A 107446-nucleotide genomic window follows, 5' to 3' on the forward strand; every position below is an offset into this window, starting at 1 on the left:
TTGTTCTCCATTATCTACAACGCCTGCCCCCCAACTGCCAACCCTTTGCTATCTCAAGTAATACTTACTTTCTGAGGCTGGTACGGGTACATCTTGGAGGCGTTTCAGTTGGTTACACAAAGATGTACTTATTTAACCGTTATTATTTTTGAGTAAAGCAGCCAAATGATGTAATGTTTTGACATATTCTATTTCGGGCTTGAGGAGATCGTCATACACACGCGGTGCAGTTGTGCCTTTGTCCACCAGCACACAGTGCCGTGTTTGTTCCTCCAGTGGCGTGAGCGTCGCCTCGTGTCGTATCCCCGTCTCTTGACCGGCTTGGCGGTCCGCACAAAGACGTCCCTTATTAGGAAGCCACGCGGGGTCCCTGGCACTGGAATGTTAACAAGCTCTTATAACCTTATGCCGCAGCGCCTTCTCCAAAGCTGTGTCAACCAGGCTACAGTTGACCCACTTGACTGAAAGCGAGCAAGACGTCAGGCCGCCCTTTTCCCAAGATGGCATTTAACTGAAAGCGAATGGTTTTTTTAGTTTTGATTTAAAAGGGTCTTTGGAAGAAAACCTCTTGCCATGTGTATGAGAAATTAAAGTACATAAACAACTAAGTTTATGGCTTCTACTTTTGCAACACATTTTTCTGTGTTGGCATACACTTGTGCAGTTTTACAAGAGTTTCTCTTCTATTTTAAATTCCATGTTGAGTTACTATTGCACCTCATTGCAGCAAAAATATGACACTTTATTCATTTTAGCTCATGCTCAATCAAAACCTGGCCATTCTGACAACACAATATCATAAATAATGATCAATATGATCAATTCAAGGTGAAATTAAACAATTCCAAAACTTCACATACTTTTTTCCTTCCGCTTAAAGCTATTAAAAGTCTAAAAATTAAACATAAAGATTAGATTTAGATTAATAGACACTCTGATCCTTATTCTCCACATCTAAGCATCTGGACAGGACCGGTTGAAAAAAGTGTGTGTGTAATACACTTAAGTATACACACATTCAATCTACCTTGAAATTGATTGTCCCTTCTCATTTTACCAAGCTCATTAGCCCCAACTTGATTTATTTGTCTATCTCCGCACTAGCAATTAAGGCGCGTTGCAGAGCGACAGCACGATAAGGTGCATTGCCAGCTCATTTGTCAACTCTTTGATATCCCATTTGTCCCTCCTTTTTATTTCCTCACATAGTCACATATAACAAATTTTCTGCTAAACCTGAAGAACCAAACCCTTCCAAAAGAGACCCAGTCGTTGTTTTTGATGTCCCGAGTCTAAAAAAAGAGCATAACGACGAAAGATCAGTAATGAAGCGAGCTGGTATCGGCGACCAATCGCATGGCTGGCAACCCCAGTCACCTAAGAAGTACAGGCTCGCTCTCATCCCAGCACTTACCCAATTCCAGCCTCCCTCTTTCATCCCTGTGAGGCCTCTTTTCACTCAATTACTTCCACGTGGACATCTCCCTTCCCCTGCAGAGAGAAGAAGTATTTATAGTGCTGCTGTAGTCTCCAACAAACTAATAAGGGCATTGGCAATAACTGTCCAAAATGTCTTGTTGGTTAAATTGACTTTATACATTGTGTTTTCTTTAATAGTCGTGTCCATAAACAATAAAGACTTGGGAGTGAACCTGTAATTGAATCAGTTTGGTGAGACACTTTGTGACCCAGTTATTTTATGACTGCACCCCAAATCATTTTTCTTGTATCATTAGTTAGACTCTTTAAATTTAACGATATGATTTGATCAAAGCGTCCCTGTCTGTCTAATTGACAATAGTGTAGAATTGTCTTCTTATTATGATTTTTATGCTATTCTAAATCAAAACTGACCGATTGACCTAAACCATTGATATCAAAGTGCTGGTTCGGGGGCCGAATCTGGTCTGCCGCATCATTTTGAGTGGCCAGGGAAAGTAAATCATGAGTGCTGACTTGCTGTTTTAGGATCAAATTCAAATGATGTTAAATGTACATTACATTTCCTTATTTTTCCCTTTTTAAAATCAATCATTGCAATCTTTTAATCCATTTTTTCTTTTGTTTTTAGTCCAAAAAGCATTTTGTAAAATCTAAAAATAAATATGTAAATATTTTCTGTTTTCCACTTTAATATTGAACATAATTAAAAAAATACTTTGTTTCCATTTGAAATGAAAAACAAGATTGAAAGAAATGTCCCATTACTAAGGAAAAAAGGCTCAAATAAACATTGTTTTTCATCTATAAAAACTGACTATTTAGGGCTTTTAATCCAATTAAAAAAAAAATTTAAATACTAGATCTAAAATGGTCCGGCCCACATGAATTAATGCGGCCTGCGAATAAACCCGAGTTTGACACCCTTGACCTAAACTGTAACTAAATCAAACTTTCCCATTATTTTCTAATAAAGCTTATCATTTGGCATTGATTTTACATGAATCGTGAACTTGAGAACACAACCGATACCATGAAAGAGAGATTACAGAGTAAAATTAATATCCAGGGTTAGGGGTTATATAATCATTTCTTATTATTTCTAACTTGATCCTCCTAAATCTTTCTTTCCTGGGCCATCCCTTTCCATATCCAGAGGGGTGTGGGTTATACCATTGACCTGTGTTCCCTGTAGCTTTCTTATTTTCTCTGCAGGGGGGTCTTCATCCTCCTGAAATTTAAAACGGCTCTCGTATCCTTCATGCTGTCCACTTTTTTTGTATTCTTCCACCACATACTTGAGTTTTTCTCAACCTCTAACATTGTATACCACCATAATTCACAAACAGGAGATGACCAAAACTTTAAAGTGCTTCTGTTGCAATTTAGCCAGCAGAGAAGTCGTCAATCACATAGTGACTCATGATGAAGCATGGACTAGTGAGGTGTTTCTCTCTCTAGCTTACATTAATTAGACCTAAGCATGAAAAATGACCATGTCTTGATATAAGGTTTTGGGGAATAACAAGTCATCTGGGCAAAGAGTGCATGTACAAAATGAGGATTCATTCAAGCAGAGCGTCTGTGTGTCTCTTCTCACAATAAAAGATAGTTTTCCATTTGCAATTACGTTTTTAGACAACTGAGCTGTCCTTTTATAGTTATAAGAATCATATTTAAGTAGCGTGAACACAGCAGTCCATTTCTTTTGCGTCATTATGGTGGCATTTCTTCAGAGACTAAACTAAACAATCGAATACAATTTTAAATCAAAGTTATCATCATCATTAACTTTATAGATTTTCTAAAGGTTCATTTGAATTACTATTATAAGTTTAATTGACTAGTTTGAGTTCATTAACATGTTAATCTTCAATCATTTCTGTATAATTTGTGAAAATATGACATTATAAAGATCTCTGGAATACTTTTTCATGTATTTATGTATGTAAATACAAAAACTGAATATAACTGATTTACTTTATTATTTTTGTGGCAAATTATCCTCTCTATTCCATAATGAATTTGAATTCAGTAGAGCCCAAATTAATATTATTAGCTATAACAATGACGCTGAAATTAGAGAAAACTCCACTGACCACATTGGTAAAAATATAAGGTCTATTTGTACTTTTGCGTTTGCTTTATAATCAATTCAAGCAAGGATAAAACTCAAAAATAATTACTTACTTCTCATGCCATGTCTTCATACTCTGGAATTTTCATGCTCGTTTACATTTGGGGGATAAGGTCGACCAGGCGGGCAACTCTGACATGATGTTTTGTTATCTTGCATCTTAAACAACATCTGTTCACACTCTTCCAATTGGCCCAAAGCATTTTAGTAATTTATTGTGTTTGTTTTGCTGCCGTGCAAGTTTCTTTGTGTACCAAAAGACTCAGCATTTATTTTTTTGCTGACCCTTAATTTATTGAACTCACAGACCAATGGGTGTTTCGGGACTTGCAATGTGAGGAGTGCAAATAAAATTACGCATTCACTGTCATGTACTATGCCAGACACTCTTTCCTTTTCAAGTTCATTATTTATCTTCCTTTATTTTTGAGCAGCCTCACCTCACATGAACCCAGTGGAACTTCACTAGGATGTTTATATGTGTGCGTGCGTGAGAATATGAGGACTGTGGGTGGTGTGTGTGTCAAACAGGATGCATATCTTTTGAATAAACACCTGCCCTTTTCTCCTCAGGCGCATCTACTCTGCCATATTCTCATTGCCCTCCATGTAGATGACTAAGGATATACAGGACATACTCTAGCGTGAACAACTTGGAGACCACCAGGCTACAACAGCACTGGATAGTTCCACTTCTCGATAGCAAGTGCAGGGGTATAAAACATCAGCGGATCATCTACTCTGCTTTCTCAGAGGTGCATTACACTAATCCCATTTCAGGCGCAATTCCCTTAACTCATTTTAACACAGTGTCCATTAGAGATGAACGGATAAATGGATATGTCTATATTATTGAATAGCACTGGTAAATAAATCAAGATTTACCCATTGGAGTGGATAGTCTGCCTTTTGTTGGGGTTTATTTTTATAAAATACACAAAATTATAATTAAAATAAGATTTTTGGGGGGCATTATAGCTAATGTATTCTTTTGTAAATACATGTACTTAGTCAAATAGTCTAATCTACAAGGTAATTTTCAAAAGGTCAGTACATTAAACATAACAACAACCCTATTTTTTGCTAATAGTTCTATTTTTTTGTTTTCTAATTGTGGCCTTTTGCTTTTACTGTTCAAGTAAGGTCATTTCGTTTAATGGTAGTGAGTTTTATAGAGGTAGAATCTCATTTTTACCACATATAATACATTTTTATAATAAATCAAATAGCTTGACCTTTGTAACCCGAGTGTTAATTATGCAGTATAGATATTTTCGGCAAATTGAGTCACAACATTTCCGCTGTTGAAAGTAATCTGCTTAAATTGGCTTTGTCAGAGCCGTGTTTATGCAACATACTTTTCATAAAATATGCAATGCACGACTCCGCCGCGAGACGAGATCACCTTTGTGACCTTTGGCTAATTGAGCCGATTTTTCGTCATCTCTTGATTTTCAAATGGAGTTGTCTCGTGCCCCTTGCCGACACTAATTACAAGACAAGCTCTCCTTGGACGAGTGTTGTCGTTGTTGCGTCAACGCGGCCCAATTCTTCGGGAAATGGAGTCTACATGAAGCACGGTCCATTAGACGCAGTTGAAGAGTGCTGAGAAGGACGTTTCTGGAGCGAGCGCAGTGCGGTGAGGGGCAGGTCAGACTCCTAGTTAATGCATCTTGTTTGTATACACGAAAATGAAGAAAAAGAACAGTGAGTGATGATTGGGTTGGAATAGCTTCATTTTACCTTTCGCTGAAGTACACTGACTACAATGTTTCATCCGTAAATGTTACATTTCACTATACAAACATACAATTATATCCCAAAAAATGTTAACTATTGAAACTTATTGAAACTTGTTTTTAATGTAAAAATAAGGTAGTGATACTTCAACATTATAGTCTTTAGTTTAGATCTATAGTTCTTGTTATGAAGTTGGAAACATAAAGATACCATTTTTTTAGACTATATGAATAAATATATATATATATATATTAAATACGCCACTTATTTAAAAAAGTCAGGCAAAAAAAGGATAAAAACAATACCTGGCGGCAATTACATTAGTAGGTATAGTCTTTACTTAAAATGTAGAGTTCTTCTTATGATGTTGGAAACATAAAGATACCATATATTTTCGGACTATAAATTGCACTTGAGTATTAGTTCAAGGCATGGCCCAAACTATGAAAAAACAGTTCGACTTATAGTCTGGAAAATACGCCACTTATTTAAAAAGGTAAGGCCCAATAAGGGAAAAAAAATATCAGGCGACAAAAGTCATTTAAATAACCATTCCAAAAGAATACATGATGACATCCGTCTTGACAAAGTGTTGCTCCATAGCAACAGTAACTAAGGAGAGGCGTGTCTGGGCAAAAAAAGACAATTAACAGCCTAAAGCAGCCTGCTGCTGAAAGTTATTTCCATTTTCTCTCAACAAATCCAATTGAATTACTCCAGACTATTTTTTTTTAGCCCCCAAGCTACATTTCACATTCCAACCGGCTCGTCTGAGCTCTTCTTTACCAGCAAAAGGGAGTCTTCATCACTTCCTCCCCGCCGCTCGGCTTTGTCGACATCCCTCCCCTCCCGGGCTTGTCATCTTCCCTCACATCAGGGTCTCTTGATGACGCCAGGCCTTTTTTTTCTTTCACCGTTTGTTTTCGACGACGTGCCTTTGGCCTGGTCGTTGTTTCAACAGCTGGTTTTCGGTTCAGCTGGAGCAACTTCAATGGGTGGTGGTTGCAGGGTTGGGCTACTCGGATCCCACGTTAAACACATTCTATCCTCAATTTTGAATAAGTGATTCGGACATCTGGAATTCAACACGAGAAGCATGCTGAGAGGTTCTACTCTTGATTTTTTGCTTCATATTCAGACGTAATTGTACACTGGAGGATTCTGACCAGGACCTTTTGGGGAAGATCGACCTTACAGTCATATGCTAATCAAAGTTTCGCCCACTTTGTATATAAAATGTGCTTTTTAAAACTCATACTCATACAGACAGTAAAATTTCAATTCTTAAACTTGGTCCACTTTAAGCAACCTCCATCCAAAATATGTTTTATATTCAAAAGTCAGCAATGCCCATTACGGGAATGCATCAAAGTGGTTATGTGTAAAAAGGGATTTAATTTTGTCCATGAATTTGGTCGACACACATTTGAAAATGAAGTACATGACGCTTGAATAAGACAAAATAAAAATTCTGAGGATTGAGGACAAGCAATGCAGCAATACGTGTAGACAGACAATATAAAAATATCCACATTATTTATCCTAAATGTCTCATTGTACAGTATAACTATCTTTAACTGAAATTTACGTTGATTTTAACAGAAAAGACTTGAGATATGAGCGTTAATACTGACATTTCACTTCATTTTAAAGGAAATTTTGTTTTTTAAATTGCTTTAATACAAATTTCAAACCACAATTTACAATCCTATCACCCTGTATTATGATTCACACATACTTTTCAATATTTCCTTTAATAATCAAGAATCAACATTGCACTTTGACAACCGCTGTCCACAGAAAAAAACCTTAAGTGAACTAATTAAACTGCAATTACTATATTTATCATGTTATGTCGATGCATTTAGTATATTTTGTCCACTTGAATAATCGGAATATCTAGTGTTGATAGAAGCCTGCACTACATGACACTTGCTCTTCTGTGGTCATGCATTATTTAGTGCTACAAGCTACAGTATGAAGTGCTTTAGAGTGGTTTGTATATTGTTGCACTGTTTATGATATATACCAATAATTTCAGTTCGGTTTAATGGGCGCGTGAATGTAATTGCTCGTTAGGATGTGATTCAAAACAACACAGGGAGACTTTTTTTTATCCCCACACCAGGCGTCAACTTCTTGTTAAATGAGGCACGACGCTTGTGTAACTAACACGCGTCGATGTTTAATAAATCAGTCTTGCCTCGGTTGGAATTGGCAATGCGTTATCACGGTTAAACAAACGTTGAGGAGGTTCTTCCTACCTGGTGTTCATCAATTTTCTTCAGACGTATAAAAGTAAATGATGAATAAACAATATAAAAGGGTGTCAATTAATAATTTGCACATATTTCTGCAACTTCTGACAATTCCTTAGCTTCAAAAAGGCCTCTATATTTATAATCGTAGCATTTTCAGCCTCGTACTGAGATGCTTGGATGGCGTGTACAGATTCTGTTTGCATTTCTTTGTTTTTCGTCCGCTGCGTGCAGCTTCTGTTTACATTTCTTTGTGTATCCTCCACGCAAATATTGGTTTTCCACATTACTCTATCCTCCACAGTCTGTTTTTTCAATGACGCGTTGTTTGCTCTTAAGAATGCAATTAATTTCAGAACACGCTTGAGCTTTGCAACTGATCTTCACATTTCTAGGGATACTTTTACCTTTTCGGATGAATACTTTCCTAGTTGTTAACACGTCTGCCTTGCAGTTCGGAGATGGCGGGTTTAAATGAATCTAGATTCATATATTATGGGTGGAATAGATAGCTTGAGATGAGCCCTCCTTTTGGAGTCCATTGCATTTATAAAACGTTGGTTGAATTTGATTGAAGTGGTACCTTTTATACGCTTGGATGCGGGTGGCTCACAACCCTTACAAGGCATGTGTGAAGATATTTGGCCTAAAATTTGATGGTGTAAAAACAATGTGTGATTGTTTGAAATAATAATCTTTTATCTCAATGAGTCTAATCATTTAAAGTTGGTTTTCTTATCTAAAGCTGTTATTTGCAAGGTGTTTTCTTATAAATAATACAGTAGAGTGTATGAACTACGGAAATAAAGTCATACAATACTATATCGTTTTTTAGGGGGGGGGGGGGGGGTGCTTACTATATGTAAGATAGGACAAAGTCTCTTTGCAATTGCTTGTTCATATTGTATTAGTTTTTGTGAGTATAACAGCATCGTAGTCATCCTTATGGCTGACATGTCAGCATAAATAATCAATCCGAGTCTTGTGATTGGGTTGACATGTCAACACAAATACTCAACTGTCCGACAATGATCAATTACCTGTCCTGTCCAAAGTCCTAGAGACAACTGTAAATTTAAATTAAAAAAACAAAAGCATATTTTGACTGTCAAAGTACTTCAAACTGATTTTGCAGTCTCTTCTTCATCTTTATTACTAGGCTAAGAAAAAAAGGTTTGTGGAGAAGAAAAAAATAACAACTTTCACTTAACTGAATAATGCAACACATCTATTCCTTCTCTCAGGAGACTTTGTGCGAGAGGCTGTGAAAAGTGTTATCTGTGTAGGATTACTCCCCTTATTTTATTTCCATTTCACCCCCGCAGTGGTGTCAAAATGACTCCTCATGCTGGTGTTGAATATCAATAACAAAATAGGAAGAATAAGAAATAAAATGATCTTTCTTTAAATGATAAAAAAAATAGCTTGCAGCCAGCTGTTCGTCATAGGTCACTGAGTTCATGGAGTTTCTGTGACCATACAGCAGTATTTATAATCTAGTCACTGTTGCAAGCAGGAAATTGTGTTGGAAATTTGCCTATTTTCTGCAGTTATCAAAAAATGAGATGGTTTTAGAAGTGTATTTTCTCTTTTCCATTTTCTCTCCTTGTTGAGTTACGTCCCCAATGAGAATTTGTTATCGTAAACATTGAACAGGTTTAATATTCACGACATATTTGGCACAATTCTTGTGTATATACCGAACGTAATTAAAGTTTCTAATAAAGAGGTTGCGGTTGGAGTGAATCTTATTCATCTATGAAAGCTCTAGTCAACAACTTGGCAGATTACAAAACAAAAGACAATTTGCAATTCATGAGTATTAAAAAAAACAGGTGTGGTTGTTTTAGAATAGCTGAACAATGTAATTGCATAACAAATGTACACAAAAATATAATAATAGAGCTCCATTTTGATTGACAGTGTTGAGTTGTTATTCATTTAGAGTGGTTAGCATGGTCTGTGTAGGTTTTTCCCGGGTACTGCGGTTTTCTCCCACATCCCCAAAACATGTGTGGGTTTTTCCCGGGTACTGCGGTTTTCTCCCACATCCCTAAAACATGCATAGGTTTTCCCCGGGTACTCCCGTTTCCTTTCACATCCCCAAAAACAGGCAGGTGTTTTCCCCGGGTACTCCCGTTTTCTCCTACATACCCAAAACATGTATGGGTTTTTCCTGGGTACTCCCATTTCCTCCCACATTCCCAAAACATGTGTGGGTTATTCCAGGATACTCTGGTTTCCTCCCACATCCCCAAAACATGCATTTGTTTTTTACCCGGGTACTCCCGTTTCCTCCCTCATCCCCAAAAACATGTGTGGGTTTTTCCCGGGTACTCCGGTTTCCTCCCACATCCCCAAAAACATGCAGGATAGGCTGATTAAAATCCCTGTGACTGGCTGACAACCATTCAGACTATTCTTTCCATAGTCCGCTGGGATAGGCTCCTGCACCCCGGCGACCTTTCTTAGGAGGTGAACGGAAAATGAATGAATAAATGAATGCATCATTCTTAAGTTTTACCATGACTAATAGGAAGTGTCATTTTTTTATGGAGCTGGAGAAGATCGCAGTCATCCTCTGTGCAGACACCTGATTTCTAAATATATATTTTCTTATGTGAATCTTTGGCTGCATTTCAAACACACACTTTGGCACCAGCTCACACTTCCTGTTCTCAGTCAAGGACCGGACGCCACTGCCGGGGGTCGAACCGAACCAATGGTCCGTGGGGGGGTCTTTGAACATAGTCCAGCTGCATCCTCTTCAAGGTCTTTCATTTGAAACATTTTTATTTTTCCTCTTGCCAACTCATAGCTTTCAATGGCTTTTACTCTTCACGCCTCTATTAATAGTGAGAATGGGCACCGTGGATGAGTAGCGGTGGTCACGAGGTCGGAGGAGTCAATTCCTCGTGCTGCATGATTATTGTAGCTGTACAACATCCCATCACCGCTTCCTTGCATTGCTTAATGTAAGGCCTAGACCGGCTATGCTTGAAGATTCTTCATTTGCATACTCAATGGAGTGCAGATGATGGAGGGCAATCTAAAAGATGTGCGAATTGCTCAAAGCACGAACCCATTAACTGGTTGAATGTAGACCCGCTGGTGTGTGCGCACAGGACGCTAATACAAATTAGCGGCAGTGGCTCGTCGGACGCTAAGAGGCTTCGACAGCTGGAGTGTCTCCAGCTTTGGAGAGGGACAGATGGGCTGACGGGTGGAAAAGCACGACCAGGATGTCGTTTGGTTTGGTTAATGGACGTTGGAGCTACTATCACTCGCTCTTTCCAGCAACAATTGCACGAGTGGTAATACAAATCTGCTGTTTTTTTTTTAATTTTAAGAGAGAAAATGTACATGGGAATTAGTTTGGGAATATTCATGCATCATTTACCCATGCAGGTATTTAATACAATTTTATACTGGTGCAACATTAGGTTGTTTTGCTTTCTAACCCAACCAAAAAGTCTGGTGATTCCCCTTTTCCACCTTTTCACCCAAGGGAAAAACAGCAACGAGTTTGTGATAGATATTACATCTAACCCCGAAGGCACTGTTGCTGTTATTTATCAAAACAATGTGGAGTTCATACACCCTTTATTCTTTCTTGTCAAATCTCTCTGGAAAGTGACCATGGTCTGAAATAGGATCTGTTATAGGATTTTGCAGTGCAGTCTGCAAAGAGTTTCCCCAACGACTACAGGGAATGGTAATAAGGGTTGAAGGATGATGCTGATGGGGCTAAATCGGTGCGTGCTGCATCTCAAGAACAGCAGAGCATCATGTTTTTGCAAGCCCCCTTGTTTGGATGCCACGTAAGCCAATTAATCCAAGTTAGTCCCCGTCTCCCAACTGACTCTCAATCACTTCAAGTAGACACTTCTTACTCATAGTGTCATTATTTTTAGCATGCTGCAATTTCATCTCTCTACCTCTTAAATAATTAGCAGCACTTGATGAATACGCTTTAAAGAAAAACAAACAAAAAGAACAATGGTATCCAGCATATTCAAATTGACTTGACTCTATGTTGATGCTGTTTTTGTTATTTTTAATGTTTATTCTGCTCTTGAAGAGTATTATTATTATCATTCAATCAGGATCCTATAAGTGATTGGCTTTACCAGTCACATCTCTACATTAGTTCAATAAATTACTGCCTGAAATGAGAACTACGATTATGTTTTTTGTCTTTTTGCGTTTGGGTTTTTCTACCCAAAATGAAATAAAGAATACATTTTGGAGATAGAAGCCTGGTTTTCAGTCTCATGTCAAAATGAGAGATATTTACTGTCTAGTTCTTAAATTAAAAGAATAATCAGTGAGTGTGTAGCTCAACCGTGAGTTATTGCAATACCGATGATGTGCTTTTTCCCAAATGGGTGATTAAAGAAGGGTTGGTAGATATATATTTTTTCCCTATTGACTTGGGGCTCCTTTTTTAATTGATTCAGAAACCAATCAATAGTAGTAATAGAACATTTTATGACTGTAGTTCGTCTATGTCAAAGCTACTAGGACTGGTTTGGACCCAATTGATAGGTCTTAAACAAAAGAGGATTGGTATATGTAGTGGTTTATGTTTTTGACCTAAATTGTGTTAATATGAAGAGAATCACTGACTAATCAACAGTATAAGAGTGACGTTTATATTGTGTAATGGCATGTCTAGCCTCTATTCTTATACTATTACATGCCTGTGGTTGGTACCTGACCAAAGAGTGCAGTCTTGTTGGTATTTGACGTTCCATCAAGAAGAATCAGCGACCAATCAACAGTAGGATGTGACATGACTGTAGTACTAGTCCAGCTTTACCGTTTCGCACTGCAAAAACACAAACAAAACATGGGTAAATTGAAAAAGATGAGTGAATTGTCATGGATCCACAGTGTTTGGGTCAAAATCCAAATTGAATTAAAAAATATATATGAGTAAACCACCTAGTGTGCAATTTTCAGTGTCAAATCCACAGCTGTTCATTGCAGAACTGTAGTAATAAAGGAAAGGTTGCTCACAGGGATGTTGTTGTTAGTCGGGTTGGGGACTGGAGGGGGTTCTTATATCGATTCATCCCCTGCAGCATCGTGCCAAGAGGCGGCTTTCATAATCCTTCCCGCCTAAATAATTCATCACTTCCCCTCAAAATTTCATCAGCACCTCCATGACATAGACAATCCAATGCGGCAGTGTGGATTTAAAGTGGAAGAAGAGCAAGTGGGAGGTTGGGTGGGGGATTGAAGGTGGAGATGATACCCCATAAACCCGAAGAGTGGGTGGGATTGACCTCTGTGGTGGACCCATGTGCCCATGTTGGTCCCAGGGTGTTAAAAAGCTGGCCATTTAGCTTCTCTAATGGTGTGCACACTGTTCCCTACAGTGATGGGTTCAAAGCAGGGGAAACCTTTCATGTATATTTGATGCATCTTAATCTGGCCTTGCTAATAATGGAAACCTACACTGGAGGTTTGCCAGCCAGATAAAAAAATTTGTTCAGATTTAAGGGAGGCAGAAGCTCTGTTTGGGAGGATTGTGGGATGGAGGGTGTTACACAATGAAAGTATTGTGTTGTATTGTTGTCTCAAAATGCATGGGAATTGCAAAAAGTCTTCATATTATGTGATACATATACATGTTGGTCCATTTGTTTTCATTAAAGTAGAATATATATGTATTGTTGGGGCATATAATTCATATTTTGCCAGTTGAGTTGGCTTTTAATAGATGCAAACATCTGCTTTTTGAGTTCTACTTATAGTGTACACATGTTGTGAATGTTGTTATCTCTATAGTATTGGAAATGGTGGAAGTTTTTTCAGTTTTTAATTTTGTTACACTACTTTTGTGTCTTTTTTGGATGAATTTGTCCTTAACAGTCCAAATTACAAGTTGTTCTTTCACACTAACACTTTCACCACTACACCAAGCTGCATGATATAATATCTGCTTTGTGAGTTGATGGCTTCCGTTCAAGATAAGGTGCGACATCTATTATTACTTCTGCTCATTAGCTACCATATTTTTCAGATTATGAATCACAACATACAAAGAATACACAATGAAGGGGAAAAATGTATATATATATACACGCAAATTGCTATTTGGGGGGGCATTTTTTTTACAAATAGAACTAGTAACAATAAGTACTATAAGAAGTAACAAGAGTAACATGGAGAGAACAACAGGTGAAATAGGCATCTGTTGACAAAACAAAAATAAAAACATATAAGTCGCATTTGAGTATTTGTTGCAGCCCCAACCAAACTATATTTAAAGAAAAATGCGACTTATAATACGGTCCATGCAACCAGCCATTCTAGAACAACAATATGTCAGCATCTGTTGCTTGAAATGATCCTTGTTCTGCGATGACTATGATATAAATCTTTTTTTTTTTCTTCATTTTTATGCAAGGCTGCTGGAAGACAAACGTCAGCGTGCAGTCTGGTGTTTAGTTCACCATCACAACTCACGCATGACATCTCATTTGCAGTTAAGTCTGCACCACTGACTTGTTATGGCCAAACATGTATAAAAAAAAAAAAACACGGGTGGACTAACCTGCTCCATAATTACAATACGGAAGGGATGAAAAGAGAACAATGGGAAGTTCTGACTGTGAACATTTATCTGAAAAACATGTTACTTTACTGCACTAAAAAGACTTTAGTCTGTAAAAACACATACATTTTTAAATGTAAATATTTAGTCTATCCATTATACAGTACATAATAAACAGTTGCTTGCTAATTTACCTTTTTTTTTATCCATTTACACACAATTGAAAACATCTGTCTCGCCATCTGCCGGCCTAACTACACTTGAATTTGATAAAGATTAATTTGTCCATTTATACATATGCCCTGTAAATTTTGCCACGACGAAGTAGCAGTGTATTATAATCTAACCCAGGGGTAGGGAATCTATGGGTCAGGAGCCATATGTGGCTCTTTTGATGGGTGTATATGGCTCCCTGCAAACCTGTGGTAAAATATGGGAAACATTGGTGAAAGACCTAAATCTCGGATGCACCAATAGGAGAAACTATCTCTTGCGCCTTTTTAAAATCATAATTTATCCTCATTAGACTCTTCTGCATGCATCCTTTCATTGATACTCATTGATTAGCAACAGTGAAATAATCTTCTCAAAAGAATTCAGACTTTTTTTTACTTTCAAAGTGGTGAATTGAATAATAAATGCTCACATTTTCATGTATTTTTACTTTTAAATTCTAAGTATGGCTCTCAAGGAATAATGTTAAAAATATGAATTGTTTATGGCTCTCTTCCTCAAAAAAGATTCCCGACCCCTTTAGATTCTAACCCAAGAAATGAACCCACCTTTCCTGAATCTTAAATTCTATCATCTGTTTTCTGTATTTCAAGTATTTAAGGTTAAACAAGTTTTTTTAGGCAAAAAGCCCCGAAAGCAGCGTCGAATACATCATAGCGTTATTAATAGCAACTTTGCCCAAAAGCCTCGATGAGTCGGCAGCTAGGGAGAAAAGTGCACTGCGCTTCATCATCCTGCCTGTTTTTTTTCTTCTTTTCAACCATAGAGCAAAAAAAAAAAAAAACTGCAAATGAGTGGAACTGAAACATCCAAGGTCACAAATTCCCCAAAAGAACAGCATAACTGTATTGTTTTTAATCCTACATTATCTGTGCTCTGCACTTGTTATGAATATCCAAACGCTACTGCAGACCTACTTTGACAGTGGCTGTTTCATGTTTTCCCCTCTAGCCATCTACTTTGCATCATTTGCATACGCAGGTGAACGCTGGGTTACCAAATGAGTTTAGAGTCGGCGCCGGTATGCATCAGATTGACGCAAAGCACTCACCCTACAGACGGGGTTTACAACATCTGTTCACAAACACCTCACGTAAACTCTTGTCCGTCCATTTCCATGCACTTGCCGCAAAAGTAAGCAGTGTGCACTGGATAATAGGATTTAGGTAGGGATTTGTCACGGTCAAACATGCCACTCTAATTAACTAAGACATTCACTAAGTAAGATGCTTAATCTGTGATATGTTTAAGGGAGAAAAGGGCCAAGTAGGAGTGAAAATTTGTCTTTTTACATTCTTGTTTTAGTCTTGTTTGTTGATGCCTGTCATGTTACAAGTTTTATTTTTTGAGGTTTTTACTTTGAATGTAGAATTGTGTTATTCTTTGGTCATTTGCTATTTTTGTAATCCTCAAATTCATTTCTTAAATCATTTTAATTTGAAACAAGCCTTCACAAATGCCATTTCGGACTTCAAATATGTGCACAGGAATTTCATACTTATTTGTTGTTCCCACCTCAACTGGTTTTTATAACCTATACTATTATTTTGCATGTTTTTCCTCCTATTTAATCAGATTCTGAAACGTGTCCCTTCCATACCAGGTCTAGTTTGACACTATAGTCTTGGACATATCTGCAAATGAAAACTGATTGACGTTCACGCCTCCTCCTGAAGCTTTCCTATGGGATTTAGTTTCTCAGTCACTCTCTAATTGCTTTCCACAATCCTTGTGATTACTTTATCTTCCTGGACTGTCCTCTCCTTTGCACTTAAATTCTTTTAAGGGATAATTGGGACCGCAAATCTACTCTCAGCACACGCCATTAGCACCGCTTGACTCACTACCGTGCTACTGTTTCTATTTTAAAGGATAAAAAACGTGTATTTCAGACTGCATTATGACATTATTCGTGTATAAAAAAAACAGCAAACAGGGAGTCACTTTGTTTCAGTTGACTCCAACAAGATCCAAAGTATCTCCCTCCTCCGAAGAGGGTTAATAATGGCTGCCAGTCAGATGATGGGGTATAATTGCGGCACCGTTTGTCGCTAATTAAAGGTGGAGTCGGCTGACATTTTCTTGGCGTGATCTGCGGAGGATGAAGCTGATTTTGTCCAAATTGCATCAAAAGGTCAAAGCAAGGCGGATGCTGACTGTGGCTTTGATTGCGTCGCCAATAATACGCTGTTGTAGATCTTCCCAGATCTGCGTCTTTAATTTGATTTTCTTCCTCCCGCGGAATTTGCGCGGATGCAATCGCACATCTAGACAATTTTCAACAATCTCAATTCGCGGCCGTCAATATGAAGCTTATCCGTCAGCATCTGCAAGCTGGCGGGTGGAAACATATTGCTTTTGTCTAGCCCAGCCACTTTTCCCTGATTGCATTTGTACTGAAAAAAAAGCCCCCAAATTCCCAAGAGATGCATTCTGTATTCCACTAGCTTTGCTTCTGCCTCTGCATTGCTGCACCGCATAGCAAATGCAGGTACGGGCCAATCTCATTAACAATTTTTTTGGCATTTGTGCCGCATTGATTAATTAGGCGCAGTCAGTCAGAAGGTGTTTTTAAGACACACTTGAAGTCTAAGTCCTTCATTACCTTCTAAACAACAAGTACACATGGCGAATTTTGGATATTTGTCAAGCTTGTTGTTATAATATAGAACGGGTACTTAGCCAATTGATGTAATAGGACATTTGTTGATGAAATTTGTGCTTGCGAACTTTAACTTAAGATCTCATTCAGGTTAAATTTAAGCCTACTATAAACACGTTAAGTTTAAAAATACCAAAATGAAGAAGAATTGAGGTTTTGTGTTTTTTTTGTCACATTCTACATCATTCTTTCATTTAACCACTGTTTATGACTATTAATCAACTACTACTAACAAATACTTTATTGAAAAATGAATTAACAAGATATTATGGACCTGAAAATATCCAAAATCACATTATTTACCCTCCTCACAGCAAATACTTCATCACAAATATATGTTAATAAATGAAGGGTCCCTGTAAGGAAATACTTTTTGATTTATATACATTTTTCAGCAGTTTTATTGTAAGGATATACTATTATAGAATGAAGGGCATTCCTATGAGAACCACCAGGGAAGTCTTACCTCTGACTCCAGCTTATCACCCACCCGCAGCAATGAAAGCAAAGGCCCTGCCTCCCACAATGAACGGGGTCACCAGGCCAGCAGCTTTGGAGCAGCCATCTCCCGCAATGTGACACAGACGCACACTTGCAAATGTTGAATTCTATTAGCAGCATTTTAAACAAAGAAATTGTTGTAAGGCCAATGTGAGCTTTCCATTGTATGATGGGCATACTTTGACATTTGGTGGCAGCTGCCACAGCTCACCCTCAGGAATTTTTCTACATTTAAAATGACAGTATTGCACATAAAGTCATTTGGACCCATTGGAGATCATTAATTTCCCTTGTCTCTATACATAATCGGAATATTTTCCTGATTGTTATAGGCTTTGCTAGAGTGCTTCAATTATTGGCTGCCAATATTGGCGCTGGACATCCAATCCATTTTGGCAAGGAAGGATTATTGGACGCTTAGCGCTGTCGATGCCAGTTCTAGCTGATGAATTCCGTTATTGTCAATGGCAGGCAATTGGTTAAAATGCCCCACTAGGTAAAATGGTCTACCTAAAGCAATACAATATAAAAACTGGTATGATTTTACTATTATTTTTAGGATAGCCTTTTGTAGAACTTCGGTTTTTCGGCCATTCATTTCTAATTGCAATTTTTTTTGAAGAAATAATTCATTATGTAGCTCGTATTTTTTAATTCAATTGACAGCTGCCGTTTGACTGGAATTGGGAATATGAAAACAAATGACCCAAAATTTCTCCCAGAATAATAAGCAACAGAAAATTCAACCAAAACGACGCATCGAAGTATACCCAAACACTTTCCCCACCAATGCCAATTCCTAATACTATAACCACAAACATTTCCTGTCGACCAATAAGTAACCACTGTGGTCTCTCCACCTCTAAATTCATAGCCCATATTGCATTTAAGAGTAATTGTATGTATGCAAACCACATCAAGTGTTTTTAACATAAATACCGAATGGTAGTTAAGTGACCTTAGGTCACTAACCTGGTTAGTCAACCAATACCTTGCTTGGAAGGACATTCCAGTCAAAATCCTTTCCTTAAAAGCAGCAAAACCGAGATGTACCTTGTGTTTTTTCTGAACGAAACGAACTGAATTGATCAAAGATGAGATCAGGCGTTAAAATGATTCTTTGCTCAGGAAGAATTTTCCTTTTGGATGATTTTTTGGAGTGTAGTGGGGGTGCATCAATTTAGAATCACTGGAGTGGAAAGTGGCTGTTTCTGTGCAAGGGGGAATAAACTGCTAGCGAGAAGAAAACGAAGAAGGAGGAGGAGAAGGCTCCCGCAGACTTTGCTGTGTAATCTTGTTATTGTGGAGAGACACAATGACAAGATTACACATTGCATGTGTCATTTCTGGCCTACGTTAAGCAGCAAAAATCATGTTTCTTGCCCATTCTTTCTGTTTTACCTAGCCATAAAAAAAATCTCAGCATTTAGAAATATTCATACATTCATTTTCCAAACCACTTATCCTCAAGAAGGGGGGTGCTGGAGCCTATTTCAGCCAACTATGAATACCCCGAATCGGTGGCCAGACAAGCAGACGGACAACTAATTGTACTCATACCTAAGGGTAATTTAGACTGTTTCACCAGACTACTAAGCATGTGGGAGGGAATCCGAGTACCCGGCGAAAACCCACACAAGCTGGAGAAAACGTGCAAACTCAACAGAGTGAGGACCTGTGACTGGACGTTTGGTCGCTGGTCTTTTGGTCCCAAATGCACTTAGATAATAAACTCTCTTTCAGATATTTAACTCTCTCTCTTAGATATTAAACTCTCTCTCAGATATTAAACTCTCTCTCATGAATATAATTTTGAGAGCTGACTTCAACAGTAAACTCTCCGTCACCATTTGACTGGCGACCAAACGTCCGAGCACCTAAGGACCGACCTAGGATTGAACCCTCGACCCCAAATTTGTGAGGGTTACGCACTAACCACCTCCTTTAAAAGTATAGCATGTTTAAAGAGGAAATATTGTATGGAATCCACGATTTGGAGCATTTTAAGATTTGGGTTTTTTTATGTAACATTTGATCCACTTTCTATTAGGTGTAACCCAGTTTAATGTTATTACTGGCAATCTATGTGAGGGCCTGGCTTGTAACTGCAACGTCTGGTGTTAAATGTCAGTGACATCCAAGAGGCGTGTTAGTAAAGCGTGCGATACCAAATCAATACACTGGCCAAAAAGCGTAATAACTCTTTGCTTGTTTACTCGATATTTCCCCCATGGGGCTCACGTGAGAGTTGGATGAGAGTAAAGCGAGCGATTGTAAACATTGGAAAACAAGACTGCTCACATCGACGACAACGACGAAGAAGACTTCAGCAGCTTCGTAGCGGTCGAGACATTGTCCACAGTGCATCATTCCACGAAGACAAAAGATGGAAAGCAAACAAATTGAAATATAAAATGAACTAAGTCGACGTCACCTATTCAAACATGGCATTGATTGTCTTTGACCTTAAACATGTTTTCTTCCACTAGTTTTACTTGTACACACGATATGGATACTGAGAACACTTTTTTTTCTTGCTAACATTCAAAAAAATAGCTTTCAAAAGACACAAAATACTAAAAAAAGGGTTCTCAAACTGGGGTCCATGACCTGCAATTTTGCTGTTTGCAAAATAATTGAGAATCCATTTTTGGTGGGATATTTTAAGAAGGATTTGGTAAACCCAAAAGGCTTAAAAGAATGTTGTTTTAATGTGGGTTTCTTTTTTTGTGGACTGTAGATTTGCTGGGGTTTTATACCAATTATTAATGAATATTTTTTGACAATATTTTTGGTGATAATGAAAAAAAGTATAGAGTGGTATAGACAAAATAAATGGAAAACATATATACATTTTTGGGGCGATTTTATACCAATAAAAAGTGACTTTCTCCTGGTTAAAATACAATTTTAAACATTTTTAAACCTACTGTCTGCTCATTTAAAAATAACATTTTTATAGAAGAAAAAACAACAACTGACAAACAAATAAAATAGGCCTATTTCATTGGGCAGCAATTTTAAAAAGCAAATGTACTGTTGAGTTCTGGCAGCTGTTTTCAACAAATTTTGGGGTGATAAATCTAAAATTGGTCTCATCAGTTTTTCTCTCTTCATCTTATCTAATATGATGTTGTTCTTACAACATGCAAACATATCTTCTACTATTATGAAAACATTGCAGTCCTGTCTTCATGTCATTGTAGGTAAATATGCAATTTCTCTTAAAACAAGCATGTTATACAGTGTTTTCTTTTTTTTTTTTTAATAAAATTGGAATCTTATAGTTAGTTAGAGAATTTGACTGACATGATATAGAAAAACTGAGAGCAATTTCCAGCCCAAATTTAAACAACAGCTGTCAGACCTAAACCAATTGTTTCCCTTGATGTCATCTGGGCTGGTTACCGTTTTTCCATTAAAACTGGGTCATTCCGCCTCAAAAAAGGAACAGGCCATATTTTAATTCCCCAGACGTGAATGTTTGGATTCCCTCAAAATTCTAAAGTGAGGGTCTCACAGGACCCGACGAGTTTGAGAACCCCTTCATTAGTGTTTCGCGGTAGGCCCGTCAATCAATAGCATCCAGTGTTCATGTAATAAAAAAAAACCAGGCAGTCCTCGCAGATGTCATTCTAAAGGCGTTACATTCCTCACATGGCGCAAAGGAGGTGACTACTTCCCGTCTTTGGCAGCGTCTTCACAGCTTGGAGTGCGTCAGCAGCGATTTGCTCAGGTCCTTGGCCTCATTGGCGGTCCGCACGCGCTCGTAGCCCAGCACGGCCATTGAGTGGTGGCAATAGTCCTCGACCTGTTTAATCTGTTGGATACTGAGCACCGTCCGCCAGGCACTCGCCGCCTGGGTGGCGTTGCGAGACGACACGATGAACGGTTTGGACGATGAGCTGGACCCGCTGGTCATGTTGAGGGCGAAGGACTCGATATCGCGGTTGGCCGTCAGGTTGGCGAAGCGGTAGACCGAGCGCAACGTCTTGACCGGGTTCTCCACCAGGTCCTCATAACGCACGGCCATGTATTTGCCCTTGAGCCAGGCGGGCGGGTTCAACGCCGTCCTCAACGTCCGGGAAGTGCGGTCGCAGATCACCTCCATGGCTCCGATGGAGTGGTAGTCCGATCCGTCCTTTTTGTTGGCCTTGTGACCGGCGTCTACGAAGGGGATCCGCCGCAGTTTGGGGTCCCGACTGCGGACCACCTGTAGGTTCTCTCGGATGAGTCCGTGGCGCGATTTGATGCGGGAGTTGGCCACCGCCCGCGGATCTCGGACCAGGTGGATCACCTTCAAGTCCAAGGAGGGGTCCTCCATCAGGGGCGTCAGTACGTTGACGTCCAGAATGCGGACCCCTTTGATGACCACCGTCTTGTACTTGAGGCACTCGTCTTCGAGCAGTCGTAGGCTTTGTGGCGGGCACTTTTTGCACACCTTGTCGTCCACCATCCCCACCACGTCCTTCCTGTAGGCCGAACACAGCGGGTAGGAGCACACTACCTTGTTCAAAGTGGCGCCGAACAACCCCAGCGAGGTGAAATTTTTACCCCCGGGGCTGTTGTAAAGCTGAAAAACAGACAAGTCGCAGCGGTACAGCGAGCTCAGCATGTCGCGAGCCGCCCCTTGCAGGGACACGGCGTCGCCCGGGTATAGTTTCTGCCAGATGTGCCACATGGGCTCGTACAAGAAGAACGCGTCAGGGTTCTGGTTGAAGAGCTCACCGAAGAAAGACGAGCCCGAGCGCCACGTGGTCAACACGTAGATGAGCTGCCTCTTCTTGGCCAGCGAAGGCCGGTAGAGGTAGCGCAGATCCGAACGCCCCTGGTAGACGGCGCCCCTCATGGGGTGGCTGCATGGCTGTGGCTCCTTGGTCCACTTGTAGTTGGCCAAGTTGAGCATGGTCAGCACCAGGAGCAGGAAATAGGCAGCGAACAGGACCATCTTTTTCCTGCGCAGCACTTTCATCACGATGCCGGGCTGCGCGATTATCTTACTGTGGTTCCTGTAGGTTTTGAGCTTCCTGCCAAAGCCAGCATCCTTCTCCCAGGGTGCCGTCAACTTCAGCGGCGGGTGATATGTTTTGCCTCTCATCTGTGCCCCAACACAAAGGCCCCGCCCCCTGGCGGAGCTCTCCTTTCATTGACAATACGTGGGGGGGATCGGGAGAAGGAAAAAAGAGGTAGCACCCCTTTTTCGATTCGATTATGTAATCCACGCCGATTCCAAATCCAGCAATGATGTTTGGCGCTGCACTGCGCAACCGTTTTCATAGCAACGCCGGAGGAGAGTCGCTATTGTCCCAGACGGCCGTGGTGGAGCTGGATCTGAAGCCGGAGAAGGAGCACTCGCCCCCCGGCGTAGCACTCATCGCAGGACCCGTCCTTCCTCTCTCCCCCACTCCCGAAAATGCGCATCCCAGACAATCAAATGGATAGACAATCAAATAGTGCCCCCGACATCTTCCCTCTCTCACCTCCACTCAATCCACATCCGATCTGAAGAAGGCAAAATCCACATGAGGGTCGTTTTTCTTTTCTTTTTTTGTTGTTATTGTTGTTGATCTTGAAGAGCGTTGGACCGATTCCCCTTCTCGTCCCACTCCTGTTTGGCGAATGCATACACTGGTCACATGCAATTTGAAGCTAACGGTGAAACTCAGCCCACAAATTAACCACATTGGTCAGTTAAATGACGTCCCGACATTCGCTCCTTACCCGATTGGCTCATCTTGCCGCTTGTCCGACAATTTTGGTGACGTCCGTGGCTAATAAAACAAGTCAAATCCGCGTCTCTTTGTGCATTTTTTCCCCTCAAATTTCATGTAAATAAGATGCGGGAATATATTATAAATGTCTTGAAAGCAGACTTGAACATAATTATGAAAAGCAATTCTCTCATGAAATATGCAAGTTGTGAGTAAGTGTTAATGGTTGTGTGTAGTGTGCCCTGCAGGGATGGAACCATTGTTTTGTGTGCACTGCATTTCACTTGCATCAAATACTCTGTTCTCTCCGGCTTGCTGGTAAGATAGACATTTGTCTGCCTCTAATTGGCTACAGCAACAAGTTACCTCCATTGTTTTTTCCTACTGAAACTAATTATTTGGATTTTGAGCCTTTCCATTGAAGCCAAGCACTTTTTAAGCAGTGCTGAAATGCAATACTATACCTTTAAAGTAGATGCAATGTGCCATTTATATATAGATGACATTATTCAGGAATAAACCCTTACCATTACAGTTACATTACAAGGTTTGCATCCAAAAATCGTGTGCTGGTTGCTCATAACATTTGAAAAGTCAAGGCTATTTCCATCTAGAACATAATTTAAAGTGTAAATAGGGGGAAAAAACCCCATCCAGGCTGCAAAAGGAACCAGAACTGCCTCTGAGGGACCCCTTCCATGTTTCAGTCTTGTCATGGCATGCTCAATTGCTGGATGACAACTCCCATCATGTTTGGGCTTGCTCAAATTTTCCATGTAGCTTTTTAGTAAGGAAACACACTTCATGTGTCATGTTTTTAGTCCCTGATTTCATGCAAAACATTTGTAGTCTAATATTTGTGCGCACTGCCCTCTGCTGCTCATTACAGCCATTGCAAATGATTTTAACAAGACCTATAGAAATACTACGGTTTCATCATTTTGACAGTCTAAATTTTAATAGTGCACTCATTTTAATGTTGTTAGGTAAAATGCATACACGCTACACTGTGCACACACTCTAAATATATAAATATGGATTTACACTTCAGTTAGGGGATGGGGTATTACGGTATTTTGCTGCCAAAGTGGAAAGCTGCAGTGAAAAGGGTACTTTGTTATCTAATCGGGAGCTTGGGAATAGCGCATGTGCAGTAGGAGCCTCGTCCCAATCACCGTCAGATGTAGAAGCAGCAGCATCAGGACCACCGAGCTCCTCCTCGACCCCCAATGATGGCGCATGAAAACACTGCGCTCGTCTTGTCTTCTTCCAAGAGCCCCGATCGCAACTTCTTCGCCTCCGTTTGACGTCAGTCGTGTTTTGGACGAGTGTTGACATTGTGATGGTCGCACCACGACACGCTTGCGATAAAAGGCTGGCCTGAGAAACCCCACCGAGATCCTCATCAGTCGTGGGGGGGATATGCACGTCAGTGTTTGGCCCTGCTCGCTTTCCGTTGTGATGGCAGCTCTGTACCAGGGCACGGATGCATCCTCCCCGGATAAATTCCTCGCCCTTAAAGACGTCAGGGAGGTGAAAGAGGAGACCACCCTGGACGAGAAGCTCTTTCTGCTGGCCTGCGAGAAAGGTTGGTGCTGCACACAAACCTATGTTTTTGCAGTGCAGATGGAGGAATAATGATGGGATAAATATTTCCATTGTTTGTTTCAAGCATCTGAGTTGCATTTGATTTGGTTACAAAGAATGGCATGCTAAAATGTAGGGAAAATATGAGTTAGACATGTTTATATATCCTACATTGATTTAAAATGTAACATAAACGCTAAAAGTGATTTAAAAAGTACATTTAAAATAAATTATACTTAGGTAAAGTGAATCAATTTATGTTGCAGGTCTATAAATACACAAATTGGTGATTGGTCTATTTCATATTTTAGATAAGAAAAATCTGCTCATTTTTACCTTTTAAAAGATTGATGGTATTTCAAAATAATTTCAAACCATGGGAAATAGCCCTTTTACGTGGTCTATATATCATAGCCAACTGTTTTCCATAATTATTTAATAGACATAACTTTCATTCATTCATTTTCTGTAGCCCATATCATCACAAGGCACGTAGGAGGGTGCTGGAGCCTATCCCAACTGACTTTGGGCACCAGGTGGCGGACAGACACCTTGAATTGATGGCCAGCCAATTATAGGGAAATGTCTTTAATTCAAAAACATCTATTTATACATTTTTCATTGGTCATTATAATTTGTATTGAACCTAACATCAAATATACCAATTCACATACACAAATTAAAAAAATAATCTGTTAAATAACTTGACCCATCTGTCCGTTTGAGCACAACAGCCACCCCATGTTTTATACAAAGAAAGGATAAAACAACAAAGGCATGTGGACGCTTCTGTGACAGCCATGATACAAAACAGCAACTGTGACCATATAAAGTCTACAAACAAGGCCCAGAACTGTAGCAGCCATTTGTGGGAGATGTTACTGTAAACAAGGGTTAGCCTTTAACCAAGCCCCCCTAGTGGGTGGTTCTAGTCTCCGTCTACTCGGTACTTTCTGGGTCCGCAGGTGACTACTACATGGTGAAGAAACTGCTGGAGGAAAACAGACACGGTGAACTCAATGTCAATAGTGTAGACGTGCTGGGCCGCGACGCCGTCACCATCGCCATCGAGAATGAGAATCTTGACATCCTGCAGCTTCTACTCGAGTATGGTTGCCAGGTAGTAAACACTTGTAAACAGGCCTTCCTATCGTGGTGTGTTTATTTTAAATGGAGAACAGGTCAATGTTGAGTATTTTTGAACACCCACAGTCCCTTGTAATGGTCGTGTAGCTGATTTTGGAAGGATGCGTATAAGTAAAATACGTTCTGAGAGAAGGAGGAGGCCATGAGAGAGAAGAAATATATGTTCTGATATGTTGATGTTCTAGGTGGATGGATGTATGTTTAAAAATCCACTTAGAATAGGAAGAGATAAGGAAATGCTATTTGGAAGAGCCCAATTTTGACTAGTGTATGTATTGGGACCAAAGTAGAGTCTTATGGTCCAACTATTAAATGTAGCGCACATAGTTGCTTTTGTTTTTGGCATACTGTCAGCTTTATTTCCTCACAGGCTACCGACGCACTGCTGGTAGCCATAGACTCGGAAGTGGTGGGAGCTGTGGACATCCTCCTCAACCACAGACCCAGGCGTGCATCCAAGCCCTCCATGGCTGTGAGTCCTTGAAGAGAAAGCACTTTCCTATCAAAAATAAATAAAAATACTTTGCATTTATTCATTCACATTTCCTTTAAACCTCATAGAAACTGATGCAGCGAATACAGAATCCTGAGTATTCCACAACTATGGATGTGGCTCCCGTCATTCTGGCGGCCCACAGGAACAACTACGAGATCCTGACCATGTTATTGAAACAGGACATCTCGCTACCACGGCCGCACGCTGTAGGCTGCGAATGCACTCTCTGCAATGCCAAAAATAAGAAGGATAGTTTGCGGCACTCCAGGTATTTCGACCAGATTATCATTATGTGTGTTTTTCAATCAGTTCTTTGTTGAGGACTTTGTTGGTGTGTGCGTACATACAGAAGGACAATTGTTAGTTTTTGTGCCTTGCAACCTCATTTTCCCGTCTTTCTCTGGGGATAGGTTTCGCTTGGACATTTACCGTTGCCTGGCCAGCCCTTCCCTCATCATGCTAACCGAAGAAGATCCTATCCTTAGGGCCTTTGAGCTGAGTACGGATCTCAGGGAACTCAGCTTGGTGGAGGTGGAGTTCAGGTGCTTGTTAGTCAAAACGCGAGGGTTGAATAGAAGTAAATAGACTAAGTCACATGTGTCAAAGTGGCGGCCCGGGAAAGTAAATCATGAGTGCCCACTTTCTGTTTAAGGATCAAATTCAAATGATGAGTATAGATGTATATATGAAATTTCCCAATTTTTCCCCCTTTTAAATCAATAATTGTAATTTTTAATCATTTTTTTCTGTGTATTTAGTTCAAAAATCATTTTGTAAAATCAAAAAATATATTTTAAAAAAGCTAAAATAAGCATTGTTTTAGATCTATAAAAAAACTGAATATTCAGGGATTTTAATCCAGTTCTTTTAATCCATTAATTCAATTCAAATCCTAACTGAAGGTAAAACAGTATGTTGGGTGCAAAGTTGCTACTTTGTCAGAAAAATTAATACTTAATTTCAAGCATAGATATCTGAAAAAATATATTAGAAACAGAAGACTAGCACAGCTCATCATCTTTTTACAAAAATCGTCTCACTTACTCGTATCCCTTTCACAAATGCAGGAACGACTATGAGGAGCTGGCCAAGCAGTGCAAGATGTTCGCCAAGGACCTACTAGCTCAGGCTCGGAACTCCAGAGAGCTGGAAGTCATCCTCAACCACACATCCAATGAAGATTCCACGGATAAGCGAGGACTCCTGGAAGAGCGGATGAACCTCAGCCGCCTCAAACTGGCCATCAAATACAATCAAAAAGAGGTCAGTCGGACAATTTGAGCAGCTGCTTCTCATATGTTTATGCCACGCTTTTCTCCGCATGAGAAATTCTTGACTTGGCTGCTGTTGGATGATTTACAGCTGCTAAATTATAACCAGCACTTGTGTTAAAAAAAAGATTGAGGAACCATTATCATGAAAATTCCTCATAATGGTGCATGAGTGGTTAAAATATCCCATTTAAAAATTCTCGAGTATTGTCACATGATCTTATGCCTCTCAAAAGTGAATGTTGTTGCTTCCTTGGCAATTTCTCACCCAAAGTCTTTTGAAATGACTTTTGGTGAGAACCGATTGGTTTTCCTTCATCTTGATTGATATTGTCGGGCATTTTTTGCACCAAATAATTAAAAAAAACAAGTACTGAGAAAGAAAACTTAGATGGCACATTACCTACATTCCCTACATTGGATTTATTGGATGCAAAGCCCAAGTGAGCAGTAATATTTCTATGAACTAATGGAGGTCAGATAATTTTAGCCACTGTGTGAATCATGGGACGTAAAAAGGATTATAACCTTGGTAAATATATGCAATCTTTCAAGCATGTGCTCAACTGCTTGCAGTCCTCATTAATCTCTTATATTTAGCATCTACCATAAGGATTTGTGCTATGAGCTACTACTCTTTACCCTTATAAATATCCTTGCTGGGCAATAACATTGTTTTCGAATATAGGAGGACAAGGAATCTCAAAATGATTTGATGTATTTTTCAGTTCGTGTCTCAGTCCAACTGTCAGCAGTTCCTCAACACAGTGTGGTTCGGCGAGACGGCCAGTTATAGGCGCAAGCACACCTGCCTGAAGATTGCCACAGTGTTAAGCGTGGCCATGTTGTGGCCCCTGCTGTCCGTGTGCTACTTGCTGGTGCCGCGATCCCGCGTGGGCCAGATCATTCACACTCCATTTGTCAAGTTCATTATTCACAGCGCCTCCTACTTCACCTTCTTGCTCCTGCTCAACCTCTACTCGCTGGTCTACAATGAGGACAAGAAGAACACTATGGGTCCTGCACTTGAGATGGTAGACTATCTGCTAATCCTCTGGATCATGGGTAAGTACCAAATGCGAATGAGTTTTGTTTCTTGGTTATCTGTCATGGCTCTTGTTGTCAGGTTTGTCTGTGCATCAATTATGTAATGCACAGGGGTCAAAGTGGCAGCCCGGGGGCCAAATCTGGCCCGCTGCATCATTTTTTTGTGGCCCGGGAAAGTAAATCATGAGTGCCGACTTTCTGTTTTAGGATAAAATTAAAGTGAAGATTATAGATGTATATTATATTCACTGATTTTCACCCTTTTAAATCAATAATTGAAATTATTATTATTATAAATTCTGTGTTTTAAGTTAAAAAAAACATTTTGTAAAATCTAAAAATATATAAAAATATTTTCTGTTTTCTACTTTAGTATGAAACATAATGATTAAAAGAGATTTTCCCTTACTAGGAAAAAAAAACTCAAATAAACATCGTTTTAGATCTATAAAAAACTGAATATTCAAGGCTTTTAATCCAGTTCTTTTTAATCCATTTATTTTTAAAAAAAATCACAACCCAATCCATTGGCTTTCTAAACTATAATGTCCAAATTCCACTATCTGCATAACTGTTGATTCTTTTCAGAATAGAGAAAAAAGCCTATCATATCCTAATTTAAATTTCCTAGTGGAGTGTAAATGAGAAGTCTATGTCATGAGCCTGGCTGAAGTCCAGCAGGCCCATCCTGTCTGCATCCATAATCCCATCACAGGAAACATCCGCTTTTATACCCAACGACAGAGTGCCTGCTTTCACCAAATCAACATCCGCTGAGCGTCTACACGTGCACGAGCTCACATGAGGATCCTGATACATTTTGTCCGCTGCCAAGAAACCATTAGCGCCGTGGTTGAATTGCCGGAATGGCTCGCTGCCTTCTCAGCGGTGATAGTTTGACTCACGCTTGCAGAATTCTGCAGCAACCAAGCGGTAGCTCATTGGTCGGCGAGTCGTAACTCGTGGCAGTTGCAATCCACGATCATACGGCTCTGCTACTGATAAGCCCTTCAAGTGGAGGCTACAGTATTTATATGTTTTGTGCTATGGAAGTACAACCAATATTTCATTTCTGAAACAGAAAGCAAAATCAATGAAAAATCTTAACATGTATTCCAATTGTAACTATAAACTACTTAGAAAAAAATGTCTAAACTGGTGCTAAAAGTTCATCCATGCATCTTATGCAGTATTTGCTGTTGTGCTTCGTAATGTTCTACTTTTCATCACTCCTCCCTGTTCACCGCATTTGCTTTTCCATCAAGTCACATGCTGCTCATTAATGGCTAAATCGGATGAAGCAAACATGTGCATGCGTGTGTCACTGAATCCCCCAATGGGTGTGTGCACTTCCACTTTCCTTCCGCCTAAAAAGAATCCCTTCTTTTCCTCAAAAAGTAGACAAAACAAATGCAGTCTTGGATGCTCAACTTATTGGCAAAAAAGTGGTCTCCGTGTGTAGAACAATAGCAGACGTGGCCAAACATTCAAATCCAGTTTCCTGTAGATAACATTAAAACAGGGAGAAAAGGCCAAATTAGGTAAACGCCCATCTTAGACATGCCGGATGGTTATTCTATTGCTTGAGTAGGAATTCTAAATTGTCTGTAGATGTGAATGAAAAGAGAATTGAAGTATGTGGAATTGCATGTACAAATTGTTATGTGTCACGCAGGAATGGTGTGGTCCGATGTAAAGCGTTTGTGGTATGAAGGACTGGAAGATTTCTTGGATGAGTCCAGGAATCAGCTGAGCTTTGTCATGAATTCCCTTTACCTAGCTACCTTCGCACTCAAGATAGTTGCAAACAGCAAGGTAAATTTCACTTGTTAAAATATTTTCCCTGTGTTATGGTTAAAATCAATCATATACACTTTTTGGGAAATAATAGGATTGAGATTTATAGCACTTTTTACACTATTTTTTTGTGTTGCTGAAACCTGGACTAACTATTAATATGCAAGGGATTTTTTTTTCAGATTTATATCATCCTCTGAAAGTAGCATTTTATGGATTATGAATGTTCCAGATTATACATTCACAATTTGCACCCTGGAAGAAAAATGGGATCATATTTTTACATGTTTGCCTTTCCTCCACAGTTCAATAATGTCGGGGAGACTGAGAGGAAGAAATGGGACGCCTTTCATCCCATCCTTGTGGCTGAAGGCCTGTTTGCCTTTGCCAATATTCTCAGCTATTTACGCCTCTTCTTTATGTACACTACCAGCTCCATTCTGGGGCCACTTCAGGTAGGAAAACATTTTCTTTTCTTTTTAAATAGGTGTTAGTGTGTGGGATTGCAGTGATGGATGGGAAAGCTGTGAAACAACAGCTCTGAAAATGCTGTTATGTCATCCTTCTGAAATGCCGAGATTAGGAAAATGGGGTTTTTAACGCCCACGGTGTGAGTGAAGCAAACATTCATGTTTTTGATAGAAATATCTTTTGTTTTATGTCCATTCTTCTGTTTTTATTTCATCTCAAGCCGTCTGACAAAAAGAAAATTGTGTAACTTCTGCTTCTAGTCAAGTTAGACTTTCATGTTTGTGGTCATCTGATTTATTAGTGCACTCCACCTTTTTGTTGTTATACTAACCTCAGACTTTTCGGTAATTGTGACATCATTTTTCTGTCTGGACCAAATGGAAAAGTGGATGCCCACGCATAGCCACGTGTGACTTAGTCATGTAAGGAAGGTTTTCTCTCATTCTGTCCTTTCAATCATTGTCCCGCTGATTCAACAGACTGAGTTTGGAAAGACTGAGTTTGCATTTACAGTACATGTGCATGGACAGATACAAGAAAGTATTCTAAATCAAAACACCTAAAACATATGTGGGAAGTCTCAAGGTATGCAAACGGCTACAGTGTTTGCTTAACTCGTTTTGACAAACATCTTGCTTCATATGGTGAGCTCCTGTCACCGTTAAATACTCCCAGTGTAGTCCGTTTAATTTAGGAGCCGCGGTATCTCGACAAACAAGACGAACATGGTAGCTCAAAACTTTGGCAAAATCCTGAGATACAAAGGTATGCAAACCTTTTCAATGCGAGGTACCTTGAGAAAATGTTTATTGTATTACAGTACTCCAAGGACTATACTTGGAATCTATAGGAGAAAGGAAAGAGGAACATTTTCCTGGAATAACAGAACCATATGGTGTCCTAATAGTCAACAACAGGGGGACTTGCATGATTTTTATGTCCTCATGGAACTGAGATTCTAGGTAGTGGATAAAGAAAATATATAAAAGGTGATCGTGGGGGAAAAAGCAGTGTCCAAGGATGAAAAAAATGAGTTATTATTTTGATGGCCTCTATATGAGCTATAAAAACCATTGTTATTTTTCTCACCAGATCTCCATGGGTCAGATGTTGCAGGAGTTTGGCAAGTTTCTGGGCCTTTTTCTTCTCGTCTTGTTCTCATTTACCATCGGGCTCACTCAGCTTTATGGAAAGGACCACAAAGACCCAGAGAAAAATCCGCCTAGCGACTGCCAGGGCATTTTCTGCCAACAGCAAAGCAACGACGCGTTCCACAGGTAGGTCTTGGGCTAAGTTCCTCATGAGCATATATTTGTTTGGGGAGATGATTTATTGTATGTTGTTGTTCTATTCTGGCAGCTTCATGGGTACCTGCTACGCCCTATTTTGGTACATTTTCTCTTTGGCTCATGTGGCGCTCTTCGTCACACGCATCAGCTACACTGAGGAACTGCGCTCCTTTGCGGGCGCCCTGATAATAGGAACCTACAATATTGTGGTGGTCATTGTACTGACCAAGCTGTTAGTGACCATGCTCCATAAAAGCTTCAGGCAAATTGCTGTGAGTGTCCCACTTAACAAGAAACTTCACACTGTCCATTTTGGGCTGGCTTTCAAACAGAACTAGTGTACATTGATTACTGACAATTTTGTGTCTGCTGTAATTGTTTATCAGAACCATGAGGACAAAGAGTGGAAGTTTGCCCGAGCCAAACTGTGGCTTAGCTACTTTGATGATAAGTGTACAATGCCACCTCCGTTCAACATCCTGCCATCGCCTAAGACCGTCTGTTATCTGCTTACCAGCATGAGCAAATGGATCTGTTCGCACACGTCTAAGGGAAGAGTTAAGAGACAGAACAGCCTCAAGGTGAGAATTATAACCTATTTCGTGTCAAACATATGCAGTATTTGTAGTCTACATTGTTACTTTGTTCTCCTTCTTGAGACAATATCCGTTGCTTAAATAGGTACAAGACTTTGGCTGTTATACTAGTTTTGTAGGATATTTTTCATTGTGTAGTAGAATTAATTTATCTGACTTTTGTTAGAAAATGTTCATTGCTGCCGGAATTTTTTTTTTTGTTTAATTTGATATAAAATTTAATTGATAGTGGCAATAAAACATGTGAAAACCTGTGCACTATCTACTTAACCTCTGCCTGTTTAGCTCTTTCAACTCAAATGAACATTCACAAGACTAAAAAACAAAAAAGCATCCGGATTAAAGCTTGTAAATCTGACGATTAATAAACTAGATCCGCAGAAATCCTAAATTAGTTGGACAGCTAATGCAGGATGCAAACATGGCATCTTCCATTCTCTGTTATTCATGTCGACTTAAAAATAGGCTGTTCAAACCAAACAATATTTTGATCCCAGCAGTTATTATGTATACTGTAAGTATTACATCTTCTCACACAAAGGAATGGAAGAACCTGAAGCAAAAGCGTGATGAGAACTACCAGAAGATCATGTGCTGTCTGGTGCACCGCTACCTGACCTCCACAAGGCAGAAGATGCAAAGCACTGACCAGGCCACTGTGGAGAACCTCAACGACCTACGCCAGGATCTGTCCAAATTTCGCAATGAGATGCGAGACCTTTTGGGGTTCCGTACCTCCAAATATGCCATGTTCTACCCACGGAGTTAGAAACCTTTTCCAATTCTTCTTGCCATCCCTTTTCCTGCTACTCATTTACTCTACAAGAGGAAAAGACAAACTGAATGAAGCCAAATAGAAACAATATTAATGTAGTGTCATGTTTTTGTAAAGAAAGAAAGCCATTGTTTTGGACAGAAATGTTAATAAATATTTATGCAAACATTTTCCGATGTGATGCAATGGTTTTGCAGTTAAATTATTTGGACTGAATCAGTAGTGATGGTTTCACTCCTCTCTGAAAAAGCACATTTTGAAGGCAAATTAATAAGGAAGTTTTATTAGGGAGCATGACAATGATAAAGTATATAAATTATATTCACAGATTTTCTTTGTAGTATGAAAACATCTAATAGCGCTCTCTTTAAAAAGAAATGCAGGAAGATACAAGATTGATTATAGAGAATGCATCAAATATTGCACTGTTTAAGGGAAATCCACAACTTTAGCTTCATTGTATGTCACAAATACAATGAATAGTGTTAATACCCTTCTAAAAATAAGATTTGTTTTTATGCAATAGGAGAATTAAGTTAATTAAAAAAAACATACTTTTAAGATTAAAGTTATAAATAAATCAGAATAAGGTTTTACATTTTAGGGAAAGATAGGAATTAAGACATTTTAGTTTCAAAATACAGGGTTTTATACGTTGAATATTTGAATGTAAATGATCTTTAATATAAAAAAACAATTTCTTATATTGAATATTTCCTAGTTTATCTTGAATATGCATCAACTTTTTTCTTTTATTATCATTATTATTAAATTTGAATCCTGAATTCATAATCTCATTGAAGAAATAGATCAAGTTTTAGAGAATATTTTGATATTAAACAGGTTGGAAATTTAAAAAAAAGAAATAAATTATATATATTTTTGATTAAATAATACTGTTTAACAGTCAAATGCAGTTTAAAACGATTTTCTGTAACTTATTTTTGAAAATTTGCATCTATCATTCTCATTTTAATGAGTAGAACATTCTTACCAGTTTCGATCCATGGTTTGAACAATAAAGAGGAATACGTATCATCAATAAGATCCAAGCATATTGCATGTTGAATAAATCCCAATCCAAGCCCCTCAGCAACGCTTGTTCTTAAGCACATTGAGCGTCTTCTGGTTCTTGGTCTTGAAGGACAACACGAAATGGTGAGGGGCAATCAAACCACGACCTTCATCATCCACATGCCCCATGAAGATGTAGTTTAAGCCTGGTGAGACCCATTTAAAAGGATTTATCAATAACTTTTTTCCCCACTCATGTTCTCAATGGCTATGGAGACTCACCTCTCTTGACCAGAGGACACTTCTTGCAAAGGATGACCATTTTGGTGCTCATGGTCTTCCCTGCCTGCTGGATGGCCAAGTTGCCTTCTTTGTACACGTTAATGATGGACACAGTGGCGTGTACACTCCCGCCACGGGTTACCGCCGAGATGACTGTGCCGGTGATCACTGTTCCACACGTGCACAGATTGACTTGAAGTTAACACTTGAAGAGCGAGAAAATACTACACAGATCAAATATTTGTATGCAGGGGCAGTTTTCCATAATTATGTTAATGTTTTGACTTTGCTCCTGACCTTGAGAGGTCCACCACAAGGAAGCCAAGCATTCCTGACGCCGGTCCTTCTACTCTTTCTCTTTTTAGGAATGCCAAGCAAACTCACCCATGTGGTAAACATCCAGCAGAGGTAAATACGACGGCGCGAATACACATATTTATTGAGGCATACAGCCACAGAGGCGCTTTCATTGCATCGTTACTGTACCTAACTTACTTTCCTCTCAAGGTTGAAAAATATGATATATAACTGAATAGTATTATCTATTGATGAAGCAGTTCAGATTGGGAAAAGTGTCTAACGTATAACTGTCACTTTAAATGTCCTATTCATGTTTAATGTGTATTATTAAGAAGGCTACATTTTTGGACATCCTCACCAAAGTTGCTGGAGCAAAAATTGCTCTCAAGTGTTCCTCGTCGTTTGCACTTCTGCCGGCACAAGGTCACCGAGTACTTCAGTGCTGTACACATATACATGGAAACACACATAAGTAACATATTATAATGTGTACGCTGTATGTTGGACTATTAAGTGGAAATAAATAAATGGTGCATTTGGGAAATGAGAGCCACAGAACAGGAAAACATATAAATACAATAAGCACACTCACGCAGCTGCTGACGGCCACAGCTCACGCCCAGACATTCACACGCAGACCAGGCCCCGCCCCTTAAAAAGCACACAAATACTACAATATGTAGAGTAGTTTGCATTTCACACTGATAATCTGTTTAAAAATTTGGTTTTATACAATGATCTAAAAGGGAAAATAAATAGGTTTCATGACAGGGAAGAAAAAATGAGTAATAATTGAAATAAATATGTGGGATATAGACCAAGAAGTAAAGAGGAATATTGCTACCTACGTAAGGGCTTAGTGGTGACCGGTTGTGTGGTGGTAGGTGGCAGTGTTGTAGTGACGGAAAACTTTTTGGACCGGAACTTGTAGTGCCCGATGAAGCCATCTGCAGTTAAGCTGAGGTCCGATAGGAAATGGACTAGGAGTTGGTTCCCCTCTGAGTAAACGGGCCTGAAATGGGGGTAAAGATTAAATAAAGTGAGATATGAGTTGAGGTCATATAAGGTCGAATAAGGTTTGAAAGGATTTGAGAATGTATTAGTGTGAAAGAGTTGGTATGATTAGGTTCTAAATCATTCCGTAAGAGTCGTTGCAGGCATGTCCAATGCAGATATTATCGGAATTTTACTTTCATATAAGATGAATCAGAACATTATTCTCATTCTCTGCACCGTATCTGGCAACATGTCCTCCCTCGGAGGATTAAATAATGGCTTTGCCTGACAGGCTTGGAATTGTCAGTCTTGAAGCATTTTACATTTGGACCGATTGTGTATAACTGCAATTTCAATATACTCTGTGCTGTGGTAGTTAGCAGACTTGCAAGATCAACGATCTGTTGGGTGAAAATGGGATTTAATGAAGAATGTTTTTTTTTTATCTGTGCCGTTTGATTACATTGATTATAGTGGATTATAATACATATTAAATTAGTATATTTATAATTCGTATGAGATAGAATATGCAATAAGGAGAGCTATAAAAAAAAGGTTTAAAGCTAGAATAAATGAGATGCGAGACCTACGCTGGAGGGCTGTCTCCACAGTATCTCCCGATCCTCCTGGCATCGTTCATCTCGCCACCGTTGAAAATAGTGACATGGTCGTAGCGGCAGTAGTTATCTCGCTCCACATCAAACTTCTCGAACTTGACTTCAATGATCTGTGACGGGTTGAAAAAGCAAGTGTCTTTAATCAAGCACTGGCTTCAAACAGCATGATTGAAGGGTACTGGCGCCATTTTGGGGATGACGCAACAGTCTCGTATGGCATGTCCGGCCTTGTGCTGTTGGAGAAAAATACTTGACATATTTTCAGGACTAAATTTTTTTTTTTCTAACCTGGTTCTTTGGTGCCACTATGTGCCAGGAGCAGGTGACCCCGGCCGGGTAGTCCCTTTCGGGCCAGTTAGGGGTTTTGAACGTTCCAGAAGGTTTGCTTAGTCGGCCCCCACAGTACTGATCACCTGTTGAGTCATTGGCAGTGTCAGAAAAATCACCTAAAACTTACTGGACTGTTTTTTTTTCCTTATAAAGTTTGAAAACGAGCACTGAAATACAAATACCGTATTTTCATGACTATAAGGCGCACTGAAAAGTCTTAAATTTTCTCCAAAATAGAGAGGGCGCCTTATAATCCAGTTTGCTTTATATATGGAAAAAAATTAAAATGTGTCATTCAATGACGGTGCGCCTTAAAATGTGGTGCGCCTTATAGTTGTGAAAATGCGGTAAATTTTTTATCAATGAATATATAAGTTGTATTATTGACTATGTGGAACTGAAATCTGGAGTGTCAAATGTTATCCTTTAAAAACAAACTGAATTCTGGTTAGAAGTGCTGGAAAAACACTTGTAATTTTTGACCATGTGATTGTGTTTTTGTAGTACTGTAACAACCTCTTTGCAACTATCTACTTTGTCAGAAACAGGCTGTCAGTCATATATAGTTGTTCCCTTAGAAGCAACTAGCTATTAAAATTCTTCTTGGAAAGCAAGCCAGGCTTTAGCACCCTGCGGAGGGGAAAAGAATGTCTGATCATTTCTTCTCCTCTGCAGGGGGGGGGGTTGAGAGGGTGGCTCAGCAAAAATGTTTGAGAAATTTAACATCCGGCTGAGAAATGTTGCAAGTTGTTGTCCACATACGGCCAGTGGAGCATTATAATATTCAGCTTGAAGCTTTTGAACAATACATATATAATTTTGTTGTGGTTTCCAGAAACTTGCCATTAAAAGATAATATTGCAAAATGTATGTTGGATGATTATGACGACACAAATTGAGAAATTGAAGTGAAGCTGAGATGCTAAAAATGTCAATAAAAAGTGAACTCAATTCTTCATTTTTTGGTCAGAATAAAAACAGCATATACCTATATCTACTGTATTTATTTATATACTTTTTAAAACAAATATACTTGACATTAAAAACAAATGCCTATGCAAATTTGGGGCCTGTTTCTATACACTCACACTGTATAAACACCCCAAAAAAGTCCATTAGTACATGAAACAAATTAGAAAAAGGGTACTCATATACTTTTAAGAAGCCTATATTATTGATAGAATAACAATCTCTAACCTCTCTCATGAGACTGCACAGCAGAAAAAACAGCCAAAAAGCCACTGCCGGCCGTATTAGCGTCCGACACCATCTGCAGCGTCATCTTGTTCCCGGTGGACACCAGCGCCCCCGGCTTGAACGTGCCACAGAAGCGGCCAAGCCGCTGCCCATTGGCGTGAGCGCTGTACACGTCTACATAGTCGTAGCGACACAGACTGTCGTTCTCCAAGTCGAGGAAGCGGAACGACAACACTACCACCTTCCCTTCTGGGACCTGTGGTGGGCATTTTGTGGAAATGACTATTGTTCCATAGGAGGACCTCACTTTATGACTGACATTTTGAGGTCGTGAACTTATATGAACTTGGCACTGCTCAGTAAACATCATATTAGGTGAAATTCCTGTCTTATCTTGACATTAAAATATATTCCTATTGTTTGTTACCTAATACTTTCTTAAAATGATCTCGATATCATAGATATAACTTTTTTCAATGGAACTAGTGGACAAAATGAGACTTTTGAAATGTTTCTAATTGTATTGCTGATATCAAATGGCATTTATACGCTAATAGTACATGGAAATGGGAATAAAAGAAACAAATATGTTGTCCTTTTGGTCGGTAATCAGTAGAAAAAATACAAACAAAGCATCTTCCAGATCATAAATCAATCTAGGATGAATTTTAATAAATAAACCCTTGAGTTTTTTAGTCATTTATGAAGTATACAGTAGCTCAACTTAGTAATACACATTAAAAGTATTTAAATTGCCACTTACTGTGATCCTCCACACGCATTTAGTATTTGGAGGATAAACTCCTGGGTAGCCCTGACTCCCAATTATTCCAGAATTCCCCGTGAAGTTTCCCCCACATGTAAAAGAGGTTCTGGAAAATAATGACATACAGTCCGTTATACCTTCTCTGTAGCAATAGTAGCAGAGGAGACACGAGGTTTACCTCCTTTGGGTCTGTGCGCTACAGTCTTGGGCGAGGAGGGCGAGACACCAAGCGCAAACCACCGCGCACGCTCTCCACATTGTCGACTTAATTTGTGCGGCTTGCTCGAGTGCTGTCCGCTTCCAAATGGAAAGTGGAAGCTCCTGCAGTTGTTAGTCTGCAGTCTGCAACGGATGAATGCAGCATTTGTTCCAATGAAGGAGGAGGAGGAAGGGGAAGAGGAGGAGGAGGTGGAGAAAGAAGATACTGGGCGGAGATGTGGAGGAGGGCCTTTTTTTCTAATAAAACTATGAACATCCAAAACCCCATTTTTGAAGTTAACATTTGATATGCATGAATTAAATCAATGTCAAAGGTGCAAAAAACTGTGTTTTGTGTACTAGGAAATGGGAAATGTGGTATATATACATTTATATTTTTGTATTATTATTTATATTATCATTCATTTATTTATTGATTATTTATCTGTTTATTTTTCATTGTTATTTCTGCAGTATGGTGAAAGCTTTATATCTCATTAAACTTGTATAATGACAATTAAAGCATTCAATTCAATTCAATATTAGTCATTTATATTTTTTTTATCTGACTATTCCTAAAATTGTTGTCATTTTATATAATCTATAATCCCATGGCTACACAACCATGAGAAAATGGTTTAGTAATATATATTTTTTAAAAGTACTGGTGGTGTTATTAGAAAGCAAACAAAATCCAACTAATTATCCTTAATCTGTCGCTAATTAAAATTCAAGAGCAAAAAGTCAAGAGCACAAAGATGTTGTTATTCTTCTTAATAGTGTCCCATGGCTGTGAATCAAGGACAGTGTGCATCAATGGGAAACATCATGGTTATTTATTTTTTTTAAATGTAGAGTTTAATGTGTGACCCACAAGTCACATGACTTTGAAGCCAGTCCTTTCAGCTCTTTGATAGTTTTGGTTTGTCACTTCATAAAGACAAACCAAACTTCTGTTGAAAGGAAAAGGTAGTTGCAATGTGGCACTTCTTACAGACTTGGCACTTTCCCTTAATATCTGTGGCCTACTGGAGGCATTGTCAATGGATGTGAGTTTTTCAGAAGTAGTGTATTAACCTTATTTTTAGCACATGGTAGAATGTTCTCAGTATTCCACTTTAATTAGTTTTACCTCATGTTTATCATTTATCAATGTATCATTTGAGAATATAATGGATGCTTTGTTGTAAGCTATTTACCAGTAAATCCTACCATTGAATTTAACCTTATCTGTTTATTTTTTTGGTTGTTTTGTTGTTGTTTTTTAAAGTCCCCTTCGCCTAGCAATGTATCTATTGAGGGGACACAGGCACTATTGGCCATGGCCATGAATTCACAGACACTTTCATCTGATTCAACGTCACCCGAATACTACCCTTGGACATACCAGAATGCTTGTTTCCCAGGATTTCAAGGTAATTGAGTTTGTATTGGAATCGTGGAATGGGACCTATAAAATGTGTTGCTTTAATTGTAGACTTTTGGGTAAACCTTGCCGGAATTATAGCCATTTCTGTCAAGTAAAGTAAGTAAAGTCGTACTAGGACAGATGAAGAAAAATAATATAATTGATTTTTCATGTACGTGAGGCATTTTTCTTTAAATTTGGTTTCAACTTGTGTAATTCATGCTCAAGGTGATTGACTTGGCCATTGAATAAAACACCTCTACTGTGTGTTTTCACCTTTTATCCTTTAGTCCGTCAAAGGTGTGCAGTATTGTCCATTTAAGTTGGGAAACATTTGGCTGAATGCAAATATTTTTGTGTTTTTTGCCATTATGCACAAAATAAATGAACACGAAAGGAGAAAAAGTTCTAATATGAATTGAATTGACACTCCTTCTTTTAATGTCCAACTGTGTATGGACTGAAATAAAGCCTATGCCACCTAATTGTCATTTTTGATTAAATACTAAACCAGTACTTGACCTGCCTTTGCAGGTTCCCCATTTTGCTACAAGAATGACGAAGCAGCCCAGGTTGTTCCAATGGCCATGTCAAACACACAGCCAGGTAAGAATATAACAATAAAATTATCCATGAGCATCTGTTAGGGTACATGACACAACATAGATGGGAAAAGGTGAAAAACTGTGTGGATAAAAATAGCCCCCCAAAAAACATGGGCTTTCAATGAGAAAATTTAATTTCTATTGGGGGTTATAGAACAATGTTGATACATCCACAGGTATTTGAGCATTTAATATGAAATTAAATAAATAAAGATATCATTTTTGCGGTGTGTATTGTCTACAGGTGAACTGACTGCTTCCCAACTACAATATCCCGGGCCTATTTTCGCACATGCTGTCTCACAAGGTGGCGTCCCTCGCAAACAGTCAGAACGCAGCTTGATGAAGAACAGGTCAGAAATTATTTATTAAGTGGTGTAAATGAAAAGTTGGTTAAACTTGTTTTTTTAATAACTTTTAACCAAAACAAACAGGGTTACAAAATTCAGGACTTTCCTAATTTGATAGTTTCTTAAAATGTTGGTTGCTTGAGAATACAGAATTTAATATTGTGAATGGGAAATTATCAGTACTTTTGACAGAGCACTGTTTTGTTATTTTGCCAAAGGATTTTATTGTATTATTTTATCATGCTATCAATCTGATAGCACGACCAAGTTAATACATCTGAATTTGTTCCACTTGAACTCTTCTAGGGAAGCTGCCCGTGAATACAGAAGGAGGAAAAAGATTTACATTCAAGATCTTGAGAAACGTGCAGAAAAGCTTGAAACTGAAAATATGGCTTTGAGAGAAGAACTTAATACATGGAAAATGGGTCGACAGAAATCCCAATAAATTGTCTTTGTATATGCACATTATGAATTATTGCATCCACTACGGCCCTTTGTGGAATAGTTTTCCCACCCCTGATCTACCTCTTATCTGAGGTCGGGGTCATGGGGTCAACTTGGAAGCTGAGAAATGTCCCTTTGCCCTGAAACGTCATCCATCATTTTACTTTCTCCATTAGGACGTGTGGCAATCAAGAATAATGTCTCATCTATTGCCAGCCTCAACGAATTCAAAATATATTGGATGCTTTTTCAGTGTATACTTGGATCTGACACATTCAACATGGCGGCGTTGCCTACGTATCCCAGTAATTCGTACTGAAGAAGGGCATCTCCACACAATAGAAAAAAGTTGTGAAGAAGAATCATTGCTTATTATTAATTTGTGATTTGTTTCTCTTTTTGAAATAAACAAAATATAGAGAATATTTAAAAGATGACACGTAAAAAAAAGTGATCATTTGATTAGGATAAACGCGATGATTATTTTGAAAATCCATGTTGCGTTTCCTCTTCCGTAGTATTCCGGTAAATAAAACGAAAGGAAGAAAGTGCGCTCCTCAAGTCATTGTGCACGCACTTGAATAAAAGTGACTATGCAATCCTTGTAGTTATGATTGTTTATGTTAGTTGAGGTCAATTATGTCTCAAATCAACGCCGCTGGAGGCATCCATGGGATCCTCTTGAAACTCCACGAATCCCTCGCGGACGATGATGTTCAATATGCGTCTTTGAGATGCCAATATCTTGTGGAAGACTTGGGGCAGATGTGCATGCTGACACCCACCGACAATCAACTTGGTAAACACATAAATATCTGATGGAAAATGTTGCAAATGCATCGCGGGCACTCAGATCAAGGGTCCTTGTTTGGAAAGTAATTGCTTTTGAAGGATCGGTCATTGTTTATGTTTACATTGGTGTGTTTACAATCGCGATTAAACGATACGATATTTGATCCAAAGCTCACAATTATTCATTTATCGATGCATCTAAATCATGAAATCAATGGATGATATTCCACTATACAAATATTAAGTTGAAAAAAAACGTTCTAAATTGCCAAGTATATATATGGATATTTTGCATGAATATATATATATATATTTTGCATGAAAAAAAATATTTTGCACGAAAAAGAAAATATAATGCACGTTAAATCTCTTAGAAATGTTTGTCTGCACAGACAGAATATTTTAGTGCAACAATTTTGTTTATCTATATATTACCCTGTGGTGAAGTGTGTAGTGTGTTGGTCTCACAGTTCTTGGGTCGCAAGTTCGATTCCAGGACAAGCTTTGATGCTCAATTTGCAGACTAACATATTTGCATTTCATTTTGTTTTAAAGCCTTACAGATATCCTTGCTGTTTTCAAAAGACTACGGACTTCTTACCTTCTTGAAGAAATCTTTACAGCAAAATGAGGTTCAAACCAAGATATTGCTGGAAAATAATGTATCTTATATTGAGAAGTTATTAAATTTTTCTTCTTCTCCACAGCTTCTGGAGGCTCGAGTTAAGACGTTGTGTTTTTTGAATACATTTTTAGACAAACTTTCTCCAAGGGTCAAAGGGTGGGAGAAAACATACGCCATTGAAATCAAAGTACGTCTTCTTTGGACACCAAATTATATTCTGACAATATTGTTTAGTTATTAATGTCAGTTATTATCCTTCCTTCAGGACACATGTATGATAGCGTATACAAAGGAAAAAGCAGCTAAATCTAGGACTGTGATTCTGGAGCTGCTTATTAAGGTTGGTTTCTTTTGTGATTTTGACAAAAAATGTGTTATGTAAAACGTTATCAGTACCACAGCTTTCCAAAATCATAAAATAATATCTGTGAGAGTTTAATGAATAAAGAATTTATCAATCTTTGAATATCTCGCCATTAACCATTTTCGTCCAATAGGTTCTCCTAACAACAAAAGCGTCTACTGTGGCAGCTGAGTTGAGAATTGGTGGCATTTTCACAAAGTTTTACAGTGAACTTTGTCAAAAACTTCCAGATACAGGTATGTGTATGTGTGTGAGCCAAAAAATTGTTTATTTTAAACATGTACTAGTTTAACTCCCTGTTATTTGTTATTGAATAGTTCTTAGCACCATCTATGAATTGCTTGGAGTTGTTGCAGAGGTTCACCCCAGTGACATGGTCAACTATTCGGACAAACTTTACAAAGCGTATCGAGGGGAACTCAAAGAACAGGTATTACATCGCAAAGAAAAATTCTATTATCGCCCCTTTTGAACCTGTATTTAAAATAAAATTAACAAGGGAATTAATCTCCACCAAGGCCAGAAAATACTTGAAATTTTAACATGTCATATTAATTAATATGGCCTATTTTTTTCTTCCAAGATGTATTGTTTATGCAAGGATACATTTGTATTTTTCTCTCATTTTTGCAGATGACATCAACAACAAGGCAACCTAAACTTACTGTAGTTGCGGGATGTTTAAGAGGAATCAATGCTCTCATGGTTAATTTCCCTAAAACAATGGAGGAAGGTGAGCACTAAGATGAGCAAAACTTAGATGGGAATATTGTTAGATCCGTTTATAACTTGGTTATGAATTAATGACAATTATGTGACTTTCACTTGCAGATCCAGCAACATGCAATGAAATCTTTCAGTGTTGTCTGAAGGCTATAAACCCAAAGGTATTTTTTTTTAGGAGCATTGTTAGAACATTACTGTCAGGCTACTTGGTCTTTAATGCTTCTCTTTGAGTATTTTTATTCTTTTGTTCCAGACGGAAATAAATCGATATGCTGTCCCTTTTGGTGAGTTGAATTTTGTGGCACTATGAATTTGAAAGGTCAGAAATTGACCTGTTTTGAATGACTAATTGCATTTTTTTTCTTAAACAGCTGCGCTGAGATTGCTTGCCAGGCATGCGTCCCAGTTAAGTAGCTGCCTCCTCACTCATTACAGAGAGGTCTTTGATGCCATGTTCAAGCTCTGTGGTCACCATAACAATGAGATGAAGACCACCAGTTACTATGCAATGGAAGCCTTTCTCAAGCAGGTGACAAACATGTTTTTGACAAATTCATCCTTTGTAGAGCTCTTACAACAAAGTTTTGATGATGTTTTTGTCACCTCTGTTATCAGGTTTCAATGCTTGTGGCAGAAAATATTGAGGTGCATAAAAGCGAGTTGAAATTCTTCATGGAAAAATTCTGCAACATTATTAAAACTATGGAGTCAACCCACAGAGAATTGTCCATTGCTATCCGCGGATATGGATTTTTTGCAGCTGTAAGTTGGGGAACTTAAGGCAATTGTGAACATTGGCTGGTTTAAATTTGAATTGTTTTGCATGTATTTAAATATTTTTTTTCATTTCTTTAAGCCATGCAAGAAAGTTTGCCCGCAAGATGTGGAATTCATGTATATGGAGTTGATTCAACGCTGTAAACAGATGTACCTGACTGAGTCTGATGGGGAGGATGAAAGTTTCCACCAATTGCCTAGCTTCCTTGACTCCATAGCTAGTGTTCTGATTCACCTGGATAAGGTCATAAAATCAAACAGACAAGCTTTTGCCAACTCGTGCTTTAATCTATATCTGGATTTAGCATTTTCAAATTCTTCGGTATAACCCTCAGGTTCCAGAAGTCTACACACCACTATTGGAACGTCTACTCGTTGTACAGATTGACAGCTACCCCCAGTACAGTGACAAAGTCCAAAAAGCTTGTTGCAAAGGAATCATCAAAGTTTTTGTGGCAGTGGCCTCCAAAGGACCTGTTTTGTGGAATTTCATTAGTTCTGTTGGTAAGTTGACTTGAGTTCAGAACAGCTAAAATAAATGGAAGAGTGTACAAAGTAAAAATGACATTACGGTGAGATACTAGCACAAGGAGTGGGCAAACTTTTCGGCCCGGGGGGCCACATTGACTTTAAAAATTTGACAGATGGGCCGGGTCAGCACAAGATACGATACATATAAAAAAGTGCATCCGTTAACAGTACATATGAAACATAAACAGAAAAAAAGGACTAAAGGATTAACATACTCATTACTCATCATTAAAGTAAAAAGTACTGGCACATTCCGAAACGCTAAAATAAAGTAATGCACAATTAAAAAAAAACATTTTTGAATGTCCTATTGACCTTATTGGACTTTTCTGCATTTTTAGTGCACCAAGGATTGATTCGTGTCTGTTCCAAGCCAATCATGGTCCCGAATGTAAGTTAAATGTTTCTTCTTTTTAGATATATAACTATGACATATCTGGTTTGCAGAAATCTCTTTATAATGTTTTTTTACAGGCTAAAGGATCTGAAAACCATTCATCAGGCTTATCTGAAGTCCCCTTTGGGAAGGGGAAGATTCCATCCAGTAGCAACTACCTGCCCCTATACAAAGATTTACTGGATTGTCATCTATTGACGGTACATCTTCTTTATTTTCTCCTTCTTTTTTCAGTGGAGCTCTGATTTATGTACTACATGCTTCCATAGGGTGCAGGATTTTTGAATGGTCCTTTTGAAGGTCACAATGCCACACTTGTGTCCTTGAGTCACATACTTTATGATGAGTTAGTCAAATCACTTCTTCAGATCATCGAGAAATTAGACTTGTCCTTACAAAAAGTCACAATGGGAGAGGAAGTAAGTGTTGGTTGGTGCTTACTGTAAATAAATGTCTACTCTGAACATTATACATTAGTTATGGCCATGAAATATGAATGTATTCAAACTTTCTTCTATGGTACTTCTCTCCCTCCTCCTTATCAGATGGCTGATGATGATATGTCTCATATCGTTCCCTCCTCGGACCCTACTGCTCATCTTTTGCCCAATAAGATGAAAGACTTCACAGCTTTTATTAATCTTGTCGACTTTTGCAGGTAATTTAATACATGTAAAACAAGTGTTCTATCCACAAAGTGATGGAAATAATAATAAAGATAGATTTCTGAACTGTGAAATCCACTAACACATAACTAAATACTATATATAGCAACGAATAATTGTAATTGTATTCTTAGCACACCACTGGAAAAACAATAATGTTGATTTTATTGTGTCCAATCATGCCTAAAACTTTTTTTTTGTTTCTCTTTGTGTAGTGAGCTCTTGCTTTTTAAGCATGTGGATTATTTCCAGACTTGGATGTACCCCTTCAGCCACAAAATTATCCTCTATTCTATCCGAAACCCACTTGTTAGTGGTTTTTACAAGTTGCTGACTATCACCATGAAAATTGCCAAGAAAATTAAGTATTACCAGGTAATATAAGTGAAGTTTGGGTTGAGCTCATTTATGCTTTAATGCAACAAGTAATAAAGTTTTTGTTCATAGGACGTGGAAATCAAAAGCTTAACTTCAACTCAGATGGATGCAGTTAAAAGTGCTTGTTTTACACTCTTGTCAAAATTTGGAAAAGAGGTTTGTGTGAGAATGAAGCAGTACAAAGATGAGCTGCTGGCATCCTGTTTGACATTTGTCCTATCACTGCACCACAACATTGTTGCTGCAGATGTCAAGGTCTACTGTCCTGCTTTAGAGGTGGGTGGGCTCCATGTTTGTATTTTGTGGTTTGATGGAATGTGTTGTTCACATATTGAAAATATTGGATCATTAAACAGCATGTAAATTGAGTTTTCAAAAGTATTGACATCATAATTACATTGGTTGAAGCTATGCAATTTTTTCTTAACAGTAAGATTAAGCAAATGTTGACTGAAAAAAATGTCTAAAAAATAATCCTATGTTCACTTTACCTTTACCAGGCAGCTCTGAAATTGGGTCTTAGCCATGTTCCTTTGGCTAACACAGCCCTTGATGCTCTGGAGGACTGGTCAAGGCACATTCCTCTGGAAACCATGCAACATTGCTACAAACTTGTTCTCCCTCTTCTGGATGGATATCTTAAAAGCAACTCCAGCAACAGTAAGACTTTGTTTTGTCAAGAAAATAGCCTAAAAGCCACTTAAAAAAACAAAAAAAAACCATGAAAGACCCATCTATTTATTGATTTAGACCAAGACGATAGCGTATGGGAGGTGATGTCCTCTTCCTCCTCCAGAAGTGACATTGGATACAGCAGAGTGATGACAAGACTCTTAAAGAAATTCAATCAGTTCTCCACGGTAGTACAGAAGTCTTCATAAACATACAATAAAATACTCAAACATCAAAAGAGTCATGGTAAACCATAAATTGTCCATTTTTTTGGATGCAGGAGGAGGCTCCTCTTTCCAAGGTGAGACTCAGGGTGGTGAAGTTACTTGGTCACTTGGGTGGGAAACTCAACAGAAACCTCATAACAGGTATCAAATTCAAGCAAATCATCTTTTTAGTACTGCTTTTGAGCTAATGACATTTTTCCTGGCTCTCTTTTACATCACGTAGTAGTCTCGGCAGAGGAGATGATGAAGAAGTTTGTCGCCTGGGACACGGAGAAGAGGCTCAACTTTGCTGTTCCATTCAGCGATATGAAACCGGTCATCTATCTTGATCCTTTCCTTCCTCGGATTAGTGAACTTGCCCTCTCTACAAGTGACAGACAAACCAAAGTATGAATGCATAACAACAATACGCATGTAGTTTTTGACTGTCAATAAATTAATCCCCATTTTTTTTCCTTGTGACTGAACTCTGGTGTAGGTTGCAGCTTGTGAGCTACTCCACAGCTTGGTCCTCTACATGGTTGGTAAGAGTACTCAAATGGTGGAAGGAGAGAACCGTTTACCACCGATGTACAAGCTCCACAAAAGACTCTTTCCCGTGCTGCTGCGTCTAGCTTGTGATGTTGATCAGGTATGTATGACTACTGTATTTTCACAACTATAAGGCGCACCGCACTATAGGGCACACTCTCAATGAATGACACATTTTATTTTTTCCTATATATAAAGCACACTGGATTTTAAGGTGCCCTGTCTATTATATTATAAAATCTTTGCAATCAACATTCATGCCAGCAAAATGTCAACCAATGGCAGACTGGTTTAAGATTGTCTGAGACAAAGTCTTTTAAATACACATTCTTACGTTTTAAAAGTTGGTAGTGTGATGATGTACACATTTGTGATTTTTTTTCAGGTAACAAGGCAGCTTTTTGAACCACTGGTTATGCAACTAATCCACTGGTTTACTAACAACAAGAAGTTTGAAAGTCAAGACACTGTAGCGGTACTTGAAGCCATTTTAGTAAGTGTGCTGTGCTTAGATTGGGTTAAAATATCTTTGGCAAAATTAGCAGATAGACATATAATGTCTTAGGACATTTAGTGTTCTTTGCTTCTTAGTTTTTTTTTTGAAACAATTTCATTTGTTACCTATTAGGACGGTGTTGTCGATTCCAAGGACAGCACTCTGAGGGATTTCTCTGGCCGCTGCATCGAAGAGTTTGTCAAGTGGTCGATCAAGCAAACTAGTCCCAAACAGCAAGAGAAGGCCCCGACAAACATGAAGTCATTGTTTAAGCGGATCTATAGCTTGGCTCTACATCCCAATGGCTTTAAAAGGCTGGGTGCAGCTTTAACCTTCAATAGTATCTACAGGCAATTCAGGTGGGAGGGGTTTTCCATTTTTTTTTCTCTATATAGATGAGTTTGATCATTCCAAAATGGTTTGTGGTATGAATCGGAAAATTGTTTTGTTTTTTGTTCTTTTCTCTTCCAGGGAGGAAGATTCCTTGGTGCAGCAATTCATCTTCGAAGTGCTTGTTATTTTTGTCGAGAGCCTGGCTCTTGCACACACAGATGAGCAATCCATGGGTAATTCTCTTGAAATTTTTGCTTAGGGTGGAATCTCATGCTCATTCCTATCAAAAAATTCGAATTTTACACTTGATTCTATTTCATGACAGGCAAACAAGGAGTAAAAAAAATATATCCTTATGAGATTAACCGGTTTTCTGACTGGCAGGTACGCAGCAACAGTGCAACTTTGCTCTTGATCATCTCAAACGAATCATCAAGTACAAGGCCCCTGCTCTTAATCAGCACAGTGCCAAAAGACGCATCCCAAGGTTGGTATTCAACCCTTGAGCAACTGTTCCCAGTTGTCTTAACTTTTTAAATTCCATATGTGCAGAAGATATCTGCTTAAATACATTTTTCCTGCATAAAAGTGACCTCTTCCCGCTTTATCCTTTATCAGGGGATTTCCACCTGATGAAAAGCTGTGCTTGTCAGACTTGGTTTTATGGCTTCTGGAACAATGTGGCCGACCTGAGACTGAGTGTCGCCACAAATGTTTGGAACTCTTTTATGAATTTGTGCCTCTTCTCCCAGGTGAGATCTTCTAATAATTGTGAAAAATGACACTGTAAAATAACACTTCTTTTTTTCCACTCTGATATAAATTTAGGAAAGAAGTCTCCAACACAATGGCTGGAGGCTGTGCTAACTGGCCGTGGCATGGGTTTCCTGGTGTCAAAGTTTGAGGGTGCAGGTCTGCTCTCCCAACCTACTCTCAAAGCCTTGGTTGGGCCATTTAGCATTCGAGCCACTCTACAGTGGATGGACCTTTTATTGGCTGCTCTTGACTGCTATAACACCTTCATCAGCCTCAATATAATTAAGCCTAATCACCTGCTTAGTAAGTTATTTTGCCTACCAGTGTTGCATTTTAACGTGGTTTGCTTTTTAACTAGACTTGAAATTAAAGAGTGTTCTTTTCTACCAAAGATTGCAAGGAAGAATCAAGTTTTCTGAAAGCTCTCCATTTCTTTTTGACTGAGCTTGCAACGCAAGAGCTGGCTGCAGCGGAGAGCTGCTTCCACAGTGGCCAGAAGAACGCCCAATTTAGTCCGATAGAGGTAGAACAGTACAACTACAGCAAATGTACAATCATTGTTCGTCTTCTTGAGTTTACCACCATGGTCCTCGTTAAAGGAGACCAGGATTTTTACAAGGTGAGGTTAATTTTTTTTACCCCCTTTTCATCTCATCGGCTTGAACATTCCATCACTGTTTACAGCTCCTGGAACAAGTTATTTTCATCCCCATATTTTTTGAAATGACTGCCATGGTGGTCTGTGAGCCATCATCTGTGGGCTTCAACATAGCAGATGTGGATATATTAAAGAAGTTACCCGAAGTGTGTGTGAAGCTTCTCAAAGCGTTGATGGCATCACCGTACCGCGCTCTTCTGGAATGTAGCGTGAAGAAGAGAATTTCAGATAAAAGGTATTTCAACATAACATCACATGCACTCGGACGTTTGGTCGCCCGGACGTTTGGTCGCCCGGACGTTTGGTCGCCCGGACGTTTGGTCGCCCGGACATTTGGTCGCCCGGACGTTTGGTTGCCCGGACGTTTGACAACATGACAGAGAGTTTACTGTTGAAACCAGCTCTCAAAATTATATTCACCTGAGCGACCAAACGTCCGGTCACGAACATCACATATTCACAACATAAGAAACAACCAAATGCACAGTATATAAGCTGATACCAGTAAATTAAATGTACAGTACACATCAAAATATTTTTTTAAAGTTGTAACATGCTACTCTGTCTAAAGAACATTTTTTTTAATCTTTAGTGTTGAGACACTATGTGCTATAGACCTCTACCAGTCTGGGCACCATAGACACCATGAAATGCTTCTGTCGTCTTGTAAGCAGATTCAACAAGCTGGTTTCCTCGATGCCATTCTGCAGAGTAGTAAAGTACTAAACTTTGTTTGTCTTTAAAGGCTATACACAAACATTAAGCACAATAACTAGATATTAACTATTATTTTTTTCTTCTCATTGTAATACAGAATGCTGATCCTGCAAAATCATTACTGATGGCGGTATACAATGCTATAAAACCTGGCGATAGAAAGACACTTCCATGTTTGGATGTAAATACCAAGAAGTTAGCTGAGGGCCTCCTTCAGCTTGCTTTTTCTCTCACTCAAATGGTTAGTGCCTTGGTAAACTTCATTTTTAGAATTTAACACGGTTGGGTTCCGACTATTTATCCATCTTTTGGTCTTGTGCATTTCTGTATAGGGTGAGCAGCTACTGGACATACTGCTGTCAGGAAGTCACTGTCAGAGCTTTTTGAACTACACTCACGCCGAGTATTTCTACAGTCTCTTCCCGACGGTCATTAACACTGAGCTGCTTCGAAACATGAATACTACAGTACCCCGTCTCATGATGGCGTCCTCTCTCAACCCTAGCATGGTCAATATTTTTGCTCTTTTCTTTACTGCTACATTGTTATTAAAAATAAACTCTCGCCTTTTTTGTTGTTGTTTCTCTCAGGTCAGCGTGTTGTTGAATGGCATGCTGGATTACAGTTTTCGAGAGCGAGCTTGTCCTAAAAGTCAAGGAAAACAGCTGGTGGAGGAAGTGTTACGAGATTGGCATAGAGTGCAGTCGTGGTGGGGTGGACATGCTTCAAACTCGGAGAGTAAAACTGCTACACTTCTGCTACTCTCAAAACTTATACAGGTAATGTGTTCATGTTGCTTCGCCGTAGTTGAAACAATAAAAAAAAATGTGTACCATGGTTATTTAAATTTAACATCTGACATGGAAGTTTTCCCGTCACTTTTAATGGTTAACTATTACAACAATATTTGTTTTGGAGTTGTGTAGGCAATTGTGTTATTTTGTGTCTCCTGATACTGTTTTTTTTTTTAATCACAATTTTTCTCCCTTCAGATTGATTCCTCTGTGTGCTCCAATGTCAACCACAAAGGCTTCAAACCAGTGTTTTCTACTTTCACCACGCTCTTGGTCGACTCGTGTCTACCACTTAATCTCAAGGTACAAATAGTTTCACATGAAAACCATGTGATGTAGTTCATTTGGAGTGATTTGAAGTGGTTAAAGCTCCATCTCTCTTTGGTTTTAAAGTCTGGATGAAAAGATGGCTGACTTTTTAAAGTCAAAAAACGACTCTTATTTCTTCAATTACCCATGTTGTTGCACATAAATAGTCAATTTCCCTGCAGAAATTGAAAATATATTATTCTAAATGCTCTAGAAAACACAGCAGTTGTTACTGTGTACTCAAAAGTGGCATGGCAGCAATTGGTTATTTTATTATGGAATAGAACTGAAACAGGGCCTTTGTCCGTTTCTCCTATTATGATTTAAAAAGTTCCCCTTCATTTCTCTAGAATCAAGCGTTGCTGGTATTACCTTTTTTTACGAGCCTTTCGGAGGAGCCACTAGCTGAGCTGGAGGAAGCTCTCGAAACCATGGTGGCCAACCACTTTCCTATGGAGTCTGATGAATTTGTAAAGGGCTCTCTTCACCGCAACAACTACATGGACTGTATTAGAAAGGTGAGTGTTGATGTTTGATCAGAGATAGCTGGAAAATGACTTTTTCAAAGGCAAATGTTGAAATATGCCATTGAATTTTTTTCTTAGCTTGTTTTTTTATATACTGTAGAGACCGTGGAATTGCTGAGAATGTATGTATTTCTGCTTTATAAACTTAAAGCCCATTTCTCTTATAGTTGTTAGATGCCCTTGAAATTTCTCAGAGCCCACTTCTACTCAAGATACTCGCTGGGGTTCTTTGCCGAGATAAAAAGCACATCATGGAAGAGCAATTCCAAACATGTTTCCAAAGGACTGCTAAAAGGTTAGTCAAATTGTAAAACTAGAACTCAATTTAACAATATAAATTGACAATGCAGTTTTAAAGGGTAATGCCAGACAAGGGTGACCAGATATTATGGCATTATTAACTGTTTTTCAACTTGCTGAAGTCTTTACATGTAGATTCCTTTGTTTTTAATTACTATTTTGCACAAAAATCATTTCTTTATGCACATTGAGAATGTATCTATTTGTTTTTGTGTGTGTTTGTGCAATCAGGGCAAGTAGTGAACGGCAGTTAAAGCTGCTATCTACAGTACATGCAGTAATCCAGCAGGGTGACTTGCCAAGGAGCAGTGTACTTCAAGCCATGATGGACAGAGTACTACTACCTCTCGTCTGTCACTGTAGCCCCCAAACACTCATTGACTTCTTTGTGGCAAATGTTCAGGGCATAATGTCCTTGCTTTTTGGACGCTTCACCAAGGTTTGACATTTTTCTTTTTAGTTATGCTACTGTAATGCCATTTAATGGGCTGACAATGTCCTGAATTTCAGACAAATGAATCTGCATTTGAGACACAGTTGTTTAAAAAGACCGGCTGCTTCAAACTGATGGAAGTCTTGTATTCACGGCTACCCAAAGAGGAAGTTTATTCCAAGCAATCCCGCATCAATTTGGCTTTCTGCGGTACCGACAATTCAGAAGGGAATGAACTGTCTAAGAAATTGCTCAAGTAAGAACACGACTACATGTTAAAGAGGAAATCTGACAATTGGATGTTTTGTATTCGTTTCTCCTTGATTAAACAATGATTTTTCTTTTTTCAACTTTTATTTTAGAACATGTTTTGAAACATTCACCGAAAATATGGCTGGCGAAACTCAGCTCCTTGAACTCAGGAGACAATTCCACTGCGCTGCATACAACTGTGCCATCGCTGCCATCAGCTGCAGCTTTAATGAGCTCAAATTTTACAATGGCTTTCTTTTCAGTGACAAACCAGAAAAGGTGCGTTCAAACTGTATAAATCTAACAAACCCCACATGGGCAATTGTCACAAATAACTATCCAAATACATTTTGTATTATCTTTTTTATCCATTTTCACAGAACCAATTCATTTTGGAAAATATCATTGACATTAAAAGGACCTACAACTTCCCAGTTGTCATTGAGGTAGTATTTTTTTTACATTTTTGTGACTTAGAAAAGTGATATCAGGCAACAATTTAATTTTTTTTATGCAGGTCCCTCTCGAGAGAAAGAAAAAATATACCATGATACGAAAAGAAGTGAGCGAAGAGAACGAAGGTACTTACTCTCAACTGTATCCCTGTTTTATATTTATTTTGTAGTGGCCTCACAATTTTAGCTTTGCATTGCATTTGATCTCGTTTTGACTCCTTTTTTTTTTTGGTGTCTAAAGAGGCCCCAGTATATTTGTCCTCACAGTCCTACATGGCTGACAGCAGTCTGAGTGAGGAAATGAGTCAGTTTGACTTTTCCACTGGCATTCAAAGCTTTTCCTACAACTCCCAGAAGACTTCAGGAGTGAGACCTACTGTAGCAAAGGTTGTGAGTTGTTGTTGTTTTTTCCCTCCTCTATATTCATCACATGATCCTATTTTTGCATTTATACGTATATTATACCAGGGGCAGAAAAAGGAGGCACCTTATCCCCCAGAAGCAGCTGTGGACCTGGAAATGGATGAACTAAATCAACATGAATGTATGGCAAACATGACAGCACTCATTGGTCATATGCAAAGAAACAACATAACTCCCCAAATTGATCAGGTCAATATGGTATAGTATATCTGTCTGTCTGTCTTTATATGTTTGAAATGTAAAAAAAAAAGACACTGGCATTACCATTTGTAAAGACTCTCCTTTGGTTGATGAAATAGGGTACTGTGCCTAAGGACCTTCCTCCATGGATGAAATTTCTTCATGGAAAACTGATGAATACAGCAACACCCCTGAATATAAGGCTCTTCCTTGCAAAGCTAATCATCAACACAGAGGAGGTAAATAAACTTACCGTATTCCACATTATCTTTAGTAGGACTTATTACTCCTGTCCTCTATTACATTTTTTATTTATTAATTACCTTGTGAGTTTGATATGACGCTCTTTCACTCTATTCATCATGCATGACCTATTTTGTACATTTTCTTAAGTTAGTAAGTATTACTGCACTAGTTGCCATTTTGTACTTTGATATTTGATACATTCCTAAGACATGCATGGTATTGATTGGACACTCCACCATTAAAGGAGAAGTTATTACACAGAAGGGATTGTGTGTCGTGTTACCGAAAGTTTAGAGCCATGATGGATGGGGGGGGGATAAGGAACTGAATGGCAAAATTCCAATGTATAATACAAGATGGAACCAGTGCATAACCAATTTTTTAAAATGGAATTCTTATTGAACTGTTTAACAGCAAGTTATACAAAAAGTGCTTGTCTCAGCCATTGAATATTTGGATTTGTGTTTATTGAAAAGGTCAAATGAAATCCTATCAAAAGTGATTCCAGTAAATATTGTTTTTGTTTATCTTATGTATTACGTTTCTATTATCTTCAGGTCTTTAGACCATATGCCAAGCACTGGTTGGGGCCACTTTTACAACTTATTGTATCTGGAAACAATGGAGGAGAAGGAATTCATTTTATGGTTGTGGATATTGTGGTTACTGTACTGTCTTGGACAAGCGTCGCCAGACCCAAGGTTGTATATTTTAATTGTTTCCCTTCTCTGTGTTGTACAAACGGCAATTCAAGTCATTGCTCAAGAACATGGTACCCATCTTTTCTTGTCACAGGGTGATGTCAAGGATGAAGTGCTCGCCAATCGCCTGTTAGAGTTTCTGATGAAGCATAGCTTTAATCCAAAGAGGTCTGTGTTTCGTCATAACCTGGAAATCATTCGCACACTGGTTGAGTGCTGGAAAGACTGTCTTTACGTACCTCACAGGTGAGATTGCAACGCTATTGATCTTATTTCTGTTGATTTAGTGTTTGAGACCTTTAACATGACTCATACTATGACTTCTGTTCTAAGTCTCATATACGAGCGCTTCCGTGCCACGGACCCAGAAAGTAAAGACAACTCTATTGGACTTCAGTTGCTTGGAATCATCCTGGCTAACAACCTCTCTGCTTATGATGACTCCTGTGGGATTCAGTATAGTAGGTAAAGCCATATAGTATATTAAGAAGTATTTCATCATTTATTTTGTAAACCAAGTATTGATCAAAATGCATTTCTTTAACAGGTACATATCGTCACTCACCAATAACATTACTTTTGTTAAGTATAAAGAAGTATATTCTGCCGCTGCTGAGATCATCGGGCTTATGTTGAAGAACATGACTGACAATGCAGATGTAGGAGATTTTTATTAACGTTAAATATGAAGAATAAGTTGACATTGTGTTCTTAATAGAATGGAACTTAACTTTTCCATTTTTTTTCTACTAGCATCACCAAGAACTTCTCGATCTTGCTGCAAATCAGATAACAACTTTGAAGAAAAAACAGATGAAAGACAAGTTCATTATTTGTGTGAATAAAGTTTCTACACATTTTCCTCCATTTATGGATAGGTCAGTATCACTTTCTTTATTATGCTTTGTTAAAAATCTATGTATTACAATGCTGTAGTGAGTGGATTATTTTTTCTTTTGCAGGTTTGTCACGTCTGTGTTCTACGAGCTGCCAAAATTGTACGGCAAATTAAAAATTAACTGTTTGGAGTGCATATTGAGTCGGGCTGATGTTATCCCGGACATATTTTTACAACTTAAGACGACCGGATTTATTCAGATTTTGAGCCACAGGTAAGTGATTCGTTTTAAACTGACTAAATAATACCTTGTAATAGATTATTTTGGTCCTATGTGGTAATTTGACCTTATTTTTCACCATTATCCTCCTTTTTCACATGATTTAATTCCTATAAACCACGTATTTCAGAGTGGTGTTCTCTTTTCAGTTTTATCATGTTATTCTTATTATTCTCTCCATCCACTCAGGGATGAAGGAGTGCAGAGAGTGTGTCTGGAAATCATCCACAAAATTCTGGCTCGCTTGACTCCGCCTCAACTTCAGGAGTTCATTGGCGCCGTCACATCGTTTGTCTCCCACCCTTCACCTGTGTGCCGGGAGAAAATGTATGACATCCTCATGTGGATCCAGGACAACTATAGGTAAGCATTACAACCGTATATATATTTAAATAAATGTAATGTTATAAAATCAGGAATGTGCATTTGGTGTCGTTTGAGTCACAGGGCCATTATTTCAAATGCTAATATTAAAAAAAAAATTATCAAAATTAAGCTACAAGTACTAATTACCGAACAGAAATGGAATTGACTTGAATAATCATTTGGATTTGGGTTACTCTGACGAATTTTGTTCCATCCAGTGATGAAGAGAGCATGGCTGACGATACATCTCAGGAGGTTTTGAATACGGCCAAAGAGACGCTACTTCAAGGATTGTCTGAAGAGAACCAAGGCCTTCAGTAAGCACTAAATCCATCATTTAAAAGACGCTCAGTCGAGGCCATTGCGGTCTGCATTTTATGGCAAATTCCTGAAAATGATCATTTTAAATTATTCATCTCTTCTAAAATGTCAATTCTGTCTCTCAGCGTATTCCTTTTTGAACATTTTCTTTTTGCCTCCCCTCATTTCAGGCTGTATGTCCAAAATTTCTGGAGTCAAGAAAAGCGCCTTCCAAAGACGACTATAGAGCGAATGTTGACTGTGCTTAATTCATTATATACATGCCAAATAGAAAGATGTTTCTTAAGCCTGGCAACCAATTTATTGTTGGAAATGACGAGTCAAAGTCCCGATTTCAAACGAAACATCTTTGAGTATCCTCTTTCGGAGTGCACCTTCCAGGTAGTTTTCCTCACTGCTTTAAGCTTGAATATTAGGCCGTGCATTGGACTGATATTGAAGCTGTTTTCCTTCCTCCAAATAGGATTATTTGATAGATTCCAACTGGCGCTTTAGGAATACAGTAATGACACCAATGTTTGTTGAAACACAAAGCTCCCAAAACCCTGAAAGTGTGTCCCAGTCCCAATCAGGAGACATGAAAGGGAAGCTTCGAGCCACTCAAGCATCACTTCAATTTACCCAAACTCAGACACCAGGTAGTACAAAAATAAAATCACGTTTTTTTTCAAAAAATACAGATATTTTGTATATTTAGTGCATAGATATCTTGATAATAAGTGACAATGGTTTCTGGCTTGCAGGTCAATTAGGACGACACACAGCGTATAACTGGCTAACTGGTAGCAGTGTGGACTCATTTGCTGACTATGCAATGTCTGAGTCAGTGTCCTCCTTGATGGTGTTTGAAAAGAAAGTATCAAGGCAACAACGTGCTTCATGGCGGCCAGTAGGTGAAGACTTTGGTCAACGTCGTCTCACTGCGAGAACGGACCAAGTGGACGGTCCGGCAAACGGTCAGTCAACTTTGATTCGATGATCTTTTTAAAATGGACATTGAATAAAGCAAGTTATTGTGTCTTGTTAGAAGTGGAGATTGAGAAACGTAAAAGAATACTTCAATTGAGACGCAGATTTCTAAAGGACCAGGATGAAAACCGCATTTTTGCCCAAAAAGAAATCCAAAAACAAAAGCGTCTGAAGGTAATAAATACAAAAACTCTTTTTTGTGTATGTTAAAATGGTATTTGAGCAAATAGGAAATATTTTTTAGGGTGTACATGTAACTTTTTTTTAATGATACTATATGATATACAGTGATCATAATATTCCTCAAATTTACCACTACTACTTTTATGTGGTGTTTTACAAGTGCGAGTATTAAACTACACTTACTCTGCCATGATATTGTATTATTGTGGAAAAAGTAGTATGATTATTACATTAATACATACATTTCCATCACCAATGTTCTTCATACATATTGAGTAAATCTCTGTGATCTGCAGGAGCAAAAAGCTGACCAAAGACTGCAAAAGGAGGCTCAGGTGACTCTTTATCGCAATTACAGAGTCGGAGACTTTCCAGATGTCCAAATTCCATACAGCAGTCTCATTGCTCCCCTTCAAGCGGTTGCACAGGTAAACTCGGCCATTATTTTACTCTCACCACACAATACTTACCGCATTGAATTGATCCTTTTCCTTTTAGAGGGATCCAATTTTGGCCAAGCAACTGTTCAGTTCACTCTTTACTGGCATCCTTGAAGAAATGGAGACCCAGAAATCCTGGCAGCGGGCAATTGAAATTAAAGAGGAACTCCGTTGCACTTTGAATCGATTCCTTGACCAAAGTACTCTCTGCTTCCCACCATTTATAGCATGTGTGCAGGTATGTTTGGGCACATGCCATAGGTTATGAAACTTTACCTTAAGAATAATTCATGTACACAAAGGGGCATTTTGCAAAAAAAAAAAAAGGTTTCTGGTTGTAATTTTTTGTCATCGACTAATGATGTCCCATTCGTTTCCAGTATAAATGCAATGACTGTCTATTTAATTCAATTATTTTGCCTTTGAGGCCTTGACAGTGACAATAACAACACTTTTTGTCATTTTTTATATCTGTTTGAAAAGCACTTGTGGCTGTTGCATTCGTGGAATAACTGTCAGATTAGGTCGCTGGTTCGAATCTGGCTCACAGGACCAAATAAAGACAAACTACGGGAAACTTTGGAGATTTTTTGCATGGGTTCAGTTCTCAGCAATCCAATGCTTTTCTGGCTTGTCTTTATTTAGATTTAACAAGATTATTAGGAGCAAAGCGTTGACTTTGTTGCAAGCAAATATGATGCTAATAATAATAAGAAAAGTCAGTTTAATAGTAAAGCAAAGCGTATTCTTCTTTACACCCTAATGTATAATAATATGAACTCAAATCCTGACAGTAACGAATCATTTTGTCTTGAAAGGACATGTGCTACCGGCATAAAGACCTGCTGCATATCGATCCATCACTCATCAGTTCTACATGCCTTGCCAGTCTCCAGCAACCATCGGGGGTCTTGTTACTAGAAGAAGGTCTGCTGCACGTTGCCTTACAAGATGAACCTCCTCGTAAAAAGTCACGGGGACGTGTACAAATCCCTCCAGATACCAATAAATGGGTTCACCTTGCAAGGTAACAAGAGTTCACTAAAAAGTTTGCCCACCCCATCCATATAAAGTCATTTATTTTGGTCCACATTCACGTTTGATGTCAATTTCGAGTACTATATTTCTTTGCTTTGTGCCACAGGCTTTACAGAGATTTGGAGGATTATGACGTGGTACGTGCCATCTTTGGTGGTAAAATTGGGACCAAGACAATCACCAGTACTGCTCTTCAGGCTGAAGCTAACACTGACTTTTCAGAAGCTGCCAAGCTTTACCATGAGGCATGTCAGCCCCTTGTCTTGAGATCATCCATCAATACACATTTAGTCATTTTTCGGTCTTGTTTCCAACACTGCTAGGCTCTGAACACTGAAGACTGGACCGATGGCGAACCCACCCAATCCGAGAAAGACTTTTGGGAAATAGCCGCAATGGACGCCTACAATCATTTGACTGATTGGGAATCCCTTCAGTACTATTCCACCTTTCATATCAATGAAACTACACCAGCCAACCTTGAGAACATGTGGCTAGAGCCGCTCTATAAGGTGAGTGAGCTTTTTTCATCTTCTTGAACAAGCAAAATGGTACAGTAATCCCTTGAATATCGCGGTTAATGTAGACCAAACATGGCCGCGATAATTTAAAAATCATGAAGCGGGGTCGCCCCTATTATAACTTTTTTTCAGTGCTGAGTAGCAAGAGTGGCTTATGCTTATTAGTTTCAGTGTGGATTTTCACATTTTTATGAACTTTGAAAAAAAAATTAAAAAAAAATGTTTTTCTTCAATGCTGAATCCAAGTCGCAAAAGTTACCTCCACTTATGAGTTTCGGCATGCATTTTCACATATTTATGAACCTGATTTTTTTTAAAAACACTTTTAACAATTAATAACAGAAAAAAAATCACAATCGTGAATTCGCGATAAGTGAAAATGCGATAATCGAGGGATTACTGTAAATCTAAACACATTCATCAAATGCTGAAACAGTTTTAACTAGCTAAAAGTAGCATTCCACGATAAAAGGACTGGGCCAGGAAGAGGGAAGATTGGTATTAGTATTATGAGCAAGCAGTACTAATGATTATTCATGTTTTATTTCAGGAAATGTACCTACCGCACATGATTCGAAGCATGCTCAAGCTTTTGCAACTAGGCGAGGAAGACCAAAGTCTTCTCAGCTTCATAGACCAAGCCATGAAGTCGGAGGAGCGTAAAAAGCTTCTGGAGAGTCACTACAGCCGAGAACTAAGTTTACTCTACATCCTACAAGAGGACTATGACCGCGCTAAATACTACACCAACTCTGCCATGCAGCTATTTGTGGAGGTAGGCTAATGAGATCATTCATACTTGCGTCTCATGGCGGGATTGTGTTTTTACTCCTGTTTCATCTCATCCAGAGCTACTCCAGCGTAGATGCACTGCTGACTCAAAGTCGTCTTACCATCCTGCAGTCAGTGCAGGCCTTGACGGAAATCCAGGACTTTCTGCAGTTTATCACAGGAGAAGGTGAGAAAATTAGTTTGACAACAAGTACAAAACATTTAATGCATACCCAAAGATTTTAGGTGTGTGATAACATTTATTTTGACCTACACATCACCCAGAATTGCACTTTCAAAAGAGCATTAAATGCTAAAACAGAATTATAATTCCTGAGTTTATGTTTAAACTTTGCATAGTGATGCTCAAATAAAAATGTGCTTTTTAATAAACCTATAAAGTTGACTTGAAAAGATTTGGACTTCATTTAGTTACTCAAATTAAGACTACTTGTTATAGCTCCATTAAGAGGAGTGTGTATTTAATTATATATTGGACCTTTTGGTAATTTAATTTCAACTGGGGGGGGGGTTACTTTCAATGGCAGACTTGGTAGTCAGTGTATAAATCTTTGAATCTAGCTACATACGGTTATTTTATTTTTCTTCAATATGTTTAATACTCATTGTGAATCATTATTAGTTTCCGTGAGATCCCTCAAGCGGCTCATACGTACCTGGACGGAACGATATCCCGATGCTAAAATGGACCCGGTGAACATCTGGGATGATATCATTACATCTCGGTGAGGAAGAAGAAAAGAGGGTTGGTTATTGTTATGATTATTTCATAAGATGAGATCAAAAACCTCTGGATTTATCGCCTTTTGTAGATGTTTTTTCCTGGACAAAATCAGGCAGAAAGTTCAAGACAATGCAGACAGCAATAGCATGGAGTTGGATGACGAAGACAGCGCAGATGACATAAACACTTTAGTTAACAACTGCAAGTTCAATATGAAGCTACATATGGCTGATAGCGCCAGGAATCAGGTGACCAAAACGACTGTTTGCTACCACATTACAGTTCAACTTATAACCTATTTTGCTTTCAGAATAACTTTTCTGTGGCCAACAAACTGATGAAAGAACTTCACAAAGATGCCAAAACCGATAGAAAATGGCGCCTCCAACAGTGGGTCCATAGTTTTAGCCGTCATGGGCATAAACGAAGCCAAACTCTGGGTCCTTTGGAACAAATCAGTCTCATGCTGAAGATTGTCCCACTTTTGGGTAAGTGAAGGCCACAACTCCATTTTTTTGAGTTAAATTTTTCTTCTACCATTTTCAGAATAAAAACAACACTAGCAAACAAACACTACCTGTTTATTCAGGGCATTTTTTCTTTCTTTAATACAAAATATCCTTCTCCAAAAGTTGTTCTCTTTGGAATTCACAGCAAATTAAAATTCTTTAAGGAACAAAAAGACAAAATTTCAAAGGAAATAGACCGAATTAATGCTTCCCCAAATCACTGTTTTACTGGTCAGTCAGCACCATGGACAGAGGTCGTATCTGTTCATACAGGACAGATGACCTAAGAAGCCCTGATGTTGTTACACAAGGTCAAGAGATTTCACTAGAAAAGTTGCCAATGGTGCTTTACTGTGCAATGTGTGTTCTCTGCAAACAATAGAGCAATAGCTTAATTCCATCCAATCCCAGCAATTCAAGTCACAGATGTGACCTCTGTCCATGGTGCTGAACAACCAGATGAATTGTCCATCGACACCAACAACACCCTTATTTATTTATTCATATATTCCTTTGCTGGTCAAGATATTAACAATTATTTGTGCCTTTTTCATATTCTCTGGTGCTTTTATTATATAACTGTGGTTCTTTTTCTTTTTTTATAAAATTGAACAACTCACAAGCTGAATATAATAGAATCCATATTTTTTTCCTGCAGATGATATTCAGGTTGAATGCCAAAGTGCCTCATCTGAAGTATACAGACAACAAAAGATCCTTCAAGGAACATCTTTCCACATTTTGGCCATGGCTGTGCGCAAAAGTCCTTCCGTTTTGGAAATTCTTGAAGCGGATAAAGCAGAGAAAGTTGTCAAACTTTCACAAAGTGCTTGGCCTGTTCAAAATATGAAGGTAGGACAATTATATTATTGACACGGTTGACAGTGTTTCATATGGTTCCTGTACATGAAGTTGTTTGTCAATGATGTTCTTATTCTAGGAAGTAGAAGTGGGCCTACAATTGCAAGCATTAGCTCTGATGCGTGATGCTACCAGAAAAGCTGATGAGGAGATGCAGACTTATAAAGGGGAAGGTGTGGAAACGTATATGTGTTTAGCTGATTTCTGTGACAAACTGCTGCGTCAGGAGGATCAAGGTGGCAATGGTAAGTTTGGGAATTTAGGAAATCCATGTTTTTTCTCCTAGGGAATACTTTCAGCATGTTTAAAAACTAGATTTCAATTTGGTAAATGTGTTTGTTGTAGAAAATCCATTTCCGGACATGTTGACACTGCCCGTTTATGTCGTGGAAAGCATGTTGAAAGCCCTGGTGATGAACTCAGAAGAAGCACGTTTCAAGTTCCCTCGTCTGCTTCAGATCATTGAGTTGTATCCTTCGGAAACATTGGATTTGATGACAAACAAGGTTTGTGTAGGATTTTTTTCCCCTCCACATTTTTACTTTGGTTTAGGGAGTTGTAGACCTAACAATGCATTGAAATCAGGTTAAAAATGTTTTTTTTGAATCCTAAAGTAGATCATTAACTTTCAGTAAAGTAAAAAAATGGTCTTAATCTTGGACATTGTTGTTCATTTATTTAATTTTAACTTTTTTATTACCTATTTATATATGTCTACAATGTCTTTTGCTGTGTCTGTATTCTCGCCCTCTTGCTACTGTGACAATGTTGTCTCATCTAATCTAATTTCTAATTTAATATAATTTCTAATCTAATCTCTAATATAATATAATTAATTTTCCTGAGGGATTTGACATTATGGTGTCAGAATATATTTGTTATCTAATCTCATCTCATCTAATATAATCTCTAATCTAATCTAATTTCTCATCTCATCTAATCTAATCAATTTTCCTTAGTGATTTGACTTTATGGTGCCGTAATATAGTTGTTAAATAGCAAAAAAAAGCATAAACTCACAGCTTTCCAAACATCTAAGATTCCGTTTGTTTGTGCGTAGATGACGTCAGTCCCCTGCTGGATGCTGATTGGTTGGATCAGTCAAATGGTGGCCCTATTGGACAAACCTCAAGCCGTGGCCGTGCAGCACAGCATCGAGCAGATAGCAGAATGTTATCCTCAAGCTCTGGTTTACGCTTTGATGATCAGTCGGGAAAGTTATCACTTTGAGGAATCGGCGACAGGTCACCGACAGCGAGAATTTGTCAACAGGTGACCTTAACCATATGTTCCCATCAGGTTCATTCTTCTGATTATACATATAATATAATGTATATATATATTGCTTTTGTATTAAAAGGATGAATGGCATACTTGACAACGGAGGTGCTGCCAAAAACTTTGTGGACGCGTTGCAACAACTCACCAACCCCGATATGATTTTTAAGGTAATTTTAAGACGTGACTAAATGAAACTGGTGACATATTCTTGTATAATTTCTTTGGTCGTGTTTGTACTTGCAGGATTGGTGGGAAAATGTGAAAAATGAAATGGAAAAGAAAGACTTTGACAAGAAAAAAATGGACAACCTGTACGAGGAATTGTACTCGGTACTCGGGGATTGGAATAAAGAAGGTCACGGGATGTTTCGCAAGAAATTTATTAAAGTTAGTATTTTTTTATTGGTAATTAGAATGATTTATAGCAATAATGAAGCAGAACTGGTTAATGTTGTTGGATTGCTATTTTGACAACAGAAATTTGCAAAGGAAATGGAGAATTTGCTTGGAGAGAAAGGCAGTGAGCTCTTTAAGAAGAGAAAAGATCAAAGTTTTAGAAAAAAGATGGACACTTTGGCAATATCCATGAAGCCGAGTCAGGAGGGACCTGAGAATGTGAAGGAATACTCAACCTGGCTGAGTACATTTCAGGCAGGCCCATTCAAAAATGAGTTGGAGATTCCAGGTCAGTCAGTGCTTTGGAGGTCAAGGTCATTAAACACAATTGTTTTAATTGTCCAAAAAAAAAAAAATGTATATATATATATATCCTCAAATTTAAAAGATGTTTTTCCTGGTGCTGTCATTTCCTCTCATGCTTTTATTTTCCTTCTAGGTCAATATGATGGCCGATCCAAACCTTTGCCCGAATACCACGCCAAAATTTCTGGATTTGATGAGAGAGTAAGAATCAGAAGTCATCAATAATTCTCACATTGAGGGGGGATATCTATCTAAAATTGAAGTATGAGTAGTATTCAAATCAGTCATTTATTTGCTAAATTTTAGTGCAAATGTTTTCTTGAATAATTATTGAAAAAACAACTCACCCTATTTGATTAATCACCCTCTTCGTACTGCCACAATGAAATTTCCCAAATACGGGATGCTTCAAGTTATCCAATCCTAAAATTTTGCATTATAATCATCATAATGATCATAATGATCTTTTCCATTTCACCAATGTACAAAATGACACATCAATAACTTATATTTGCCAATTTTTCATCATCAATACTACCTTCAGGTGAAGGTAATGTCTTCAATCCGCCGTCCCAAACGTCTGATCATCCGCGGCGATGACGAGCGCGACCACCCGTTCCTGGTGAAGGGTGGCGAGGACCTCAGGCAGGATCAGCGCATCGAGCAGCTTTTTACCGTCATGAACGTGTTGTTAAGTCGAGATGCGGAATGCGCTCGCAGGGGGCTGCAACTACGCACGTATCAAGTCATTCCCCTCAATACAAGGTATGTACATTCTGTTCAATGGCTGCTTTGTATTTAAAAAAAACTCTCTTTCTTCTTGGCAGAATTGGACTCATTGAATGGATGGAGCACACGTGTACTTTAATGGACTTTCTGAAAACCACAATGACAGAAGAGGAGAAACTCATTGCAGAAAAGTAGACTTGAGATATATGCTGTATTCTTTATGTTCTGTCATTCTAAAACAGTGTTTTTTGTGTGTCTTTTAGCTGTTTATACAACTATAGGAAATGGTTTTCTGACCTTGCCACAAAACCAGATGAGGTTGGGGTAAAACTCTATGCTGTAGCTTACAGGTGAGTTTGGGTTGGATTGGATTGGATAACTTTATTCATCCCGTATTCGGGAAATTTCGTTGTCACGGTAGCAAGAGGGTGAGAATACAGACAGCAATAGACACCCTAGAGTAATAAATAAATACATGAATAAATATATAAATAAATACCTGTTGCTTAAATATATATATATACATACACATCCATATATTTAAGCACATATATACATACACACACATATAAGCACATATATGCATACACATATATGTAAGCACATATATACATACACATCCATATATTTAAGCACATATATACATACACACACATATAAGCACATATATACATACACATCCATATATTTAAGCACATATATACATACACACACATATAAGCACATATATGCATACACATATATGTAAGCACATATATACATACACATCCATATATTTAAGCACATATATACATACACACACATATATAAGCACATATATAAATACTCATACATATATATAAGCACATATATACATACACACACATATATAAGCACATATATAAATACTCATACATATATTTAAGCACATATATACTTACTCATACATATATATAAGAACATATATACATACAGACACACATAAGCACATATATACATACACATATATACATACACATATATTTAAGCACATATATACATACACATAGATGTACATGCATGCATTATTTATAAACTACCATATTTTCACGACTTTAAGGATCACAACATTATGAATGACCTTTTTTTTTTGGATTATAAGGCGCCCTTTTTTTATTTTGGAGAAAATTTAAGACTTATTTGTGCATCTTATAGTCGTGAAAATACAGTACTTGGAATACTGTTTAAGTTTGAGCCTGCTATTCCTGACGGTGTGTCTATTCCTTGGCAGGAAAGCAAAACGTGCCGATGCCGTCAACAATTTTTCCCAAATTCTGCAGGGCGTGCCTGCAGATCTTCTCAAGTAAGTGCGCTCGTTACTCGGATGGGTTGACGAGGGTGACGTGTGACGTTGACAATACGGATATTTTATTTCCCCCAATTGTTAGGAGAGCTTTCCTCAAGATGTGCAACAGTCCCGAGGCTTTTCTCTCTCTGCGATCCCACTTCATCAGCTCTCACGCATTACTGTGCATTAGCCACTGGGTGCTTGGCATCGGGGATCGCCATCTCTCCAACTTCATGATCAACACGGAAACAGGAGGCATGATCGGCATTGACTTCGGTCATGCGTTCGGCTCAGCCACACAGGTACTAAGATAAGACGGATTTCAACACTTGGAAGATAGGAGCTAAGGTTCATTGGCCTTTTCATTCCAGTTCCTTCCAGTCCCCGAACTTATGCCTTTCCGACTGACCAGACAGTTTGTCAATCTGATGCGACCAATGAAGGAGTCCGGTTTGATCCAGAGCGTCATGGCGCACTCGCTCCGAGCGTACAGGAACGAACCGGACTTGCTGCTCAATACTATGGATGTGTTTGTTAAGGAACCATCGCTAGATTGGAAGGTAAGTCTGCACATGCGAAGGAAAATGCGTCATTGGACCATATTTTTGAATCATAATGTGTCTGTTCTTCACCAGAATTTTGAATTGAAGCAACTAAAGAAAGGTGGGACTTGGAAGGAGAGTGTGGATACCAAAGAAATCAACTGGTATCCTTTACAGAAAGTCAACTTTGCAAGGCAGAAACTGGAGGGTGCTAATCCTGCCTTTATAACCAGGTGGGTGTTGATTTGAAGTGAGGTTTTAATGTAGGGGTCGGGAACCTTTTTTGGAGGAAGAGAGCCATAAACAATTCATATTTTCAAACATTATGCCTTGAGAATCAAACTCAGAATTTAAAAGTTAAAATACATGATAATGTGTGCATTTATTAATCATTTCAACACTTTGAAAGTAAAAAAAAAGGCTGAATTCTTTTGAAAAACATTATTTTACTGTTGCTAATCAATGAGTATCAATGAGATAATACATGTAGAAGAGTCTAATGAAGAAAAATTATGATTTAAAAAAGGCGCTAGAGATATACATCCATCAAAAGAGCCACATCTGGCTCCCAAGCCATAGGTTCCCTACCCCTGTTTTAATTAGTAGTAACTGTAAATGTTAACTGTGCTACTTTTTATTTTGCCTGCTTGATGAGATGTTTCCATATTGACAGTGAGGAGTTAAAACTGGGCTTTGAAAAGGACCCGGCCTTCCAGGGAATGCAGTCGGTCGCCCTGGGGGTGCCGGAGCACAACGTCCGTGCAAGAGAAAAGTCCTCCGGTCTGTCCGTGGAAAAGCAGGTGGACTGTCTAATCGATCAAGCCACGGATGCCAATGTGCTCAGGCGAGTGTGGGAGGGTTGGGAGCCGTGGATCTAGTAAATCGGGTCCTGTTACTCATTAAGACAAACGGGTTCCCGCCAGTTACTTTCCTAAAACTGCTTATGAAATGTGTCAATACGACCAAGGTTGCAAAAAGACAAAATAACATTCAAAACATGATGCTTATGTGTATTCATACTACCAGCTTAGGCTTCAATTTATATAAAATCTGCTTTATCCACATCCAAAATGTGCTTTGGTGGTTGTTTAATTGAACCACTTTATTATTGTTTTTAACATCAATACATTTGTGTATTTGTGATCTTGGTACAGTTTGTACAATTCTAGTTTCTTTCAGGTAATGATTTTGTATAAAGGGAAGACATTATGCTTGTGTCATGACAATAAAAGCATTCAATACAATACAATCATATAGATCTATAAGGGTATTTTTCCTGTATAAATGGTCATTTTTGACTAACGATATATAACCCTTTTCTTAAAAAATGACTATGTATAGTAAGGTTCATCTCACCTCATTTTAGAACCACTTTTTCCTCACTAGGGTTGCAGGGGTGCTGGAGCAAATCCCAGCTGTCTCTGATAACCATGCACACTCACAATCATACCTAGGGGCAAGTTAGGGTGTCCAATCAGCCTACCATGCATGTCTTTGGAATGTGGGAGGAAACCCACGCAGGCCCCAGGAAGAACATGCAAACTCCACACAACGGGTCCAACCTGGATTTGAACCCAGGACCCCAGAGCTTTGAGGCTGACGTGCTAACCTCTTGCTCCATCGTGCCGCCCTGTATAATAAGTTTTTTTTCCTTTTAAAATAATAACAGTGTATAGTAAGGCATTTTTCTTTTAAAAATCGACTCAGTATAGTAGTACTTTAAAAAGACTAAGTATAATAAGGCTTTTTTCTTTAAAAAAGCTTAGTGCGGCTTTTTTTAATGTGTAAGTATAGTAAATGTTTTATTGGTCCATAAATATTTTTATGTTTGTGAATTTCCTGAAGCCATTTTTTGTAAAGTTCATCTTTTTTCATATTGACGCAGTGAAACCTCATAATTTTGATGATGTAAGTCGTGAGGGGGTGCTGTTTTTAACTGTTGGGAGCATTTTTTACAGTGTTTAAACGCGCTCCGACACGTGGAAGTCACAACGCCTGCGTCACTTCCGCCTTGAATGAAATTACCGTAATGCTTAGACTTAGCGGGCAAACACTTTTGAGCGTTCCTAAATCAAATGTATGAGGCTATTATTGATACCTTTAGAGCCATAAAATAGTTATTGAGGGTTAGATTGATTCCGACGTGTGCTCCATATTAGTCACGTAATTGTGAAAACTATATTTTTGTGTTCTATTTTCAATGGGCGTGACCGAGGTCAGCGTCCAATTAGCCGCTGCCATTATTTAAAATGGAGAATGAGGCAGTAGTCAGTACGGCAGTGGTCTGCACGGCAGCTCAGAAGTGACGATTTCCCGAAGAAAGACCTGACAACGTGCTTCCAGGACGATGCTGAGTATTCGATACGTTGTTATTTGGTCATCTCGAAGCACCGATTCTTATTTTAAGCGTTCGTTTTGATGGAAGCATGCTTCGTTGGTCTGATGTGGCCAAACGTGCATGCAGACATCAAAATGTTTGCTAACAATTTGACTACATCGCGGTACCTGATAGCTCTTAATATTTAATAAGAGATCATTCTATTGTGTGTTTCAGATCCTCAACGATGACGGACTGCTGGGAAACTTCGAGAATGTGGCCAAAACCACCGAAAAGGAGCAGCTTGTCAGCGAAGTGAGATTTTTAAATTTTAAATAGTTTGCTTTCTCGATCCGTGTAATATTTAAATATCAGCGTTCAGTATTCGCGGCTTTCCTAAACTAGCTTGATTTTTCAATTGACACGTTCCAATTTTGAATGAAAACGTACTTAAATGGCTGTGTATTTTTTAATAGCCAGAACCCGAGTGCATTAGTGCCCTCCTGTGGAGGTGTAAGGGATAACCTGTACACGAAAATTGACTAACAAACAACCCGATGGCTTGGTAGTGTGCGTATTTTTAATAGCCAGAACCCGTGCATCAGTGCCCTCCTGTGGAGGTTTAAGGGATAAGTTACACGAAAATTGACTAACCACCCGAACAAGAATATGTACTTATTTCCGCCCTTCATTTCCTTAAAGGAAGACCTCGGGGCTTAAACCTATCATTTGAGTTTTGACAAAACCTAAGTGAGAGACATTTATTTAACAAGTGCATGGGTCATTTTTGATTCTAGTTTAAACATATGTTAAAATAACACGTTTTCCCATTAGTGTAAGAAGAGGAAAAATAGAAGTGATAATGACTTTTTGGAATATTTAAGTCATAAAGTAATAGATTTAAAATTATTGTCTGAGGGTAATTTGTGCATTCAAATGGTTTAAAATAGCAATTTCATATAACATTATGGCCTTCCATTAGTGTTTGAAGACAAATGTAAGCAATGCTAACTTTTTGAAATATTTAATTCATAAAAATTAATGGATTTAAAACTCTTGACAGGGTAATTTGTGCATCCAAATGCTTTAAGAGCAATTACACATCACATTTTGGTGTTTTGTAGATTTTTAAAGCCACCAAAATTGATGTAGACTAAAAAGTAAAGGTGTTTCTGGTTATTTATTGTATTTCATGTCTTGTGAACTGAACTTATTCCTTTTGTATCTCATCTCTTTAGGATCCACCCAAGTTTGCAGTCTTTGGCACCAACATTCCCTCACTGGTCTCCAACCTGTTGTATGTTTTCCATATCTTCCACCACATTGTGAATCAAATGATCAATTACTGGGCAAGCTTTCAGGGAGCTTGTTCATGATCATTTGATTTTGATGTGTGGAAGAAATGGAAAATAAACTAAAGTTGGAGATTTCTGCTACAAAGACCCTTATCTTGGAGTCTCTACTTCTGCACCAGTTGAAGAACAAGCGGTATGTCTAATATCTCTTTTTTTATGGCTACTGTGATAGAAGATTCAACTTAACTCTTTTTGATCAAATTTTTATTGACCTAGACTAGGGTCTGGTTTCTTTTTTAACTGTTATTTTTGGTGTATGGGGCCTTTTTAATTTTTGTATTTGTTTTTCAGAATTTCAAGATGCTGGACAGATTTTTCATCCATTTAATTTTGGATGAACGCACTGAACTTTTTAAAATGCTGGAGGGCCCACCAGAACCTATCTCGAAAGCCCCAATTTTTGGGTAAGAAACCTTAATTTTTTTTGGTTAAAATTTTATTGACTTAGACTAGGTACTGATTTCTTTTTTAATTGTGTGACTATGTGTATTGGACCCTTTTAATTTTTTCTGTGTTTCAGGACGCTGGAGGGATTTTTCGTCCATTTAACTTTGGACGATCGCACTGCTCTTTTTAAAAATGCTGGAGGGCCCACCAGAACCTATCTCGAAAGCTGCTTTTTTTGTGGAAAAATAAAAGTTTTCAAGTGTATATCTATGTTCTATTCTTCATTTACCTAGCAAAAGAATGCAACAAGTGGGAAAAGTTAAAGTTTTTATTATCAGGAAAACATTTAGAAGTTGACATTACAAGTGTTGATTGATACATAAAGTAAAACTTTAAAAAGCAGAAAAACATGAAAATAATCTTAACTTGAATAAAAAATAAAACATGCTTATAAATAACTGAGCAAAAAACATAGCTAGTAAACACTTGGTAAAAAAAATAATGAAAGAAAACACTGGCTAAAATACACTTAATATAAAAAAATCCTGAAAGAAAACACAAAAATGGATTAGTAAATACTTAATAAAATTTGGCTTGGGCTAGAAAACAGTAAAAAAAATACTGGAATTAAAATGGATAAAAAAACAGTAAAATTTTGCTTAGTATAGAAAACACAATGGCTAAAAAACTTAGTATAAAAAAATCCTGAAAGAAAACACAAAAATGGATTAGAAAATACTTAGTATAATTTGGCTTGGGCTAGAAAACACTTAGTATAAAAAATATTGGAATTAAAATGGATAAAAAAACAATTAGTAAAAGTTTGCTTAGTATAGAAAATACTGAAAGAAAACAAAAATGAATATAACTTTGGGAAAAGAAAATGGATTAGAAAATACTTAGTATAATTTTGCTTGGGCTAGAAAACACTGGAATGAAAATCAATAAAAAACACTTAGTACAATTTTGCTTAGTATAGAAAATACCGAAAGAAAACAATAACGAATATAACTTTGGGAAAAGAAAATGGATAAAAAACACTTAGAGAAATTTGACTTAGAATAGAAAATGAATGAAAAAACCCTTGGTAGAATTTAACTTGGGTAGATGAATAGATTCCACTTGGTGGAATATGACTTAGGATAACACTTAGAAAATGAATGGATAAAATACACTGAGTTTGACTTAGGAAGTTTTTTTTAAAACATTAAATGTTTGACTAAAATAATGTACCTTCAAGCTGGGGATAACAACTCAGTGAAATGTTACACAGGATTATATTGTCTTAAGCTTTTATTTTTTAAGTGCAGAGATGAGGAAACTTGCAAGGAAGATCACTTGGACACAGGCCTGTTGAGTTAAAAAAAAAAAAAAAGCAAAAGTTATCATATATATAGAGAGAGACAGGTGTATTTTTTTTTTTTAAAATAGTTTTACCTTGATGTGGCCCAGTTTCCTCAAGTGTGACTGTTGTGGGCACGAAGGAAGAGCTGAATCATTGTGCAATAAAAAAAAAAGAAGAAGCAAATGTTATCATATAGACAGAGACAACAGCTAGGATTAGATAGATGTTTTTTGGAACTAGATTTATCTTGATTTAAGCTATTTGGAAACTGCCCAACAATTAATGCAGTAAAGAGACCCCTTTCAAGCTATAGTATGGAAATAAATTAATGAGTGCTGCATACTATTTTCCCCTTTCCAGACAAGGTGATTAAAGCTAGGAGAACCTTAGCTTAACAATTATTCTATAAATGTTTTTCTGTTGTTGTGAAAACCGAAGCATTACAAATTGGAAACAGTAGTTTAGCAATCACCGTGAAAACTATCACTACATAAAACACATCAGGAAAAACAAACATTTCAGATGTCATTTCTAAGTGAGCCTTTACCCATTAAACGGTCCGTTGGTACCTCGGCTTTGTTTGAATAATTTCAAAAGACACACGACTACACAAATCAATAATGGAGAAAAAAAACGGGGATACATACTTTTTAAATCAAATGGCAAGCTTCGAAGTGACGCTAATGCTAAGCTAGCTAGCTAGTCCCGAGGGGAAAAGCAGCTCAAACGTAAATTGCAGACGTTGTGTTCAACCTGGCATTAAACTAACAGATTTGTTGGCGTTTCAGCTACATTAATTCCTAAAAATATATCCTGATAACGTGATAAAAATGCACTTAGGGCAGTAAATTGCTTGACGCCTTACCTCGCGGTGCTAGTCGTCGTCCATCGGCAGAGAAAACGCCATTCCAAAAGAGCAAACCACAGCGCATGTGCGTAATTTACGCACTTGCGTCAGCAATAGGCGTAACCACGCCCAATTGTTTCGCCATGTTGAATGTGGAAAAGAGGGGAGCTTGCTTACCGTGCTCCACCATTTGATTTGTCCTCCTAATTATGTTTATCTATGTTATGAAGATGACGTAGAATGCTATCTAACGCATCCTTAAACTCAGAGGGTTGCCATAGTAACTGTAGCATCCCTCTTTGAATGAATGAACTATAGTAGTGTTCATTTATTCATTAATTCATTTTCTGAACCACTTTATCCTTACTAGGGTCACGGGGGGTGCTGGAGCCTATATATTAATAATGACTATTTATATTAAGTTTTTTCATAAAAATGACTGTAATACATATTTCAAAATGATGGAGCCAATTTTTAATTGTTTTGGTTTTTCCTTCAAGTAATGACTTTGTACGTAGAGAAGACATTGGAAAATGTATTAATATCCTCAACATCCATCATAAGGACCTGAATTATTATAAGAATAGGGACACTGAGGGAAACAAAGGAAGTTACCTGGTTTATTATTTATCCTTAATACCTTCACGTGACTCAAGCAGCTTACTAAAATTTCTCCTTATTTTACAAATGTGTTGCTGCAGAACCCATAATTCGAACCAAGTTACATACAATGGAAATAAAACCAGTATTACAACAAACAAACAAAAAAAACAAGCTTTTTAGATTAAAAATATTTTGCATTAGTAATCAAAAATACATCTGCATATTAGAAAAGTCAAAAGGCATGTAACACTTGAGGGGAAACAAATAACCAATATTCTGTAGATGTTCATGAGGCACCTTCATACATTATGGGGTTATTAGTACAAAGCTGCATAGTATAATTTCTATTAATAAAATAACTCTTAATTGAACCAATAGCAATCCTTATTTCATCAGAGCAGCACCGTTGCATGCAGGGAAAAAAAACAGGAGGAATGCGATGACCACACAGAAAATGGAATTTAAAAAAAAAAAAAAAAAACATTAATACATTTGACAGAAAATCCCATTACAAGATTATGATTTAAAGGCATTCGTGAAATATAAAGTCACGATTACAGAAAAATAAAGTAATTCTTTGAGTTTTTAATAGTTGTTTGAATTAATGGTCAAGTTCCCCATCCTAAAAAGCTTGTAAAAAAATTATAATAATATTAATAAGTGTTGAGACTGTTCATTATAGAACATTAAAAACAAGGACAATCATGTATCGTTTTAATTGGTAGAAGAAAAAAAAAACTTGAAGTGCATTCTGTCTTCGGATTATCTAGCTTTACTTAGACGTTCTTAATTGAACTGTAACGGCAATAAAAGTGCAAGAGCCATACTTTTCTTGTGGTAGTCCAAGTAAGGCGTGAGTTACTAGAATAAAAAGGCACAATAAGATGGCAGTGTGGGCGAAAACCTGCTTAACTTGATTAAAAGCCATCTGGATTTGAAATTACTACTCTTGGTTAGCTTATTTATGACAGTTGGAAAAACAAAAATGCTCTCAAAATTAGGTTTCAAGGATCACGAGAAGTGAAAAAAAATAGAATTGTATGCATAGGACAAAGGGCAAAACTAGCAATATAAAAAAAAAACATCATGCATCTGGTGGGGCATCACAAATCAGATTTCATAATAGTTTTACGTGTTGTTTTGTATGACCTTAATATTAATGATCATTTCGCTTGGCCTGTTTGTTGTTTGGCATTGTATGTTAGCATTATCCGAATCGACTTGCACTGAAAATTTGGGAAAATATTAAATTCTAGGTGTCAGTTTTCCCCACAAACCTTGACTGGGGGATGCCATCTGCTTCAAGTAAACATGATTTGAATATGATCTGAAAAATGCAAATGATGGTGATTAGGATTGGAGAAAGCCTAAGAAGTGGGTTAAAAGTGGTTGGAAATTAACAGTGGATATAGTACTACAGCAAAATAAAACTAATAATATACTTGGGATATAAAATTGGTTAGGATGGTAAAAACATGGAACCGTGGGATCAATGAATTGTACCTAGTTAACTCCAAAAATCTACCAAAACAAAGCAATTCCATCTCATTTGGTTTGGTTAGCAGATATCCTTGATCCCTGTATCAGTTTGCTTTGTTTACTTATGGGGATAACGCAAAAAAACGCCCAAAAAGTGCTAAATGATTTCATCCGGTTCCAAAAGCCATCACAGATTTAAATGGTAATAAGATGGAAAAATCCCCCCCAGCCACCCACAATGTGGTAACTGGGGTTCCATTATGGCTGAAGGTTGAATAGCATATTAAGTTTACCCAAAAGTCTTCCTCCATCATCATATCTTGGGTCTCCATCCATTGATGAACTGCATCAGTTTCTTCACTTGCAGTTTGCTCAGTTTGAAGTCCTCGGAGAGAATCTCTTCAGTGAGCTGCAGTAACAGGTTCCCATCGATCTTCTCCGATATAAAGAGCGACGCGATGTCGTCGGGCAGGCCGATAAATCGTAACGATTTGGACACTTCTTCTATCGAAAGTCCGGCCAAACAGGGCGGGGGCTGCCATTGGGTGGAGAGAGACCCCACAGTCAAGCCAAGAGTTTCCGAGTTCGAGACTGAGCTCGGATCTGGCGTTAAGTCTTCCTGCTTTGAAACGACGCAGGGAGTCGAAGAGTCCCGTTGACCGTCAGTACCCGATCCAGATGCGGATTCTAAACTCTTCTTTAAGCTGGTTGACTTTGCTGTTCTGGGCGGCAAGATGGGGCAAGAAAGGCTCTGCTTGGTTACGCCTTGGTCAATCTGTTTGTACATATCTGAATTGTAGCTACAAGATTTGGTGCAGGTCAGAGACTCATCGCGCAACCTGAGAGTCACGCCACCGGACGCGCACTCTCGGCCGTCAAAGTCGACCAGGCTGCAAGTTTTGGGGTTGTTCACGGACCTATTTCTTGGGTAACTATAGTAACTGCGGGAACCGGCGGGCCCAAAGTCGTCCAAAGCGATACCATCTCCGCCGCTGAAGTTGTTGGGCCAAGACAACCTGGAGGACATCCCATGGGACGGCGAACTTAGCATAGCGCCGCTGGCGGGACGGGGCCACTTGCACGGGTAGCAAACACTGCTTTTCTCTGGCAGATCAGAAGCCTCTTGTTCGCAAGTGCCGCTACTGATCGGGAAGGAAACAAGAGAAGTTCATCACATTGTTTAGAAATACTCAAATTCAGTTCATCTGTGAAGGATATGATTTCTAACCCTAAATTTTGCCCCAAACCCAACATGTTTTCATTATCAGACCAAGACTTCTTACATGCTGTGGAGGCCAGATGAGTAGTAAGAGAGCGTTGGACTTGGCGAGCGTGTCTCTTGCTGCCGAGGCTTGGACAACATCGGTACTGGCGGCATCTGTTTCAAACTACGTGGCGGAATCGGCGGGGCGTTCAGCAAGCGGCATTCTTCTTTGACCTGGAAAGGGACAGCGCAGCTTAAGAAAACTGGCAGTATACTGAGCCTATAATGTTTTGACAGATTAGTTATAGAGGTAAAACTCACAGCTTCCGATTTGGGCGGTACTGGTGGTGGCATGAGAGATACGTCAGGGGCGCTAGCTATTCCGAGAGGACACGAAACTGGGCAGGATGGCGTGGAGGTTGTCAACGTAGTAGCGCAACCATTGTTGAGACCTTCGACACACTCAGTTGAAGACATTGGCATCTGGCTTCTCAGGTGGTCCAACCACAACTCCTCGTAGGGAACATCGGATTTGGTGAGGGGGGCCTGCTTATTGGGGCACTCTAACATTTCTACGGAAAAGTTTTCGTTTTGCGGCGAGTCTGTCGGAATGCTGTCGGATGGCAGGAGAGCCCAATCGGCGCAGAGACTGGGGCATCCCTGCAAGTTCACCTCGCTGTTACCGTGCAGGTTGCTACCGTAAACGCACATGGAGCGTCGATGGAAGGATTGCGTGAGTTCGTCTCGAACGAACGTTAAAGAACTGGGGATCTGCATGCTGTTGGGACACCCGTTGGTTGTACCTCCAGCGCAGCAGATGCCGTTCCCGCTGCTCAGCTTCTTCGGGCTCTTGCCTTCATCATTCCAGTCCGTCCGCACGTCTCGGACGGCACGGGAGTAGTCGTCGATATCGAACTGCTCCTGACAGAAGGCAAACCAACGATGGACCATGGTCTCCAGCCACAACTCGCCTTGGAGCAGTTGCTCTGGGACGATGAATCGAGGCAGAGCAACGTGGAAAGGAAAATGGATGGGGATGATCTTGTTGCTTCTCAGGACGCAACACACGACAACCGTCTTGGTCTGAATGTTGACCAGCTTGTAGCGGTGACCCTCACGGATGAGGTGGAGGTCGTGCTGATTGCGTGGAGGACCGCTGGGGACTGTTACGTTAACTGGCAAACGCGTTTTCTCCACTATGTTCCGGATGGTGTGCTCGCCGTCCTGCATTTGAAGCTCCAGCGGACTACACGTGCTGAAGCGTCCTTTACACTGGAAGGGTAAGCTAATGCTCTCATTGGTGCGGTGGTTCATGCAGATCAAGCAGGGCATCTTGCCTCGACCCATCTTACCAATGGAGTTCAGTTTACCAATCTTCCTAAAAATGTTGTTCAAGCGGGATTTTTCTTTGGAGGTTTTGGCGTAAAGAATCTCAGCTTGACCCATTAATGTCAGCTCATCGCCAGTGCTTAGTGTTATATTGTAAACTTCAGTGTCTTCGTTGCATTCCCCTGAAGCCACCTATCAGAGATGACAGAGTCTAAGAATTACAATTTCTAGAGTCTAAGAATTACAATTTCTTTTTTTCCAAGTTTTTTTTCGCTTTTGCTTGGTTATATCAGCCAAAAATGATCATTTCAGCATTGTCACTGTTTGATTGTGTGAGTTAATTCAGTTTTGTCTGTTTCTTTTCTACACTCAGTGAGTGTCATCAGTCAATATCAATAGTATCTAACTCTTCAATCAATCAAATCATTTCTGAAGCAATTGAGAACAATCAGATACCCCGTAAAAAATATGAGCCATACCTTAACATTGAAGGTGATTTCCTCCATGACGTAAACCCTTTCAGGAAATGCTTTGGCTACCTCTTCTACACTGTTAAAGTATTGCACCGGTTCTTTGACATCTCGGTCCTGTTCCAGCAGCTTAAACTGACCTGTAGTGGGAGAAGAAAAAAAAATCAATTTACACTTGTAAACAAGAGTTTTTATTCCACCCACAAGGAATGAAATGTTACCTTCGTAGTGAACAGGGATTTCTATTTTAGGTCCAATCACATAGTGTCCTTCCTCAAGACTGTGCGCAGTTATAGTTGTCCATTGACGACAGGAATGAATCAGGAGGTAGTCATTGTCTCGAAGCCCTTCGACCAGCTGGCCTGAAATAGGGAAAACAAATAAGTGATTGACACGTTGTTCAAGAATATAGAATAACATGTGGGGGTGCGGGAGCCGATCCAGGCCAACAACAATACCAATCGCAGTCAAAACTAGTCATGTGGCATGCAAATCTGCCTGTTCTTTAGACTTCCTACTTAAATTGAGTTGGAAAAGTATTTCTCAAGAAGTTTGAGGAATGTAAAACAATCACTTGATTTCAAAATAGGTACTGTATTGCATCATTTGGAGATAAATGATGAATTGATGTAGATAATCTAACAATAGCTAAGGTTTAATCATTGCGATTGCGATATTACAATGTTCTAATGAAAGTCATAGTTGGGCACTTTGTCATTTCTTTAGATTTTGGGAATATTTGCCATGTCTGGGCAAATAAAATGTGCGCCAAGTCAATGTTGCAAGTCTGCAGCTGTCATCAACAGTCAATATTGAGATCCACATTGTGTGCATTATGATACATCAATAACGCCTTATTTGGGGGGCAAAACGTACTACAATCATTATAAATCAAACAGACAAGTTAAATCTTTAAACAACACGTGTAGCCGGTTTGGAAAGGCAGAAACAACTCGTAGTTAGTAGCAAGTGGAAGATAAGTTAGCTTTGAATAGTTTGGGGCGTCTAAAATGTGACTCACCATTGTCCAGCCTGGCGATTTGAGGCAACCTATAAGCACTGACAAACTGATCTAATGGCAAAGCTGTGGTACTCCAAGTAACATCTTTTAAATTGTTGTACAACATAGTTCCAAGGTCCATCTTGTTAGCTTATATTGGCCCACACAGGGGCTAGCTAGTTAGGTGTAAACACGGTTACAAGAAGATACACCTCGCAAAACAAGCCAAGGAATGCGTCGAAACTCCCTTTACGGCTTTGTACTTGGCCCGATGCCTCTTAATTTTTGTATAATATTGCAGATCCATTTCTTTAAGTGCCATTAAAATCCGTAATCTAATAATGAAGGAGAGCCATGTTTGTAGAGCTAGTTCAATAACAGGAAATACATGTTCCTTTTTCAAAATAAGACAATTAATAATTATAAATCAAGGTTCGATTTATGGTAAATCATTTCATGTGTTTTTGAGTTAAAATGTGATTGACATTGTTCCTATTACAAGAGGCAAATGTCAACAAGTCTTAAAGTGTCAACATATACACACACATTTATCCATCCATACCATAACAAAAGATGTGTTAAAGGGCCAGTAGACTTCAGAACTGTGAGCCAAAGTGCATGAGGCATCACTTAAACATTTTAAGCATAGAAGAGATAACTAATGAGCTAAATGAATAATCAAATTAATAACACTGGATAGATGGAAAGGATGTAAATATTGGCATTTATATCCCATAACATAATAATGCCGTTATAGGTCCACTGGTGATATCTACAATTAAGGAAGAAAAGTGATGGTGCAGTCTTATGTGTCAACAATTCATGTCATCACTTCCTAATCTTGGTTGTATAAATCAAAAGGACTTCAGCTTCCTTTTTTTTTTTGCTGGTATCACACACAGTGAAGTCCTAACTAACCAGCGACAATGTCTTTTTTGGATACTCTTCGTCAATGGGACGACGCTGTAACGTGTGTGGACAGAAAGAATTTGGCTGAAGCACTCAGGATGTTCTTATCCATCCAAGAACCGAACTCTAAAATTTGTTTTAACATAGGCTGTCTCCAGCTTTTGAACCAAAACTTGGATGCTGCAGAAAAGGTAGTATGGCCTTGTATTTTTTTTTATATTAAAACCATTGAATTTCTGGTATTTGATTGAGGAGAAAATAGGGAATAATGATAATAAAAATATTGACTATAATGTGATATTCTGTAGCCTGTAAGTGCAAGTCACTGAAAAAGAAGAAGTAGGACATACCGTTTCTGGTTTTTCTCACTTTAGGAAGTGAAATGGTTTGTGTTTTTAGGCCTTTGACGGCAGCATCTGCAAGGATGAACATCTGGCTGTGGCCTTCTTCCAAAGAGGAATTACCTTTTATAAAAAACAGAGGCAAGACTTATGTTATTACATCATTAACAACTACAAGTTGCTTTCTATGGTCATTTTTCAAGTGACTATTTTTCATTTAAGGTACGAGGAGAGTGTCAGTGATTTCCAACTGGCCCACAAGGCTCTGAGAGGCAACCAGCTGATAGATTACAAAGTGCTTGGTCTCCGATACAAGTTATACGCATGTGAGGTATGACAGTGTTATTCATTTAGTCTAAAAAAATACACTGAATAAATGTACCTTTTGCCATTTTGGATCTTAAACAAAGGTTCTACACAACATGGCTTTGGCAGAGGCTCACATGGGTCAATGGGAAAAAGCCCAGAAGAACCTGGTTAAGGCTCTCGAGTACAAGACAGATACAAAGATCTCAGTCCTTGACAGGGCTATGCAGTCTATCCTGGTCTGTTCTGATCTAGATCTTTTGATTCCTGTTTTAATGACATGTACCAATGCAAAATGTACATTGAGATTTTTTTCCTTACCTTTGGTGAATGTTTCTTTGATATGAATTCCAGAAACAGAAAGTTTATAAAGCAGTCGAGTTCCCGGCCACGGTGCTGTTTCGACCAAATAAGCATTATGTTGCTGAACTGGAGAAGAAGGATTACTTGGGAAAAGCCAAGGTTGCGCACATATGCATTTATCAATAGTACAACAACAACAACAAAAGAATACATCAAACCTGTACGTTTCTTCAAAATCTTTTTAGGTGGTTGCATCTGTTGTTCCTCGGGATCACTTCTCTGGATTTGCCCCTTTAAAGCCACAGGTAATGTAATGTAATGAGCTTTTTCTTAGGTACTTTATTTGAGAAAAACCCTTGAAATTGCATTAATTGACAACATTATCTACTCAAAATTTTCATCTACCATATGTATGTAACAAAACACTTTCATTCCTTCAAATGACATCAGGAACTTTTCTTCAGGTTAGGGTCTGGAATTAAATTTGGATGTTTTGACTAAGTTTTGCATATGTTTCAACCACAGGTTGAACAGGAACCGTCAGGTCCTAAGGAGCCCGAGGTTCTGAGGTAAAGTTGTGAAAACAATGACTTGAGTTCATATGAAAATGAATGTTTACAATACATTACTCACTACTACTCTTAAGGGCTTTGGAAGGAGACCCTCACATTGTGCGCTACGAGTTTATTCCCGAGACAAGCGATGAGCTGGCAGTTGTGCCTGGCAACATTGTGTTTGTTCTCCAGAAGGGTTCAGACAATTGGGCCTCCGTCATTTTTAACGGAAGAGTAAGGACTGCTTACCAATTCTTGAATAATAGTCTCTGCATTTGTATTTAGATCCTCACATTTGAAGTATGATTTCTTAACAGAAGGGACTTGTTCCTTACAATTACCTGGAACACCTGGAAATGTCCTTGGATACTAAGCGGAAGAATGTAAGAAACTCATGTCGTGGGCAAAAACATTTTTATTGAAAGCTATAATTCTTTTTAATGCTTATTGGCAAACAGGAATTATCAGGACCTCCGAGTCGAGAACCCCCGACAAGGCCGCAGAGGAAACAAGGTTTTCGTGAATTATTCTAACAATTTGGAAATTTGGTGGAAGATAATAGTTTGTGAATGCCATTTTTTTTTAAAGGTCTTAACCGTGTAGACACAAGTAATGGAGATTTTCAGCAGAAGGTATGAACACTATCATAAGAAAAGAAGAAAGTGTATTTGAATAATTATTTTGATTGGTTTTCAGGACGCCTGGCCTATTGACAATTCCTGCATTGTCAAAGTACGTTACACGTTCAACTTTGCATTGTCTCTAAAAAACGGCTCCACTTACTCGACCCTCATTGAAAAGATCAGCAAAAAACTGAACGTCTCCACCTTTTCAGTCACATTAAGGTAAGATAAAATAATATACATTTCCATAATTAAGCGCTGAACAAATTTACATTCAACCAAGGTTGACATCAGATCCAGCAAGTGTCTTGAATGAGGACACAGACATGAAGACTGTTTGGGGTCGTGCTCAAAACCAGCACCTCACATTATGGTGTTATACCAAAGAAGTGAGTCCAACAAAATTAAAATACTCCCAAGAATACATACCAAATGACCACATGCTCTGCTTTAGCAAACAAGAGTACAACAACAACAAGACGAGGTTGTTTATGTGGCACTTCACTCCTACGAGTCATCAAATCCTGAAGATCTAAATTTTAATCAAGGAGATCAAATCACTCTCATCAGTAAAAGTGAGCAACCAGCCCTTTTTGAACACATTTTTTCTTAATAACTCAATCATGATGCCCCCAATTTTCCCCTACAGTTAACCAAGACTGGTTGGAAGGACGTTCTAATGGAAACACTGGCATCTTTCCTGTATCCTTTGTGGAGGAGGTTCCTGTGAATAACCAGTGATGTATGCAAATTGTAATGCACAACTCACTCACCTCAAAAGTGTCAAATAAGTCAATATTAGCTAACTTTTCCACTATCCTCCTTCTTCTTCATAGGCAATAGCGATACCTTTCCTGCCCTCCACAGCTTTCCGGACAGGGGTCTCTCCCAACTTTTCCTCCAAGCCACGCCAGCTTCGAGTTGCCAGAAACGATGCTGAAAGACAGTGTTGATGCTTGAGTGTGTTTTGACTTTGTACTGCATTTTTAGGACAATAAACAAGTGAAATTCTGCTCTTTGGGTGGCTATAAATGACACATACCAGCAGAGTTGGTGTTGGCTACGGTCAGATTTGGGTTTCTTAAGACAAGTGAAGAACTGTTTGAGCTCTCTTCGGGATCGCAGTCAAGTTTGTAGCTCCTCATTGCTCCGGTGATTAAAGACACGTCTGTTTCGTCACATTCTTTGAGCTCCTTTGGCAGGGGTACGTAATCTTTTCCACCTAAAAAGACAAAAGAAGCTAAGTTTATCTAAAAATATATATAATAATAAATATATAATTAAAGTCTTATCTTGAAACCCCATAAGAAGCACCTAGTTTCACTAAAACGTCAAATAAATGAAATGGCAGCTAAAAGCTTACCCAAAACTGAAAAGCTGCAGAAAAATAGACTAACCTGGCAAAAGATGTCTAAAGTCAGTGACATATTGCGCGGACCACTCCCTATTTCTGTTGCAGGCCACTTCCATCTCGAAAGGCGTTACCACAGGTCGATAAAACTCACTGGAGTCCAGCAGTAAGTTCTCAGGACACGAAATCAAAACAAAAATGTCAATTTCGAGAAAGTTGGCAAGCTTGGGCACATTGAGCTTCCCCATGGCAAACACATAACTCTTCTTGCCCGCATTCCGGATAGCGTCTTTCAGCTGCCGGATTATAGCCAGGTAGTTTGCCACGCCAAGAGTGCCCACCAAAATGCCCACTACATTGGCATCCTTTGCCCTTTCAATAGCATAGAAGCGCTTCATCAGCACACGGTTGATCCCGGCAGACTCTTTCCTCCCGGTAGATGTCTCTGGGTCAAAAGACGAGAAGGAACAACGATTCCACGTCATCATGAAGTTACGCAAAGTTGCTCCATCTTGGCCCACATAGAACATGTGATAATCTTCAATGCTCAGTCCACTTTTCAAGGACAACTGTCTTCCGAAGTGAATACGTGGCTCATCTTGGTCCTCATCACTGTCTTTTTTACGCCGACCGTGGCTGTAGCAATGCTCGCCTTCCACAACAAGTTGTGAACAAACAACATTTGGATAGTCTTCACAAAGTAGTGATGCAAGATTATCTAAGGGGAAAAAAGAGGAGTTAATAGCGAGCTAAATTTTTTCCTGATTCATTCTTAAGACTTTGGCCCAAAAGTGTGAAACATTGTGACATAAATGTTTATGCTTACCAATAGCGTGTGCGTATCTAACGTCATAGAGAATGAGGATATGGGCCTGTGGGTCAGTGTGCATTTCTCTGAAGGCCGAATTGCATTTGTCAACATCAATGCTGGCGATCTCGAAGACATACATTAGGGGCAGCCGTTTGGACGGACTCAAGCAGGCGCGACCGTAGTGGACCAGGCAGTCGGCGCCAACGTGCTCTGCTGCCACCTCATCCACGCAGCAACTGACCAAAACAATTACAAACAACATGAGATACATACACTGCTTGAAATCATACAGTTCATTATTGCACAGGATGACATCCAAAATAAAATATACTACAAAAATACAAAGAGCACCCCAAATAACTAAAGAATTTACCTTCCATATGATGTGTCCGCTAGAATAAATAACTTTGCCTGAGTAATTCTTTCTATCTCAGCTGCCACTGCAGAGGAATCATGCAGAAGTTCATCAGGAAACTGCAGAGCAACCTTGAATAAATGAATATATTATATTAATATATTAATCCTAATTTCAAGTATTGTTGCAACATTAGGGCAGATGTCAAAGAGTACCTTCTTGAAGTCATTTTGACGGACAAAATCGCAGGTTTTTTGGATTTGATAGAATTCATCAAGCTTTTCCAGAGGTATGCTTCTCTTATTTTGGACGTCCACTTGACGGTGTATTGCAATTTCCGAGCTGCTACTGAACGCATCAGCCATGACTGCAGTAAATAACACTAGCACGGGATCTGTAAACATAACAATCACGCCATCAAATTAGGGTTATAACATACACCATCTTATTTGGTGTTTAGTGGTTTTGCTGTTTAAAAATAATGTTGGCAATTACTCACGTCCCGTTTATCTTGAAGCCTGATCACTTACTCCATGTCGCCAGTTGTCGTGTGAAAAAAAACATAAATAATTACTACTAACATACACTATTATGAAAGTTACTTTTATGTGTAAAATGACAATCAAGTGGTATTAAGTGCGCCAGAAAAAAATTGAGTGTCATATGCACATGTTGTAACACATCAGATTTTTCCGGGAATGCTTTCACCTCCGGTTCAAAAACATTTCAAAACAAAAGCATAATCCATGCACACCCTAGTGGCGGTTGCGGGGTATGGCAATTGATGAGAGTGATATATGTAATAAGACCTTAAATACTAAACATACATTTCCATTTATTTTTCTAAAATAACCATAATAATTTAAGTCTGGCATATTGTAAAGTACTGATCCACAAGATGCAGCCTTTTTAAAAACCCATTTTATTACACACAAGTGACACAAATGATAGTTAAATAAAATAAAAATGTACACATATTTACGTGTGACCAATTGAAAATGCAGAAGTCTGTATAATTTTCAACTTAAGCCATTTTGGAGAGATAAAATGACACAAAACAAACAAGTTTGTGAATGTCGCACCATTAAATTGCTTTTTACATCCAAATACGATAAAAACCCAAAACTACTGTCAGACAAGTGAACACTGACCCTAAAGAGGAAAAAACAAAACAAAAATGATTTGTTGTATTTGTAATTTGCATGATTTCAAACATTTTTTTACTGCTACAGCCCTAAATAATAGAGAATAAAAGAGATTTTAACTAATGATAGAAAGGAATATTCTATCTAAATATACTGTATGTTATTTCTTACCTGCAAGATATTTTATGGAGTCCAATTTATGCGACTCCAGCATAGTTTTTAAACCCGCTACTTCTGTGTCTATTTTCATGTTAGTCTGAGTCAGATGACGATCTTGCTCGGCTGTCTGGTAAAAAAAAAAAAAACAATGACAAAAAAAAACTGCTTTTAATTTGTGCATTTAGCAATGACAATATCACTATCTCACGTATACAGACCTTTTCCAGAATTTCAGTCTGTGTTTCCAAAAGCTTCCTGTCATGATCCGCTTTCTGAAAATATAGATGTGCATGCCATCCTATTTAAAAAAAAAGATCAGGTGCCATTTTTATCAAATATAACCAAGATCGGTGGAGTTACCAGTTCTTTCACGGAACTCTTCTCTAAATTCATATCTAAAAAGGTGTCCGAGCGTATTTTATTCATCACATCCTAAAAGACAGTGAAGGATACAATGAAAAATATGAATAACTTTAACTTGGAGTTCAATGGTAATGTCAATATTGTGTAATTACAACAAATTCTTACTTACACATAGTTTCGCCTTCAGTTGCAATAGCTGGATCTTTAATTTCTGCAATATGAATAAGCGTCTTTAGTTATATAGTCTGCTCATTGTGGGTGGTAGAATAGGGTATTTATTTTTCATTATCTATAAGTTCTCAGAAAAACTTGTACATGTACATCTGCAAGAATAGTGAATAACATTGTAACTCTTGTACAACCTGCTTACCTCGTTCTCTGCCCGTAACGCTGAAAACTCACTTTTCTCCAGAATGATCATGTCCTTCTTTAAAGCTACTATTTGAGACATTACACGTTGCATCATAATCTCCTAAAAATGGACACAACCATTATAAAAAATATTAGTGCGACATATTATTCTTAAAAGATATTTTACAGTAAACAATAAAACAGTCCCTCGAAATTGTTGTATGTATTGTAATATAGACGACTAACACAATGATTGTGGTTTGAATTTTCCTGTCTTATGAACTGTGTCATATATACATACAAATATAAATATTTACCTGTTGTACTTTGGTTTCCATGTCACTGTAAATGGTGTCCATATTAGAGTTGGTCATCTTCAAGAGCACCTTAACCAAGGCTTCAGCTTGGGCAGTCGCAAAGCCTAACAAATTAAAATATTTAAATTTAGGAAGCGGATTTAGCATGCAAAGAAATTTCGGCGAGTGCACAAACCGTTTTCTTCAAGAAGTCGAACCACCGCGTGAGTGTCAAAGAACAGCTTGCGGACTTTAGGAATATTCGCTTGGGAGTCATGCTGGATAGGCCTGATAGAATGCTTCTCTAAGTGTGATGTTGAAAAGATGCAAGTTATTATTCAACCGTTAATATGTTTGTTCCAAATGCTTTATAATGGAAGATGGTGGCAACCACACAAGCAAAAAAAATAATAATAATAATGGGATAAGAACAATGGTGTATTATCATGTAACAAAGTATAATTATTGGCACAGAGTATGTATGATTATACCTACATTTGTAAAAATAGTAGACAACTTGCAAACAAATAAACATCAATATAAAGAGTAATAAATACATCAACATATAAAAGGTCAAATTTGTCATTAATCTTCACTGTATTTATCATTGATGTACAGAAATGAAAAATATTAGTGATGCAATTTTCTGACCAATTTTAAAAATTGAAAATAAATTGACAAATGCAAAATTGGTTAGAAAATATTATCCTTACATCTAGATTTCGAATAATTAAACTATAATAACCAAGGTTACTATGACGTCATTCGCCCGATTTATAATGGATCACATTTCATTTTCATGGCTATTTTATAACAGTGTAAGTATACAAAAAGTGTTTACAAGTCACCTATTCCGGACAGGTGCATGTGTCTGAAGCCAGCTTGTCCCTTCACGTCAGATGAAGAAGTCATAAAACTTTCCCATAATTTGACATTTCTCCTAGTAAGATCACTAGGTGAATCGTTGTAGTATAGACGTTCACTTTGTCGTTTTTCTGGAGCAAGGAGTAACCGATTTTCATATTGGCGACGAGCAAAGACCTTGACTTGAGAGTGACAGTATTTCAACACCATTGTAAAAGCTGATAGTAAAACTTGTGGGAAAGTTTGGACACTTCCTGCTTGAAATTCGTTAGCAGCTTCTGAACATGTCCGCAGATACCCTTCAAAATAAAACTTTCGCACAATCGTTATAATCCTCCGCCCCCAAATCATGAACTTGTGTACTTTTTTTTTCTTTAAAGGATCACTCTGTCTTTGATTTCAAGTGTATATTTTGTTAGATACAAATTAATGCAGAAGTGTATTTGGCTGTTTTATAATAGAGTTAAAAGTCAATTTATGTTGTTTAGAAAAAGAAAATATATTGAAATAGTTAATTAAAAAAGCAATTGAGTGTTTCAGCAGAAACAAAAAAAAGATGCTTGTTATATTTCCAATAACAAAATAAATCCCAATGTTTTATAGTGCTTTATTGAAAGAGTTTTGCAACAATCCGCTGGTTTGGATCTTCCAACTCCCCTAAAATTAATAAATCAGAAAAATATTTATTCTCAGCCAGTTTCTTTTACTCAAAAAATATTGGCATTTGTTGGTTACTATTTCCATTTTTTGTACAATATTTTTACTTTTTCTTCCATTCAATTATTACTCTTACATGTATTTTTTTTTTAGCTAAAATAACTTAACACGGCCTATCAAAAATGTTAAGACTCCTTTTCATTCAATGGTACATCTCCAAACCTGTTGAATAGAAATTTAGAACTATTCAACCCTGCCAAAACCTGTCTAAATACACTATTTTCATTCATGAGAAGAAAAAGATGCAGACACATAAAATGGTCGCCACAAAAATGACGGCAGATAAAAGTAATAGCGCCACAATGTGACGACGCTGGTCTGCAGGAGAGTGTCCAGAGAACTGCTCCTCATCCAGAGAGAACAAAGCCAGGGAGCCACTATCACTGCTGCCCATCGGGTCGACATTAAGTGACCCTCGCGGCTCTACCATCCAACGCAAAACGTTCACCTTTGTTTCCATGTCATCGATCATGTGGTCAATTTGGCTGATTTCCTGCTCCATGGTCTGGCGCTCCTGGTTCTCGAGGTCATCGGGAGGGTTGGCGTTCAGCGCCCCGTTAAGGTCAGGTAGACTGAGAGCTCGGGCGGCGACGTCACTGCTGTTTCCTAAACAGGACCCCAAACTCAAGTCATTTGAAATGGCAAATTTGTCACATGCATCTAAGAATTTTTATTTACTGTATTTTTACGACTATAAGGCACAATTAAGTCAGACTACCAACTATATATTTTTTTCTTTGGTTGCCTTTTAAACCCCAGAAATGTGCCATTTTTGGCAACTGAAGTTTTTATGTCCAATGGTTTGCTTGTTGACCCTACACAATAAAACAACTTTCATTACCTTGCAAGCCAGTTTGAACAAAACGAGGAGACTCCACAACACTGAAGATTTCTCCCATGTTGTAAACTCTACACATGTCAATGTGGAGAAGCTCCAAGCTGGATGAAAAGGCCACCCAAAGGAGTTCCATCTCTTTCCGATGTTCCACGGGGAGGCTCTTGTCCCGAAGATGCGAGGTGAGGTGTAGACGGATGGTGGTGGCCAAATCCCGGGCCCTCTCCCTCGTTTGTCTCAACTCATTTCGTAGCTGCAAGCTGTCAGTGCAGCCACCGACACATGAAGCTAGATGTCGATAGCATGCCACCACCTATGCAGAAGAAAAAAAAAAATGACATACACTCCAACATTGATGGGAAAAAAATCCACCACAACTACTTTAGTGTAATGCAAGATTAAAATTTAGTGTATAGTAGATTGTAAAGGTTTTTTTTTAAGTTAAATTTAAAGTGTTTATGTTGTTCTCAATTGAAGTGGACTTCAATAAAATATGTTTGCATACAGTATACATTAATCCCAGAATAAAAATTAATTGCAAACTTCAAAAACCTTAGGAAATGAAGTTTTGTGTACTGTGCAAATATGATCAAAATGCAAGTTCATGCATTAACATGTAACTTAGTATAAATGCAGTGTAACCTACTTTTTTTGAAGGAGCACAAAAATGCAGTGGAGCAAAAATAATGCTATTCACTGAAAGTGCTGTTTTAGCCACAGGGTTAAATTCACAAAAACATACTTCCTATTTTCTGTAGCTTTGAGGTGTTGTCACCAGGCAATCATTACAAGTATACCAAATACTCAAAGCAATGATAAATCTTAAGTAAGATTGGAAAACCAGAAGAGTTTAAGAGAATTAAGATTACCTTAATCAAGGAATCCACCAGAGCTTTGCCATCAGTCAAAGCTTTGTTTGTGCCAAGTGTGCAGTCATCTCCTATTTTGTTATTTATAAGTGGCATGAGGATGTCTTGCCAAGTCCGTCTTGGCTGGGTCCCTCTCTACTGTGTTCTCTATTCTTTCCTGGCAAGATATTACATTCAGACAGAAGACAGCTCATAGAAAGCAAAGCATCACTAAATTCCAGTTGGGTCTTCAAGATATGCCATCCAGAGATCAGCAAGTATCCTTTGGAGAGTGAGGAAAAATATTGAAAAGTGATGAGAGAGAAGAAAAAGGCTGATAAAGGGATGTCAATTGAGCTAGAATTTAATCCTGTGATTGACCCCTTTGCACCGATGCAGGATAAAAGCCAATTGGTAATCTCATTAACTGTCACTGAGAGTGAAGACAAGAGCAGCTGCTTGTCTCGACCACAACTGTCCTTTCACTGAGGGGGGGCTGCGCTCTTGCCACGTTTCTATCACTCCAACTTTGAAGACAGAATGAATGGGAACCATGTAAAAAAAATACTCTGTGGAAATTAAACACACAGCAAAAGTATATATGGAAGAAAACTGTCCTTTTTAAAAATGCATGATGCAATTATAATCATTGCTGCAGTTGAATTTTGAATACATATCAATAACATTACTCCATTAAAACTTTTTTTTTTTCCAAGATCCTTTTACTCAATATCTGGCTTGATTTCAATTGTGGAGAATAAGGTTGCACTTAAAGAAGCCTAGTCTATTTAGATCATTTCATTTCTCCTTCTCAGTGCCTTTTATGACCAAGTTACCCCTCAGGGTTCAAATCAAAAAGACCCTCTATTGCAATGTATGAGGGCGTGTCTAATAACCTTACAGCAAATGAAATGGAAGAAAATAAAAATAAAAATGAGACTGCAGTGCGACTGTGACTGAAAATAATTTGGAGAATCCTATACTGGCATCGTGTTAAAATAATTTTATTACATAAAAAAATGGGAGTTGCATTTATAAAGTAAAATATCTCCGGTTTAAAATACATAGCCTCATTAAATATATATATGACCAAAATGCCGCACTAGTCATTGACGTGATGCCTTGGTAGTTTTCCTTAATGCCCGTCTTTCGGAAATGCGCGGCGGTGTAACAACTTCCCTGATGTTGGCAAAAAACCTTTTCTTAGGTTCAGGTTGCGAATTCAACTTTGCGGTAAGAATGGAGATTTCTGCCTTTAGGGAGGAAATTTCTGTGTCCTTTTCCAAGGACTGGTGCAGCAATTCCTGTGTTGTTTTCATCTTATTGGACCAAAAAAACAGTTGGAAGTGTTTTGTTAAAATAATGGCAATTTAATGCACTCAAGGTTTCTTTTTGCCATCTCACCTGATCTTTGTTCTTCACATTAAGAATCTCTATCTCAGCCAATTTCTCCAGAAAGTCATCTCCAACCTTCTGTAGGGTTTCACTGACTTCAATGAGTCGCTTCTCCAAGGACAGTATCAACTAAGTGAAAAATAGATAAGAATTAAAACTAAGTGAAAATAGATAAGCTTTAACTGTCTATGAACTAAATTGGTCTCATCCTTTATTGATGATCCTCCGATTTTAAACCAAAGTCTTTCAAATGAGAGACTACAATTTCAAAAACCATTAATTCTAACCCCCAAACTTTATACCTCTTGCTTATCCTCGCAGATGCGTTCTAAGGTACTTTTCTCCACGCAGAGACGCTCATAACGTCCTTTGTCTATAGGTGAAAAAAAAATCTGAAACTTCCAAGCAGTCATACCTCTTAAAACAATTATGCACATGTAGTTTTCGACTAAAAAATAAAAAAATACAAACCTCCATCTTCAAAATCTTTAACTGGTTGAGAACACTGACATGATACATCAGCAGAAGAAGAAACATTGCCGGTTGTGGGACCTGATGCCAAATTTGAAAGCTGACGTTTCAGAGCCTACAAGCCAATGGAAAAACCATTCTAAAAAACGTACTATAAAAACACCCCTAACATCTTTGAATGAGCCAGAGTAAAAGCCATTAGAATCTACCTCAACTTTCTCCTGCTCGGCAATGAACTCCTCAAGAGGCACATAATCATCTTCTAAATTGCTCATGGCGCTTTTATAAGCGTGTTCTTTGATAGCATCTTTATAAATCTCAAAAGTGTTTTCCATCTTTTCTTGGTAGCTCTCCTTCAGTTCTTCAATCTGTCGACTGAGCATTCCAAAAACAAGAACTGTTGGTAAATGGATTTAACATTTCAGGCAACCTTTCCAAACCTGTGCATTTCTTGACTCTTCGCGATCTGTTGCAACATGGCGTCACCCATTTCCTTACGGATCTCGATTTCCTGTTCCAGGTTTCGTCTTCGTTCGATCAGCAGTTTTGATCGGAGGCTTTCAATGGCGTCGACTAACTCCTGGCAAACCAATCAGGACAGTCAAAAGATATTAAAATAAGTTCAATAATTAAGCCACAAATACAAGAGTGGAATGATAACTACACTTGTCTATTAAATCCAGTGTGCCATTAGAGGATTTATTCATTTTATAATGAAAATAATCTTGAATTACGTTCTGTGTCAGTAAAGACATGTCAGCATCTGTGTCTTCATTGAGCAGATCATCTTCAGACAAGTAGCTTTCCAAGGCCTGTCTGTCCATCCTTCCATTCCTCACTAGAGATTTGCCATTTGGACCCACCAGACAGTGAGATAGAGATTCCAAATTCTTGTCTGGAATCACTTGCACCACCTGAAGACGAGACAGAGTCGTCACTCTGTAATATTGCCCTCAAAGCTAAACTATTTTCAGACTTACTTGTTTGGCTACAGCCGAAAACTTCATAACATGAAGCGTCTCATCATAAGTAGAGGCACACTGGTTAATGTTAACAATCATGGAAGCCTTTCCCCCGCCACACAAAACGGCCTGAAAAAGCTTGGTGAGTTTGCTCTCTCGAAAAGGGATGGAGATGCTCTTCAATCTGATTGGATGGAAAACAAACCTAAATGCCCAAAACAAAACAGCCAATAGAAGCACAGACAAGAACAGTTTCTACTTTTCGCTCTGTTGGTTGCGCAGGGCCTTGATGCACTTTCCCAGGATGAGAAGCGAGTTGTTGATGTTTCCTGCTTCCTTTAGCCTCTCCCCAAAGGTTTGAGCTGTGTTGCATCTTTCTGAGCCAGCCAAGTCACACAGAGAAAACCTAAGGAATACAATTGTTTAGATTTTCACTTCATAATAGATGCCACTCTCACAATTTACTTCAGAATTTAAAAACTATCATAGTCCCAGACAATGTTCCCTCTAAGCTGTCTTCTCTGTGCAGCAGCAATCATATGGCGCACAGTAAATAAAATCAAAACTTTATCTATTTATTTTTTACCCCTTACCCCATGATGGTGCTGTTTTACAGCATGTTTTACGTGAACTATTTACTCAGTGCGCTCAGGGAGGTTGTATTTCTGCCTAGACCAATGGAAAATTAGAAGGAATATTGTCCCAGACCCTGACGTTTTAAAAAAATACCCAGCTAGACTTACTCTGACATCCATCTGACGGCATTTCTTTCTATCTTCAGCAGCTTCATGGTAAATATAGTGTGGCTGTAAGGGAAAGGTATAGTCTTATTTGGAGTACTACATGAAATGAGGAAAATTGTAGTATAAAATATTAGAATGGAGGAAAATGTGCCTTCTGCTAGAGGACTGGTTCATCCGGGTGGCTGCAGCACTTCGGTTTTTATTGCCACAGTGCAACAGTTTGCTGGCTTCGGATAAACTCAGTACGTTGATCCATCGAAGATCTGGAAAAAAAAAAGTTCAAATGATACAAGACAGAAAAAATATCTGACATCGTTTCTTTACCTTTCACATAAGCGTTGCCAGCACCGTCATCACAAACACGAAGTGCGACACGTTTCTTGGGCTTGGAAGAGAATGCAGGTTGAAGGAGATCGTAGACGTACTCATTGTAAATTTCAAAGAATCCCACCCATAAAGCAAAGTGGCCGTTTGCTTCATCTGTCAAGACATTTTCAAGTTTTAGTATCATAAAAAAGAAAAATGTTACTAACTAATGTATTTGATGGTTACCTGACTGATCAGTGGGGGAGGAAAAACAGGACAAATTTGATCCATAGCTTCTCATTGGATCACATTCCTAAAGAGTGTATCACAGACAGTGTATTATTACTGAATGTTTTAAAATAAACAATCATACACCAATTTAATCTCACTCCAACTCATCTCACCTCTCTAAATGAGGCTAAAAGAGCAGCTCTAGCACTTTTCTCCTGCTTTACTTGGTCGATATCCAGACGCCGTGTGTCATCCCTAAGATAAGGCTTGACATCCATTGCCCAATACTGTCGCCCTCTGATATACTGAAAGGTGGCATCCAAAACTCGAGGCAATATTCCTGGCTCTTTTGAAGTTCCTGTTGGAGTGACCAACACTTTTAAAGACAATTCAAAACGACAGCTTGAGTCAAATATTAAAGTTACATTACCTTGCATTGTGAATGTTTTACCCGCATTGGTGACACCATAGCTGAAGATCAGTACATTCTTCCCATCCAAGAAATCAGACATTAGATTCCCTATAGTTTGGTCATATAGCTCAGCCTGGGTTGTCGCTGGTCCAAAAATCTAAACATGCAAAAACACATAGCAATTTGAATGAAACATTGACTATCAATGCACTCTAACACAATTGAACATTAATACTCATAGACCAAAATTGTGGGTTTATGCCTCCATGTTTTTGCAAACATAATGAGAGGTCACTGACCTTGGAAAATGAAAATTTGTGTGCAGACGTGCCAATCCCCTTCTCACTGTTCTTTAAGGCAGATGAACCTTTGGGGGCACACAGCGTCGCCATCTGCTTATTTTCTATCACGACACAACCCTGATTAAAAATCAAGAAGTAAAATGTCATGTGAAAAGTAATGTAGGACAGGCTAGTTAAGTTTTTTTTCTGTTTACTATACCTGATCCTCATCGTCAGAGAGCTCCTCTTTGGAGAAAGGTCTGACACGAAGGTAGACTTTGATAGCCTGCTGATCTGGTTGTCCTAATATTGGCATCTGCATACAAATGCAAATTCAGATTATTAAAAAACACGGCAATTCAGAGGTTTATAAATATATTGGGAACACATTTGGTGTCAAAAACTACTACAAATAATGAGAAGAGAAAGATAAGATTGTTGCACTTTACCTCTGTGGATGAAAGACAAGTTAAATCCATGTCAATAGACTCCATGATAGTTTTTGTTGTTGTTGAAGATACCCAAACCTTGCTAAAATGAGTAAAAGTGATTGTTGCACTTCCAAGAGCTTTAAGGGCGTTGGGCAATGGACTAATGGGTCAAGCAATCAGTTGTAACACAGAGCACCATGGTGTGAGGTCTAAAAAAATGCCAAGAATATATACTTTTGCAACCAATCAGCTTTGAGAGTTGACATCATATCCTGTCACTGCCCATTTGTTGAGCTCACCTATAGGTATAAAATTTTGACCGATAGTATAATAGTATCTTTAGCTTCTAAAGGTACTATTTCTCTTGCAGATCGGAACCATAATGGCACAATGTAAGATACCACCAGAAATTGGGCAAGAATTAATCCAGATGCAGTTTTATGTTTATCCCAAATTAAGTTTATCACCCTAATATCAATTGCAACTAGTTTTGTGTAATTAAACTCACATCACTTAGTTGGATGCTGCTTAGCCAAAATGCCTTGATTTTAACAGGCAGGGTTTTATTAAACCATATAATTGCCGTGTGTACTAATTCATTCAAAATTCCAAAAATGTGTTCCTATCATACTATTAGGACACAATTATTACATTTGTTCATTATAATTGTTATATCATGCCATTATGATGCCCTCCAATTCAACAACATTCAACAAACAGGTTCATTTCATATTCTTTATTGCCTCATTGCATATTTATGCGTCAGCAATGGTAACTTCGACTTCTACACCAGGCTCGATGCTGATGGAGGTGATCTGCTTAACAATTTCAGATGGACTGTGTAAATCAATTAAGCGTTTATGGATCCGCATCTGAAAGCGATCCCAAGTTTTGGAGCCTTCACCACAGGGGGTCTTTCTGGTGGTGATACGCAGGGTCTGCAAAAAAAAAAACAGGAGAAATAAGAAACCAAGTCTTAAGAGTTTTTCAGGTGGATGAAAAGATGCAGATTATTACCTTAGTTGGCATTCGGACTGGCCCCTTCACCTTCAACTTCTTCTCCTTTGCACCACGGATCAAGTCAGCGCACACTAATTAGGATAAAATACAAGTGTCACTTTCAAAGAACAGTATTTTAAATGTAGTCCCCTAGTACTTTTAAGTAATAGCTCAGAATAGCGTATAACACATCAGGGTTATCAGGAAAATGATTTCATCTTCATTGCAAATGGGCAAAACAATCTTTGTCAGTAGATCTCGCACAACGACAAAGATTGATAATAGTTCGGCCTTATTCCGAGAATTTCAATACCTTTCTCCAGGGACTTGACATTACGGCTGGTGAGTGTGATGCGGATGCGGTGAACTTTTGCTTCTGATTCAACGGGTGCCTTCCCAGAGTCCTTGAAAGCCTATATGGTGAAAAATAAGTAAATACTACATAAACTTCATCGATCACGAATATAATATACTCTTAATAGATTTAATTGAAGAAATCAACAAATCCTAGCACCAAAATACACCAAATAACTGCGTAAATAAACCAAAACATTTCATTAAGGTCGGTAAGATAAACAATAATACAGATTCCTTTGTATCCATTTGGTTAAAATACTATATACTTCTAGGCGCGCACACAAGGGCTAGCTAGCCGTTTCGCATACAGGCACATTCGAAACAAAAATACTGCCATAATAGCATTATCTAATAGCCTATAATATCTTTTGGTGGCATTAATAACATTATTAAGGTATGATCATACCATGGTAGTATTTCCTGACCGACTTATTCGGGAGAAATATCAAGCGAACAGCGGTGAGCCAGGAAAAGCCGCCAACAACGTGGTTAGCTTTTTAAGGAAGAGGACTAGCAAAAGACGGGTTGCTGTATATGTACTAGTTATCCGGGTTCTTCTTGTTTCTTCTTTGTGTATTTTTCGTTTTCGATGTGACATCGCCGTCTTGTGGCAAAGCAAAGAGTTGTAAGAAAAGTGATTTGTGTACACACTATAGTAATTTAAGGTATTTTACTTAATTAGTTCTCAGTATTCACAGGATTCTCACTATAATGTTGATTATATATCTACATTTTTTTTAGTAATTAATCAACCTATACATGGCTAAAATCATCTAGTAATAGTTAAATAAATGTATTCTTACCATTGAGGTGTGCAGTGAACAACTCTCGTTCCCTTTAAGATGAAAATAGACAAGAAAATAGACAAGTTAAACATGGAAATAAACACTTAACTTATTTCAAATCCATGGCATGTCGATTTATAAACTACTATTTTGAAATAGAACCGGAAAAGACATCCGGGTAACTGATGCGAGTCAGACAATTACTGAACAAGTAACGGGTTTCTCCCAGGCGAGTGTTATCTGCGCATCCACATCATTATGTTCAACAGTTTTCTTAAAACAACAAAAAACAACCTCTATATTATCGCTACATCGTAGGTAAATATTTTTTCCTGGATGTTATTCCTGCTGACCGTCAATAGAAGTTTGCGCATCATGACGTCCAAACGCAGGCCGAATGACAGGAAAAGTTCTAACCTCTTCTTCTCGATCACTTCAAGTCTAACGTGAGCGATCTAAAAGAGGCAGCCATGAACTTTGGCGTCCCCGCAAACTCACTGCTTCTCCTTCGGGCATGCGATGAGGGGGACTACGAAACGGCAAGAGGGATCTTGGAACCCGGAGCCTCGAAAGACTGCGGACGGCAAAGCAGACTGCGCTCGGACGCGGGCTCCGAGTGCAACAAGGCGGATTTGTTGTTGTCTCTTGTGCCGGTGGATTGCACGGACGAGGAGGGAAACACCGGCCTGCAGTTTGCCTCGGCTAGCGGTCACGAAAACTTGGTTCGTTTTTTGCTTCGAAAGGGGGCATCGGTGGACAGTCGCAACAATTATGGCTGGACGCCCCTCATGCAGGCTGCCAGGTGGGTTGACACATCCAAGATCTTATATTGGAATTCAAAATGCTAAAAAAACATCATAGTATGTCATCTATACTAGGGCTGGACGATTTCTGTTGTATTATTTATTCCAAATCAAGCATTTTCTGAATTGCATCTCCTCACAAGGGTTGCGGGGGGTGCTGGAGGCTAGGGACACCCTGAATCGGTGGCCAGCCAATCGCAGGGCACGAGGAGATGGATAGCCATTTACGCTTATACTCTTACTTAGGGGCAATTGAGTGTTCAACCAGCCTACTCTGGATGTTTTTGGTTTGTGGGGGGAAACTGGAGTACCCGGAGAAAACCCACGAAAGCCTAGGAACAACATGCAAACTCCACACTGGAGGACCGAGCTGGATTCGAACCCAGAACTAACTGTAAGGCCGACAACCGTAATGTACTAATCGTCATCCATCATGTGTGTCTTTGCATTCTTAGATTTGGTCACCTAAGTGTCGCCCACATCTTATTGGAGAACGGGGCAGACATTAATGGACGGAACAGGCTGGGGACAAGCGTCCTGACTATGGCTGCACGTGGTGGACATACTCACGTAGTCAAGCTCCTTCTGGAGAGCGATGCCTTCGTCGATGACTTTGACCATCTGGCAGCGGCCACTGAGGCAGTTTCCAATGGAAATAATAACAACAGCTGCAGGTTTGGGTGCTTGTCGTCGATCATAAATGATGAAATTGAGATGTCCCTATTCACACACAAATAAAAAAAGATATTTGTCAATTACTGGATGAAAAAATGCCCCAAAACTAGAGATTGGCATTTCTATTTAAGATTTAAGTAATAATAAATGAAGTTCTCATGGTGTATTTTAAGTTCCTCCTGAAATTGTATTCAAAACCTTGACTTTTGTATGCTTTTGAATAATTGTGGTTATGTGGGTATTCTTTCCACAGCGCGGTTGCTTTTGGATCGGCCGAAAGCTGCGTGGGAGGCGGCGTGCGAGATTTCATGGACGTTACAGCACTGATGGTGGCATCCCAGCACGGCCATGAAGCCATAGTGCGATTACTGCTGGAGTGGGGGTCCGATGTTAGCTTCACACAGAAAACTACTGGCTGGGGTCCTTTAATGGTGGCTGCGCTAAGTGGAAAAGTAGGCTTTTTTTGTCATGTCATGTCTGTATGCTCATGCATTTGAAATTCAAAAGCCAATGACCCATCAACTTGTGTTCTTTTTCAAGGTGGCTGTAGCCCAGCAGCTGGTGGAGCGTGGCGCCGATCCAGACCGAGTTAACGTATTGTCTAAGACAGCATTTGAGCTTGCTATGCAGCTAAAACAGAGAGAGATCAAAACATACCTGGACTCTATCACTACTGTGCGACCACAGACTGGTAAGACTCAGTACAATGCGTGCAAAAGAGTGTAAAACAACACGTAATTTCATTGTACGGGTGTTGACACCAATTTGTTGAGCTCCACTACACTGTAAGTGCCCTTTTATTTCCTTGCTGTTGACCTCTTCTGAATGTACAATACGGGTTGCTACACTTAACACTAATGTGAAAGAGACGGCTAAGGAAGTGACCAATCCCACAGTTATTCAAACTCTTTGATGCATTTTGGCTTTAGGTGGTCTGTAACTTGTTAGTAAGATTTTATACATGAAGTTCTTTTGGAAAGTTGGTATAAAGTATTTTTTTGATCAGATAACTATTCATCCCGTATTTGGGAAATTTGACTGTCACTGTAGCAAGAGGGTGAGAACACAGACACAGAAAAATACATTTTAGACATAAATAAATTGTTAAAAAATAAGTAAATAAATTAATAATAATAATGTGAAATAATAATCAATCAGATATATTACAAGAAATATTGTATAAACTCGCACTTTTAAAATCATTATGTATTTTTTTTTTGCATCAATCTATAAAAGCAACACAGCTCCAATTGGCTTGAATACCTTCAAAAAGAATTTCAACAAAAGTTTACTGTACATACCTCAATAATGTTTCTACCCAGATGATGAGAGACGAAGACCAGATGTGTTCAGTGCCCTCAAACTTGGTATGTTGGGGTGATTGCGTTTCCAAAAACAACAATACGGTTGTTTGTAAAATTAACTCTCTCTCTGTTTATGCTCAGGAAATTCTCAGCTGGTCAAAGAAATCTTAGAAGAGGATTCCAATCAGGTGAATTCATCCAATCAGGAAGGAGCATCGCCACTTATGATAGCAGCGGTGAGCGGCCAGTTAGAAGTTGTGCAGCTGATGGTGGAGAAGAAAGCCGAAATCGATAAACAAGATGGGGTTCATGGTTGGACAGCCTTGATGCAGGCCACATATCATGGGTGAGCAGCAAAGACTAATCATTTGAAAGATAACATGCTTTAAAGTACAAATACATTTAAAAACAAACAAACAAACAGTAAACTAGAAGTTTAACCCTAGTTGAATTACTTGTGCATGGGTTCAATATATTAAATATATACAGTATTTTCATTTGCAACATTTTCTTTTCTTTTTTCAGAAATAAAGATGTTGTCAAATACTTACTGGGTCAAGGAGCTGATGTCAACCTTCGAGCAAAGAATGGATACACGGCTTTCGATTTGGTCATGCTCTTGAATGATCCTGGTAGCCACTGCTATGTATTAAAACCTGCAATAGAAAATGTTTTGTTATTATACTTGACTACACCATTGACTCATTTTTTTTAATCATTTGTGTTATTTTGTTAGACACTGAGCTGGTTCGACTGCTAGCTTCCGTGTGTATGCAAGTAGACAAGGAAAGATCCAAACATCGAGGCAGGACATCAGTGACTCATTCCAAAGGCAGACATCCCCTCAACAATGCTCCTCTGCCACCCGATGACAAAGGAGGCCTCAAGGTATTTCATTTTCTTCATTGTCATAGATTTGCTCTAATATGAGACCTAAGATAAAAGAAACCCAATTGCTGCACTGTTGCGTACTCAGTGCTCTAATATGTGAGATAAGAATAGAGAAACCCTTTTGCTGCACTGTTGCGTACTCAGTGCTCTAATATGTGATCTAAGAAAAAAGAAACCATATTGCTGCACTGTTGCATACTCAGTTTTACAGATTTTTGAATATCAAGCCTTCAATTGGTTATTTTTATTTTGAGTTGTAAGCTAAAACAATCACCAATAATTGTTTATGCTGCTTTTTTTCTCAATAACACCCCACAAATGGATATGCTGGACTATAACATCGTGTCCAGTCTTGGTGGAGTCGCATGTCTAATCGGTTCCGGCGGCTGAAGCTGACTCATACCTTAAGGCACGGCCTTTTGTCCAACCGGCTGGCTCCGTTCCCCGATGGTACAGAGACGTCATTGGATGCCACGATGAAAGCCGAAATAAATCCTGCGAGTACCGCGAATGCCACTCTTGCATCCCCTGGTACCCAAGGAGGAAATGACATCAGTGCTGTCTGGGCAGTCAAGACCAAAGACGCTGGTAAAACTGAAAATTCGAATAATGTTTGATAAAGAACATACACACAGAAAAAAAATACTTGAATGATGTTGCTATTTTTCCCCAGGTTTACTATGCAGGTCATCGTCAGAGAAGGAGGACATGCTAATTACCACAATGGTAGGATTTAATTCAACTTTGATAACAGCAATATTTTTCTTGACCTTTTGATGGTCCAAAAATGTATTGTAGCAAGGCCGATGTCTACATTTCTCAGGAATATGAGATTGTATTTTTTCCTTCAGCTTCGAAGCGGAGCGCCCCTTACCCGGCTGCCCAACGACAAGCTGAAGGCGGTCATCCCTCCCTTCCTGCCACCATCCAACTTCGAATCCTGGAACTCTGACCGCTCGCACGTCCTTCGGGAGGGAAAAAGTGAAGCGCCACGGCTTCCCATGCCTCCCCAGAGAAAGCTAAACAGCAGTGGAAATTCAGACATTGTGAGTGATTACATAGGAACAAATACTTCAAGAAAGCCTGTGTCTTTGTTTACCTGCTTTTCATCTGTGTAGACGTCCATCAGTCGAGTGGTGAGCAGGTCCATTAAGTTTCCTGGCATTCCCAAAGGACCCTCGTCCTCTTCTCCTTCCAATTCGGGGCATTACCACTCGCCTCACTCATCTGGGGGCTCCAATGGAGTGGCGGGGCTCAATCGGGACATGCACAACCGCTCAGGTTCAGTTGGCCGCAGAAACACACACAGTATTTCGACAAAGCTTATGGCACCTATAATAATTATAATTGACATCCATCTTAAAATGGCTATTGTGGTGAGATTGTTCAATGGAATAACTTTATCACATTTTTACAGCACTGCCATTTTTTTACAACTCCAATACATTATGACATGCCATTGTGGATTTGGATATGTTATTAGCCATAAAATACTACCTTGAAATATTCACATAACGTTCTAAGAAGAAAAAATACATCAACAAATACTTTTTTTGAGGTACCAAAGTGATGATTATAGCAAAAAATGCAAAGTTGTGGAAGAACATAAACAAACAGGGCAAAAATATTGGTATTAAATAATTAAGAAATCTTGAATTAAATCGGAGGTATAGAATAAAAACTTGATCTAACTTGGTGATTAATTTTAAAAGGCAAATGTGATTGTGAAATGTAAATTCCTAATTCTTCGCAATGGTGCATTTGTCTTGTTCCACCAGGGGGGAGTGCAGACGGCGTTCTCGCCCAGATAGCGGCTCAACGGAAGAAAGCTGCTGGTTTGATCGATTCTAAAATCCATCCTGAGAAACAGGACACCCCAACATCACGTCCAGCTCCACTCTCTTCGCCCACTGGCACCATGCCAACACCAGACCTCCCTGACACTTTCTCCAATCCTAATCTGGTCACCTCTGATATCTCCTCAAGAAGGGTCAGCATTTTATTCCCTTGTTATATATTCTGAATTATTCTGATATGATTTCCTTGCAGAAGATGGATTTGAAAAGGCGACCTCAGTCTGGGAATTCGTCAACTTCTAAGAGCACTTCACCCACTCTGACCCCATCTCCTTCCCCGACCCCGAAACCGTCCAGTGGCCAGGGAGACTCATTGTCTTCTGCTTCTTCTCATCCTCGCTCCAAAAGCAGCGGTGGCTCGAGTAGCGGCACTATCACCGATGACGGTAAAACTTCTGGAAATCGAACATCTTTCTATATTTTTAGTTAGAAATTGGATGGTAATTTTGGATTTTTTTTTAGATGAATTGTCAAGTATCTTAAAGAAACTCTCTTTGGAAAAATATCAGCCCATATTTGAAGAACAAGAGGTATTTCTTCCTATCTTCTGAATAGTCGTCAAGAAAAACTATTCAGTTTTTTAACTTTTCATCCTATAGGTGGATATGGAGGCATTTTTGACTCTAACAGATGGAGACCTGAGAGAACTCGGCATTAAAACAGATGGACCTCGACAACAGATCTTGGCTGCCATATCAGAGCTTAACGCTGGGAAGGTTGTAAAATAACAGATATAAATTCATTAAAAATGCTATGGCAATAAAATCATCCCTTCTAAAAATGTGATTGAAACTAAATGTAGGTTCGTAGTCCTACTTTGCCTTTAAAAGGGACATAAGCAGCATTTTCTTACACAATACCAGGAATTCTAAAACCAAATTTGTGTGTTTTCTTCAGGGCCGAGAAAGGCAAATCCTTCAAGAAACCATCCACAACTTCCAGTCATCATTTGGTAGCAGTGCCAGTAACCCGAGACCACCCGGAGAGCCACGCTGTAAGTGTTCCATTCCTGAAATATTTCATCAATTTGAGGGAATCTTCCAATTTCCTGGGTTTCATTCAATGACATTGTACTGTGTAACAAAAGCTGCCAAATTGCATAGAGTGATTTAGGGCTTCTAAATTGCATTCATTATTATCTACAATATTTATCTAGACTTGGATGAGCAACAAGTTGCATTTTTTTTCAAGCATATGCACACATCCAGGAACATTTTACGTAGTCGCTGTATTATAATAACGAATTCTCATATCTATTCTTCCAATTGGTTCTGTGCTTTGAGTAGATGGATTGCTCTGTAAAAGGTGTTATTAGTGTAATGCTCTCTAAGTTCCTACATTTGAATAATGGCAGGAAAAAGGAAACCATTTCAATATGAGCTGGTAATCATTCTCAACCCCTCCTCTTTTTCCACTTTAGCTCCAACAAACTGGATGAGACACCAGGTTCGTTCTACCAGTAAGAGGTAACTCAGAAACTGACAGCAAACCTCTTAAAATAATACTCAAAAATGCTGACTTGAAGCAATTAAATGACTTAATTCTAGACAAGTATACTGCAAAAATAAAAAAATAAATGAGCAGGGGTGCTGGTACAAGAAGAAATTACACTATGTTAGCACTTTCCTATTGTATTATACTGAGAGACATTAGTTACAGAAAGATGAACATTCAGTAATAAGGAAAGCAAAGGGAATACAAAACATTGCACTTGTTTGGTGACTGATTGTGCCATTGTGAAATAAACATTAATGCTTGAATGTTTTTTTTCTCTTCATAGTTGTGTTTAAGTGTTACCTTGTTCAAACGTGTGTGCGTGTTTGCCTTGGTGACCTCACAGTTGACACTATCCTGTCTACGCCGGATGGCTTGTGACTGGTTTCCCTCCACGCTGTCGACACTTGTACACATCCACAAAAGTTGCTTATCAGCAGCTGTGTTTAACACCCAATGAGCACATTTTCTCTGAGGCCTGCATATTGTTAGCATAAGCAGTTGTTGGCTCATTTCACATTACCATTCCGGTGTCAACATCCCGTCTTGTAGTCGTCACATTGCCACCAGGGATGTTTTGGACTTGTATTTCCTCTTTTACATCTTATTATTGAATCTCTGGGGCACCTGAAACATTATATGACTTCATTTCAGTGCACATTAGGATAACCGATCACATTTCA

At 38.6% G+C, this 107446-nt stretch overlaps 13 protein-coding genes, 4 long non-coding RNA genes and 1 other non-coding gene across 25 annotated transcripts; 6 read left to right on the forward strand and 12 right to left on the reverse strand.

Moving 5' to 3' along the window:
- Positions 1 to 984: 984 nt before the first annotated feature.
- Positions 985 to 23137, reverse strand: LOC144209822 (uncharacterized). The gene is made up of 4 exons (XR_013329252.1): positions 23018 to 23137; positions 12292 to 12406; positions 1415 to 1491; positions 985 to 1292 (listed from the first exon to the last, which is right to left on the reverse strand). It is a non-coding gene; the product is annotated as an uncharacterized LOC144209822 (long non-coding RNA).
- chst2b (carbohydrate (N-acetylglucosamine-6-O) sulfotransferase 2b) lies at positions 19735 to 23024 on the reverse strand. Its single transcript, XM_077736345.1, has one exon. The coding sequence runs from the start codon at positions 22633 to 22635 to the stop codon at positions 21238 to 21240; it is 1398 nt and encodes a 465-aa protein (XP_077592471.1). The 5' UTR covers positions 22636 to 23024; the 3' UTR covers positions 19735 to 21237.
- A 1236-nt stretch (positions 23138 to 24373) lies between the features above and the next one.
- On the forward strand, positions 24374 to 33891 carry trpc1 (transient receptor potential cation channel, subfamily C, member 1). Its single transcript, XM_077736260.1, has 13 exons — positions 24374 to 24836; positions 25801 to 25955; positions 26352 to 26453; positions 26543 to 26745; positions 26888 to 27019; positions 27545 to 27740; positions 28477 to 28813; positions 30471 to 30610; positions 30898 to 31047; positions 32156 to 32340; positions 32423 to 32624; positions 32739 to 32933; positions 33490 to 33891. Exons 1-13 carry the CDS (start codon positions 24671 to 24673, stop codon positions 33715 to 33717), a joined length of 2391 nt encoding a protein of 796 aa, XP_077592386.1. The 5' UTR covers positions 24374 to 24670; the 3' UTR covers positions 33718 to 33891.
- A 725-nt stretch (positions 33892 to 34616) lies between these two features.
- On the reverse strand, positions 34617 to 39631 carry pcolce2b (procollagen C-endopeptidase enhancer 2b). 2 transcript variants are annotated; one of them, XM_077735982.1, is made up of 10 exons: positions 39404 to 39631; positions 39223 to 39331; positions 38460 to 38715; positions 37221 to 37345; positions 36906 to 37042; positions 36164 to 36331; positions 35912 to 35970; positions 35678 to 35761; positions 35020 to 35187; positions 34617 to 34943 (listed from the first exon to the last, which is right to left on the reverse strand). In XM_077735982.1, exons 1-10 carry the CDS (start codon positions 39481 to 39483, stop codon positions 34813 to 34815), a joined length of 1317 nt encoding a protein of 438 aa, XP_077592108.1. In that variant the 5' UTR covers positions 39484 to 39631; the 3' UTR covers positions 34617 to 34812. The 2 variants fall into 2 exon arrangements, with proteins under 2 accessions (XP_077592108.1, XP_077592109.1); XM_077735983.1 differs by lacking the exon at positions 35912 to 35970 and having other exon boundaries at positions 36168 to 36331; positions 39404 to 39606.
- Positions 39632 to 40341: 710 nt separating this feature from the next.
- On the forward strand, positions 40342 to 42252 carry LOC144209704 (CREB homolog crh-1-like). Of its 2 annotated transcripts, XM_077736148.1 has the most exons (5): positions 40342 to 40472; positions 40694 to 40838; positions 41366 to 41437; positions 41681 to 41789; positions 42093 to 42252. In XM_077736148.1, the coding sequence occupies exons 1-5, from the start codon at positions 40467 to 40469 to the stop codon at positions 42232 to 42234; spliced, it is 474 nt and encodes a 157-aa protein (XP_077592274.1). In that variant the 5' UTR covers positions 40342 to 40466; the 3' UTR covers positions 42235 to 42252. The 2 variants fall into 2 exon arrangements, with proteins under 2 accessions (XP_077592274.1, XP_077592275.1); XM_077736149.1 differs by lacking the exon at positions 41366 to 41437.
- Positions 42253 to 42591: 339 nt separating this feature from the next.
- Positions 42592 to 70149, forward strand: prkdc (protein kinase, DNA-activated, catalytic subunit). The gene is made up of 85 exons (XM_077735984.1): positions 42592 to 43032; positions 43581 to 43657; positions 43733 to 43837; positions 43916 to 43990; positions 44148 to 44250; positions 44332 to 44444; positions 44648 to 44747; positions 44846 to 44901; positions 44994 to 45024; positions 45112 to 45269; positions 45356 to 45502; positions 45597 to 45761; positions 45853 to 46021; positions 46390 to 46439; positions 46523 to 46645; positions 46715 to 46864; positions 46991 to 47103; positions 47326 to 47485; positions 47558 to 47764; positions 47989 to 48148; positions 48239 to 48348; positions 48441 to 48528; positions 48611 to 48774; positions 48866 to 49018; positions 49304 to 49411; positions 49547 to 49773; positions 49886 to 49980; positions 50132 to 50234; positions 50366 to 50499; positions 50576 to 50806; positions 50896 to 51122; positions 51188 to 51396; positions 51754 to 51880; positions 51976 to 52119; positions 52211 to 52387; positions 52469 to 52657; positions 52871 to 52975; positions 53332 to 53499; positions 53676 to 53803; positions 54040 to 54247; positions 54319 to 54497; positions 54604 to 54772; positions 54874 to 54939; positions 55011 to 55074; positions 55190 to 55335; positions 55417 to 55560; positions 55671 to 55790; positions 56355 to 56498; positions 56593 to 56744; positions 56832 to 56963; positions 57046 to 57157; positions 57252 to 57376; positions 57461 to 57610; positions 57806 to 57979; positions 58201 to 58299; positions 58474 to 58684; positions 58767 to 58941; positions 59047 to 59259; positions 59331 to 59446; positions 59752 to 59883; positions 59954 to 60133; positions 60714 to 60922; positions 61040 to 61178; positions 61257 to 61445; positions 62005 to 62229; positions 62304 to 62412; positions 62869 to 62971; positions 63059 to 63218; positions 63281 to 63458; positions 64138 to 64331; positions 64420 to 64585; positions 64686 to 64846; positions 65401 to 65612; positions 65701 to 65788; positions 65865 to 66008; positions 66099 to 66306; positions 66457 to 66524; positions 66868 to 67088; positions 67151 to 67243; positions 67316 to 67402; positions 68302 to 68373; positions 68459 to 68660; positions 68730 to 68918; positions 68994 to 69133; positions 69574 to 70149. Exons 1-85 carry the CDS (start codon positions 42873 to 42875, stop codon positions 69776 to 69778), a joined length of 12282 nt encoding a protein of 4093 aa, XP_077592110.1. The 5' UTR covers positions 42592 to 42872; the 3' UTR covers positions 69779 to 70149.
- Positions 70150 to 70947: 798 nt separating this feature from the next.
- LOC144209662 (uncharacterized) lies at positions 70948 to 73223 on the forward strand. Of its 2 annotated transcripts, XR_013329187.1 has the most exons (6): positions 70948 to 71254; positions 71455 to 71532; positions 72456 to 72514; positions 72618 to 72705; positions 72864 to 72976; positions 73093 to 73223. It is a non-coding gene; the product is annotated as an uncharacterized LOC144209662 (long non-coding RNA). The 2 variants fall into 2 exon arrangements; XR_013329186.1 differs by having other exon boundaries at positions 72456 to 72705.
- Positions 73224 to 74234: 1011 nt separating this feature from the next.
- LOC144209748 (uncharacterized) lies at positions 74235 to 75250 on the reverse strand. Its single transcript, XR_013329225.1, has 3 exons — positions 75170 to 75250; positions 74397 to 74449; positions 74235 to 74309 (listed from the first exon to the last, which is right to left on the reverse strand). It is a non-coding gene; the product is annotated as an uncharacterized LOC144209748 (long non-coding RNA).
- Positions 75251 to 75757: 507 nt separating this feature from the next.
- Positions 75758 to 81610, reverse strand: garem (GRB2 associated, regulator of MAPK1). 3 transcript variants are annotated; one of them, XM_077736385.1, is made up of 7 exons: positions 81258 to 81610; positions 80458 to 80598; positions 80246 to 80376; positions 78759 to 79958; positions 78517 to 78671; positions 77527 to 78375; positions 75758 to 77081 (listed from the first exon to the last, which is right to left on the reverse strand). In XM_077736385.1, the coding sequence occupies exons 1-6, from the start codon at positions 81376 to 81378 to the stop codon at positions 77547 to 77549; spliced, it is 2577 nt and encodes an 858-aa protein (XP_077592511.1). In that variant the 5' UTR covers positions 81379 to 81610; the 3' UTR covers positions 75758 to 77081; positions 77527 to 77546. The 3 variants fall into 3 exon arrangements, with proteins under 3 accessions (XP_077592511.1, XP_077592512.1, XP_077592510.1); XM_077736386.1 differs by having other exon boundaries at positions 75758 to 78372; XM_077736384.1 differs by having other exon boundaries at positions 75758 to 78375.
- Positions 81611 to 82116: 506 nt separating this feature from the next.
- ncf2 (neutrophil cytosolic factor 2) lies at positions 82117 to 85285 on the forward strand. Of its 2 annotated transcripts, none has more exons than XM_077735768.1 (15): positions 82117 to 82336; positions 82545 to 82627; positions 82709 to 82817; positions 82897 to 83031; positions 83147 to 83254; positions 83341 to 83400; positions 83621 to 83664; positions 83742 to 83883; positions 83967 to 84032; positions 84108 to 84162; positions 84238 to 84281; positions 84346 to 84494; positions 84556 to 84847; positions 84922 to 85025; positions 85109 to 85285. In XM_077735768.1, exons 1-13 carry the CDS (start codon positions 82163 to 82165, stop codon positions 84806 to 84808), a joined length of 1422 nt encoding a protein of 473 aa, XP_077591894.1. In that variant the 5' UTR covers positions 82117 to 82162; the 3' UTR covers positions 84809 to 84847; positions 84922 to 85025; positions 85109 to 85285. The 2 variants fall into 2 exon arrangements, with proteins under 2 accessions (XP_077591894.1, XP_077591895.1); XM_077735769.1 differs by having other exon boundaries at positions 84922 to 85014.
- Positions 84047 to 87489, reverse strand: dph2 (diphthamide biosynthesis 2). Of its 2 annotated transcripts, XM_077735766.1 has the most exons (8): positions 87289 to 87489; positions 87005 to 87183; positions 86808 to 86920; positions 86450 to 86670; positions 85670 to 86341; positions 85315 to 85494; positions 85080 to 85208; positions 84047 to 84996 (listed from the first exon to the last, which is right to left on the reverse strand). In XM_077735766.1, the coding sequence occupies exons 2-7, from the start codon at positions 87152 to 87154 to the stop codon at positions 85087 to 85089; spliced, it is 1458 nt and encodes a 485-aa protein (XP_077591892.1). In that variant the 5' UTR covers positions 87155 to 87183; positions 87289 to 87489; the 3' UTR covers positions 84047 to 84996; positions 85080 to 85086. The 2 variants fall into 2 exon arrangements, with proteins under 2 accessions (XP_077591892.1, XP_077591891.1); XM_077735765.1 differs by having other exon boundaries at positions 84047 to 85208.
- A 98-nt stretch (positions 87490 to 87587) lies between these two features.
- Positions 87588 to 90405, reverse strand: mcur1 (mitochondrial calcium uniporter regulator 1). Its single transcript, XM_077735770.1, has 9 exons — positions 89952 to 90405; positions 89300 to 89407; positions 89125 to 89228; positions 88827 to 88928; positions 88626 to 88667; positions 88454 to 88525; positions 88312 to 88365; positions 88106 to 88220; positions 87588 to 87941 (listed from the first exon to the last, which is right to left on the reverse strand). The coding sequence occupies exons 1-9, from the start codon at positions 90316 to 90318 to the stop codon at positions 87886 to 87888; spliced, it is 1020 nt and encodes a 339-aa protein (XP_077591896.1). The 5' UTR covers positions 90319 to 90405; the 3' UTR covers positions 87588 to 87885.
- Positions 90406 to 90556: 151 nt separating this feature from the next.
- rgs9bp (regulator of G protein signaling 9 binding protein) lies at positions 90557 to 93017 on the reverse strand. The gene is made up of 3 exons (XM_077735772.1): positions 92389 to 93017; positions 91526 to 91832; positions 90557 to 91290 (listed from the first exon to the last, which is right to left on the reverse strand). The coding sequence occupies exons 1-3, from the start codon at positions 92482 to 92484 to the stop codon at positions 90911 to 90913; spliced, it is 783 nt and encodes a 260-aa protein (XP_077591898.1). The 5' UTR covers positions 92485 to 93017; the 3' UTR covers positions 90557 to 90910.
- Positions 93018 to 93355: 338 nt separating this feature from the next.
- On the reverse strand, positions 93356 to 97816 carry LOC144209456 (kinesin-like protein KIF20A). The gene is given in 17 exon segments (XM_077735771.1): positions 93356 to 93686; positions 93772 to 93891; positions 94065 to 94135; positions 94234 to 94348; positions 94443 to 94608; positions 94674 to 94813; positions 94968 to 95147; positions 95214 to 95379; positions 95455 to 95601; positions 95939 to 96001; positions 96090 to 96201; positions 96263 to 96557; positions 96649 to 96833; positions 96906 to 97044; positions 97187 to 97306; positions 97389 to 97484; positions 97618 to 97816. Coding segments are annotated over 17 exon segments (2373 nt in total). The 5' UTR covers positions 97663 to 97816; the 3' UTR covers positions 93356 to 93473.
- Positions 97817 to 98320: 504 nt separating this feature from the next.
- rps20 (ribosomal protein S20) lies at positions 98321 to 99527 on the reverse strand. Its single transcript, XM_077735773.1, has 4 exons — positions 99362 to 99527; positions 98912 to 99011; positions 98617 to 98690; positions 98321 to 98537 (listed from the first exon to the last, which is right to left on the reverse strand). The coding sequence occupies exons 1-4, from the start codon at positions 99362 to 99364 to the stop codon at positions 98355 to 98357; spliced, it is 360 nt and encodes a 119-aa protein (XP_077591899.1). The 5' UTR covers positions 99365 to 99527; the 3' UTR covers positions 98321 to 98354.
- On the reverse strand, positions 98763 to 98827 carry LOC144210013 (small nucleolar RNA U54). Its single transcript, XR_013329308.1, has one exon. It is a non-coding gene; the product is annotated as a small nucleolar RNA U54 (small nucleolar RNA).
- Positions 99528 to 99757: 230 nt separating the features above from the next.
- On the reverse strand, positions 99758 to 102847 carry LOC144209541 (uncharacterized). The gene is made up of 3 exons (XR_013329164.1): positions 102520 to 102847; positions 101114 to 101263; positions 99758 to 99790 (listed from the first exon to the last, which is right to left on the reverse strand). It is a non-coding gene; the product is annotated as an uncharacterized LOC144209541 (long non-coding RNA).
- On the forward strand, positions 99952 to 107029 carry anks6 (ankyrin repeat and sterile alpha motif domain containing 6). The gene is made up of 18 exons (XM_077735916.1): positions 99952 to 100542; positions 100999 to 101217; positions 101472 to 101670; positions 101759 to 101909; positions 102541 to 102585; positions 102664 to 102868; positions 103048 to 103154; positions 103259 to 103410; positions 103764 to 104001; positions 104087 to 104139; positions 104265 to 104459; positions 104532 to 104694; positions 105192 to 105403; positions 105463 to 105655; positions 105732 to 105799; positions 105869 to 105985; positions 106167 to 106263; positions 106690 to 107029. The coding sequence occupies exons 1-18, from the start codon at positions 100211 to 100213 to the stop codon at positions 106737 to 106739; spliced, it is 2796 nt and encodes a 931-aa protein (XP_077592042.1). The 5' UTR covers positions 99952 to 100210; the 3' UTR covers positions 106740 to 107029.
- The last annotated feature ends 417 nt before the right edge of the window (positions 107030 to 107446 follow it).

This window comes from Stigmatopora nigra, chromosome 16, assembly GCF_051989575.1.
Source record: "Stigmatopora nigra isolate UIUO_SnigA chromosome 16, RoL_Snig_1.1, whole genome shotgun sequence".
Classification (NCBI taxonomy): domain Eukaryota; kingdom Metazoa; phylum Chordata; class Actinopteri; order Syngnathiformes; family Syngnathidae; genus Stigmatopora; species Stigmatopora nigra.

Coding starts and splice junctions, on each gene's coding strand:
- rgs9bp (XM_077735772.1), bottom strand. CDS start 92,484: ATGCCACTTATAAATAACAAAATAGGAGATGACTGCACACTTGGCACA. Junction 91,833..92,388: donor TGGTGGATTCCTTGATTAAG/GTAATCTTAATT, acceptor TCTTCTGCATAG/GTGGTGGCATGCTATCGACA. Junction 91,291..91,525: donor TGTTCAAACTGGCTTGCAAG/GTAATGAAAGTT, acceptor GGTCCTGTTTAG/GAAACAGCAGTGACGTCGCC.
- dph2 (XM_077735766.1), bottom strand. CDS start 87,154: ATGGCTGATGCGTTCAGTAGCAGCTCGGAAATTGCAATACACCGTCAA. Junction 86,342..86,449: donor TAGATACGCACACGCTATTG/GTAAGCATAAAC, acceptor TTTTCCCCTTAG/ATAATCTTGCATCACTACTT. Junction 85,209..85,314: donor AGCCAACACCAACTCTGCTG/GTATGTGTCATT, acceptor ACTGTCTTTCAG/CATCGTTTCTGGCAACTCGA.
- mcur1 (XM_077735770.1), bottom strand. CDS start 90,318: ATGATTTGGGGGCGGAGGATTATAACGATTGTGCGAAAGTTTTATTTT. Junction 88,366..88,453: donor AGAGTTCCGTGAAAGAACTG/GTAACTCCACCG, acceptor CTATATTTTCAG/AAAGCGGATCATGACAGGAA. Junction 88,221..88,311: donor AGACTGAAATTCTGGAAAAG/GTCTGTATACGT, acceptor TTTTTTTACCAG/ACAGCCGAGCAAGATCGTCA.
- rps20 (XM_077735773.1), bottom strand. Junction 98,691..98,911: donor TGTCAAGTCCCTGGAGAAAG/GTATTGAAATTC, acceptor TATCCTAATTAG/TGTGCGCTGACTTGATCCGT. Junction 98,538..98,616: donor CAGTCCGAATGCCAACTAAG/GTAATAATCTGC, acceptor TTTTTTTTGCAG/ACCCTGCGTATCACCACCAG.
- trpc1 (XM_077736260.1), top strand. CDS start 24,671: ATGCACGTCAGTGTTTGGCCCTGCTCGCTTTCCGTTGTGATGGCAGCT. Junction 26,454..26,542: donor CATCCAAGCCCTCCATGGCT/GTGAGTCCTTGA, acceptor TAAACCTCATAG/AAACTGATGCAGCGAATACA. Junction 30,611..30,897: donor AGATAGTTGCAAACAGCAAG/GTAAATTTCACT, acceptor TTTCCTCCACAG/TTCAATAATGTCGGGGAGAC.
- garem (XM_077736385.1), bottom strand. CDS start 81,378: ATGGACCTTGGAACTATGTTGTACAACAATTTAAAAGATGTTACTTGG. Junction 79,959..80,245: donor AAATCACCTTCAATGTTAAG/GTATGGCTCATA, acceptor CATCTCTGATAG/GTGGCTTCAGGGGAATGCAA. Junction 78,672..78,758: donor TACCGCCCAAATCGGAAGCT/GTGAGTTTTACC, acceptor GTCCCTTTCCAG/GTCAAAGAAGAATGCCGCTT.
- LOC144209704 (XM_077736148.1), top strand. Junction 41,438..41,680: donor CATGTCAAACACACAGCCAG/GTAAGAATATAA, acceptor TATTGTCTACAG/GTGAACTGACTGCTTCCCAA. Junction 41,790..42,092: donor CGCAGCTTGATGAAGAACAG/GTCAGAAATTAT, acceptor GAACTCTTCTAG/GGAAGCTGCCCGTGAATACA.
- anks6 (XM_077735916.1), top strand. CDS start 100,211: ATGAACTTTGGCGTCCCCGCAAACTCACTGCTTCTCCTTCGGGCATGC. Junction 104,002..104,086: donor AGTCAAGACCAAAGACGCTG/GTAAAACTGAAA, acceptor ATTTTTCCCCAG/GTTTACTATGCAGGTCATCG. Junction 105,656..105,731: donor CGGCACTATCACCGATGACG/GTAAAACTTCTG, acceptor ATTTTTTTTTAG/ATGAATTGTCAAGTATCTTA.
- prkdc (XM_077735984.1), top strand. CDS start 42,873: ATGTCTCAAATCAACGCCGCTGGAGGCATCCATGGGATCCTCTTGAAA. Junction 57,611..57,805: donor ATTCAGATTTTGAGCCACAG/GTAAGTGATTCG, acceptor CCATCCACTCAG/GGATGAAGGAGTGCAGAGAG. Junction 62,230..62,303: donor CCATGCAGCTATTTGTGGAG/GTAGGCTAATGA, acceptor CATCTCATCCAG/AGCTACTCCAGCGTAGATGC.
- pcolce2b (XM_077735982.1), bottom strand. CDS start 39,483: ATGTGGAGAGCGTGCGCGGTGGTTTGCGCTTGGTGTCTCGCCCTCCTC. Junction 37,346..38,459: donor TGTGCAGTCTCATGAGAGAG/GTTAGAGATTGT, acceptor ATGACTCAACAG/GTGATCAGTACTGTGGGGGC. Junction 34,944..35,019: donor GTGTCCTCTGGTCAAGAGAG/GTGAGTCTCCAT, acceptor GGGTCTCACCAG/GCTTAAACTACATCTTCATG.
- ncf2 (XM_077735768.1), top strand. CDS start 82,163: ATGTCTTTTTTGGATACTCTTCGTCAATGGGACGACGCTGTAACGTGT. Junction 83,255..83,340: donor ATTACTTGGGAAAAGCCAAG/GTTGCGCACATA, acceptor AAATCTTTTTAG/GTGGTTGCATCTGTTGTTCC. Junction 83,665..83,741: donor AAGGAGCCCGAGGTTCTGAG/GTAAAGTTGTGA, acceptor ACTACTCTTAAG/GGCTTTGGAAGGAGACCCTC.
- chst2b (XM_077736345.1), bottom strand. CDS start 22,635: ATGAGAGGCAAAACATATCACCCGCCGCTGAAGTTGACGGCACCCTGG.